The sequence below is a fragment of the Zootoca vivipara genome, chromosome 3 (genome assembly GCF_965207765.1).
Source record: "Zootoca vivipara chromosome 3, rZooViv2.hap1.1, whole genome shotgun sequence".
NCBI lineage: Eukaryota > Metazoa > Chordata > Lepidosauria > Squamata > Lacertidae > Zootoca > Zootoca vivipara.
In genome coordinates, this window is record NC_142586.1 from 30,080,262 (window position 1) to 30,192,918 (window position 112,657).

Here is a 112,657-nt window from a genome sequence, read left to right on the forward strand (position 1 = left end):
AGTTTGTGGGCTTGCCAAGAGGCATCATATTGTCCACAGTAGGAGACAAGGTGCTTGAGTCAATGGGCTGGTCCGGTGGGCTTTTTCTTATGTTCTTATCAGCACCAGGAATTGCACAAATGCATCTCATAGCAAAGAAATATAGGAAGGCTTCGCCTGTCAAATGTCTGGCTGTCATGCAGCTCATAAGGCAGGAGGAAACCTAAAAAGAATATGAAGTTGATGCTGAATGCCGGCATAATGCATCAGAGAAAATTGCACTATAACCTTGTTAGGGAGTTGTGCCCCAAAATGATATATTAGCACATGCAGGAGACACGGTTGCCTAATATGCCCATCCACTGGGTCCCTGGCTTTCCCAGGTTGATCAGGGAAGGTCTAGAGGGAGCGTCTTCCTGCATTTGCTTGAATATGAATATGTCATTGTTTGATTGGAGATCCTGCTCGATCAGGGTTCCTGGTCATGCACTGGGTTCTTCTCATATCCAAGCAACACAAGAGGGCCAGAAACAGAGAAGTCAGGCCTGAGTCCTGACATATTTCAGAGATGTTGCTGTGTGGCTGGTGTTCATGACCCCTCACCTCAAAGTGTTGGTGTTGACCTTTAATGCCCTAAACGGCCTCAGCCCAGTATACCTGAAGGAGCATCTCCATCCCCATCGTTCAGCCTGGACACTGAGGCGCCGAGGGCCTTCTGGTGCTTCCCTCACTGTGAGAAATGAGGTTACAGGGAACCAGGCAGAGGGCCTTTTTGGTGGTGGCGCCCGCCCTGTGGAATGCCCTCCCATCAGATGTCAAGGAAATAAACAGCTATGTGACTTTTAGAAGACATCTGAAGACAGCCCTCTTTAGGGAAGTTTTTAATGTTTGATGTTTTATCGTGTTTTAAATATTCTGTGGGGAGCCACCCAGAGTGGCTGTGGAAACCCTGCCGGATGGGCAGGTTATAAATACATTATCATCATCATCATCATCACCACCACCACCACCACCACCACCTCCCACCTTTATATACATCACTGTAGAGTTGGAAGGGACACTGAGGATCATCAACCCCTTGCAATGCAGGAATATGCAGCTGTCCCATACGGGGATCGACCCTGCAACCTTGGCGTTATCAGCACCACGCTCTAACCAACTGAGCTATCCAGGCTTGCACATGGGCAGAGATTTCTTGTAACAGGGACTTGTGCGGAAAATTATCGCCATGGGGAAAGTCACGATGTCGTGATCGAGAGCTCTTTCAGAGGACCCCCACCAGCACCACTCTGATTCACAGCGCTGAAGTGCTACTGGTTCTCCAACAACTGTATAGTCAGTCAAATGCCTTATCAGGGATGAAGGTACACAGAAAGGCTGCATGAGATTTCCTACAGGGAAGTGGGTTTCTGTGTGGGGAATGGGTGTGAATTGCTGTTGATTGTGTTCAGGTTTTGGTCTCTCCTGTGTGTTGGGAGAGTGAGGTCAGCCTTTTTTTCGCCCAGTCTAGCTACTGGCATTTACACTGCCCATTTATAGTACAATGTAAATGGAGCTGTCTGTCCTATGGTATTCCCATACATAGCAACTGATCTCATTGCCAACTCAGCTATTCCATGCTTTCTAGAGAGGGAGAGAGAGAGAGAGTCTGCGCACAGGAGGCATTTTCCATAAAAGGATGGCCAGGGAATCTTGTTTTATTGGGTATAAATAAAACTGGGTATAATAGCAGGAAAATATTTTTCTGGCCCACCGCAAACCTAACTGCGGGACAGATGGTAGGGACTGATTATCAGGGGGTTTATAAGTAGATGTGCCCAGGGAACTCTGATTTCAGGAGAGTCGTAGAATCATAGAATTGTAGAGTTGGTAGAGACCCCGAGGGCCATCCAGTCCAACCCCCCGCAATTTAACAGGACGGGGAGAATGTTTATATTCTAAATAGCTTTGTTCATGCTCTGCCCCTCTCTTCATTTTGCTGGAGGGTTGCTTTGAGAAAGGAGAAAGTGGCAGGTGTCAAAGACTTTCCTTCCCACCTCGAAAGACTACTGCCAATAATATAATAACCCCCCTCTTCTTATTCAAATATACAATAAGATAGCCAATTATTTTTCACACGGCCACAGAGTGACTACAATGAACAAAGTGATCCAAATAGACCTTCTGCACTTTTTTATCTCTGGGTTTGGTAGTTTTGTGGGACCATATGAATCTCATGGGCTCCCAGTTGCCGATTCCCTCATATATTCTGACCCCTAGCATGTTTAGAAAGAATGTGCTGATTTTCCAGCTAATCTTACCAATGGCACTCTTTCCGTCTACTCAGAAACTAGCAGCAGCACACATTGCCTGCTATTACTTTTTAGAATGCAAGTTGCATACCTTCCTGCTCTAAAATTAAAATGCCATCTATACCTGGCACTTCTGCTAGCTCTGGGAAAATTGTATTTATATACTGGAACTAATTAGAATTTCTGCTTTGTTTCTGCAGCCACTGCAAAAGCAATTGCATCCAGGAAACGCTGGTTCCTTTTATGAGCCTTGACTCAGCAGGCCTCGAAATAAATGCAGGTATCTCACCTCCCCCAAGCTGCAGCTTGCGTCTGACATTTTATACAAGTTGTTTTTCTGGGGTTGTTTTTCCCCCTGCCTGCCCTTATTTTCAATCTTTATTTATTGTGTGTTAGGGGGTTTGGGAGGGGGAATCTATGCACAAAATATTCTTCTTGTGTATCACTAACCCATTTTAAAATAGCTATGCAAAAATATGATCAGGCTGAAATACTGAGCAAGCTGCAAATATTTCCTAATACTGTACATGGAAACTGGTATTCCAAATAAAAATATGGGGCTTTGTGGATCTCTGCTTCTGAATTCCAGCAACTAATAAAGAAACTTAATTTTAGCATGCTGATGTCAAAGTTTAGGGGCTTTGTTTTTGATAGACACCAGGTTTCTGCCATCTAGATCCTGCAAACTGGCATTCTCTTGGGTTCAAAATACAATCGTACCTTGATTCTTGAACAGAATCCATTCTGGGAGTCCGTTCAACTCCCAGAACCATTCAAAAACCAAGGCGTGGCTTCCGATTGGCTGCAGGAGCATCCTGCAGCCAATCGGAAGCCACAGAAGCCACACCAGATGTTGGGCTTCCGAAAATCATTTGAAAACTGAAAGACTCACTTCTGGGTTTTGATCATTTGGGAGCCGATTTGTTCGGGAGCCCAGGCGTTTGAGATCCAAGGTATGACTGTATGAGATAGGTAGAAAAAACAACTTTAAAATCTGAATGAGTTGGGGACATTCCCATAGCTGCCAAGTTTTCCCTTTTCTCACGAGGAAGCCTATTGAGCATAAGGGAAAATCCCTTAAAAAAAGGGATAACTTGGCAGCTATGGACATTCCATGTAACCCACCTGAATGATGGTGACAATAGCCTTGCTTAAACCATACCTATACCTATCTGCTAAACCAAACCCAAGACTGGCCTCAGGGCAAATTGTCCTCTCGCAGGCCTTCTCCACTCTTGGTGTGTCCAGTGGGTCCTGGGGTCAAGGAGCCGACAGGGAGAACGGATCGTTCACAGAACAGAGAAAGACAATGACACGCCAGCTAACTTAAAGTTAGCTTCTTTATTAAGGAAGCAGAACAGAGTACACACATAGACTTCCGAGGGTTGCTCCTGTCTAGATGGAGCAGTTGCCCAGACTGGCTTCACTTCCTATCCCTCTGTGTCAGGCCCCTCCCTCTGTCTACGGTGAGCCCCAAGCGACCCCCTCTGTTTCTGCCTGGCTCTCTGCTCTGTGGCATGCAATAGACGCCTTGTTCTGGAAGTAGCATCTTGCGGGCTGTCAGCAGAGAAGCTGTGGTGGAGCTGCTAAGTCTGATTCCTGTCGCTGCCCTGTACTGGGCACCTGCCTGTTTCCTCCTCTTCATCCTCCTCCAAACTCCCAGCCTCCGGCACTTCCCAGCTCTTCCCTTCCTCTGGGATGTAGCTGATTTCCCACCAGCAAAAGCCCAGGTCCAAATCCTCTCACTCTGTGCTTTCCCTGGGGGGGTCTTGGTCAGGCACCCTCCAGCACTTCTCACCCAGCCGGTCCCTGACATCTGGAGGACTTATACCTAGCTATGGTGGTATACAGTGCTCCAAGCAGTGCAGAGTGGCTGCATTTGAATTTCACACAGTGTCCCAATCTGGTTCCATTCTAGGGAAACTTTCCCCAAACTGGCTGTCTTCTGCGTGGGGCTGTTGGGAGCAATGGGTGTAAAGGGTGCTTTTAGCTCTCCTCTGTAGTTGCATCTGAGTGCTGGGCCAGAGGGTGTGTGAGGTTTTTTAAAGGAGGCCCAGGCTGGGATCAACAGTATTTGGCAGCTGTCCAAGGATGCCAGGTGCGGACACTGGCCCTGACCAGATTCTCCGACGTTTCAGAGTTGAAAATAGGGACACATCTGCTCGCAGGATCTCTGTCCTCACAGCAAAGATCATTGCTTGAGCCACCTGTCCCGTCCTTGCAAAGTTGCAGTGCCTCTCCTCTGCTGGCAGCTTATCCTGCAACGGTGCGCAATTTATCCCGCAATGGCTTCAGAAGCCGGGCATTGTCTAGCCTTTTTTTTCTTTCTTTTAAGAAAGCAGCAACCTCACAGGTTAGCCATTTTTATTCGAACAAATACTTGCAACCTGGCCCTTCCCATGTTTACTCAGAAGAGTATACATCTATATTACTGTACTCAGAAGAGTAAACATGGGAGTAAACAGAAGAGTAAGCATTGCCTACCTATTAGTAAAATAGGAAGTGTTATGGCACCTTCTTCATTCCAAAATTAGGCAGCCATCGATGTAACGTCATTCCTGTTGCATTTTCATCCAGTCCTCCCTGCCAAACGAGCCCAGGGGGGAAGCACACAAATGATAAAACAGTAAAAACGTCAAATAAAATTATTCAATACTCTCGCAGACTGGGAGGTAACATTATGCCCTCTTGCTTTGGAATAAATCCCAAAGTGTTTCCCTTTAATCGATGGACTGGCAATATGACAACACTTGCAACTTATGAACAGACTGCTTATAGATGTAGACTTTGTTTGGATAAATATGACAACATATTTATGACAACATATTGTCATGTGGCCAGCATGACAAAGCTGCTTCTGGCGAACCAAAGCAGTGCACGGAAACGCCGCTTACCTTCCCGCCAGAGCGGTACTATTTATCTACTTGCACTTTGATGTGCTTTCGAACTGCTAGGTGAGCAGGAGTAGGGACCAAACAACGGGAGCTCACCCCATCGCGGGGATTCAAACCACCAACCTTCTGATGGGCAAACCCTAGGCTCAGTGGTTTAGACCACAGCGCCACTCGCGTCCCTTATGTAGTAGGGTATTAACATCTATATATGTATTGGATATATGTATTGGGATAATAACACTTTATCAATTTATATAAGTATGTATGAGAGTATATTACATTGCATTTTTGTATATTCCCCCCTTTCTTATACACATCTTTGTTCTTTTTTTTCCTCCTCACTTCCCCCTCTTTTTCCTTTGTATCACTTTATTTCTTTTATAATTGCAATTCTTTCAGTAAAAATATTAATATTAAAAAGTGTCTTCTTGGTGCAGCCTTATTTTGGGGTACAAGCTTGGTGAGTATTCCATCGCAGGAGAGGGACAAAGGACAACCTCTGTAGAACTTATGTACAGTAGTCTATTAAAAAGCCTCAACAAAGGAATCACAAAGAAGATCAAGTTGCTGGTGGTGGCAGCAGTGTCATTTTCTAATGTTCCTCACCCTTCGGAGAATATTTGCTTATAATTTATAAAACGCCAAATCTTAGGTGCTGTATAAAAATGAATGGAACTGTTCCCAAGACATAGCAAGGGAAGAAAATGAAAGGAAGTGATCAGACTGATGTTGAGGAGATCATAATATGATAAGGCTTTAAGTTATGGATGGCTTTGCATTGCATGATTATATTATTATCTAGCAAGCGAATAAGCACATGGTGCAATAAACCAGGTAGAGGATTGTCCTGTTTTGCTCCTATAGGAATGAGCAATGGGTACACGGACGGACGTAGCTGGAGGGGCAGGTGGGCAGCTGCCCCCCAATTAAGTAAAACAAAAGAAATACTTAACTAACTGACCAATCACATTGGTTCTGCCCCCTCCCAACAAAAGTTTTACAGCCCCCAACAAAAATCCTGGCTAGGCCCATGAAGGGGTAAGCGTATATTTGTTACCCTGAAGCCCTAAAGTTACAAGCTCTTGCTTCTTCTCAAAGGCTGCTTCCAAATGGGGGTTTAAACAGGTTGTTCAGATGGGCCACTGGCAACAGCTTTTCAAAACTTGATTGGATTTTCCCCGGAAAGGGAAATGCCAGATTCAATGAGGGTGGGGTAAGGGATAGGGGCTGGCATTTGATTGTGTGGAGGATGCTTGTGAAAAACTTGCATGTATGAGTAGCACCACCCCTTAATAAAGCACCTGGAAGCACCCTTGGGCTGTAATCCGAACCCCATCTGCCTGGGAATAAGTCCCATTTAATTCAATGGGATTTATTTCTGAGTAGACATGGTTAGACTTGTGCTTTTACTTACCTTGGTCACTGCAAAGACCACACTGGGGTTTGCAGAGATCAGGTAAGGGTATAATTTAACTGGGAGCTCTATTTCTTCTTGATAATTTTGTACCACTTAGAGGGAATATATTTTATCCCCAAATTTCAATATTCGCTTGATTATTTTCTCCCTCTTATTGTTAAATTCATGGAATAGGGTGCTGGTTTTTTTTGTGTGTGAGAGAAGCTTATTTTGAGCAAAATAAGAAATGACAGCAATAATTTGTGTCAATCGCATTTACAAAAATATCCTTGCTCAGAACAACTCCATCTGGTGTCTCCTCTGCTAAATCTTTAAGGAATACTCTATGAGGAGAGGTCTATCAGGGGTGGACAACTCCCAAAAGACTGCGATCTACTTACAGAGTTAAAAACTGGCTGTGATCCACCCCCTTTTGGGGGGTTCAGGTCAAAGTCGTTGAGCTTTTGTTTAGGAACCTGCCTAGCCTAGATCAACCATGAGGATGAGCTTGTAACTTTTGACTTTCACATATAAAGAATGGTTTTCTTCCATGCTGCTTTGTCAAAAGACAAAGTTGTTGGGGCTGCCTGGTCAGGGCATGTCAGAACTATATACTCTAAAGCTCTGTAGATGCCACAAACGTTTATCTGTTTATCAATGCATGTTGCACACTCTGCATGAGTCAGAGAACAGGAGGAATTTGGCTACTAAACCTATAAAGCTGCAGCTATAATAATGAACAGCAGATACTACTAGGCCACTACTTGGCCACTGCTGCCCTCTGTGGGAAATAACTAATTTTTGCCAGACTTTCCCTAAACATCTCCCACTGTGGGGCCTCCATTAGGAAGGTCGGGATGAGGTTTCCTATTGAGCCACAGCTAAAAAATGCAATTTTCCCCCACAGGCATCAGGCTGGTCACTGTGGTAACAGAAAGTTGGACAAGATGGGCCATTGTCTTCATCCACCATGCTTTGAACTCTCTCTCTCTCTCTATTTCTGGAATGTTTGTGCTGTTCTGCTTTAAAGAAATTTATAGTTGGGCTCCAGAGTAGGGTAATTGATTTTTTTCCAGTGGCTTCTTCCAAAGAAACTGTAGTAGTTTTCGCTTCACAGAGCTACAGTTCCCAGCACCCTACAAACTACAGGATTATTTGGGGGCAGTCAGGCACTTTAAGTGTACACAGCAACCTCAAAAAGTAGAAGTGCAAATCAACTCTCATGTCAGGCCATCTTATTTCCACCTAAGCTGATCGTAAATTGACATTCCTATGGAGCAGGGAAGGGTACTCCTTGGTTTGCCCTTAAAATCCACAGCGAGAAGTTGGGGTCAAGCTTATGTGCTGTAGGGAACGTCATGCAATTTTTATAGCTGGCATGCTGATCCGTCCCTCAGCATGATATTCTTGTAAGGTGCCCCATGATATTCTTGTAAAGAAGCTGGGAAAATGCGGACTAGATAATGCTACCATTCAGTGGGTTTGTAACTGGATGACTGACCGAACCCAAAGGGTGCGCATCAATGGCTCCTCTTCATCCTGGAGAGAAGTGACTAGTGGGGTGCCACAGGGTCCTGTCTTGGGCCCAGTCTTATTCAACATCTTTATAAAAGACTTGGATGATGGGCTTGAGGGCATCCTGATCAAGTTTGCAGATGACACCAAATTGGGAGGGGTGGTTAATACCCCAGAGGACAAGATCACACTTCAAAATGACCTTAACAGATAAAACAACTGGGCCAAAGCAAACAAGATGAATTTTAACAGGGAGAAATGTAAAGTACTACACTTGGGCCAAATAAAAAATGAAAGGCACAAATACAGGATGGGTGACACCTGGCTTGAGAGCAGTACATGTGAAAAGGATCTAGGAGTCTTGGTAGACCACAAACTTGACATGAGTCAACAGTGTGATGCAGCAGCTAGAAAGCCAATGCAATTCTGGGCTGCATCAATAGGAGTAGTACGGTATTATAGCATCTACGACTACAACTGGATCTGCTCCAACACATACCTCACATTGCCACGGGATGTCGCCATTTCCAAGGCTCATCAAATTTGCTTTATTGTTAACTAACAATGTCTACACGGTTCCCAGCAATGGCAATTAATTTGGAAATATTTGTAGCTAAAAAAATCAGCAAAAAATTGAGCAAGGCCTGGTTTCATTTATTTATTTTTTGGCCACTTTTAAATCAAATATCTGAGCAGGAAGCAATATCGAAGCACGTTATCACAAGAAACTCATTTTAAAACAAGTAGTAAGAACCGTAAATAAAGTCACGAAACAGTTCAGTGAATCTGAAAAGCGCATCGTTAAATAAATCAATGACATGCCTGGGCAAATTAAAATGTCTGCAAAAGCTGCTTAGCACCCACTGAGGACCACACCAACCAGATCTGTGAGGGGAGGCCACATTAAACTGTGGACCATTAACATCAAGCAGGGCCCCTGCAGACATCTTTTTAATTCTGGATCCAGGATTTCTGCTCATGATGGTATTGGGGCTGTTATACCTGATCTCACTGCCAATTCGGCTTGCGCCTCCAAAACCTTTGGGACACCCATACCTACAGCCTTCATGCAGGTCTACTAAGGAAGGGGTAATAATAATAATAATAATAATAATAATAATAATAATAATAATAATAATAATACTCTGGGCAGCTTCCAACAAAATATTAAAAATACAATAAAACATTAGACATTAAAATACAATAAAACATCAGACATTAAAAACTTCCCTAAACAGGGCAGCGTTCAGATGTTATCTCCCCTTCTGCATCCACCAAATGTTCTATCTGAGGACTGTCACTTAGGACACTAGGCATCTGAACACTAGGCTCTGCCTATCCCAGAACTGCCTACTCCTTTATTTCTTAGTTATTATTTTTGCTGCCACTGCCAAAATCAGTAGGGATTTTTTTGGGGAGGGGGGGGAGGGAAGCAGCAGAAACATATTCTTGTGGGGCCTGGCCTGGGTTAGCTACACCTGCTGTATAGGATCCACGTTCTTGAATTACTCTGTGAATTTGGCACTTTCTTGTGCACGGATATGTGGGGAGCTGCTTCAGATCCAACCACTTCAACTGGCTCCATATTGCTAACTGTCTGCGACTCTTTCGAGTTTCAGGTGGGTCTTTTGTAGCAGAGGTAAATTTAGGGCAGCATGACTGGTTCCACCATACCGGGTGCCAAGCAGGGTGTCACAACTATGATGAGCAGAAAGGAAGGTGAGGAGGGCACCAAATTTTGGCCTTGCACAGGGTGCTGTTGAAATGTGAATGTCCGTCCCTGTTCTCAGCCCTCTTTGGAGATGCCAGGAATCCATCCTGGAGTCTGGTATTTGCCAGACATCTGCTCTGCCTGGTTTCAAGGCCCTGCGTTGGCTAGGCAGACTTTTTCTCCTATTGGGCATTCCCCTTCTGTGTTAACAGCAGTTCCATTGTGAATGAATGTGCCCTCCATTCCGAGGCCCTTTGAATGTATTCAGTGCAGGGATTATGCTTAAGCACTGATTGTGTCCCAGGTCAAAAGAAGGTTCTGCCGAGTCAGCAAAGTGACTGGTCAACAAAAGCATGTGTAGAATTCCTTTTAATACTGCAGCCATACAGCTGAGCCGGGCGGGGAGGAAGAAGGAGGCAGTATTCATAAGCAGGAATGCTGTGTAGCCTAGGGTTGCCATATTTCAAAAAGTAAAAAATCAGGAAAGATGTTGCGCTTTTTGACTTGTCCTGGTAATGTCTGGAGAAATCTGGACATATGGCAGCTCTACTGTAGCCCTGTGTTATGTGTTGCTGAAGGATGTGCTAATTGGAGTGATCAATTATGTAGGTTTGGGAGCAATTGGCTTCCATGCCTTATTCTGGGGCTGAAATGATGGAGCGCAATGAAATCCACATGCCCCTATCTTCTGATTTCTCCCCAACTTTAGTCAAATCACACCCACCCTGCAACTTCCTAAAATATAACCTGCTGTAACAAAAGGTGAGCAGCATGAGCCTCCTTTGTCCACCCCCCTCAAGACCTTTGCCTTGAGCTACCTAGATGCTCGTGAGCATCGCTCAGGGATTCCCCGTGTTTAAAAGCTGGGCTATTAATGCTAGCGTTGATTGTGCTGGTTGGGCTTCTGATACAGTAGGGATGGAGGGAGCACTGTCACTTTTCCTCTTTCAGGTTCGAGATCTGGTGGTGGTGCTCTCCTTCGTCTCCCTTCCATTTAAGAGAGCACATTGTCATCTGTTCAACTGCAGGAATGAATATCAAAAACTTCATCTGGAAAATAAATTCCACCCATTCTCAAGTGCACCTTAAGACAGACCATAAGATTCAGGTAGATAAAATCTGAGTATTAGAATCCGGACCCTATAGCCCAAGCTTTGCCAGTAATCTATATTTTTATTCCTGCTGTTTTTAATTCTTTTTTTTTGGGGGGGGTGGCTCCGCTATTTTTTGCCTGTTTCCCATCCACTCCCCTTTTCATGATATCATAGCTCTTTTATGATTTCTGTTAGCTGCCTAACTGAAAACTGGTCCTAACTGCTAAAGGACCTTCCCTCAACAAGCATTTTGCACCACTGTTGTATACATCGTTATTCAAAACCAAGTCCTGTTGTGTTGTTCTATGGGGCTTCCTGCTAGGTAAGTGGGTATAGCATTGCCATCTCAAATGAAAAGCATCAGGAAGTGGCCCTGATTAGGGGCTACAAACTGCTATTTCTGGTTGAAACCCCAATTGATCGCAAACACTAGTCAAGGAAAACTGAGCCTTGCCCCCCACCCTCTCAGTTCCCACGTCCTTTGACAACTGTTCATATCATGGCTAAATATGGACTCAGATATTATTTAACTGACAAGTAATAATCCTACGTAGGTTGCTTCTTTGTTCCACATAGAACATATTCATGACTAATTTGAACACTGCTGATCGTCGTTCCTGTAAGGCAACAAAGCAGCCATAGTTTTCATAAGGTTGTGGGATTCCCACCCGCCACCCGCCGCAAGAATTGAGAGGCTTGAAGGAGGACCAGGACAGGAAAACAGCTTTAGTGGTGTTACATTGACCCTTCGCAAAAGAATAAAGGCTTCTACCTGCACTGGAAATGGGGTGAATGGTCATATCTCAGCATATTAAGCAGAGAAATGAACAACCTTTTTGCCCTGGCAGATGGCCTCTTCACTTCTCTGTTTGCAGGAGCCAGCGAACAATCAATGAAGTCTTCATTGCTTCAGCCAAACCAGGAAACTGTAGCTAATGGCTTCAGAAACAGCCAGGATATTAAGCCCAAATTTATAGTGGGTTTAGTAAGGAAAGGGTAAAGGGACCCCTGACCATTAGGTCCAGTCGTGACCGACTCGGGGGTTGCGCGCTCATCTCGCATTATTGGCTGAGGGAGCCGGCGTATAGCTTCCAGGTCATGTGGCCAGCATGACAAAGCTGCTTCTGGCAAACCAGAGCAGCACATGGAAACGCCATTTACCTTCCCGCCATTTACCTTCCTATTTATCTACTTGCATTTTGACGTGCTTTCAAACTGCTAGGTTGGCAGGAGCTGGGACCAAGCAATAGGAGCTCACCCTGTCACAGGGATTCGAACCGCCGACCTTCTGATCAGCAAGCCCTAGGCTCAGTGGTTTAGCCCACAACACCACCTGGGTCCCTGTTAGTGGGTTTAGTATCTTGGCTAATTCAGAAACAGCTAACCACAGTTTCCTGGTTTATATGTGATGGGAAACTAGACTTAATGGAATACTTCCTCATCTGTGCAAAGGGCCGTGTGAGGACAGAATGCTTATTATAGTGAGAGATGGCTATCCAAATGTAGCTTCCTCCCATGTAAGTGTGAATTAGGTTGCACACCCTTAGAGTCAGTGCTGTTTTTCTAGGGAAACAAAGGTGCTGGAACTCATCACGAATGCCTCCCTTGTTCTCTTAGAATGGCAATGGCCCACCTGAGAGGTGCTGGAACTAAGTTCTGGTGAGTTCTGGCATAAAAAAAGCCCTGCTTAGACTGAGTGTCTTTAAGTCATTTATTTGCTTCCCTCCTCATTAGACTCAAGGCAGGAGTTGCGGAGGTGGTACCTCAGGCTTCCCTGGAGAGAATTTGCCACCCTTCTTGTGTGTTAAAATCATGAGCATTCCTGATTTGCTTTCACAGCCATTCAGCTGAAAAAATGACCCTTAAAAAAAATTATGCATGCAATTTAACGAAGCATGGAAGGGGTGTGTTAGAAGGCATGCTTCTTGCCTTTCTCTGTGAATCAAATTTAGATCAAAAGAAATACAAAGCTGGCCACCTGATGTGATTCACAAATCTCCCCCACCCCCCAACACAAAGACCAGGGCTGCACATGAACAATTGCTCCCTGTATGGCAAGGGCAAGGAAAGAGATGCCTTACAGCAGTTCAATACCCCCTTCCTATTTATAGCCTTAAATGCAACGGTTAACAGCACTGTGCACGCCACTTTTGCTATGGGGCTTATTATGTCACCAGGATCCCTGCATGGATTTCTTTAAACGCAGCGTACACAATTGTTACATTTCGCACACAACCTGTTCAATTAAGTGCTGCCTGGCTTGTGTGTGTACGTGACCTTTTGAGAGAGGCTTGCGGAGGACTGTTGATTGAACTCGCACCCAGTTGAAATACCAGAGATCATTTCAGAATGAATATTTATTGGCAGGGGTAGGATAGCCCAGGGTAGCTACTCACACCTCCTCGTTTAATATATCAATTTATGCAGCTGCTGCTTCTTTTGCAGGGTGAAGCATAGGGGAAGAGTGCAGAAGGTCCCAGGTTCAATCTCTGCCATCTCCAGTTAGGGCTGTTGGAAATCACAGACACTGCCAATCAGTGTACACAACATTGAACTAAATGGGACCAGTGTTCTGACTTGGTACACAGCAGCTTCCTGTATTCCTACAAATCACTGCATTCAGGCTGCCTGTGGTTTTTTTTTTTCCTGCCTTTATTTCTTGCGCCTTGACAGCAGCACTATCTGTTGACATTAGCAGGAGATATTGCTCACCTCTGCAGATCAAGCTGCTCAGCCAGGCTGCCCCCATCCCCATGGTCAGCTAGCAATCCAATTCTGTATACCTAAGACAAATAGTAGCCTATTGATTATGACAGACATCCGAGGTCAAACAGAAGGGAATCAGGACCTCAAATGTTCTGTGGGCTTTCTCATTTCAACCTAGCTTTGGATCAGACATAGGCAACCTTGGCTCTCCAGATGTTTTGGAACTACAACTCCCATGATCCCTAGCTAACAGGGCCAGTGGTCAGGGATCATGGGAGTTGTAGTTCCAAAACATCTGGCGAGCCAAGGTTGCCTATGCCTGCTTTAGATTATCCATTAAAAGGTGCAATGAGGACATCTGTACCCAACTTCTGTCATTTGTGTAGTCTCTGTTCCTGTACAGCAGAATTGGGCTTACTAGGGAGTAGGGATGGGTGGATCTGTCCCTTTTGGTTCTCTATTTTCTCATCTTACTGTAAATCCAGTCCTTCAGATTTCTGTAGCAATGTGATTTTAGAAAACAGCAACACTAAAGATACCCTCATGAAAATTTGCAAGCATTTTAGTGTAATTTTCTCTCAATAAACACATTTTTTTCTTGATACAAATATTTTTGTGACACATTTTCTGCTGATAATACATTTTTATGCATACTCTGCCCTAGCAATGCATTTTTATTTTATTTTTTGCAAATATTACTTGGTTGGGGAACTGATTTGCAAAATTCAGAGAAGTGCAAAAGTCTTGGAAGGATGGTTGCAGATTGTTTCAAGAAGTACGGATTTGGTACATCCGAACTGCATCAAATTTATTCCCCCCTCCTTAGCAGGGAGTGGGCCCCATCCAGCACACTATTATTTTCTTCTGAGTAAATATGTTTAGGATTATTTGACACAAGGCTCTCCCTTCCCTCCAGTCCTTTGTTATGGGATCTAGAGTAACCAGGTGCAACAGGGCGCAGGGTTTCTTCAGGTAGTGGCAGGGCAGAGAAGAGACACAGCTACTGAAATGATATTTTTCCTGCCACCCCACCTTGCAGAGACCCTGCCCTCTCGTTTTGCATCTGGTCAACCTGCTACAATCCTAAAACAGCTCCTGGCTGGACATGAACAAACGATGTGTATTAAGGACTTGATGCCACAGGGTGATCTATCCAGCACTCTGCCAGCCAAGTAGTGTGTGTGTGTGTGTGGGGGGGGTTGCATCAAAACTGCTTGTGCTGCTTTCAGAGCAACATATTGCACAACAAGTGGGGCAGAAATGGTCAAAGTGGTTTTTGAGCAAACTTCTTTTCAGGGGCCGGGTGGGAAAGTAGAGAAAGAAGATTATTGTGCGTGCTAATTAACTCTGGAAGCCTGCCAAACTGGGCCTCCAGCTACTTCCAAGTTTCTTATCATGAAGTTTGTTTGGTAAATAGTTTGGCTCAATCTGTTTGAAAGGATTTGGCATCTCCACACTAGGATTCTTTTTATTCGCATTTGTTTCCCACTCGCCAGATCACTAGTTAATTGATTAGCGTGCCTCTTCCTCTACTAGTTCCCATTCTGAGTTCTTTTTGCTTTGCTTTCCACATGTAGATCGACCTGTTTAAGTCTTCCTTACCGTGGTTATGCTCTTCATGTTATTACTTTAGCCAAAAATAATCACAATGCTGTGGGTTTTTAATAATATTGCCAGCTGCCTTGCAGACTCACTGAATTGCAAGATGAATGTTTAGTGAATGAATAACAACAGAACCCCCCCCCATCTGTTAAGAATGGTTAAAGGATCAGTGAGAAGTGGCAGAATTCTTACAGACGGTGCTTATGGCAAGTTCTGCATCCATCGGGGAAGGTAGCCTGCAATGAAATAAACAAATTCCCATTGATTTTCATATAATCATTTGCTTTTGTATAAATTGATTCAAGCCTACTGTGGAGGGGACTGCACCTTCCCTACTTGGACAGAGGAAACCCAAGTCAGTTACACTCTGGTTTGTGAGGCTTTCAGAAACCTGGGGTCCTCTAGATGTAGTTGAACTCAAATTCCCATCAGCACCAGTCAGAATTGCTGGATGCTTCTTGTTGTTGTTTAGTCATTTAGTCATGTCCGACTCTTCGTGACCCCATGGACCAGAGCATGCCTCCCGCAGTTTGGTCAGACTCATGTTTGTAGGTCCATCTTGTCCTCTGTCGTCTCCTTCTCCTTGTGCCCTCCATCTTTCCCAACATCAGGGTCTTTTCCAGGGAGTCTTCTCTTCTCATGAGGTGGCCAAAGTATTGGAGCCTCAGCTTCAGGATCTGTCCTTCCAGTGAGCACTCAGGGCTGATTTCCTTCAGAATGGATAGGTTTGATCTTCTTGCAGTCCATGGGACTCTCAAGCGTCTCCTCCAGCACCTTAATTCAAAAGCACCAATTCTTTGGCAATCAGCCTTCTTTATGGTCCAGCTCTCACTTCCATACATCACTACTGGGAAAACCATAGCTTTAACTATACAGACCTTTGTCGGCAAGGTGATGTCTCTGCTTTTTAAGATGCTGTCTAGGTTTGTCATCGCTTTTATCCCAAGAAGCAGGCGTCTTTTAATTTTGTGACTGCTGTCACCATCTGCAGTGATCATGGAGCCCAAGAAAATAAAATCTCTCACTGCCTCTCACTAGATGCTTAGGGGTGTGCAGTTCTGTACCCAGGCCCCAAGTCTATGTTTGCATGGCACAAACGATTACAGAATTATGCCCTGCCCTTGTGGCTTCCTTAACCTCTTTTCTGAGCTCTCTTGCCACCCCCGGCCATACAAGAGAAATCCCTGGGCATGTCTGCACATATGAAATGGTTTTATCTGTTTTATTAAATATGCAATTGTTTTAGGTGTGCTTTTATTGCCTTGTGAAATTGCTTTGGGGGTTTTCATGGGGAGCAAGTCACAAATTAAATAACAATAGTAAATTATGTATTTTCATTTCACATGGCACCAAAGGAAACTGCTATCAATCCAGAGCTTTCAGTGACAACCTGTGGACGTTACTGGGTATTTCTGAGCACTTTCAAGCCTCATTTATTTCAGTGGGACAGTTTGAGGACATGATCCAAGTGACTGGCTTTGAAATGAATTTGACTTGAAAAAAGTGCTTAAAAATTGGCTCTCATGTTTTAACTTGTATTTCACAACATGGTTAAAATATTTAAAACATTTTAACATGTGTCAAAAGAAATATTATAAAATTGTAATTGTGTCTAAAGGACTGTTAAAGGTTTTTGTTTTTGTTTAACTTTGCTGCCATCCTAGTCCCACTTACTGGGTAGTAAGTCCCATTAAACTTAGTGCAACTTACGGTACTTCTCACTAAATAGACAAGATTAGAATTGCACTGCAATGCTGCCAGCCTATATGCACTTATGGAGAAATGAATTCATTTGAATTCACTAGGACTTAATTCTCAGTATATGTGCATAGGATTGCACTGTAAACTAAAGTATTCTTCCAAGTAGTTCAGTAGTGTTTGAAGCTACCAGAGCTTGTTCCTCCCATGTTATTCACTCTGGGTTTATGTCCTGCATGATAAACCCAGAATAATACCCTTGGGTGTCTTATAACTTAAGATTTGAGCCAACTAAAGTGGCCATCCCTGTTTCAACCGATACCTCTTAAAAAGAGTGCATAGCCTCTGTTCTGATCTGCATAATGGTCTCTTAACATGCTATTAGCAAAGGAAAACAACACTGCAAACTCCCACTACCCCTGGCACCTTACCTTGTAACAACATAATGGGCAAATGCTGATAAGCAGAAAACAGCACAGCAGATTTAAGTGCAGGGTTACATTCCCATAATACTGGAACACTCTGAGAACAATGGGCTATAAATAGCCACACACACGTTGTACCAACTCGGGCACATTCGAGTCTTTGCTGAGGTGGTACCAAAATGAACACTTGCTCGTTCAAAATTTAAACAAGGTACATGGTGAAATATTGTGGGGCTAACTTTGGCTGGTGGATGAACACAGCTTGGGGTTACAGAAAGCACTTCACTTGGAATAAAAGTGAACTTAGCCTCATCTGTGCAAAGAAGGCTATTATACCTCACCTGGATAGCTAGTCTATAAACAGTGCACTGTCTTCTCAGTCATTGTTTCCCAAACATTGGTCTGTAGCTGTTTTTGGGACTACAATTTCCACCATCCCTAGCTAGCAGGACCAGGATGATGGGAACTGTAGCCCAAAAACAGCTGGAGACCCAAGTTTGGGAAACTCTGATCTAACTAAAGATGTCGTTTTCATCCAAAGGGATGTATGAAACTGGGGTGGGGGGTGGGGGTGGGGAATTGCATTCCTTTTTATTGATATAAATTGAGGCCACTAGTTCCACTATCCTAAAATCACCTACTAGAATAGCTGCACTTGGTTCCGTTTGCCTATTTTATACTCATTTTCTCTCCGCAGTGATGGCCGAATGTAACAAAATAGCAACCTGACCTTAAGCAAATTTATTCAGAAGCAAATCTCCTAGAGGCCACTGGGGACTGCATCCCGAGAAATGATGCCTAGGACTGCAGCTCCAGGCTTGTACAGCAAATCTTGGGAATAAGTCTTGCTGAACACAGCTTCTGAGTAAGCATCCTGACAGAGTTCGCTGAAAGCTACATTTGATATAAGTTGTTACTGGATGGTGTCGCAGGAAACAATAGATACAGAATGTCCTCTCGCCTGCTTTGCAACTGTCAGGCTTAGCACAAAGGAGTAGCGGGAGATAACTCCCCACTTGAAAAAGTTACAGTCGATGCAAACTAGCTCTCATACTGGAAGTATGAGAACTCATTCAGATACAGTTGGGAAGGTGAGAAGGGTTCTGGCAGGAACTGCAGCCACTTGTAGTCTCACAGGTCCCACACAAAAAGTACAGTAGGAATATTGACTAAACGTGAATTGCAAGGAACTTTTGGTCTTGTCGATCTGGCGCTCCCAAGGATTGAGAAGAAAATGTTCTTGAATGGCAAGGCATTGCTGAAAGGGAGAAGAGTGTGCTTTAGGCAGATACATGGACACTCGCCCTTCCTTTAGTTAGAACACAGGAAGTTCTCTTATGCTGGGGAAAAACCATTGGTCTATCCAGCTCAGCCTTTTCTTCACTGACTGGCAATAGCTCTCCCGGTTTTCTGACAGCAGTCTCTCTGGAAATGCTAAGGGTTAAAAACAGGTCTTTCTGCATGCAAAACGGGTGCTCTAGAATAGTTGCAAAACTGCTATGTGCAAATAATAATAATAATAATAATAATAATAATAATAATAATAATTTTTTATTTATACCCCACCCTCCCCAGTCAAAACCGGGCTCAGGGCGGCTAACACTAATAAAATTACAATAAGACATAAAAGAAAAGAAAACAATTAATTAAAATACAGATTAAAATACAATATTACAATTTAAAATGCAACCTCATTTTAAGTAGTCCATAAATCAAATCCACGAGGGAGGAAAACATAAGGGTCAGACTGAATCCAACCCAAAGGCCAGGCGGAACAGCTCTGTCTTGCAGGCCCTGCGGAAGGATGACAAATCCTGCAGGGTCCTGGTCTCCTGTGAAAGAGCGTTCCACCAAGTCAGGGCCAGTACTGAAAAGGCCCTGGCCCTAGTCGAGACCAATCTAACCACCTTATGGCTCGTAATCTCCATAATGTTATTATTTGTGGACCTTAAGGTCCTCCGCGGGGCATACCAGGAGAGGCGGTCCCATAGGTACGAGGGTCCTAAGCCACATAGGGCTTTAAAGGTCAAAACCATGTGGGTTAGGAAGCCTTTGCTCTTGCTGCTCTTGCTGCTGCAAATAATAATAATAATAATAATAATAATAATAATAATAATATCAGAGCATGACTATACCATGGAGACTGGTAAAAAATATATAAGTCCGAACCTATTTTGCAAATCTTGACTGCAGAGCGGATATTTGTATTAATGATTTATATAATTTGCAATTAATTTGAGTAATTAATAGGCTATTTCTCATCGTGAGTTAAAGGTACCCATGACTATTATATTAAAATATACATGTGTCTGTTGTAGAAATCCTGATTGCGCTGTTTGGGTCTTTTTAAAATCAGGGTTGTTGTTTTTAGAGCACTGCAGGTACAAAATCAGTTTGGCCAGTGACCACAGCAGGGCTTGGGTGGGGCATGAATATTTTTAATGAACGTCTGAATTGTGATGACCTTTAGATCTGACTCTTGACAGACTAGTCAAATTTTGTGGTGGTCCAAAAGATAGAGAGAAAGAGAGAAAAAGAGAGTGAGAGAAGAGAGCAATTAATGTTGACTCTCCTCTCCGGCTCCATTGCTATAGCTTCTTACCTAAGATTAAACCTGATAGTAATTGCTTCTGAGAAGACATGGCGATTAGGATTGTAATGTCAAGATGACTGTTAGAATTAACTGGTGTATATCTCCAAAGGCATTGCAAAATCCATCTAAGATTGTCAGCCAAACCATGCAGAATATGAATATTTACCAATTTTTGGAATATCCATTGCAACACTGCAGGCAATAAACACCGAGGCCAACTCTTTGAAATGCCGCCATGTGTGGATTCAGCCTCAAATCAACAGCTGATGTCTTGAGCAACATCTGCATGTGTTTCATGGGCTGCAGTCAATTGCATTCCAGAAAATTTTGAGGCAGGGGCCCCTTCCCCACGTTTGACAAATAACTATAAGTTTTATTAATTTATTGCTTTGTTAACTGGTCAAATTTTAAAGCTCCCTCTCTATATTATGTCACTGGCTTTATATAACAAACAAGCTCAGCATTCCTCGCATGCCTTTCAGGAGAGAAGAAAGGAGTTCTTCTAACAATTTTCCACAAAGGGCAGGTGATGGCTTAGATTATGCCCATTCCTCTCCCACAGCTTTCAGATAGCAAGCTGGGGATTGGGCTGCCTCATTTTATCTATAAGGAGATTGGTTCAGTCTCTCGGGATTTGCGACTGATTTTTGTGTGTGTTTGTTTTTGTTTTTCAGTACTTGGAGGAACACAAAAACAAAAAGTGTCTACATACCCTACTGGGATTTTTCCCCCTCTTTTGCTTCTTTCCTTTTATTATTGTTTACATTTTTCAGTGCATGCATCGTTAGAAATATAAAGAAGATACAGAACTTTATCCTGGTTAATTGAAACGAATAAAAATCTCACTAGTACTGCAATTCAAACAAGCAGGAATCCCATGGAACTCAGGGAGATTTATAGTGCAATCCTATACATGTATACTCAGAAGTAATCTCCACTGAATTCATCATAACTTACCGCAGAAAATTGTGTATAGGATTTCAGCCTTACTTTGGGATAAATAACTTTAGGAAATGTCACACTTCAGGGACATTTCAAGGGTAGGGAATGGGTGCGTCAAGGGCAAAGAGAGGAATAAACAAAACTGCAGTATGTTCTTCCTTCTGAGAATGTGGGCTGACCTAAACTACCTAAAATGTGGACATAATTAAATTCACCCAACAGGAGTCAATAAAAACACCAAAAGCGGCTTAGGACCCTCGTGCCTATGGGACCGCCTCTCCTGGTACGCCCTACAGAGGACCTTATGGTCTGCAAATAATAACACCTTGGAGATCCCGGGCCTCAGAGAGATTAGGCTGGCCTCGACCAGGGCCAGGGCCTTTTCGGTTTTGGCCCTGGCCTGGTGGAACGTTCTGCCACAAGAGATCAGGGCCCTGCAGGATTTGACATGTTTCTGCAGGGCCTGCAAGATGGAGTTGTTCCACCAGGCCTTTGGTCTGACTCCCCTTTTCTTTTTGTATAAGAACTAATATAAAAGAGGCCTCCCAGCATACTCACAGGCCCATATAAGATCAGCGTAAACAGTTGGGCTGATGAGCACTTACTGTTCCCAAACCTAACCCTGCGAAAAGCCATCTAATTAGACTTTAATTTGATTTTGACTTGTTTTTAAGAAGGTAATTTAATTATTGTTTGATTTTATACCAATGTTATATATCTGATGTTAGCCATCCTGAGCCTGACTTCGACCAGGGAGGGCAGGATATAAATAAAAGTTTATTATTATTATTATTATTATACACTGTCTGCTTCACTCATGCCTCCCGCCACCCAGAAGCAATTAGGATGCAGCTTAATTTACAGAGGAGATGCGCCCAAGCAGTGCTGTCTCATCCCCTCTGTGAATGATGGGGCAGAATGCAAGGAGCCTCATTCTCTATCTACTTATCCTTCAGGGTCCTCTTCCTTATTCCTTTTGGCAACTTCTCCCTTAACTTCCATGTGCAGTCCTCAGCCATCCCCCAGGTGAACTGACAGCGTTCAGTTCCCTCATAGTTGCTAGACGGCAAAGCTGTTTACTTTCCTTAGCAGCGGAGTGTTTCATGCCATCATGCTGTTTTAGCTGTTCATTGTCAGAGACTCGTTTCATGCAATACGATATAGACATAGACACTTCTGCCAGTCAGTGCGTTGCAGCTAACTTGGTGCAATCGCACTGCACAAGGCCTTGCATGAGTCATATGACAATGTGATAGGGGAGGATGAAGGCGTGCCTGCACTAATCCTAAACCCAGCCACACTATTAGGACCTAGAAGCCCCCTGTGCAACACTTTGACAACAGACATGAGTTTCAAGGTCTGTAGCTCAAACAGCTACAGCCCTGAGTGCTCACTGGAAGGACAGATTGTGAAGCTGAGGGTTCAATACTTTGGCCTCCTCATGAGAAGAGAAGACTCCCTGGAAAAGACCCTGATGTTGGGAAAGATGGGGGGGCACAAGGAGAAGGGGACAACAGAGAACGAGATGGTTGGATAGTGTTTGCGAAGCTACGAACATGAGTCTGACCAAACTGCAGGAGGCAGTGCAAGACAGGAGTGCCTGGCGTGCTCTGGTCCATGGGGTCGGGAAGAGTCGGACATGACTAAACGGCTAAACAACAACAAGCTCAAACAGACCTTGAGGTGTTGATGAGCTTCTGCCAATGCAATTGCTTTCCTTTGAAGGACCTCATTAAGACAGGTCTGAGTACTTCCAGATACTGGCAGCTCTGGCTATCATATCACCAACACAGGATGCTGACTGAGAAATACTCTACCTTGAAAAAGAGGTGCATGCCAATTAGATATGCAACAAATCAGAATTTGAGAGAGGCGGTATGTGTTCTTTAGATATGTATGCTACAAGCACGTAACACACAGTGATTCTGCTTAAATTCCATCAGAGAGGTGTGTGTGCTATAGCAGTTTATGCCTTGGACTTGGACTGGAGAAAGGTAAAGGTAAAGGTACCCCTGACCATTAGGTCCAGTTGTAGACGACTCTAGGGTTGCGGCGCTCATCTCGCTTTACTGATCGAAGGAGCCGGCGTACAGCTTCTGGATCATGTGGGCAGTATGACCAAGCCACTTCTGGCGAACCAGAGCAGCACACGGAAATGCTGTATATCTTCCTGCTGGAGCGGTACCTATTTATCTACGTGCACTTTGACATGCTTTCAAATTGCTAGGTAGGCAGGAGCAGGGACTGAGCAAGGAGAGCTCACCCCGTCGCAGGGATTCAAACCTCCAACCTTCTGATCAGCAAGTCCTAGGCTCTGTGGTTTAGACCACAGAGTTCAAATCCCTGTTCAAACGGTTGCAAAACTTATTTGGTGATGTTAGTCTGGTCATGGAATGAAGATTATATCTATGGCAAGAGAGTTGGAAAAGATTTTTTCTTTGAGGGTATTTGTATTATTATTTTTTAAATATTGTTAATGTGAAGAGTGTGAAAGTTGGGGGCCAGGAGTTTTGGGCAAGACAGCTTGTGTTCTCTAATTATGCATATTTGCTAGGGAGGTGGGGATGGTGTTGTATTTCTAGATACATGTAGGGACTCAGACTTGTGTAGGAGCAACACCATCTTTCCTAGAAACCTGTCTCCTTGATTCCGGGTGAAAATGTGGTGCACTTGCTCATTGATAAGGTCATCTGCATGTGCTTAGAGGTACTTTTACTATGTTTCTTCTGGCTAGTGGGTTTTTTTTATTATTATTATTACCAAGCCTGGACATAATTGGTGGCCCCTTGGTCTCAGCCTAACCCTTTACAGTCATACCTCGGTTTAAGTACGCTTCAGTTTGAGTACTTTCAGTTTACGTACTCCGCGGAACCGTCTGGAACGGATTAATCCACTTTCCATTACTGTACTTTCAATGGGAAAGTTCGCTTCAGGTCAAGTATGGACTTCTGGAACCAATTACACTCATACTTTGGGTTAAGTACGCTTCAGGTTGAGTACTCCGTGGACCCGTCTGGAATGGATTAATCCACTTTCCATTACTTTCAATGGGAAAGTTCGCTTCAGGTTAAGTACGCTTCAGTTTAAGTACTCCACGGACCGTCTGGAACCGATTAATCCACTTTCCATTACTTTCAATGGGAAAGTTCGCTTCAGGTTAAGTACAGACTTCTGGAACCAATTGTGTACTTAAACCGAGGTGTCACTGTATATGTCCAGCTGTCCTTTGTTAACAACAAATTGTCGCTGTTTTTGTGTGTTGAATATATATATATATATATATATATATATATATATATATGGTAATTTACGGACCTAATTGGGATCTAAAGCCATTTGCACATAACAAATAGAAACCTACACAACTCAAACACTGTTGCTGTATGTAGGTTTTATTTTATTTGCTTTTATCTTTTATTTTGGAAATGTACATCCAGTTTTTTCCTTTAATTTTTTGCCCCCCCCCTCAAGAGAGTGGAACCCTAAGCTATAGCTTCTTTAGCTCCTACGTAAATCTGGCACTGGGTGGAAGGGACCACGAGGGTCATCTAGACCAACCTCCTGCAATGCAGGAATCTCCTGCCCAACATGGAGCTCAAACCCACGACCCTGACATTTAGAGTCTTATGCTCTTTCGACTGAGCTACCCCTGGCCAGGAAACTTTGGGAGAAGGAGGGGGGTGGGTCATTCCCTCTTCGTCCTCCGCGTCCCCCGGATTTTTCCTCCGCAGCAGACGGAGGCGAGGTGCCTGTTCTTTCTCCCTTCTCCCTCGCTTGGGTGTCACACACACCACCTCGGGGTCAGATCCCAGAGTCCCAGCGAGGGAGAAGGGGAGGGACCAGCGGCTGGTGATGTCAGCTTGGGAAGAGCGAGGGAGGGAGAGAGGGAGAGGGAGAGCGCGACGGAGGAAGGGAAGGAGGGAGGGAGCGAGAGCGCCGAGTGTTCCGGGTCAGGCGCAGGAATGAAGAAAGGTGCTGCTGCTGCTGCTGCTGCCTGAGCGACGAGCGAGCCGGGCTCCTTGGGAGAACTCGGGGACACTGATTGGACAGCGGAGGCCCAATAAGAGACAAAAGCAGCAGGAAGGTTTTCTGTTTCTTTTCTTTTTTCTGCGCGTAGTAGTCTGGAGCGGCTGGAGGGGCAGGAAAGAGTTTTCTCCTGTCCCAGGCGAATGTTTGCAGGGGCTGCTGCCGCCGCCGCCTCCTCCGGGACTTGCTGAGGAGAAGGCGAGGGCGCCCTCCAAGGCGGTGGCTGGCAGACTAGCGAAGGCGACGTGCCTCGGGAGCCGGCGTCGGCGGCGAGGGTTGCTAAGGGCCGGGTGTGGAGCCGCCCCCCTCCGCTGCTCCTCTCCTCTCTCCCCCCCCCCCCCGCGCGCTCGTTGGCTGGCTGGCTGAGGGCGAAAGAAGCCGCGCGCGCGCGCCTGCCTGCCTGCCTGGCGCTGGAACTGGAAGCCGAGCCGGGCAGGGGGCCGCGGGAAGGCTGAGGAGGGCGCTGCCCCGAGTGGCCGCGCGAGCCTTGCGCAGCTTGCCGAGGGCTGGGCTGCGGGAGGCAGCCAGAGGGTTGCCGCCGCCGCCTTTGCCTTTGCTGCTATGTTCCATTGCATCCCGCTGTGGCGGTGCAACCGTCATGTGGAGATTATCGACAAGCGCCACTGCTCGCTGGCCGCCGTGCCCGAGGAAATCTACCGCTACAGCCGCAGCCTCGAAGAGCTCCTGCTCGACGCCAACCAGCTCCGAGAGCTGCCGAAGGTGAGCGAGATATGGGGCTGCAGTTGGGTGTGTGAGTGAGAGAGAGAGAGGGGAGATTCATTTTCTCAGGTGGGTCAGGAGTTCCGCTCTCGCCTCTCTCTCCCTCCTCGAACCTAGAGGTGAAAGAGTCCGCGAGAGGTTCCTTCACCTCGGCTGGGACTGGGAGCAACCATTAGCAGCGATGTTTTTTGGGGGGGGGAGGGAAGGGGAGGTGGCCTACTGAAATCAGGGCCGTTTCTCAAACTTCTGAACTTGGTCCCCGGGGGGGGGGGTCCGCTCTTAGTACTCTCTTCTCGATCCACCTACCAGCGCGGGTCACTGGTTTACTCGGAAGGAGTGTCGTGACCCCCGTTCTCACGACGGCATCAATACATTCCGAAGGCGGTCTCTTTGGCGCATGGCTGGGCTTCTGTCAGAGCGCGCTAGCAAAAGCCCCCCCCCCCCGCGCGCTCGCTAGTTTGGGATGGAACAACGTTGGACGAGAGGAGAAGGTGTGGGGCAAGGAGCTGGCAAGGTAGGGAAAGGGACCTGAAAAACAGCTGTCTCTGCCTGGGCGCCAGCCTTCCTTGCCAACACAGCCCGAAGTCTCAAGTCTTGCAAGACCTGCTTTTCCATTTGTGTGATGGCCTGTTTGCCTTGTAAAGAAAAACAAACTGTTTGTTGAAAAAATGTTCAATAAAAAATATTATAAAAAAAAAGTAAAGAAAAACAAACTATCCTGCTTCACAGCCAGGTGGTACGAATGAGATTTTAGAACAGCATCTTGTCAGGAAAGAAGAAATGAGGAGCAAACAAACTTGGGACCCGAGATATAGGAGAATAGTGAAAGTGGTACTGGGCTCCTGTTGGATAGCCTCTATCTTCCTCACGAAAATTAACTTCTGGATTTCGCCCCCTGGGTTAACACTTAAAGGTGAATTTCCGCTAAAGTAGTGCTGGAACTATCCTTTCATTTGTAGGTATTGCTGTGGAGATGGGAATTTCTGCAATGGCAGTATTGTGTTCAATTAATGCGGTCACGAGGGTGGCTGCTTGTAGTTGTTGAACTGGCCCATGCACACGTTCGCCATGGAAAATACACCATTTGGATTTACTGTACAGTGAGATGGGGAAGACCATCCCCTTTACACAGGGACTATTGCAAACATTGTTTTATAAATTTCTAGTCTCCTGTGTTATTTTTTGGGGTGTGTGTGTGTGTTAGCCTTTTGTTAGCCTGCCCAAATAAAACGGTTCTGAGTGGGTTATTTTATGTTTTAAAAACACACACAGTACAAATAAAGCAGACTCTGTGACTATAACTTAACCATGTCAGCTCAGATTACCTTGCATCTCTTCTGAAATACTTGGCGTGAGTCTGTAGTGAGGCCTCATTATAAGTGAGTGATATAATCCATAGATGCCACAATGGTATTGATATGTGCTGCTTTTACCAGTGGTTTTGAAAAGCATCTTTCGATGGATTTAAAATATGGGCAGAAAGCATTTTTCTGACTTTTTCTGAGAGCAAGTAAGTCTCCTCCTGCCACTGTTTCCCCCCCTTAATGTAGATACTTCCCCTTTCACTGTACAAGTTTATGAATCAAGTACCACCTCATCTTCATTTGTGGTAGTGAACAGCCTGTGGTACCAACTGGCTGAGTTGCTGTGGTTTCTTGGGGAGCTAAGCCCTTTTGCAGTTCAGTTTCTGTGAGGGAGGAGAAGGTTGCAGTATGCCTAGATTAAAGTGGAAACACAGGGAATGTTGGAGAACTGGGATACATAGAAGCTAAGTGACAAGCTTCACAGAGGACAGAGGCTGAAATAGAAGGATAGAACAGGCAAGGACCTGAGAGAATAACCTGAAAGAAACATACCGGGTAGGTGGAGAATTCAGCTTGAGGAAAGTTGCTGCTTGCTGTTTTAGCTACTGGGTTTTGGTAAAAGTTTTCCTGTGATGTGATGTACAAGAATGTCTGCTGAATCAGCATGTGTGACACTTGGAGAAAACATCACCCTTATCTAGCTCTGGTCATGCTTAAAAACCCTCTCTACCATTTATGTGTGGCTAGTCGTGTCAAAATACTAATGAGCATTTCGATGTGCATATGGATCTGCATCCCACTGGACACAATATGGTGCAGACAGGTGTGTATTCTGAGTCACATTTGGTTTATAGCAATGGTTCCTGATTCTATAAGACAGTGATGGGATATAGCTGGACTCTCAGGTCCCATTATCCTTGACTGTTGGCTGCACTGGCTGCTGATGCTGCTGCAAGTTGGAGTCCAGCAATATCTAGGTAATTCCAACATCCCTGCCTTAAGAGACGTGGAAGTCTGTTTTCCGATATTGAGCTTTTTAGCTGCTTAGGAGTGCAAGCCTGGAGTGTACCCTTTGGTTCAAGTAGCTACTAGAATGGAGCAGAATAATCACTTTTGGTACGGTAGGCAGGCCATTTTTGAAGTAGAAAGACTGAGAATGACCAGTTCTCAATTTATAGGATGAGGGTTGTTTGTTTCCTCTTGCTATTTTCACTCTTAGAAGCCATACCCTAGGAGCAAAGGACTTTAGCACCTATAAATTGCCAGAGAACTTGAAGTATTCTGTGTGATGATTCATTCCATCTAGGATATAAGGAACTGTCTTGAATTAAATCAGGTCAGCTGAATTCCATGGGAATGATATATACCAGGCACCCCCAAACTTCGGCCCTCCAGATGTTTTGGACTACAATTCCCATCTTCCCCGACCACTGGTCCTGTTAGCTAGGGATCATGGGAGTTGTAGGCCAAAACATCTGGAGGGCCACAGTTTGGGGAGGCCTGATATATACAGTATACTGCTTCACTGCCTGTGCATTGATTTGGAATCAAACATTCTGTAATAAAAAGACCAATCAACTCTCTCTAGTACTGGCTTTTCAAAATCTTAGAAAACAGTATTCTCAGTGCTTCACCCCCCCCAGGGGGTACTTGAGGGTACGCAATACCAGCATCTCTTTTTTTGTGGTTAAAAATGTGGCATTTACTGTAACAACTTCATGGTGCTATTCTCGAAAAATAGTATTTCCTAGTCCTGCTCTCTGATACTGTATTATTTTACTGGAGATCACATTGCTCTTTTACTGAGCTGTGCCTCTGCCCTATACAGTTTGTGCTTCCCCTCTGGAAAGGGAACTTCATTAGAAAAACTCAGTCTTCTTAGATTGGCTTCTTCCAGGATTCAAAGGCACAGCTTCATGGGTGCAGACCTTTGTGCGAGTCATATGCCAAATCACTGAGCCATACTGTGTGTGTGTTTGTAGCTGCTTCATGCTCAAATATCATGCTGTGGTCTTTCAGTTTGTTTGTCTGGGTATGCCATTGAACCTGACAACATGCTTCTTAAAAGTGATAAACATGTTTGTCTTTCCATTCTTGAATTTTTCCTTTAAGAAATACAATACCTTCATCTCCTATATTTGGTCTTCTAAAGAACTAGCCTTATTTATATTGTACTCTCAGTTTACAGTGACTCTTCTTGGAGCAAAACATAGTTAAGGAAGTATAACTGGTGTGAAGTGGGTGTCTGAACTGGGGGGTGGGGTGGGGAGGCTTATGTCTGACCACCAAACCAGAATAAAAAGCCATAGTTTGAAGTTGGTTTTCAAACCAAGGTTTTTGCCAACTCTGATTGAAGGCCCCTTCAGAAGTTACTTGGGTGAAAGTAGGCACAGAAAGGCAGGACTATTGCCCCCCCCCCCAGTCACATTGCTATCTGTGCACATCCCCTTCTATCCATGCATTGTATGTATGTCTTCATGGGGGAAGCCTGTCTACACACACACACACTCATTCTGGGATCCTGATCATGCAGGGTGGTAGTCAGTTCTAGTCCTGCTCACAGGAGACTAATTAAAGTTGATGGGCATAACTACCGTAACTTAGGTTTGTTGCTTTTATTGGGTCTACTCTGAGTAGGACTTAGTTGTGTGTGGCCCATAAGGTCTCTGAATGCGTGAAAGCCTTTGTGTGTAGACACTGACTCCTCCTATGCAGACATCAACATACACAGCCTGGGGCTTCTTATATGTGTGGAGCCCACTTCAGATGAGTAAGACATGAAGGGACTTTGGTGTGATGTCCGCATGAGCAAATGAGTTAGTCATCACTCTTTTTGCGGAGATGCTGTGTCCTGGTCAGGGGAGTGAACTTCTTGTATGTTTGTGTTTCTAGTCTATAGTTACCACAAAGTATGGCTTGGTGTGTTTTCTGAATTCATCAAAAGTGTTTCATTTGTTCGTTCGTTCATTCATTCATTTTCATCTACCCTCGCAAGAGCAGTGCCCAGTGATGTATGGTTAGTAACATGTCAGATCCAGGAAGTGTTTCTAGGGCTTGAACCCAGGTTACATTCCAGCACTCCACTTGCTTCTCCCCACACCCAAAGAAAAATAATCACCAGCTGATAAATAAAGGTTGCATTTTATCTGTGGCCCTTGCTTCTGTCGAAATTGTTTTAGGGAATATTGGGATTTCCAAGGGTCGTAAGGCAGGAACTGGCAGGCTTTAACACTTGAGGGTTCTATTTTGGTTTTGTTTTACTGTAGCTCAGCCAAAATAGAGGCTCAACTGGGTGGACTTGATTCGAAGAATTAGAAGCAAGCTGCCTCTGAGCACATGCTCGGACCATAAATTTATGATTAGTACCAGAAATGAGCTCACAACATTTTTCACATGAAGGTCCTACTCTTGATTCTCCTCCCGACCCCTGAACCTTCATTTTCATAAACCTCATTGGGCATGTGGGTTGGGAGAGCATCGTTGTTAAACAATTGGAAGTCAGAAACTTTTGCCAATCTCCTAGATATCTGTCAGTAGATCCCAATCTACCTTTTGCTGACCCCTGTTTTGAGCTGCTTTGAGTAGTCCATAGGTATTAAGAAGGGCAGGATAGAAATTTCTATGTAAACAAAATTAACGTGGTTCCATTAAAATAAAGCTTTACCCAAACCTTTTATTTACTGGCACTGTGATGAAATATATATATATATCACCTCTGCCAATACATCTCTCTTGTCTAAATAACATTTTGTGCAGTTTACCAAACATCTGAGTGTACATATTTTCATTTTTAACAATGGTCTTTGTTTGCACCTCCCAGTATTTTTTATTATTTCTTGAATTTTGTATCCTGCCCTTCCTCCTGAAGGAGCCCAGGGTTATAAGCACACCCGCAATTTAAAAACGAAGATATTCAAAAAACCAACTACAATTAAAAACCAGTAAGTCTGAAACATTCTAAAAGCATAGAGTTAAAAATATGGTTTCACTCGGTGGTCTCAGTGTTGCCAGGAACAGTATTCTTTAGCTATCAAATGCCTGGGTAAACAGGAATGTTTTCAAGTTTCTCCTGAAAGTTACTGATGATAAAGATAGGTGCATCTCCCTAAAGAGAGCATTCCACAAACACGGAATCACCACTGAAAAGGCCCTGCAATGAGTGAGCACCACCTGTTGCTGACACACCACCAAGCCATCTGCTGCTGAGCATAGGGTTATCTGACATGGTTGATATCTGGGAAGGCAATCCCTTCATTATATTTTATGTCTTCTTAAATGCATGGGCTACACAGTCTAGCAAGTGACTACCAGGAACACATCTATGAAGGTGTAGTTTGGCTCTCAGATCCAATGTCCAGAACTCTGCAATTCCATAGTATAGGTATGGTCTTAATAAAGAAAGAAATTGCCAAAGGTGTGAAAACATTGAAGGGCTGCCTAAATTAGCTCCTTGAACATTTGATAACTTGTGCAAATAAGGGTGTGTGTGCAATATATAGTAGAGACAGAAAACAATAACCCCACACACCTGTCCTGATAGGGGATAACTTCCAAAGCATAATGGAAATCTCTTCACCATCCTGATAATGTGTAGGAAGAACAGATCCAGCAGCAACGTGTGTGTGTGTGTGGGGGGGGGCAATGCAATGTGCATGTTTTTATAGCTATTTTCTTTCAGGAAATATGTAACAAAAGTAGTCTTTTTAAACCTGCTGTCCTCTGGATGTTCTGGTCTACACCCCCCCCCCCCAATCCCTGACCATTGATGATTCTGGCTGGGGGATGATGGAAGCTGGAATCCAAAACAGGTTCTGGAAGGCTGCCTTAGTAGTTTAGTATGAAGGGGAAGACTAATCTCATTTAGGCAAGAAACAATGTGTTTTCGTTTGCGAGCCTTGAGACTTTAAAGCAATTCATGCTTTACCCTGAGAGATGACAATATAAGGTGTGTGTGTGTGTGTGTGTGTGTGTGTGTGTGAGAGAGAGAGAGAGAGAGAGAGAGAGAACTAAATGGCATTTGGAGGATTGTAAACACATAATGGAACTGACATTTCCTTTTGCTAATAATAATAATAATAATAATAATAATAATAATAATAATAATAATAGAATTTCTTTCCACCCAGCAAGTTTTATTGCTGAAGGGGATGGCTTGTTGCCTGAACATTCTCTTTTGAAATATCTAGATTCTCTGGAACAGCAGGTTTTAAGGCATGGCATGGCATTGCTTCAAGTCAGCTAAGGTATGCAGGTGATACTGTACCATGAGCAAGGCCAGACATATGTGAAACTGGATAATTAAGGTTCCTGCAATTGTTGCGTATATATTGCTCTTCCTCCAAGGAGCTTGGAACACTATTATTCTAGTAATTCTCCTGTGGTGGAGGAAGGGGATCCTGTGTGGGTTGTCACTGCCCACCTCTCCACTGTCATGAAGTCAGGGTTTTGAAAGGGTACACCTGTGGTGAGCAAGGCATTCTCCCCACTAATTCAATTCGTACTTAAACAAGTAATTGTGTAGGACAAAAGAACATAGTTCTGGCTTAGTTCCAGTAGTAGTGGAGCTGTGTTATATGCCTTCAGACTGCTCTCTGGGCCATTGCTGTGTGGACTATGCATGGCAGCGCTTTTTGGGATGTACAAATGTTTCTGACAATACTGCTTGCGTAGTTTCTCAACTATCCCCAGGATTCACAAGAGAATATCTCATGTCTCATGCCTTGTTGATGCCTTAACAGTCCCTAACATTGTTTTTGCAGGTGATTAGTCACCTTTTGGCTTCTGTTCTTACAGGATGTTACTGTCCTGTTCCCACAGTAAATGTGAGGCGATTTACAATTGGTCCTGATTCAGCCATGTGATAGTGTCGATTTGAAAGCAAGTTTTCTAGTTAGGGGTTGCAATGAAGTGAGGACAAAAGACAGCACAAGTTGATAGAAGCAACATATATATACACTGTGTTTTTCCATGTACAAGACTATATTTTTTCCTAAATTTTTGAAGTTTAAAATAAGGGGTTGTCTTCTACACGGATAGTACATACCGGTAGTGCATTTTCTTAATTTTGAGTCCCCCAAAATAGGGGGCGTCTTATACACAGAAAAATATGGTATTTGAATTTTCAGTTTAAAATATGAATTGGTAAACCACCTCCTTAAATTTCTCATTTTTAATACTTATTACAAGTTTTTATATATATATTTCAAGCTAAACTTGTTTTTTTAAAAAATAATACTTGCAATGTTCTAAAACAAATATGATATTCTAATTCTGATTCAGTTACCTGAATACCATTGCTTAGGTAGCCTGAAGTGCAGCACACTTGCACAAATGGGAGGTAGGAGCAGGCATGGGGTACCCCTGATATATTCAGAGATACAAACCCTACAAAGGCATGGATGGTTGCTGCAGGGAGGATATCCCCTCAAAACATCCTCATGGGTATTGAGCAAGCCCAGTGCCTGTAGAATCCTGACGGAGGGGAAACACCCTGAAAACTGGGTGGGAGGAAAAAAATGGGATGGAGGGGCTAGAAGAGCAGCATGGAGGAAGAAGCAGAGATATATAAAGATGCTTGCCTGTTTACTTGCTCTGCATAGCCTTCTGACTGAATTTGAAGACCCACCCGCCCAAGCTTGCATGTTACCTTTTGTTCTTCCTATTGTAAATTAATATGATCAGAATATTTTCATTGTTCCTTGAGGCTCTTCAGGCTGCTTAGGTGAAAGAGCACTTGGATTATGAACATGCATTAAAAAAAACAAAATAACTGCACTGTAGTGGCTAAATGGGTCTAGGTAAAGGGTAAAAGGACCCCTGACCATTGCGGTGCTCTGGAGTTGCGGCGTTCATCTCGCTTTACTGGCCGAGGGAGCAGGCGTACAGCTTCTGGATCATGTGGCCAGCATGACTAAGCCGCTTCTGGCGAACCAGAGCAGCGCACGGGAACACCATTTACCTTCCCGCCAGAGTGGTACCTATTTATCTACTTGCATTTTGACATGCTTTGGAACTGCTACGGCAGGCACCCCCAAACTGTGGCCCTCCAGATGTTTTGGCCTACAACTCCAATGATCCCTAGCTAACAGGACCAGTGGTCAGGGAAGATGGGAATTGTAGTCCAAAACATCTGGAGGGCCGAAGTTTGGGGATGCCTGTGCTAGGGTCTAACAACTTTTTAATGTCATACTTTTCTGCAGTCTTCTTAAATTATGGACACATTGTCATAAGGAGTGTAAGTGCCTACAGTTTAGACCAGGCATCCCCAAACTTTGGCCCTCCAGATGTTTTGGACTACAATTCCCATCTTCCCTGACCACTGGTCCTTGTAGGCCAAAACATCTGGAGGGACGCAGTTTGGGGATGCCTGGTTTAGACTGCAGGCTGGCCAATGTCCCAGAAGTCTTCATCAAGGAACTTTTATCCAAGCCTTTGGGAAGGATTGATGTTGGAAACTACTCAGAGAATTTTTATCACCTACTTTTTTTTAAAGCATTTACAACCCATCTTTCCCCCAAGCGGCTCAAGGTGGTTCTCTCCCTCTTCATTTATATCCTCACAACAACCTTGTGAAGTAGTTTAGGTTTTTATATCCTGCTGACATTTCTGTTTCTATTATTGTCAACATTTTATAGTGTTCACTGTTTTGTTTCTTTCTTTTTGTATGTGACATATGGTATCGGGTGGCCTCTAAGGTAGGTAAGTAAGCGCACCCTAGGATCATCCAAAGCAATTTGAATACACTTGAGGCACACCTCTGATGCTAAGCCAGATAGACAGAAGTGCAGGTCTTCAAAAACCTGATGAAACTCTGGATTTAGCTGTCACGTCATGTCTTTCTTCTCTGTCATTAGAATACAATGTTTTATGACAGCCTTCCTCTATAAATTTGGAGTGGAAAACCTGGTTTGGAAACGCCTTAAATCAACAGGGTGCTGGCCTGCACTCAGTTACACCCAAGTGCTTCCAGTAACACTTGTTTTCTTGCAATGTGTACACATACTTCGGCAAGAACCTTATTCTCAACAGTACACTAGGGATTTTCATCTGTCCTTGTAGTGAAACTAATGTGTACAGTACAAGACACAGCTGGAAAATGTGGGCTTAAATGCTGGAGTTAATGAGGGAAGGGATGGGTTGCGAGGATGGGTGGGCGTATAAGGGATACAACTAGAAATGTCCATAGCCCAGTAGGACCAGCTGTGAGAATTAGTGAGAGGTTCATTGCATTTTTCCTGTGTGACCCCTGTGTTGAATTCTTCCCTCTCCCAAATAGGTTTGCATGTTTAAACAGAACCGCTTAGCATCATGTATTTGCATTCTTACAAAAAAATGAAATGCATCTTCTGCCATTATCTAAGGTGATCTCTTAGGAACCATAGGCAGCTCCCTTATACTGTTGGTCCATCATACTTTGTATTGCTGATACTGACTGGAAGAAGCTCTCCAGGGTTTCAGCTAGGAAGTCTCTCCCAGCCATACCTGGAGATGCCAGGGATGGAACCTAGGAGCTTTCGGATGCTTTACCACTGAGCTATCACCCTTCCCCAAATAGTCCACATACACATTTCTTCTCTTCACACGTTTGCCACCTCCAGATTTGTGTGGACAACAATGTGTAGATTAGTGATAGGAAGGGAGTACAGACCTTTCCTTCTTGGGATGTGACTTGAGATTTCATTCTGTACATCATTAGTATCTCTCCCTCTAAAGTTAATCCCAAGTGCTTTAAAAGTAGCTGCAATGTGTGTGGCGTACTTCAGATTTCAACAACTGCTGTAATTACTTAATGTAGAGCACTAACTCAGTAATTGCCCATCTTTGTGAAAGCTTTGCAACTGAGGGAAAATATTCAACAAAATTCATATATTGCTTTGTTTTAATAAAACATCTAAGTAGATTAGACACAAGTAACTTCTTTGCAATGTTAGAAATTAGCCAGGCACCAGGTGTGTTTTGTGACTGGCGTGGGTCCAATTGCAACCACATGGAGATCTCTGGATGCCAGGTTGATGAGTGGAGGAAGCAAAATGTCACTTAGAGAAGGACCTGAAATAGTTTCCTTTGAATTTGTTTTATTCTGGATTGTTTTATTTGATGTTTTAATGTGTTGCAAACCACTTTGAGATATTTTCTTTAAAATATAAAGCAGTGTGGAAATGAAAACAACAACAACAACAAATCCCATTGCAAAAAACCCCCAAACACCACCTAGACATTGTATTGTGGCGACCATAACCTAGGTCTAAGGTGCCATTTGGCGATTAGATTATATACAGTCATACCTTGGGTTACAGCTGCTTCAGGTTGCATCTTTTCAGGTTGCACTCTGCGCCAAGCCCGGAAGTACTTGAACAGGTTACTTCTGGGTTTCGGCGCGTGCGCATGCACAAAGATATTAAATCACACTTTGTGCATGCACAGAAGCGCCAAATTGTGACCCACGCAGACGCGGGTTGCGAATGCTGCGGGTTGCGAACGTGCCTCCCGCATGGACCACGTTCGCAACCCGAGCGTCCACTGTACTTGAGTTTCTAATACTGCTTCTACATGTCTGGATAGGCTTGTCTGAAACAAAAATGTTTTAAGCAGGCACCAAAAAGGATACAGTGTACAGTCAATAGGAAGATAGTTCCTAGGTGTAGATGCAACACCCTAAAAGCTCAATTTCTTGCAATGTGGCACCTGGAACAGTAACCGTGCTGCAGATCGAAGTGCTCAAGGGGGCAAGCACAGGGTTGGACAAGTAAACTGGTCACAAGGGTTTTTAATACAGATAGTGATATCTAGAATGTGGCCCAGTAACAAATCAGGTTCTCTATGCTGATGGGGTCTTGGGAAGCTCCTCATAAAGTGCATTGCATTAATCCAATTTCAAAGCCACCACTGCCAAGCTCTCCAGGGGTGGTCATAGCTGGTGCAGCTGGTAAAAGTAGCTTCTAGCCACTAGGGCTACTGGGGCTTCCATTGACAGACCTGGGCCCAGAAGCACCACAGGGCTGGGCTGCGTACCTGCACTAGCCAGTGTTTAGTTGGCTTTGGAGTGAGATTTGTACTCTCGGCTTCGTCCAGCATGCTTCCTTTGTCTGAAGTTCCCCAGAATGCCAAGGAGTCGTCAATTGTGTCAGCTGCCCATTTCATCTTTGCATTGCATAGCGAGAGCAGGGCTTCGACAGAATCGCCAGCTTCCCCCACTGCAAAATCTCCCTGAGCATTCGGGAACACATCAGGTTCCATCAGTCTCAAACTAGGTAGTTCCCTCACTGATAACTTCTGAAGGCTTTTTGAAAACAACAGCGGCACAGACCTGTAAAACTCCAAAAAAATACTGTTTCTTAAAGGGAAAGTTTGTACCATTCAATTCACTTTCAGGGGGCTATAAGGCAAGGTCAAAGTATTTAATGTTTTCTTTCTTTTGTGCTACATTGGTGTGTTGTTCAATGCTGTGGTTGGTTGTGCAAGAATTACTTATACAAAGTAGCAGGCTGGGTTGCTTACTTATTCTCCATGGCACTGCTGGTAATGGAAGTAATCTGTCTACATTCTTTCTTCCCCTTTCCCACTGCTGAGCATGGCTACCCGGCTTGTTAGTGTATGCCCCAGTCCTTTTCCCCCTGTTTCCAGTTAAACTGGCCACAGAATCGGTGGCATCCAGTAACAAAGTATGATTATAGGTTTCTTCTGCAGCAGCTGGAGGTGAAAGCTTTCTCCCTGTGCTGTGATCTGATGAGTCTCCCAGCAGATGCTCTTTAATCTTTACTGCTTTTGCTGCTCATTCTACATGTTTTGTGTGTGTGTGGGAGTAAATCTGTGCCCACAAGAAAACAAAGCAATCATTTCAGTGCATTACTGAAGTGAGCATGTGGAAGTTAGGTTTTGCAGTAACTCTGAATTATCTGTGACAGAAGGCCCTCGCTTCTGTTGAGTTGCTTCCCCATTCCCTCCTAGCCCCCAGTGGGTCTGCAGTAATGTAGATGGGCTCAAAATTGGCCTCTTTGTAGGAGTGTAGGTCACACAGATGAGAAGCTTTTCTGAGCACAGCTGCCACGACTAGACTGGCAATGTCAGAGGGAAGTGCTGAGGGTTCAGTCGTTCTGCTCACTCTACCTCTTGGCTACCATTTCAATCTTCTTTTGCTAACCTTGTTAGACTTGAGATCACCTGTCAGATCTCAAGTGGGTGAGCCACGCCCAGATTTTGTGGATGTTTTGGTTTCAGCATGATCCCCTACCTCTGTTGTCTAACCTGTGTTACTAATTACAAAATACCATTCTGTGAAAGAGTACAGATTGAACTAGGCATCTATTACAGACTTAGAAGCATTAAAAATTAAGGCAGCCAGCTTTTTTTGTATTTTATGGCTTGGTTGTTTGCCACTCTGCGCTTCTTTTGGAGAAAGGACGAGACAGAAATTTAAGGGGGGAAAACACACAGCGAGAACTGTGCTTATAACACTTGCCATGTGTTAAAAAAATAAAATGGCTATGGTGTTAAATCTGCAATTTCTGTGAGATGGTGTTTACACCCTTGTTTGTTGGCAAAACTGTCTACATGTGTACAATTAAGTAAGGAAGGACTACTGTTAATTGCTCCATGTGGCATCTATTACCGGCAGTGATAAGCTACTGAAAGGTCATGATAGAGTTAGTGTGATTTCCCCCCTCCACCACACTGGTGCATAACATTTTCAGACGCTTCCACTGGTACAGAGAAAATCACCAGGCTGCATGAGGTAGCTGCTGTACACTATCTGTCTACCATGAAATAACAGCTGCAGTGAGGGCGATTTGAAAGTGATCTCCATTTGGTATCAGTAATGTTTAGACTGGCTAGTGGGTAGCCCTTGATTAGTATGCTTTAATTCAATTTTACGTGATCGGGAATGACCAATTTTTTTTAAGAACGTTAATGTAGCTATGAAAATATTTATATAATGCTAAATCATAAAGAAAATATCAAAGCAGTTCACAGCAACTTTACATAAATTCCATGTAATATTTTTTGAAATCAGAGAACTATTGTGGAAGGGTGTTCCCCCCCCCATTAATATTTATTGAGTTTTACAAACTTTTAAACAAATCAACATCAAATTTAACATCAAACCTAATACACATTTAAAAGTTGTATTCTTAAGTGCCTGAATAAGCCTGATGAAACAGAAAAGCTTTCAGTAGGCATTTCAAAGTTGGAACAGAAGGAAGCTGTTGCCTCTCTATCGGCAGAGTGTTCTGCGGGACTGTGTTTATGAAACTCAAGGCTAGGTTGCTTGTTATTGCCTCACCTACTTGGCTAATGACCAATGATGCTCCGACAGATAATCTCAGTGATTTTGTTAGAGTGCAGAGAGTGTGCAGAGGGTGAGTAAGTGATCCTTGCAGTGTGACCCTGTGAATCCCTTCTTAATGCACCACAGCAGCAGTTTTGTGTTGTGTGGCTGGAAAAATCCTAGGCACTTTGAAAATTGCTCCTGGTGCTTGAGGAATTTGAAATATTTTCCCTTGATTCTGTGCTGGGCTGCCTCCTAAAACAGCAACTCCACTTGCCGCCAGGTTGGTGTTTGGATGTTTCATACAGGGTTTGGTCCCATTTGTGTTCAACAACAAAAACAAAGGGCTGTTCTTGTTTCTGTGACTACATCTTTTAAATGGATGGATGCCCAATACAAATAGTGGGTGGGAGGGGCAAATGCTCCTCTTTTTCAGTTCTCAGCTATTGGCTAAAAGCTCACCCACTCATTAAAACTGAGGTGACTTAAAAGCGGGTGACAGATCTGGTTCTCCTTCTTCAAGAAAACTGCTGCGTTAATCACAGATGTGTGACAGAATATATTCTTAGCGATATCACATAGCTGCACCATATGCACCGTAACTACTAATCCTGGAATCCCCAGCATCACACTCAAAACCTCCCTTGGCACCTGCCAAGGTCTTCTGTCCCATTTTCTTAAAATCTTTGCTTTTTTGGCTTGCAAGGGGTGGGTGTTACCTGCTTTTGTCTGTTTGTTTTGGTTGGAAGTGGGTGTTTTGCCTGTTTGTGGGGTTGGTTCTGAGCACCGCCAGTTTTTCTTCTGTGAAATGGGTATTTTGTGGTGCCCACAACAGTTTCTTAAATTCCCAAACATTTCCCTTGGCTCTAAAAGGTGTGTGTGTGTGTGTGTGTGTGTGTGTGTGTGTGTGTGTGTGTGTTAGGAAACCTCTGCCCTGATCTACCTACTGGGCCTTAGTAAATGGAGGAAAACTGTCACAAATTACGAACACTATACTTGCGTGCAGTGTAACCACTACATCTTTAGACTGAATAAGGGAAGGTTACAATAATTGCTGTAACATTTTATAAGATGCTCCCATTGCCCACAGGGACATGGGTGTAAGTACATTTTTAAAAGTCCTAAGTAATAATTACAAAAAAGGCTAAAACCACAAATCACCTACGTACAGGTGAGCACTCATTTCAGTAATGGGTAGTGGTACAAAGTTTTGAAGCTGAATTATATTCTAGGTCAGTGTTTCCCAACCAGTGTGCCTCCAGATGTTTTGGGACTACAACTCCCATCATTCCTGACCACTGGTCTTGCTAGCTAGGGATGATGGGAGTTGTAGTCCCAAAACATCTGGAGGCACACTGGTGGGGAAACACTGTTCTAGGTTGGAGCAGGCTAAAGGTTCAATGAAATGGCAGAGGACCCTATGAGAATGCCATGCCAAGTGTTCTGAAAAAATGGGTCCTGTCTCTGGGAGTCCTCTGGGATCAGATTCAGGGTGGAGTGGGAGAAGGAAGAAAGAGCAGTGAGATTCCCTTCCTTTTTTTGTTCAGGGTTTTGATTTGAATCACCACATGAATCTCTGTAAAAACAGTCTTCATGATCAAAAGCTGTGTGCACACAATGAGTAAAATATTGCACACCTATTCTGTCCTCAAGCTGAGGAGGATTGCTAGCATGAGGGAGACATCTTCTCGGGAGTTTGTTCATGTAAGACTTCCGCATGTGCCATGTGTGGGATGTAATATTTGAATAGGTTGTTGTATATGGAATGCAGGTTTGAGTAGCACAATTGGTATCCCAGGTAAAATTCAGATGTCAACAGTGTGATCCGAACCTATACACGCCAGATTTTTATGCAAGAACACCATATTGAAGTTACCGCATATGGTTTGTGGCTTTTGTAAGCAGCATGCTGGGAGGAAAGACAAAGTCAGGTTGTGGTAGCTTCCACTTACTGGAGGTGTGGTTTGTGGCTTTGCCTGTTCATATCATCTGACAACTTGAGAGAGCTCTTGATATCATTTCTGCAAGGTGGTGGTGGTAGGAAGAGGGAAGGTAAACAAAATAAATGTCTGATGTCAACGGGCCATTTCACTTTATAAATTGTACTTTTAAAAAATTATGCAAGTTGGTTGCTGTTCTTATGCACAGAACATATTTTCTGGACCAACCTAAGCTGCTCATTCTCCTTTTCTCTTTTGGTCTGGCTGCTTCCAAACTAGCTTTGACTTTACAAATGTTGACCTTTTTTTGCTAAGCTACTGCAGACAGCTTGGGGTCAGCACAAAGTACTAATCACAGGAGGATTATAAGCAAAACATTTCATTGCATGCCACATAGAAACCTTAAAATGGGCGTTGTATGGTACCAGCAAATTCCTAGTACTTCTTTTGTATGTGGGTGTCAGAATCACTACATATATTCACTGTTCAATCATAGAACAAAACAAATAACGTAGAAGTAGTACATCTTACTTGCTTCGTTTTCAAAACATTAGTTTGGATGCAAGTTCCCCTGATTTACAGTATCCTAAATATTTAGAAATTTTGAATTTGTATCACTTAATTCAAAACCTGAATGCATTTAGGTTAATTAAAAGCTGTCCACAAAGTTTGCATATTTTTGGGTGGTGGTGGGAGGCACACTTTCTATTCTACTACTTTTATTAATATTAAAACACACATGGGTTAAAGCAGGTAAGGTTTGGCTTGTGGAGGAAGAAGCAAGGAAGAGTGTTTTCTTATCTCTTCAGGAACAGCAAACACATAAAGTTGTAAGTTTGCCAGTAAGGGATACAGAATCTTTTGATCCTTATCTCCAGGAATCCCCAAAATGCACACTTCTGATTTGCAACACGGTGTTGCCGACTCTACTTTAAAAATTAACATAATATATGTGTTTATACAATTTTCTTTCCTCTAGAGCAGATCTGTCCAGCCTGTGGGCCCATCAAGCTGAAAACAGCACATTAGCTTGCCTCTTGCCTGCCAGCACAGCTGTTTTTGCAACAAAGAAAAGATTTATTAAGCCACCCCACAGCTTGTGATCTACTCTGGTGTGTCACAAACTGTGCAGATGTGCTCTAGGTTTATATGACAGGAGTGAAATATGCTTGTACCTTTATCTTCCACCACCTTGTTAGAAAAAATGCTGTCTTCTCCTGCCTGGTGCCAGAATTCCTCTGGAGAGTCACGATGAGTTCCTATGCATTTACAATGGAATTCCCATCCATTTCGATGAATGGAATGGTTTCATGCTTGCAAAGGGAAATGTATGCAGAGCCACCTCTCTCCAGCTGAAGAGAGATGTATGCACTTACACCGCTCCAGGAAAAATTATTTATTTATTAGATTTATGTACCACCCATCATAAGCTCTCAGGGCCGTCCACAGAATAAAACAAGTAAATAAGTAAAACGAAACGGCAAAACAATAACCCCCCCTCCCACAGACACATTTAAAAAAAGGCTGCAGAATATTAATCAGCCAATATTAATTAATTAGATGAATGTCCAACTACGTGGAATGCTGGGAAGCCGTCCTGTGTGCCTTACTGTTGCAGCAAACTGTGGCAACAAAAGGACAATCTAGTCATGAATTTCTGACCCCATTTGAATAAATTAGAACAAGGCAGCAGCACTATTTACATGACAATTGTATGCTACCACTGCACAGTTTGTAATATCCAGTTGAAATAAAAAAGCAATGCATTTGTTCAGATATACTGGTTATGAGGACAGAGTACTGTTATACAGTGATATAAGCAACTTAGCTTTCAGAAATAGGCAACCTGACCAAGGAGTGCCTGCCTGGGAGTGAGACAATGAAACTCTATTGTCTTTCCAATGCATGGGGATCAGGAGAGTGAGAGCCTTATCGTTGGTTGCGCAGTAGTAAACATGAAACGTTTTGGGAGGAAGGGCTGATGCAAACAATTTTGCTCTCTCCTCCATTCATTCAATTGATGTGATTTAGAATGTAAGAATAGTTTTTGGGTGACGAGACAAAGTCTGGTAAAATGAAGTAATGAAATTTTCATTTCGAGTTATTGAAAAGATGCTTGGTATGAATTCACTGTGATCACAATTAAATATTTAGCACTATTTCAGGCAAGGGGAATTTTGGCAGCAAAGAAGCACCATCAATGTTAGCTTTGGCCAAATAGGCCCACATTCTAATGCTGTCATTCAGATTTGACCCCATGCATGCATTCTCACAGGGGATATTCCACACTGGGCAGTCTCTGTCAAAAGAGTGAGACTTAAAGTGTCACAAACTAGGGAACATTAAATGGTCTTTGCTATACCACCTGGGTTTATTTTTTAATGGACTACTAACATGACTACCTGCAGTTTTTGTATACACACTTAACAATGGATAATTGTTTTCTTTTCCAGCCTTTCTTTCAGCTTGTAAAGTTACGAAAACTTGGGCTTAGTGATAATGAAATTCAGCGGCTTCCTCCAGAGATAGCAAACTTTATGCAGCTGGTAGAACTTGATCTGTCTCGAAATGGTAAGCCTGAGTATATGAATACATACATCTTCTATGTGGAATTGTTTTAAGCATTCTTCATGGTGAGTCAAGTTTAAGTACCTCAACATACACCTGTTTAGCCAAATCAAACTGCATTTATTCTCTCCCTACAATTCAAACCCACGCAGGTGAAGGGCTAAACCAGCACATAGGCTCTAAGCATTAATCTTCTTCCCTTCCTAACATGTTGGCTTACATGCATTTTCACATTTCCAATATCGTGTAATACGGTTTCCTTCCTGGGTGATGAAATAGGCTAGGCTGCAGGTGGACAACCTGTGGTCCACACAGGCCTTTTCTGAAGCCCACCATGGAATACCCATCCCCACTGCCACTCCTGAATCCACTGTGCTTCCCTCAGCCTGCCCAACAACTGCTTGGCAGACTGCTGGGAGCACAATTTGCATGTGCAGGAAGGTGCATGGCAGTGGAGTGTGGTGAAATTTTTCACAGGGGAACAGTTAGGGCCAGAGGCACTAGCTTGCAAGGGCCGTTGGGTGTGTGTGTGTCAATGTCATGCATATGATGTGACGTCACACACATGAGCATCGCGCCTCCAGGGCTCTGGCAGGATGCTGGAGCCCTCCTGCTTCCTTCTAAAAGTTGGATGGGTTTTGGGAAGATGGCAGGACAGATCTCGGACCCATTAGAGCCTCGCGCCTCCCTCCCTAAGCTAGACAGAAGCTTCCCAGGCTTTGGGAAGGAGGCACCAGGGGAACATCTAGGGTACTACTCTAGTCCCCTTAGTCCAATGACCGTGAAGCTTTTAATATTTGATGAATCATTGTATTTTAATATTTTGTTGGAAGCTGCCCAGAGTGGCTGGGGAATTGTTGTTGTTGTTGTTGTTGTTGTTGTTGTTGTTGTTGTTGTGTTTTTTTCTCCACTGGTACATGGGATAACTCCCCCTTTTCAGCTTGCTCCCCATCTCTCTGCCCATTTCACACATCTCTGCTTCCCAGTTTGTTGTCTTTGGGGAGAAGAGGTGCATGATGGGATTACTGAACTCCCCCCCCCCCATGCCTCAGGGCCAGAAAGGTTGCCTGCTCCTTGTCTAGACGTTCTATTGATTGCACTGGGGCCCATTGAAACTGCCTCTTTGAGCTACCTCACTTGCCATGTGGCATGTAGAGGTTTTGCCACTTCCTGTCGGAGACCAGCTGCTAGGAGGTTGAAGTGCCAGAGGAATGGGGAACTTTCATGTGATGCCCAAATACAATGCCTTGATTGTTCTGTGTGCTATGGTAGATAAGACAAAGGCAAACCATTATGGGAATGGTACGGTAGTTTCAAGCTGTCTCCATGAAGCATATAGTGCAGACAAACCTATAGTATCAACATTTTGGCACTGGGGAATAGTCTACTAGCTGGAAGAATAACCTGGGTGGGACGTTATTGGGTTGAAGGTGCCAGGTATCTGACAGTGGCAAAGATTACCTTCATTGAGATACTCCAGCAAAGCGCAGTACCTTAAAAAATAAAACAAAAAATTCTGGTGTTGAAACTACATAACGTGTTTCCAGTATCTGCTTTTGAAAAGATTTTGTCAAGAGAAGTTTGACATCTGCAGAGGTCTGTTTTATAAAAAATATATATTAAAATTTGTATGGAGAGGCATCACTCACATGCTCAAAGGGTATGGATAGACAGAATGATTGAAATTAGCAGTCTGAAATGTGCAGGTGAGAGAGGCTGCCACGAGAGAAATGACAGGAAAGAGGCATGGTATTTTCTGTAACTGGTATAAACATGGCTAAGGAACACAGCTGTGGATCAGGAAGTCTCTGTTCTAAAATCTGAATCTATTATTAACCTGCTAAGTGACTTTAGGCAATATGGAGGATAATAGTACTGGCTTAGGGGGGGGGAACTACACCATTATTTTCTCCACCCTTCTTGGGCCAAGTTAGACAGGTGAGCTGCTGGGTGATCTTTTGCCAGTATAGGACTTGCAGAGCATTCCACAAGATGGAGCTTTGTGAGGGGCTTCTAAAGACCTGACAATTAGGAAAAAGCATTTCAGCGTAGCCATGTTTTTACCTGGCCAGCAGATGATGGTGGATGGCCATGGCTTGACTTGAAATGGACTTGCGAGCCAAGTGGGGAGGCCGTGTGTGTGTGTCTCACTGGGCCTATTGGGTTATTGTACCCCTATTGAGTTATTGCAAGATTTGCAGCAAGATAATGGAAGTGAAGCACTTTGGACATTTAAAAAAGTTCAAGTCAAATGACAACATTGCAATTGCTATTCTTTTGTGAGTTCCACATAGGTATTAGGCTGTCACATTGCAGGGGCCTTTTCCTTGAGTCTGGCAGAATAAGTCAAAAGGTTCTAAGCCTGCATGTTCAGAGGACCATGCTGTAAGGGTCTCTCCAGACTTCAGTCTTGAGCTAAGTCAAGCTAGCTGGAGACAGCTGCCACACCCCTCCTGGCAAAACAAAATAGGTCTGGTTTCTTTCTTGTTCTTGGCAGCTTACTGCTGCTGCTTAGGGAAGCAGTGGCAAAATCAGGGGTTGTACATGCAAGAGAAGCAAGGCCTCAGTCCTTGGAAAACCCTAATTATGGGGAAACAGCAGCAGCTCTTTCGATTCTTGGCTGTGCCTCAGTATCTCCAAAACAACTTCTTCCTTAGCCTACTATTCTTTCTCAGTGTTGTCCTTTATGCTTGGAGTTTTAAAGTGTTTGTCTAGCCTATCTCTCCCAGAGCCCATATTGCAGCAGTTTCAGTTTTTTTAACTTATAGAATTATTTAAAGGCCACCCTTTTGAGCGCAGCTCACCCAAACAGACTTCCATCTCATGAAAACAATACTAGATGTTGGGTTGCCCATTTGATCTTCCAAATATCTCCTTTCATTGTCCCTTCTCTTCCAAAGTGTTTACATCAAGGTGGGAATCCAGTCACAAACACTATGTTTGGGCTTTAAAGGCCTGAAAATGAGTGTCCTGTCTATTGTGGACAGAGTAATACGTATCTTCTAAAAAGCTGAAGCTCTTGCTTTCCTAGGCACTCTTTGCCTTTCAGTGTCCTTGGTGTTTTGCTGCAGAGTGATAAGGAGTGAGTTCAAGAAAAGCTGAGTGAGCAGCTAAGATCACTTGTTGTTGAGCATTTCCTATATTCCACACTCTCATTGTAAGACTTTCCCATTGCTAAGTGACTCTTTGATACTGTCATAATGGAATCATTGGCTGTTTCTAAATTACCTGTCTTTTTAAAGCATTCATCCTGGTTTGTTGACACACAGTTTCTGGGGCGGTTATGCAATATCCACCGTTTGTTGAGCATTCATTCTGATTTGTTTGTGGGGAGGTTATACAAAGTCACATGAAACACTTGTTACCCTATGATTTCCAGTGTTTTCCCCAGGGACATTCCAATTTTTATTTTTAGAAGTGGCTTTGTTGTGTATCGTGGATTTGCTGGTACTGTATGTGGTTGACTCCTACTGCAAAATAACAACAGTCTAGAAGTGACCTTCAAAGAGCCATTACAAACTCAGTCACTTGTTCTTTTTCCTAATTAGGTGGGACTGCTGTTCTGTATTTAAGGATTGTAGTACTGTAGTATGTTTCTTAACAGGTCAACCCCACAGCTGAAGTGTGATGGAGTAAATGTTGATTTGTAGGTTTACTGTTCAATGTAATTATAAAGGATGAAGAAGTAGGTAATGCGGATTAATTATTTCCTGCACCTCCCACTTTTTTTAAAAAAACCCTTTAAAAAATCTTCCTTTACAGGTTTCTCAGGTGGCATTATGACATATTGCACGCAAGGGTGTGGTATGAAAGTTAGCTATATGTGTTAATACTGAACCACTTTAAAAATGATATGCAAATATTTACACACATTTTCAAACAACTAGAGGAGTAACTGAAATGTTCAAGTTCTAAGTTCAACACCTGGTAGAATGGCTAGCATTATCTCTTCCATCTAGCTTTATTGATTTAGAGTTTGTTGACTTGCTTTCATTGTTCTTAGAGCTTGTGTTTTCTGTTTTTATTATGCACACTGCTTTTGATGGGGTCCCTCCCCCTGTGAAGTGGCCTATAAATTTGTTGCTTAAAATAAATTTACTGGGACTGCTACAACATCTAGAGAATTTCTGAGCAATGAGCCAGATGTGGTCATCTCTGCCTTGGATTCAGCTACACTTTTCCTTCCTCAGCCCAACTCCCATGCACCCATTAAGCTTAGAAAAAGGACCCCATTTATGCAAACGGGGACCATTTTATCTAAACCTAATTGCCCTAGGATGGCAGTGATGATTTTTAGGATGGCAGCCACTGGAGAGAGAGAAGGGTTAAGCCCTCCCTGCACACTGCGTTCCCCTCTGAACATTTCCCCCTGTTAGACATGGAAGAAAAGGTTATGCCAATGGAAGCTTTTCATGCCACATCCACTTTCCCAACCAAGTAGGCTTGGGGTGTGGGTGTGGGTGAGAGGAGGAAGGATGGTGTGGGCAGGGGAAAAAGAAGAGAGAGAGAGAGAGAGAGAGAGAGAGATGACTTGTCAGTGGATGAGTGGTATGTACAGTGGAACCTCGGTTTATGAACACCTCGGTTTATGAATTTTCGGTTTACGAACGCCGCGGACCCATCTGGAACGGATTAATTCACTTTCCATTATTTTCAATGGGAAAGTTCGCTTCAGTTTATGAACGCTTCAATTTATGAACAGACTTCCGGAACCAATTACACTCATACTTCGGGTTCAGTACGCTTCAGGTTGAGTACTCCATGGACCCGTCTGGAACAGATTAATCCACTTTCCATTACTTTCAATGGGAAAGTTCGCTTCAGTTTATGAACGCTTCTGTTTATGAACAGACTTCCGGAACCAATTGTGTTCATAAACCGAGGTACCACTGTGTGTGTGTGTGTGTGTGTGTGCGTGTGCGTGTGTGTGCGTGAGAGAGAGAGAGAGAGAGAGATTGGGGAAATGAGTGGATGATAATGAATGTGGTGTGTGTATGAAATCGTATGAGAAGGGGACAATGAGTGAGGCGACTTTGAGTCCATACACTTGTGGCTTTTGCTGATTCACCCATCTCAATTGGTAGAACTTGGAAGTTGTTTGAAAGTGGTGCAATGCAGCTTAGGAAGGGCATTTGAGGAGGTGATAGTCATACTATGCTGGGTTAGTATTTTTGTATGCTTACATATGCTGGGTTGGTTTTTTCCCTAAGCCCATAAAGTCCATACATCTTTCTCCTCTGACATACATAGCCTAATAATGATAGCTTGGCAGAGTCTGCATGTTTTTTGTATTTTTTTGTTTTGTTTTAAATTGCTCTCATTTGTCCTTAATGTAAATGCAGTAAGTCTTCACGTCCCATCATTATGTAATTTCGCTGTACAAATAAGCTAACATTTTAAGAGCAGTTTCAAACTTCTGTTGGAGCAGAGTGACTGTGTAGAGAAAAGAAAACTTCAGCCTCTGCTTATAGGAACCTCGCAGGAGGGAGGGGGAGTGAAGAATATGAAGCACAATGCATCTCTGTGCACACAGGCATATTTACTCCCCCCCCCGCCTCCTTCCTTGCCTCAGTGCCTCAACTCATAATGTCTAGCATTTCACTTGCAGTGATTAAAGCAAAGTTATATCAAACTCCATAGCATTTTAGTGAAGCAATGTGAATAACCAGTATTACATTATGTTCCTAATTAAACTTGTACACTTCTTTAAGATTAGACTTTAAGAGCAGCTATGGGTGCAATTCATATTTAAAGCTGTGGCAGCAAATAATGAGAAGACAACTGTGCCTAGAAAATGGAAAAAAGGCATAATCTTAGGCCTCGCCCGCTGTACACCCACCCCATACCATTTTAACAGTGATGGTTAAAATGGCACATTGACTCTTTGCAACTGTTGTTCAAGGGTGCTGGAAACTGTAACTCTTTGAGGTGTCTCTTAACACCCCTTAACAAGCTACAGTTGTCGGGATTCTTTAAGGGCAAACCGTGACTATTAAAGCAGTACAAGAGCGTTTCGAACATATGGTGTGCATGTGACTTTATATGCAGAAGGCTGCTCGCTTGGTTTTCTTGTTTCAGCTGGCCTAACGTTCACTGACAATGTGCCTGTTTGCGCTGTCCTCTGTCACAGAGTTTATATAGGCTTGTTATTCAGAAGTGTCTGTGTACTGACTGTTTGCCAGAACATCTGTATGTCACATGTTTATAGAGCAGCATTCATTGGTGTTCAGGGTTGGATATTCCAGGGGTTTGAACTGGTTAACAATGAGTGTTAGAAATTAATATTCATATTTAGCTATCATGCAAGCGCAAAACTTAATATGTCAGACTAAACATTCAGGGGGAAGAAAACACCTTTCTGACCATAAGAGCTGTTTGGCAGTGGAACAGACTCCCACAAGAGGTGGTGGACTCTCCTCTTGGAAGTTTTTTTTTATAAAAGCAGAGGTTGGATGGCCATCTGACATGGATGCTTTAGCTGGGATTCCTGCATTGCAGGGGATTGGACTAGATGACCCCTGGGGGTTCCTTCCAGCTCTGTAATTCTATGGGTTTTTTCCCCTGCTTCAGCAATATTTCACTATGTTCCTATCATCTGCTACTTCTGGTTGGTTGGGGGAGTGTGTGCGCGTGTGAGGATTGATATTGTCCTGCCCTGCTTTTATTGTCCAGTGTATTCTATTTTGCAATTAAATTATAATAGCAATCTAGAATATATACAACTCCACCTTTTTAAACCTTGTTGAGAATCTCCTTGCCCTTTGCCTCCCATTCCACCTCCAAGGAATCTTCTGTGGTGTCCCTGAGTGCATATTGACTTTTCTTTTGAGGTCTGTGTCAGAAACTGACTTGGTTCTTCATGGCTGTGATTTTGCTGCATTCCTCCTTCCAAGCTACTAAAACAGTCAGAGGCTTGTTTTCCTTTTCACTTATGAGAACCTACAGTATGTGTGTGTGTTTTAAAAAGAACGGGAATTGCATGCAACTTTAGCTGTGTTTAACGCTGCCAAGGATGTGTTAACATGAGGGGAGAGAAAAGGGTGATGTAAAACACAATGCTAGTGGAGCCATAATGGTTTGTTCATTTTGGATTCCACTGAAATCCCTAAATGATAGGTCTATATATAAATGCAAACCAATATCTATCATTGCTTTTAGAAAGATATTTAGCAGACAGTATCTTACAAAGTTGTATTGCTTTGTAGGACCTAAAATGTACTGAAGGTGGTATTTGCTCATTACTCAGAGCAGACCCATTGAAAATAGTGGACCTAATTTAGTCATGTTCATTCATTTCACTGGGTCTGCTCTAAGTAAAGCTGAGTTGAATACCATTCTTTGATTTTGAAATAGAGATGGTATGGTAGATTCTTGGTTGCTGTTTCTTACTCTTTATTTTCTTCCTTGCAGATATTCCTGAAATCCCTGAAAGCATTTCCTTCTGCAAATCATTACAGGTAGCAGACTTCAGTGGGAACCCGCTCACTAGGTAATCTCCATAAAATGGAATGAAAAAGTGTTCAGGTCTTAGAAGTGTGTGTGTGTAAAGGTAATCTTCTATTTGGCTTGAACTTGACAGTTTTTTGTTGTGCCCTTCTTTTGCAGGTGCCCATGGTGGCATAAAAAGATCACAAAATACAATAATAAAACTTGAGGGCAGAATGCAACACATTGCTAAATGGAAGCATGCATGTGGGGAACAAGATTCACTTGCCATACGGGACTTGCACCCCTCTCTTCCTCTCATGCCTTCCTCAACCTGTTCTGGGGTTCCACTAACCTCCTGATTGAAATAGACTTAGAGTGGTAAAGGGGGTTGAAGTCCTGTTGTGCAAGTGGATCTGATTCTGCATACAAAACTGTTTTGTTGAATCCCCAGTAGTTAAAAAAGTAATTGAAAAACATGAAATGAAAAGTGGATGGACCACTTTTTGAAACACATAAACCCAAATGACTGGTACATTAAAAACAGAATTGATGAATGGTGCGAAGGCCATTAACCTTTTGGCAAAAGCCAGTGAAAAATTCGACATTTCTGTGCTGCTTAATGCAATCTCTTCTTGTGGCCGTGAACAGTTAGTGCATGTATGGCCAACTGCGTTTCTTTTGTCTGTGCCGAAGACCTGCATCCCCCAGAATAATATGGAACACTGAATCAGATGAGCTTACACAGAAAATAATTGGGGGGAGGGAATGTGAGAAGCTGCTCAAGAACTATTAATGATTTGTGAGACTGCTCAGGCATGTGGGCACACACCACCTCTAAACCGAGGCCATTATTTTTTAAGACTGCAGCAGCTGGTGGAAATTAATGGCTGAGCATGATGCATAAATGCTGAAGGAAAGTGGACAGATTTCTTCAGGAACCTCTGTGCTACTCTTTGCATGACATAGCGTGCTTCATCACAGGATGCAAAATACGGGCACCTCATGACAGTTACTAATGGCTGCTGCTTTTCTCAGCAGAATGCAAGCAATTATATATGTCTGGGTGTGTGTCATTATTTGCTGCTTTGTGCATTTTATCAAGGAAAAATGGCAGTTTAAGTGTGGCACATGCTGCTCAGAACCGATGCAAGGGATGAATATTTGTTACCTGTTCCAGAATACAAAATCTCAAGTGAGAAAGGAGCAAGCTGATCATATTCTGCCTTGGGTGGTCCACTATGCTGCCTTATTGCTTTATCAGCCCCTGAACCATAGCTGCCAAGTTCTCCCTTTTTTTAAGGGAAATTCCCTTATGCTGAATAGGCTTCCTCGTGAGAAAAGGGAAAACTTGGCAGCTATGCCCTGAACATTTGCACATCACGATTGAGGCAAGCAGTGCAGCCTTAGTTAAGCTGCAATACTTCCTATTCTGTTTATCGATCCCATCAACAACTAACTGCTTCCTGTTTAACACATAACATACATTTAGACGAGAACAGAGACTGTTTATTCCCTCCTAAGGGGCTAATTATTTACATGGAGAAAGTGATGTTAATCTTTCTTTCACTGCAATTAAGCCTTGATTGAACTAGAGGATCATGAGAGATGATATCTAATCTGCAGCAGATTCTTGTATTGAAATGAGCTCCTGTGAATGACAGCCATCTTCCTCACATGCAGGGCTAAGAAAAGAAGACACAGCAGCTGATTGATGTTTGCCTTTTGTCAGTTGGATTCAGTGTTGTGGCTCTGTTCCACTTTAATGAACTATTGATTTGTTTTTTTAAAAAAAAAAACAGTATGTGCTGTGTGCCTTGTTGCAGGCCAAGCTGCCTGGTTGTAAGAGAGAGAAGGCTTTATTTCTCTCTCTCGTTGTCCTTGAGAAAACAGTCGTATGGCGAAAGCAATCCAAAGGAGGTGGTGGGAAGAAAGGCCCTTCCAACAACAACACATTTGAGAAGAAAATATATGTTAAGACACACACACATACACAATTAACAAAACTGAACCTCTTAGCACAATTTATTGTGCTAAATTAGATAATTTAATTTTTCCATTTGTGTTTGGACAAACTGGCATTTTGGTATTAAGGATTGCACTGGAAGAATAACAGAGTAAAGTTCAACTCCTAGCTGCTGCAATGTAAACCATGCAGTGCTTCTCCATGGCAAGATGCTGTGGAGAGAGAGAGAGGGGGGGGGGTCCTTTTCTGCTGTCCTTGGCTGATCTGTACTTTCCTTTTTCTAGGTTGCCTGAAAGCTTTCCTGAGCTGCAGAATCTAACATGTCTTTCTGTAAATGATATCTCTCTACAAGCATTACCTGATAACATTGGAAAGTAAGTTCTTTTTAAAAAAAGATGCCTGAAATTTGTCAGTGGTGGATTTTATGCATAAGCCTAAATACCTGTGAACGTGGTATAGAAAACTAGTTGTTTTTTCCCTCAGGATATTTTGCAAGTATCTTTTAGGTCATCTAGAGCTGGAGTAGCATGGATATCAGGTAAGCTGTGTACAAATACAACACTTCAGGATGGAAGAATGCCTTGTATAAAAACTCACCTAAAATTCATAACATTCAATATCTCGTGGAGATAGTGTCCCAGTTCAGACAAAATGAATGATTTAGAATAATGAGCTTTCCTCTCTTCTTCCTGATATCCTTCTCCACTTGCCCGTCTTAGGGAAGTTTGGAGGGTGGGGACAAGGGGAGAGGACCTTATCAGTTGTGGCTTCTCACTTGTTAAATGTTCCTCCTCAGTTAGATCTGCCTGGGACCATCATTAACATCCATTTGGTTACCTGGTGAAAAGCCTCTTTCTCCTTCCAGCCATTTGACAATTTATGATAAAAGTTCTATTGTTTATTGCTAGATGTTGCCTGCTGCTGAAGTTTTATTTCACTGGGTTTATATAATAAAAGCAGAGAAAACAGCCCCCTTAACCTACACATATGCACAAAAAAGTATCTATAAATACACTTGGCTAACATTTTAAATCAACAACACCTTCAAGAAAAAGAATACTGCCTTTGTGAACTCAGGGAGTCGAAGCACTTTTTAACTTCCCATTGCAATTGTTGATTTTAGTACTTATTGAACCCAAAACAGAATTCACTTCTATAAAATTAGAGGTGCTCCATGGGTAGAACAGAGGGAACATGAAGCTTAAAAAAAACTTTTGTTATTTTTGCTTTCATCTTTTGATAATTGTTTTCTTTTACGTAATGGGCATGCAGTTATGCCCACGTACAAACTGAGGGGGCCTGATTCAACTCGCTGTAAAAATAGCACAATCCCCTGACCTTCAGGAAGCACTTAAGATCTACTTGGTAACTTTGGTATCACTTTTTGTTGTACAATGAATATGAGTCAGCAGTTTGTTCTGTGTGTGCTTGTGTGAGTGTGTGCATGCACACATGCTTATGGGCTGGCATTCAAAAACATGAACCAATTATGTATAATGTGTGTTAAATACGAATGACACTTGCAAATAAGCATACAGAATTGAATACAGAAAAAGGGGAAACATGGCAAGAAACTTGATTAAAAAGAGTAATTCTGTGGGTTATATACGCAAAATATATTCCATACATTATATTCAGTTATTATATCTCATGCTCTAGCCGCAGTTCCCTGTCTATTTGCAGAGGAAACTGGATATGGTTTAAAATTAAGTGGGCAGGACCCTTGGCCTCCCTCTGTTATGTATACTGGAACTGCTTGTATGATCAGGTTTCAATACATTATTAGCAGAGTACTAGTTAAGTTGTGTGACAGCTTGTTCCAGATATCTGGAAATCTGCCTGTACTGCAGAAGAGCAGTACAACTGATGATACAAATTATTCTTTTTAAATCTGCTGTGACCCACAGCAAGTATTTAACAGGATTCAATGCTCTGACAGCTAGGTATTCAGGTGCAGTTGGGCATGGTGGAAGCTTCCACTGTTTGGGGGATGCAGAGATCTTGCTCCAAAACAGCTCTAGGTCTCCGGGAGTCTTCTACCCTTTTCACTTCTAGCTATTGAATCTGTTCTCTTAGACTCTTCCTCTATTCACTTTGCACTTCCCAGAGTTCTCAGGTGCATGGCAGGCTGTTTGGTATCGTATTTCCTAGAAGTTTGGGAATTCTCAGGATGTTCATTCTTCCTGGGGAAGGTTGCGTACTAGCTATCACCTGGAATGCCACGTGGAATTTCGCTTCTGGGGTTCCTGTGAAGCCTGGAACTTGAGAGGACTATGGTTCTTATCACTGGTAGCTTTTTTTTATAGTGCTATAGAAGCAAGAGTTTTAATGTCCTATTCGTTTATTATAATAATTAGCAGTTCACCTCTGTTCCTACCCTGCTTTCTTCCCTGTAGTAATTCTTGAACAGAGTCATCATTCATTCAGACCAGTCATTTACAGGGCTGCAATACATAAATGGGGGAAATAAAGACACCAGTAGAAATAGCAAAGGCAGCAAGTATATGGGGATAGAAAATCATACAATTGTAGAGGCACAGTATATTATAATATACTTGCTTCATACACCGCACAGTACATTTTGCTTGACTTGTAAGTATGTGTTTCATGCATACCTACAGGACAGCTTTGCTGAGCCACAGTAACTAAAGATACTGCTTCCTTCTTCAGTTTCTTGTATCAGACAAACTGAATTCTCGCCTACCAGAATGGTATAGGAAAAATGAATTATAGATGTCTAGCAGGAAACAGATAGGGCTGTGCACTTCTATACATACCCAGGATAGGTGGACCTCAGCTTCTAGTTATGGTTTAACTTCATTAATAGATAGCTACATTACTTTCGAAATATTTGAATGAAGCCAGCATATTTTAAGCACTGCTCTGATTTGAAACTGCGCCAGCAACTTGGTTCTTCTGAAAAGGGCATGTTTTGGAATGTAGCCCCCACAGGCTTCTAATTGATCCCATACTTAAAAGTAGAAAAGACATCTGGAATGCCGAGGGAGAAAAACAACAATTGTAATTACTTCAGAAATTGCATACTCCCTGTGTTGGCTTGGCAATATTTCTTGCATGGAATTTATACTCGAACACAACTTTGAAACACTGGACGTTTGTCGGGGGTTTTCTTCCCAAAATGTGTACATACTGTAGCAGGATACTTTGCATTCCGCCCCCCCCAAAAAAGAGGCAATAGTGAATGATACACCTATATGTTACTGTGGAACACCCCACTGTGCTAAGTTCACAATCCCATGGTGTGAACTGGAATCTTGGCCCAGGGAGTTGTGCCAGCCTAGCAGACTGAGTTTAACTCCACTGTGCTTTCAACAGAGTTAATGCCCAGTTTGAAGGACCCTGTATGAGAGACAGAGAAGGGGAGATATCCCAGGGTGAGAGACTGGGAGAAGAGAGGGATGCTCCCAGGTGGGAGCTGGGAAGACACATATTTTTCTGTATGAGACAAAAGTTAAGGTACATTTGTGAGAGAGGATTTCCTATTCTTCAATCTCTTCCATCTTTTTTCTCTTCTCTCCTTTTATTATTCTTTGTGTCGATTAGCTGGTCTTGTGAAAAAATGCAATAAAATTTCATTTAAAAAACAAACAAATCAGAGGTGATGTCAGGATAGTGTCTACTCAGCTGTCACATGACACGAAAATGACCAGAGGGAGGGCAGAGCTGGCATGCGGGTAGAGAAGTCTCAGGTGCCATTCTGAGGTTTCCTTGGCCACCACTGAGACAGCTAGGATAATGTAACCCTATGTGTGTCCGAGCGGTTTCTGTGGAATTCAGTCTACAAGGAACATAACAGGGCATGGCAGGCCTAGACATATTCCTAACCACTGTCACTTTTGAGTACAGTGTCAATGCATTTCAACCCCCCATCTACCCTCCCAACCCCTATCTACCTCGTTTTCCTTCTTTCTTCGTAGTGTCTTAACAAATGAAACTGATTTGCAAAAATGATGCATGTCAAGATATGAGTGACACTGCACATACCTTTGTAATTCAAGAAATCTTTAATAAATATTTTTTTAAAAAAGGGTGCTATAGTGTGAAATTGCAACCAAAATTTATGCGCAAATTTGACTTTATTCAGTAGCGACAAGGAGGTCTCTTTCCCACTACACTATGCAATGAATTCTCTTTACGTGTTGTTAGCATAACAGTGTTGCAGACCAAACTGCTACCCTTGCATCTTACAGGCTTATGGCTGCAGTGTTGGTGACCCCTCCCCTCCCTGCTTTTACCGATGTATTTATCTGCTAAGTGAAGTAATATTTCATGCATCTGACCAGCTTTGGCTGTAGCCCATGAAAACCTACGCTTACAATAACATTGTTGTTCTTTACAGTGCCACAGAGCCCTTTGTTGTGTCTTTCTGCAAAAGTGAGCAGCATGGCTGCCCCTCTGGAATTTAAGGCAGAGGCAGCTATGTTGCAGAAAATATGGGCATGCATTTCTGTTTTTTTGTTTTTGTTCAGGGAGGTTGGAGGATTAAGGCAGATTACAGCATTGGGATAATGTCCGATACCTTGTGTTCCATTTGGTCCTAAATAAAACCCTGGCCAGGGTGGGGGAATTGTATGTTACTATGGTGATGATAGGCTTTTACTATGATGGGAAGTGAGTGGAAAGCTTAGCTTAGTCGTGTAATGCCACTTACAATGATGAACACTCCATAAATGGGAAGTTATGGATAGCTGGAGATGCGCGGAACCAATAAATGCAGTTCGTATAGCAAAGGCAAGTTTTCTTTAATTGAAAAAGGGGGGGGGGAGCTTTACACACTGATGCCTAACCATTGCGTGACACATCCAGGCAGTTCATCCTTTTCTTCTTGTCTCTACTCCACCACTCATTCAAAAACAAACATTTTCAACTTTGAATTTAAGTGTGTGTATTTTCATCCATTGGGTACTCATTTTAAAACCACCAGTTTTGTTTAAAATAGGTTCTCATTTGCCTTAACACATTCTCATTGCAGGAGTTTGTCCTTATCTATGTGTTCCAGGTTTTATTAATCTACACAGATTCACGAATGACATTAGTTTTCTTTTAGTGTTGAGTTCTTGGCGTCTAAGCAATGTGAAACATGAAATGCATCAGTCTTTTGCAAGTTGTAATAGCACTGTAAGGGGGCGAAAGTCCAGGTTTTTCCTTAATGATTTTTATTGATCTCTGTCTCAACATTTCAAGTAATGTGTATCCACCAGTGCCTTTTCCCGTTATTGTGATATGTGGAAGCTCTCCCTACATATCCCTATAAGTAAATGATAGAGATCTTATCTTGTATTTGACATTTACTCTTCATGGCTTTTGAAGTGGGCATGAGTCCATGAAAAAAGATTATGCTATAATCTTTAAGATGTGCCATAAGATGCTTTATTTTTGCTGCAAGAGACTAATACCACTACCCCTTTGGAAAATATTTTTAATGTTCTTTTTAAACAAAGACAAAGGATTAATGAGGTTTGTTTTATCTTTTTTAGCCTTTATAACTTGGCATCACTGGAATTAAGAGAGAATCTGTTGACATATTTACCTGAGTAAGTTGTTCGTTTTAAGTTTGCTTTGCATTCTTGGCATGAATTGCAGTATTTCTCCCTCCCTCTCTTTCTCCAACCCCATTCTTTAAATGAGTCATTCGGTACAAAGAGATGGCGCTGGAATGCAACATTTTCATTAGCATCTTTTAATTTAATTTGTGTGAATGTTATTCAACAATTAAAAGGGGGAATGTCCTAGCCCTAATGCTAATAGCCTGCTTTTAAAGCCATGTGTACAAAATACACTATTCTTGTTTTCCTAGGTCAGTTGCCCAGCTGCAGAGACTAGAAGAGCTAGACCTAGGGAACAATGAACTTTATAATTTGGTAAGCTTCCCACACTTTCCCCTGGTTTATAGTGTTGATGCATTAGTATGCAAATTCCCAAACTGGCAACAGTGACATCTGAAAAGAGCAAGGCTTCCAGAGCATGGTTTTGTACTGATTGCAATTAACGCTGTTCGTTCCAGCAACATTTGGAACTGTCTTTGCTTATTGGGACCCGAAAGCATCTGTGCTTAAAGGGCTGCCTTATGGGCTGTGGAAGTGGATAAGGAACTTATCCAGGGAGGCTATAGAAGGTTATTGGGGAATGTAACTCCATCTTGGGTACGCAAGTGCAGCACCTGTTGCTCATGCTTCATCAAGAGAAGAGGATCTAATCATGTGGTCCATGAATGAGAAGCTTTTATGAATAACAAGGGTTTGCAGAAGGAGCTTCTAAGCAGCCATCCCATTCAAACGAAGCAGCGTTTTGCTTCCACTTCCTGAAGCAGAACAACCAGCAATCTGCTGTTGGGACTGACTGCCCTCCAGCTGACACCTTCTCAACATCTAAGAAGGAAAGCCACCACATCTCTTACAGTCTGTCAAAATAGGACAATGTTAAAACATGGACAGTTGGTCTTAAGATGTACTTTGGAGAGTGATTGAAAAATCCCACTGCTCTGCTTTCCCACTTTGAGTTCCATGGGCTATTCACACCATTGTCTAGTCTAGGATGATCACCTTCTTTTTACAGAATTTAATGCTAATGAAATGCGAACTCACTGAAATTACTATATGCCCACATGTTCTCATACATACGCTTTTCTTGGGTGAACTGGAGAGCACTTAAAATCAGCATTACCTTTCTTCTGTTTGACTTCTTTTTCGTGCAGGTAATGTATAAATGCACACATGACATGTATACAGCCATAGAAGAGTGAAAGGTTGTCACAACTTGGTGATGCTTCCTTGTATAGATTATTGTTTATGTAGACTCGCCCACCATGTTCCCTGTATAGATTGTTTATGTAGGCTTGTCTTTACAGTCATTGCCTCTAAACTCTTCTTCACCTTACTTCATTCCTCAGCTTTCAACTTTCCAAAACTATATTTCCCTTCCCCCATTTTGAAAATTTGCAAATTCTTTTTAAGACTTGCTTTTATGCCACTCACAGTTTGTAGTGTTTTTCTTTTTAACAGTTCTCACACTGGTGACAGAAATGCACATCAAGGCAAGCACATCAAGAGAAAATCCCCACCTGCCCTCCTTAACTTCTTTAATGTTTAATTCATGTTTAAAAATACAAATACACTCTCACACACTAAAATAAGCTCAAACTGTACAGTATGAAATCACAAATTTAATGCATAGATGATTTTATTTTTATTTTTATATATAAAAAAATCAAAATCAAAATTCTCCCCAAACCTAGACAAGATTAACGTTCCATCTCATTCTCTTTTTTCCTTTTTTTCCCCATCCACTGATGTGGCACTGAAGGCAGAGCATAAAAAAATATTAGAAACAGTGCAGGCTCTCATTTAATAACCACAGAGAATATGCATGGAAGACAGACTACAGCAACTAAAAATATTCTGAGGTTAAATTCTTAATAATGGTAGTTAATGTTATAGTGTGGTTTTGGAAGCTCACTGTTAAAAAGCAGGGGGGGAGGAGAAGTGTGTGTGTGGCTCTATTGCAGTATAGAGTCATTGCAAGTTGGTGGTAAGTTTGCTTATGGGCATTAAGTTGCACCGTTTGTCTCGGCATTTTGCTCTTCTTGGCATTTCCCTCTTTTAAGCAGGTCATACAACTTCCCTTAAAGAGAAAGAAAAAATTGCCAGGTTTTTCTAGCAAGAAATAATAAAATGTAACTTCACGAAATAGTGGCCCATCAGAATAATGTGAAACACTTAGATCCGGACACTTTGGAACATAGGGAGCTGGCCCTTCTGTCATTGGTGAAAACGAAGTGCTCCTCGTTACAATGTTTCACGCACATTATAGGTTGTGGTTGTAATCAAGAAACTCTGTATCTGCGAATGTTGCCTGGAAAAGATTTCACTTCTGTGAACTGAAGAAAGGGCTTTGGAATGTTGGGTGGAGTGACTTGGGATGTGGGTTAGGGTTATCAGGAGAGACCCTGGAAGTAGAGCTGTTGCAACATGTTGAGATACCATTTCTCCTCCTCCTTGAAGTTCTGAACTGTTAGCAGTGTTACGTAATGGCATGCTGAGCAGCCAAGAACCAGGAGGAGACACAGGTTTTGTGCTTAGTCTTTATCAATAACCGCACCTATTTGTTGTGAGATTTCTTTGTTATGGGACTTTGGATATAGCAAACCCAAGCATAACGCTTGCAGGAGTTCTGCATTCTTGATTTGGCTATACAGGATACTTAACTGAATAAATGATGTTATTTCGCATTCCCCTGTGTATTTAAAAGTATTTTGCAATGGTATTCATGATACATTTTCTTTCATATGTTGCAGCCAGAAACTATAGGTGCACTTTATAATCTTAAAGATCTCTGGCTAGATGGGAACCAGCTGGCTGAATTACCTCAGGTAAGAGACAATTCTCATCAATTTCTAAATTACACTAAACTACATTGAACATTATTATTATTATTGGATGACTGAAGGGGAAATCTAAGCCCTTCATATCCTGTTATATTAAAAAAAGACAAAGTGTCCATTTAAAGATTATGTAATATTTGATTTCTGCCTGTAAATGTCTTTTCATCTTTGTACGTGTGTTTTGAAGCTGGAAAAGCACAGGGGAAGGGATGTGATGTCAGTGACTGCTAGGCATCGATCAGTTTCCCTCTCTGCCTCACAGCAGAGAGGTCACTTATGTGTCATGTAACTGCAAGGAAGTGGAAGGGGCCATGATAATCTCAAGGGGGAAGTAGGTGACTCTCAAGGATATTAAGCCCCCCAAAGAGTGGTGAATCCTTTTCAGCCTGATGGAGTCATTTCCTCGTGGTCGACCTTTTTTGTGGTCACATGCCAGGGAAGGGGGCCAAAGGTAAAAGTGGGTGTGACCAGAGGCAAACATTGGGCAGGTGGGCAGGGACTGAAATGGGCACAGTAATGAATGGGGCACTTACCTTTGTAGAATAGGCTACATTTCAGCTACTCAAATGCCAGGTGTTTCTGCAGCTCCTCACACACTTCTATCCAAGCAAGCAATAGACTTACCAAGTCAAGCAAATGTGTTTAAAGATGATGAGAGGTGTTGTCCAAGCAGAGGGGGTAAGGCCTGGAGAATGCTTTGGGGGCTAGGGGGCTGCATTTGACCCTTGAACTGCAGGTTGGCCACCTCTGCTTTTCACAGTTGTCTGTTTGGAAGATGAAGAACATGAGAGACACTCTACACAGAAAGTGTGAGCTGCTGTTTTGGAATGTCTGCTTTCTGCTTTCTTTTCACCTGTGTCGATTCAGGAACACGAGTGTTTTGATAACTTGGGAACTGAACTATGAGAAAATGTGTGTAGGTGTGGGTTTTATAGCGCGGGTTCGCTGGCATGTGAGCAGAATTCAACGTAAATGTTGTTGATTTTACAATCGGACCAAGCACCCATATCTTCGGCTAACTGTAACCCAAGCATTGATGGTATAATGGCAAAACTTGGTATACAATTCAGTGAGATTAAATAGTTAAAATATTCCCCTGTTAGACATATTTCTTCTTATAAGGAATGCAGATGCAGGTTTGCTGTATACTGATACTGAAGCTTTAGTCAGCAAGGACTGATTTGACTAATTGTGTGCCTAAGCTTTTACATGTTTAGCCCTTTCACCTTTAATAGTATTCAGAATTGGGTGTTGGCTACTGTTGAATGAATGACTGGCTGGCAGTGCTGGGCTGCACTCATAAGTCAGCAAATTAACTTGGACTGTTAGCACATGCTAGGTATTGCACACAGAGATTTTACTGGTGAATCACTTGTGATATCATCAGAAATGAGTTGTCGTCTGGAAGAGAGGAATTGCCCTTTTGCTGTTAAGCATCTTGTTATGGGGCAGCTGTCAGATCTCTGGGTGCTGCATGTTGAAACATGACTTAGATGTTTGTGTTGTAGGAAATAGGAAGCCTGAAAAACCTGCTATGCCTGGATATCTCCGAAAACAAACTGGAAAAACTGCCTGAAGAGATAAGCGGTCTGCTGTCTTTAACTGACCTACTCATCTCTCAGAACCTTCTTGAGGTGCTACCAGATGGCGTAGGTAAGTGAAAAGTGTTTGTTTTTAATTAAAGTCCAAACATTTCCAATGGAACAATTTCTTTCTCAAAGAAATTTCTGCTTCGGACTAATGCTGGTAAAGGACAGCACAGTACATTGGCTGCATTTACACATAACATTAGTCCTTGGTTTAGGGTTGCAAGACTTGAGTTTGTGTGACTCTTGGACTCATGTATTCTCCAGCCTCTTTCCTTCTCAGGCAGGACCATAAGCAGAATAGTAATAGCTTCTGCTTTTGTCTATGCACAATTTAGTATTGTATCCAAACTTTAAGCTGTGAAGAGAGCCTGGGTGTCTAGTGGTTAGAGCAGGCTTCATCAACCTCAGCCCTCCAGATGTTTTGAGACTACAGTTCCCATCATCCCTGACCACTGGTCCTGCTAGCTAGGGATCATGGGAGTTGTAGGCCAAAAACACCTGGAGGGCCGAGGTTGAGGGAGCCTGCGTTAAAGAGTGTCTGGCCCAGGACCTGGGAGAGATCAAGGTTCAAATCCCTACTCAGTCATGAAGCTCACTGGTTGTCCTTAGGCCATTTGGTCTTTCTCAGTCAAACCTACTTCCTGCAGTGACTGTGAAAATTAAGCAAGGGAGGAAAAAGAATCATGTATGCCACCTTGAGACCCCTGGAGGAAAGGTGAGAGATAAAAACAAAGTAGGATAATAAACCACAGCTTGCTTCTGTTTTAGTAAATTGGTGCTTAAGACTAATGTTAGCTAGTCTGGACTCAGATGGACTTTTAAGCTGTAGTTAGTCACTCTCTGCTCTGCTGCCCTCATCTGCTCAAAAGACTCTGTCTTCCACAATACAGGCTGTTAAATCTTTCTCCCACTTGAGACCGTAGCTTTGTTCTGGAATACCATCATGGTTCTCTCCCTCTAATCCATTTATGTCCTATGGTCATTTTTAAATGAAGTGTGATAGCTGCAAATTCATTTGCTTGCATCCATCCTGTTTCTTTTGTGACATTTCTTCTTTTTAAAAGAGCTTTATTTAAATTCTTTAAAATGTTACAAAGAACGAAAAAAGGGAAAATACGAAAATAGTAACAAACCATATGAGGCAATAACAAAACATATAAAACACAACATATGAAATGAATATATAATAATAATAATTTATTATTTATACCCCGCCCAAGTAATCCTCAAGTAATCCTCAACATATTTCCATTCGATTTTACATTTCTGTTTAGGAATATTTCTGATTGCTGCGGTCATTTTGGCTAGATTCATGAACTCCACCAACTTTTCCTGCCATTCAAAGATTGTCGGAATTTTTTTCGATTAGAAGCCTGGCTGCTGCACAGGCATTCTTTTGTGACATTTCTTCCTTTCCCACTATTGCTGGCAGGCTTCCTGGGCCAGGGACCTGGTTTTATTTTTTTGCTTAAGTTAGTTAAAGCACTATATATATATTGATGCTGCTATGAAAATAATAGTAACTCAAGTACAATGGTTTTCAGGTACAGTAAGGGAATACTCTTAAGAAAACATCTCATATGAGATTCTTCCAACTGTAATATCTCTATTTTCGCAAGCTTTATTTTGATTGCCTTATCTTGTCTGGTGCTGCCCAGGCCTCTCCCTCTTTGTCCTTGCCTTCCTCCCACTTGCTAAACATCCTGGCTGCTGCCCTTAGAACTCCTACTATTGGTGATATAGCCCACAGCAGTCAGTCAGCAGTTTCCTTTTTACTCGCTGTGCTTTGCCAATTTTTTATTGGTACATAACCAATTACCTATTACAGAGAGGGCAATTGGAGGCTTATGAATAAGGCCATTAATTACCTTTCATCAGACTCTCTCACTGTGGCCACAGCATTAAAAAATGAAACTGCCCCCCCCCACCAAAGCAACTATCCTAAAAATGCATGACTTTCTACACCTGTGTCTTATAGCCAGTGGATGGAAATAGGGAATTGGACCAGAATTCAAATGCTAAAAAGCTTTATGGGTAGCCTCGGGAAGCCAACCTCTGTTGGATTAACATACTTTGCAGGGTTGTTGAGGATATATTAAAATCAAGGCCAGAATAAGGTGGTTGGGGGCCCTGGTGCAGTTTGCAAAGTAGTTGTCCCCCCTCCCCCCCACCGAATCCACAAAGCAAGTTGTGAAGTATTTTAAAGCACCTAACAAATTTATTATGGCATAAGCTTTCATAAACTACAAAAAAATAGTCTTGCCAACTACAATTTTACAGTAGTCAGCTAAGCACAAGCAAAAGACAGTTTGCTAGCCTTGCTAAACAGAAAGAAAATACTCTGAAAATGGGCAGTTTGACATTTTAAACTCACTTAACTTACCATAAAATGGCTGCAAAAGGAGACTTGGTGCTGTTATAATATGCATCAAATGTTGCTTCCTTTAACCTGAGTTGCAGCTTTGTACTATAAAGGACTCCCCCCCCCCCACACGCACACACACATGCATTGGTACAACTACTTAATTTGGCCTGATTATAGTGTTTGTTGGATGCATAACTCCCACTTGTTCTCAGTTGAGCTTACTCACAGGTAAGTGTGCACAGAAGATTAATTACAAAAAGGAGGTGTCATAGGGCAGGCATGTCCAACTTTCAAGAGATTGAGATCTACTCCCACTATATAAATTGTTGAGCTTGTGGGGGTGGGGAGAGGGTCCCGTGATCTACTGCGATCTACCATGGACACAAATAGGGGACTGTGGAAAACAGAGTAATCTTCCTTCATTTTAAAAAACTTTTTACTATTTTGCTTTTACAGATGAAATAGTAAGGAAAAGCATACGATCAGCATTTTTCCTAATTGCTTAGTTAAAAATAAAAACAAAGCCTTTCCCTGCTTTTCAGTGTTTTGCTGCATGGCAGAACCACTGAAATAACTAACATAAATGTAAAATGGATTTTTTTCCCATTGAATAATGTGATTGTGTTACAATTATTTGATTTTAAATATGTTTTTAATCAACTTGGTTTAAACATAGTGGTCTACCTATATTTGCATTGATAATGACAACCCCCTGCCTCCCATTGTGAACTGTCCCATTGCTTTCTCGTAAGAAATCTAAGACTAAGCCCCATTAAACCCCAATGATTCCTACATCCTGGTATCTAAACAACCCACTCGTCCACCACTGCTCTGACCTCACTCATTGGCTAAAAACATTGCAAGCCAGGTGTAGCCAGGCTTGATCATCTTACATAAATCACTTAGAAGGTTGTTTGCGCATTTTTGCTTCATAGCTTTTAGTCTCAGTTGACTTGAAGGAAAGCGTACCTCAATGGTTCTTGACTATATTGTCCTTTCTTGTTCTGCAACAGCTATTGTTAAATAACTTGGGTGATAACACCACTTAGACAAAAGTCACATGGAGTTTTGTTTTCTCATTTTCTAGATTATAAACATACCTGAAATAAATATCTTTGAGAAAACCTTATTAGAAACAACACCACCACAAAATTTTGCTGGCACACCTCAAGTATTTTAGAATACCTGTTAATGATGTCTGACAAGCATTTTATTCCACATATTTGCGACTGGTGCAGTTAAAGCAACTAGCATAAACTTTTCTCTTCTGCTTGCAGGTAAATTAAAAAACCTATCCATCTTGAAGGTTGACCAGAACCGGCTTGTTCAGTTAACAGAAGCAGTAGGAGACTGTGAAAGCCTTACTGAGTTAGTTCTCACAGAAAACCAGCTGCTGGTAAGTATGGCTGCAGCTCTTCAAATGAGTGGCAGTAATTAAGCCTTTTGCTATATCCTGACTCATTTTCACTGCAGCATCTTTGTTGTTCCAACTTATGACTATTCTAGTAAAATATAAGACAGTCGAATTAGTACCCTTCAATGTGCATTCTTAAACACATACTATGTGTACCATGGAGGCTGTAGGCTAGGAAAAATATGGGATTAACAGAGAGAATGAGAACAAACTTAGATTTGAGTTTTAAGCAGCTGTTACTTGTATCTAGCTTTTTACATAATTCAGAAAACATTTGTGGCATATATGAAAAGTGCAACAGAAATGAGAACACCCCCCCCCAAAGGAACTGGATCTTGATTTTCCTAAAGAAGGGCCAGTAGGGTCCAAAGCACATTTGAATAATAAATATGTTTTGCCTACCCTGCTTATTTATATATTTGTTTGTTTTGCTTGCATATTTAAGAAACCACAGGGATGAAAAAGCTACTTATTACTTCTTTGAGTAAAATGTCTCGTCATTACATTTTAGAGCAGTGTTTCCCAAACTCAGGTCTCCAGCTGTTTTCGGAATACAATTCCCACCATTCCTGACCACTGATCTTGCTGGCTAGGGATGATGAGAGTTGTAGTCCAAAAACAGCTGGAGACACAAGTTTGGGAAACACTGCTTTAGTGGTAGGCAGAGGTAGGAAAACCTGTTCCAAATTTAAGAAACTTGCCAAGATTGGCTGGTACAACTTCACTACTGTATCATTCTATCTTTCTTCCCTACTCAATTTTTCCTAACATGCATTCACCTCATAATGGAAAGCCTTGATTAAAAGGGTTTGGGTCCACATATCTCCCCAATGAATATCTGATTGCAAATGCTCTTCAGTAAGCTGGTAGTTATATCTTCAGAGGGAGAGACACTTTGATTTAAAGCCTCCAACATTTTCCATTTGCCCAGTGTGGCAGAGCAGCAGCGTAGTCACTGCTGCTTACTGAGAGCGATGAGGTTGGGGTTGTGCAAATGCTATTTCTGCAGCTCCACCCACTCACCCCTGTATCAGGTGAGCTGTTCCTGCATATGACACAAAAGCTCCCTGGTGCTGGAAATAGAGGCAGTGTGGAAAAAGAAAATGGAAAGAACCCTATGTTGCAGCTGTTTCTGACACTTCCAGGTGGGTGCCCAAGTTAGGATGTTGTTGGATCTTGGGACGCTGTGGTTTTCAAGCCAGGGGATGAGGAGGAGGCAAAAACAGTAATGGCTGCAGAGGTGAGGAAGCAAGGAGGGTTCTGAATGACACGGCAACATTTTTATCCGCTAGGCAAGATGCAAACATAAAAACAGACTGCACACCATAGTTACTTAACTTACATAGTTACATTGGCTTCATCCTCAGATTATTCATATGTAAATTCGTATGTGGTGGTGAGCATTCCTCTTGGCACGGCCATCACTGCTCATTACCTGGGATGGGTTTATGCTTGAGCCAGCAATGAGGTCATAGTCACATGGTTGTAGCAGAGGATTGGCGGCTTTGCTTTGATCTGCCCCACCACATTCACCCCTAGAACTTCACTGAACTCACACACCTTGGGATCTTTAAATCTCAACAACCTGTACCATCTGGAACTTCCAAACTGCTCTGAAAGATAAACACATATTGAAAAGTATTGGTAATCACTGACATTGCTTTGCATTGATCTAAAACAGACTTTGCCGAAGAGCATTGGACGGCTAAAGAAGCTGAATATACTGAACGCCGACAGAAACAAACTAGTGTCTTTACCCAAAGAGGTAAGCAATATCCCTGTTGTTTGTCTTTGCAGGGGAAGCTGGACAGCATGTAAAAAAGGTATGTCATTTCCATTCAGCTAGCAGTCTTGGGTCAGGGATGATGGGGCTTGTAGCCCAACAACGAATGAAGAGCCATAGGTCCCCATTTCTCAACTAGAATGAAGTGTAATAGGGCGAGAGATTGGACTGCACTGACTAGTAAAACCTGAAATAAGTGGACCTGGGTGGATGGAAATAAATGCATGTAAGGAAGTGGATTAGAGCAGTCTATAACTGAAATGGTAATTTACTGTCCAATGTGCTGTGGTTGGTGTCTAGTGGTTTAGCCCAAATGATTTCACTTCTCATGGTCTTGGACAATCCAGATCTGAAAGGAGCTCTTAATTTCCATCAACATCCACTCAACCCAGCAGATGAAGCATTTTCAAAGTTAGAAAAAGAAAGAAAGAAGGCCAGTTCCTTTCCCAGGGCAATGTTTTGGAACACTAATTGCTGATGAATGTGTGGTGCTCTATCAGAATACCCTTGAAAGTCCCAAGCAATTATGAGTATTACTGGTTAGCCATTTAGCTTTTTATGGTTAAAAATTACTATGCAGAAGTTCGTCTCAAGGTCACAAGATTTGAAATGGAATTGGGTGCTTGTAACAAATGAACTGAAGAACGGTGCCTTCTTGGATATTTATACAACACCTGCAGGTTTTTTTTTTTTAAAAAAAAAACATTTTGTATTTAGCACACTTATGAGATTGCATTGCTGGCAGTCTTATTGTTACAGACTCTTGTCTGTGGCAGGTTCTGACCTGCAGAATGCTTGTGTCTTTCTTTGTGAATAATTTACTGAGGGGTAGCTGTGCTTATACTGCAGCAAAACAAAAGGCATTGCAGCAAAAGAAACAAACCAAAAAGATTTAATAGATTTGCTATCGCAAATCTGCTGAGAATCCTCAGGAGACCTAGATTCCTCATAGGAAGCTAGTCCCGTGATCTGTTTGAGCAAGCATGTACCTTGTAACTGAATCCTGCAATGTAATGTTTCTGGATTTCAAAGCATAGTGTACCTTGCAAATGTCCCCTTTAGCCCTTGGGAATTGCAACTTTGGAAGTAAACGTAGGCTTCAGTTCTGCTATCGTAGTTTAAATCAGTGTCCTTTAAGGCTAAGAAATGTCACTGTGGCATAACTTTCAACAGACACAGTTACTTTCTTACACATGTGTCTTCCAATCTTCATTTTATGCAAAAACTGTGCTGGGCACATGTAATCTGCTTGGTTTGCTTTTAGTTCCGCTCTGTTGCTGAGTGAAACTGGTTTTGGTTTTTAAGGAGGGTAGGAGCGGGGTTGGAATGACAGCAGACAGGCTTCTGGTGGTGGGTTTTTTTTTGTTGCCAGTGTAGCTGTTTGATAACATTTGCTTTAAGCAAAAATATGAACATGTGCTATAAATAAGAAAAGCCACACATGGTGTGAAAGTCAAAATGACAAGAAGAAATGTAATTTAATACATCCAGAGACTGAAAGACTGCAGGGATGGAGCAGCATGGTGAGGAGTCTGCCAGCTGACACAGCCTTACAAATTCTGCAGACTAAGCCTGGTGGCAGGAGCCTTGGCCCAGGAAGTAGGTTTGATTTGTCCTAGTAACCCAAAGGCTTCAACTCTGCCCTTACCACTCAATGGGATAACTGCTACATTGCAGTAAACATTTCAAAAACAGTAATAGAATCATAGAATCATAGAGTTGGAAGAGACCACAAGGGCCATCCAGTCCAATCCCCTGACAAGCGGGAAACACCATCAAAGCATTCTTGACAGATGGCTGTCAAGCCTCTGCTTAAAGACCTCCAAAGAAGGAGACAGCAAGTTCCACTGCCGAACAGCTCTTACTGTCAGGAAGTTCTTCCTAATGTTTAGGTGGAATCTTCTTTCTTGTAGTTTGAATCCATTGCTCCATGTCGGCTTCTCTGGAGCAGCAGAAAACAACCTTTCTCCCTCCTCTATATGTCTTATTAGCCCTTGAAGGTCAACATAGGTTTGTTGCTTCAGTTGGCCACATGCTCCTGCACTTTTAAGCTTCCAAGTCAGAGAAGTCGTCAGAATTTTCCTTTTCTTTGTAGTTTAGATGTTGATTTTTCTGGCCTCTCCAGATACATCTGATATCTGTGAATAGGCATGATGGATGAGCACTGAGGATCACCAATCCTGAGCAGTTCTACATGCTAGAAAATGTGAAGGGGGGCCAGTATAAAGAGATAGCCTTGTATAAGTGTACTCATACCCTTTTATATAGGATCACACCAAATCAGACCAGGTCTCCTTTTAGCTCTGCAGGGTTTCAGACAGGGAGTCTTTCTCAGCCCTACTTGCAGATGTTGCGACTGAACCTGGGAGCTTCTACACTTGGGTGGCCCTCCAGATGTTGTTGGACTCCAGTTCCCATCAGCCTTATCCAGCATGACCAATGACCAAGGATGATGGGGGTTGGATTTCAACATTTGGAGGGCCACAAGTTCCACATCCCTGCCCTACATTGAAAGCATGAGGGCTATGCATTCATTTTCTTCCTATGTAACCAAATGTGGTTGATTCTCAGCCAACAAATATGTTGACAATTAAGTGTATGAGAACAGTTAATTGAAAGCAAAGCAAATCAGCACCCTTAATTGGATGTAACTGCAGAATGAAGATTGTGTTCGACTAAGTCCTACCCAGAGTACACCCATTGTAATTAACGAACCTAAATTGGTAATTTCCATTAATTTCAATGGGTCTGCTCTGCATAGGACTAGCATTGAATACCACCCTGAGAGTTTATTCTACAGTTTTATTCATACGATAGTAGAGAGGTTTGGTGATTATTTGATACTTCATTGATTAGAAAATGTGAGTCCAGGAAGCTGACTGTTTTTTTCTGATCTCAGTGATATTTAAACCTGGAGATAAAATTAAATTATAAATAGAATTTTGTCTTTGACTGAATACCACATGTATGCCAGGGTCTGATAAGAAACAGTTTTTTGTCTGGTGGGTTTAGCCTTCTTTCTGTGTACCACGTAATTTGTCACAAATATCTGAGGGACCTGAATTGTGCCTGGGGGCCTGTATATCCTGCCAGTCATTTTACTATGAGAGCTTCAGATTATACAGAATGCGCTGCTACACAAGGTTGACTGTTGTGTTATAGTACAGAGATAACTGCATGCTGAGTCAAATAGTTGTTTTGTTGAGAGGAGGAAAGGAAATACTGGAGTTTAGCTTCAAATGTATCAATATACTCTGTACAGAACCTTAAATATGATAGCATGTGCTTTATTTATTTTTTAGAAGCGTAGCAAAAAGTTTGGGCAATTTTTCTGCTCTGTAGTGCCATGCAACTAAGGGTTTGGCTGCAGGCTAAATAATTGGTGGCCAATTTATTTTTGGTTTAGTATAACCAGACCCACAAGCCCTCCTTCTCCTGTCCAGGGATGTCACAAACTCCAGCTTCCTGGGCCACTTCTGCTGCTAATAGGTCGCTCCTTTTGCTTCCATTAACTGTGCAAAAGTCCAGTTAGTTTTGCTCACTCTCTGGATCTTGAATATTCACCAGTTTATTTCTCTATACCCTCTTTGGTATTTTTCATGATGTCATAAGTAGCTGTTTCAGAGCTTCAAACCTCATATTGCCAGTGGTGAACTGTGTCTGGTGTTACATAAACCAGCTATTCCGGCTGCTCCGCAGCTAATCATAGCCATCAGTGCCACCTACAGAAATATGACAAAGTGAACTGCCAAGTGCGATAATGAGAACCTCTGCTGTGCAGTGTTGGGATGGAACCCTGACAAAATTCTGACAGGTGAGATCAAAGGAGGTGGGCTTGCGTTGCCTTAATAGCAAAGGGTTTGACATGGGGAGATTAGTGGGTGGATTTCAGCAAGCAGCTTCTCGCAGCCAGGCAGGTTTGATGAAGTGATGGCCAGGTTCTTTTTATTCCTACCTGTTTGAAATCATTATATGAACTAACAGCTGATTCAGCTGATTCATACACAGTGATTTATTTCGTTGCTCTGTTGTTCGGTATTTGATGTGGGACAGCCTGCTTTGATAAGGTACTGTCTGAAATGATGTGCACTGATATAAAAACTCTGGTGGCTTGTTAGTGGTGGCTGTTTTACACCTGCAAATAATCACTTAATGTTGAAGTTTTGGAGTTCCGAGATCATAAATATATATATACATATATACGGATTTTGTTTGTCCCCTATTTTCTTGTTCCCTCTTTTGCAAATGGGAATTTTTAACAAAGTCTAGAACCAGAGCCCCTAAAGATCCTCGGTATGCAATGTAACATGCACAAATGAATACAATACTCTTCAGTCATTCCAAGTTATCCAAAAGGGGTCAGAGGAACATACATGCAATTCAACCAACCAGATCCAAACGTCTGCTATTTTTGCCTTTTTTGCATTTGCGTTGTGTTTTTCGTCCTGCATTTGAGCCATGTTCTGGGATATACATTAGGTATCTATAAATACATAAAAATGAAATGGTGGTTAAATGTATAACTTGGCAGCTGGGACTAATAAAACTGTTGGCAAATATGATATCAAGTGACCCACTGCTTATTCATCACTTGACCTGGTCAGATAGCGAGAGAATATTCTGGTTGTGTGTTGTGGCATGGATGCTTTGGAACATGCATGCCATTTAGAAAATAATGTTAGTTAAACCACGGAACTCACTTCTACAAGATGCAGTGACGGCCACCATGTCAGCATGGCTTTAAAAGAAGATTAGGCAAATTCATGGAGGAGAAGGCTATCAAGGCCACAAGCCATTGTGGCTATGTTCTCTCCCCATTGTTGGAGGCAATATGCCCCTGTATGCCAGTACTGCTTGTGGACGTCCCATAGGCATCTGATTAGCCACTGTAGGAACAGGATATTGAACTAGATGCACTCGATCCAGCAGACCCTTATGTTCTTATGCTCTTTGAACCCTGTTTATTTGACTTGCCACAAAAGTAGAATGGATTTTCCCACGAAAATGCTTTCCCTAGTAATCATTGTTTCTGTTAATTGTTTCATGTAAGTAAATGTTTCTGTAAACTCTCCTTACCACTATTTGTAGATATTTCCCCCCTCTACAAAGTGCAAAATATTTTGGCAGGAAGATCAGTAAACCTCAAGGTACTGAACAGCCATCCTTTTGAACGCAGTGTGTCCGTATGTTACAGAATGGGATACAAAGAAACCCTAAACCCTTGTCTCCGTTCAAATTCCTAAGTGTGCACATAACACCCGAGAACTTCACTGGAAAGTTTCAAGATCAGAATTTTGTTTCACCTAGAGATTCATTCATGCCTAGGGAACCCTGTAGTTTTTGAAGTGGACTAAGGTGATTATTTCAAGAAGGGCTATTACTTCACAGTTGATATCTTACCAGTTTTGATTGGATGCTACATCTTCACCTATTATTTTTGACAGAGCTGCATGGTAACAAATGGTTCAACCTTGTCAATGTTGCTCAGCTGCAAACTGTGGCATTTTAAAAGTAACTATATGTGGTAGATATGGGACGTGGGTGTAGCGCTGTGGTCTAAACCACAGAGCCTAGGGCTTTCCGATCAGATGGTCGCCGGTTCGAATCCTCGTGACAGGGTGAGCTCCCGTTGCTCGGTCCCTGCTCCTGCCCACCTAGCAGTTTGAAAGCACATCAAAGTGCAAGTAGATAAATAGGTGCCACTGTGTTGGGAAGGTAAACAGTGTTTCTGTGCACTGCTCTGGTTTGCCAGAAGTGGCTTAGTCATGCTGGCCACATGACCCAGAAGCTGTCTGCGGACAAACACCGGCTCCCTCGGCCAGTAAAGCAAGATCAGCGCCGCAACCCCAGAGACTGAAACGGTCAGGGGTCCCTTTACCTTTATACAGTATGTGATAGATATCTAGAATGTGCTCTGTGTAGCCAGCCATTAAATATGTATCATTTTTGTGCTCTGAATAGTCAACTTTCCTATTAAAAAAATTAAAAAAAGAGAACCCTTAAGGCATCATTTGCATCTCCTGATTGTATCCTCCATATGAGCATGAAGTGTAGATAGCAAGCAATCACTTATAGTATTCATTTGCAAAACTCTCTCTAGGATAAAAAAATTCCTCCAGTAGCACCTTAAAGACCAACTAAGTTTTTATTTTGGTATGAGCTTTCGTGTGCATGCACACTTCTTCAGATATCCTCTCTCTAGGATGTATGCAACCACATGGGGAACTGGTCATTATTATCTGACCCTGTGGTAAGCAAATACTTTACCATGTTTTGGATTAGGTCAGCAAAGCTCAGCATTATGGACAACTAGGTTCTCACATGGTTTCATTTAGTCAGTTTACAGATTTGCTACAGTTTACCATGTGGTGGTCAGTTCACCAGGCAAATTGCTCAAGGCTGTTCAATGCAGAACTAGCTGGATGCCAGTTTCAGCTAAGTAAGATTAGTGGAAATGTTGAGTTCTCTGGTAGAGAAAAAAAATGTCTCACCATAGAGTGTGTGTGTGTGTGTGTGTGTGCGCGCGCTTGTGCAAGACTGGTATTGTCTTGTCCTTTGAAATAATAGTGTGTGTTTATATCAAACAACTGTCTCTTGTGTTTTTCTTAATTGTTAGCTGCTTGGAAAAATTGAGTCAGGTAAACTCTTGTAACCTTGTAAGTATTGTTCTGTCCACGGTTGCACTGATTCCTTTCATCCAAACTGCTTTCAATGCATGATGATTCCAACTGGCTGCACTTTCATTGCCCCCAAAAGTCTGGGATTTTCCAGCTCAAGGGGTGGGTTCCTCTCAAGAAGGCTGCATGGCCAAAACTCATTCTGCTTGTTCTCGACACAGAATCATTCAAAGAAAACACTCCTTGTGTGCTACAAGGCATCATTTGCCAGCTCATCTAGCATTCACTAACCAGAACAATTGTGCTCAGATTTTTCATTTTAGAGATGCACCAGTTAGGCAGACAATGGATACTTTTGCTACAGTACCTCATATCCTGTCAAGAGTACTTAGAGAAATTTTAGTGCATGGTTTTTCACTCCTGGGGAGGCTCTGCAACTAAAAAAAAACACAATATATAATCATCTTGCTCATGCTTTTTTCCACTATGAACTCCTTGCATGAAAATAGGAGGAAAGTATGCCTGTTTCTAATGGAAGGGAGTATGATGGAAATATTTATGTTGGCAAAAGGTTTGCATACAGATTAAAATGTGATGAAAGGAATACTTTTTTTGGTGGTTAGGGGGGGGGGAGATTTCAGTTGTAATGGGGGGGGGAATGAAAATTCAATTCAACCAAAATTGAATTGGCTCCAATAGCTAGCTAGCATTTAATGAGTCGTTTGAAAAAGTATTTTTAGATTTATAACCAAGGCTTAGAGGGGGCTTTAAAGTGGCTTGTTGATACAAAGATTGTGGTCTCCTTCAAATGGTACAGACTCTCTTTAAGTTGGTGGTTGGCATCGGTGGTAATGACAGTAGAAAACTTTTTATGTGATGATGGAAATTCCATTCATGTTGCAAAGTGACCATCTTAAAGATGCATGTGCTGTTGAAGTTCTTTATAATAGAATGCTTTTTCTCTTGAAATGAGGCTTTGAACTTCACAGAACCTGGGTGTGAGATGATATCCCAAGTTCAAGATGCCTAGCGTTTGCTATGCTGAAATTTAGGTGAATGTAAACAGAAGCTTATATAGAATTTCAGAGGAAATAGGAGACTTCACACAGTAAATTGAAAAGACCCACGCTTAAATCCTATACCTGTTCATTTAGAATAAAGGCTTGCTGATTTTAGTGGAACTTACTCAGTCTTATTTCATTTTAAAACCTACTTAGAATTGGTAACTTAAAAATGGTGATTGTGATTTTGTGCAACTTAAAAAGTATGCCTTAAGTGCTTTTCTTTTCTTTTGGTAGAAAGTATGAATCTATTGCTTTCCAGTGTGCTGTTGAGTTAATCATTGGGGTTCGTGTAAATTATGGCCTTTTTTTAAAGCACAAGATGCCTTACAGTGCACTCTGACATAAGTACTGAGTTTTCAAGTTTGCATAAGCGCAGTCTCAATAATTGCTATGGAGCAACCTTGTGGGTGTTTTACTTAGTATAAGCAACTGCTGCTTTAAAAACACCTCAGCTGCAAATAGAGCGAATTGCAGAATCCAGTGCATTTGACAATGTATCTTGCTTTGGGTGAGCAGGTTTGCGTATTCCATTGTGGCTTTGCAGGTGCGCCAACATATACAAACACATCCCTGAGCACCTGATGCAGAGTAGCATGTAGGGAAAAGAAATGAGATCAGGAAGCCTAATTTTAAAAAGCAGTGGCAGAACCATCAGACCAATAATTCAGGCGTTTTGCTGAAGCTCATCAACTTTGTTCCCAGCTGCTCTCTTTTAGTCGCTAAACACAAGAACTTTAAGTGCTGTCTCTGAAGCATCCATCGTCCAATGGGTTAGCTGAGAAGGAATCAGAATGAGTGTCCCAAGACTGCCCCTTAGTGGAGCGAGTTGTTGTTGTTGTTGTACAAAGCGACTACTAAGGCAAACATGAGTATTCTGGTAACATTAGTACTCACAATCTATGTTCTACATGCATACTGTGCCTCTGCAACAATAATGCATTCTCTTTTCTTTTCATAAAACAGATTGGTGGGTGTTGCAGTCTAAATGTTTTTTCAGTACGTGACAACCGGTTATCTAGGATTCCTCCTGAGCTATCACAAGCCACAGAACTTCATGTCCTAGATGTAGCTGGAAATAGGCAAGTTCTTGTATGCACAACAAATCCAATATTTTTTTTGGTAATGTATTCAAGATGCATAGTGTTTGCTACATCGAATGGGGTATGTGCAATTTGGTAGCTGTTATAAACACTTAGTTTTTAAAAAAACACTTTAATAGTTGAATGTTTAGGTTAGTTCCCAATTTAAGTCAAATAAAGAGATGTGTTGGATTTAGATTTATTTTAATTTTTTGCTATTATTCCACTGGGATACAGCTGTACAGAATGGTACTACATCTGTAATGAGATTGGGGCATGTTGTTTTTAAATACCAGATATCTTAGTATCATTTTATTATCTTTTCCATGCAGAAGTAAAAAAAAAGGTACTGGAGGTTAAAAGCTCCCTTCCTTAGACTGTTGTGCTGTGTTAAGATTCAGCAGCTACTGTAATGGGATGTGAGCCTTTATGCTGTCTGGCTGTGATTTAGTTCACAGCAATTAATCCCCCCTCCCCCCAGTTTGGAGAATTTAATTCCTCCACCCCCTTTCCATTCACTTACAGCAATACCTATACCCGTCTCTCAACACTTTTAGGGAAATGCATGAAATATGAAGCGTTAGTTGGGTGGGTGGAATACAGCCCTTTCTCAGGCAAGTGCAGTTTTCAAGACCAGACACTATCTATCTATACCTGTGAAAACACCAAGCTCTTTCCTGATCACATCAGATGCTTCTTGCATATTTGCCTGCACATAACAAAACCAATGTGTTAAGGCTGATCTTTTGTTGGAAAACATTAAGCGCACAGAAACCATGTAAAAATTTAAATTTGTATGGGGAAACAGTTGTTTGGGGCACCTTCTTCCACCTCTTTGCGGACATAAAAACAAGACTTTTTAATAACACTGAAATGCTTTATTCTCCATAGCAGTTTATTAACTATTAGGATTGTTTTCTCCGCCAGGTTGCTACATCTTCCCATGTCGCTCACTAGCTTGAAGCTGAAGGCGTTGTGGTTGTCTGATAACCAGTCCCAGCCTTTACTTACTTTCCAGACAGACACAGACCCTGAAGTAGGGGAGAAGATTTTAACATGTGTTTTACTTCCTCAAATGCCTTCTGAGCCCGGTTGCCAAGGTAAATACATTTTACAGATCAGTTTCACATGAAGCAAGATGGCTTCAGGGTAATGAGAAAAGCAAACAAAACTCCCTGGGCTGCATAATATCATGTAAGTGTGCTATGCCTCTTAAGAGGTTTTCAAGAAATCGTAGTTTTGAGGTTATGAAGTGTTGCATATCTTCTGCCGGGTGATGATAATAATGGCTTATCGGCTCCCCATTCCCTGTAGTTTTACTTTTAACTTATTGAATAAATGCAAATCTTTAGCTTGATCTTGGAACAACTTTTCTTGATGATGTTTGAATACATTCTATGTTCTTAGCTCTTAGCTTAAGCAAGCACAAGAGTTTATGTACATGAAGTGATTTCTTTGCGCTTGCAGCTGATGACAATCTTGGGCATTGGGAAAATTTACATTTTAGGGAAACAGTCTTAAAGAAAAGAGTTCCAGAAAGTTGATGTTTCAGCCTCTGTCTGCTCATATATGGAGACATGAACAAAATTGCCTGATAATACTATATCATTGCAAATGTGATGTAACGTCTTTCCTAAACATAAACATGAGATCTTTGCAGCTGGCCTCTCAAGTGAATGTAGTATGGAATTGTCAAACATGTGTTTTTATCAGGAAAAAACCTTGACATCTGAACTGTGGGATATACTGTATGTTGATGTTGACTTTTCTAACAACCTTTTATCTCTGTTTGTCATCTCTCATAACAGATAACCTGCCCCGATGTGGGGCTCTGGAGAGCTTGGTAAACGAAATGTCAGATGAGACATGGAATGAACGAGCAGTAAATAGAGTCAGTGCAATCCGCTTTTTAGAAGATGAAAAAGATGAAGAGGATAATGAAATGGTATGTTTTCTTGGAAAGCGAATGCAAAAGTGGGGCCGTAAGCATGGTTTGTTGGACTATTGATGATTCTGGAATTAATTTACATGGCACCAGCAGACTATTACTAAATTGCCAAATTTGTTAAATGCTTGTGATCAGATACTCTTGCAGAAACCCCTGGGTAGCAAAATATTGCTACTGAATCCTAGCTCTGATGGACTTTTATTGTCTTTTTTTTTTGGTGTGTGGGGGTGTTCCCTTCAGTTTTCCAAAACCAGGATGGAAGTATCCATCTTCTGTGGAAGATCTAAGATTTGGAACCAACATCTTGTAGGCAGCAAAGCCCTTGGAGTTCTCCCTCCCCCATTGGACTGTCTCCTATCCTGCCATACTGTTTGTTGTCATCGCCACAATCCCTTCCATTGCCCTGCCTTCATTACATGATCATTTGTATTGACATCTGAACTGGCAGGAAATGCTCAGTGTTCTGCTCAAAATGAAGGAGGGCCAAGTGGGTGCACCTGTCACTGTACTTATGAGACCTCCACTAAAGCACATCCTCTCTCCCTCCAAATACACTCGTGAATTAGGTCCACTTAAATGATTGCTTTTTACTCACAGAAGATGTCAAAAGGCAGGCAGGCAGGCAACCATGGCTTCATATAGGAGTGTAGCTGTATGAGACACGCATTTGCATTCCATCATGGGACAATAATTTATTTTTTCTCTGTGCATGGAAGGCGCACACAGCCTCCCGCCCCCCTCACTTTCACTTATTTTTATTCTTCAGAATCGGCTAAAATTAAAAGCAGGAAAAAGATTCATTGCATAACTAACAGCAGCTGCCGTGACTCAGAATGCATATGGTGGTGGATGCTTTTTTACAAAGCTGCTACAGTCACTTTTCTGAGAAGAATTGCATTTCACACCTGCATACGTAAACCAGAATTATCAGCTGTCATTTTGCAGCTATGGCTATTCACATGTAAATGTATGTTGACCACATTTCCCACAGTACACAAGTTTGAAGAACAGGTGCTTATTGAAATATGTATCCTCTGTTTTGATGAGCATCTCCTCTTCAAACCTTAGTTATTATTATTATTTATTTATTTATTTATTATTTATTTATTATTTATACCCCCGCTACTCTGGGTGGCTTCCAACAAATACCAAAATACATTAAAATATCACAGATTAAAAACTTCCCTAAACAGGGCTGCCTTTAGGTGTTTTCTAAATGTCAGGTAGTTGTTTATCTCCTTGACCTCTGATGGGTGTTGACAATGTGGGTGCATCTTTCACATAAAGCATGAAGTGTCCCAAAAGTAATAGCATGTAATACACAGAGGTAAAATAGATACAGAGTATGACTACTTTTAGGGACGCGGGTGGCACTGTGGGTTAAACCACAGAGCCTAGGGCTTGCCAATCAGAAGGTTGGCGGTTCGAATCCCCGCGACGGGGTGAGCTCCCGTTGCTCGGTCCCAGCTCCTGCCAACCTAGCAGTTCGAAAGCATGTCAAAGTGCAAGTAGATAAATAGGTACCGCTAAAGCAGGAAGGTAAACGGCGTTTCCGTGTGCTGCTCTGGTTCGCCAGAAGCGGCTTTGTCATGCTGGCCACATGACCTGGAAGCTGTACGCCGGCTCCCTCGGCCAGTAACGCGAGATGAGCGCCGCAACCCCAGAGTCGGTCACGACTGGATCTAATGGTCAGGGGTCCCTTTACCTTTACCTTTATGACTACTTTTAAATGCATGTGACTGCAGTTGTGGACTGAGTCCCTTTAAAAGACAGTGGTGGGTCAATTTGTTAAAAAGCTGACTCTGGACCCAATGGAGTGTAATATCTATAGACCAGTCACCAACACCCATTTCTTGGCAAACATAGTGGAAAGAGTGATAGTGGAGTAGCTGCAGGTATTCTGGGATGAGACTCATTATCTAGATTTGCTGCAAGCAGACTTGGTTTTGGAACCCAATTGTCTTTGGTTGCCTTTCATTGTGAGACAGGGGGAATGCAACTCTGTTACTTCTGCTCTCTCTCTCAGTGGTTTTGGATACTCTCTGGACCAAGCAGTGTTTGAATCTCCCAATTGTTCTGGATGCATTTTGCGACAGGCAATTTCATTAGTGCTATCAGTTTCTCAGCTCTGGGCGCAGCACTGCGCCTAAAACGTCAGACTAAAACTGCAGAGTGGAAAGAAAGGGGGCACCTTTTTCTGCCTCCCCACTTCCAGCTACTCTCTGAAGACTGAAAAAGAGACCCTCTTATGAATATTAGGGGTTGGGCAGGGAAAGGACTAGACCATGTGAAAAATGAACACAATATTTGCCTGCAGCTCATTCATTTTCAGCTTTGTATTCTTGTTATAAAAAAGTGCACCTAGACATCCTTTTGCTGTACCCACAGCCTATGTTTAAGGTGCCATTTAGGTCCAAGCTTTCATATCTCAGTTTCTAACACTAGGACCCACTATGTGGGATGGGTATCGGGGGCACTGTATTACAATGGTTCCATTCTTACTTTCAGGCCTGTGTTTGGAGAGTAGCATTGGGTAAGTGCTCTGTGGTCCTCTGGCATCTGTGCTATGGGGTTCTGCAGGGCACTTTCCTGTCCCCAGTGCTATTTTTAACATTGATATGAAGCCACTGGGAGTGACCATTAGGAGTTTTGGAGCCAGGTGTAAGCAGGCCGCTGATGCCAGGCATTCCTATTTTGCCATGACAACTAAATCAGGAGAGGCAGTGGAAGCTCTGGATCAGTGTCTAGGGTTGCCAGACTCAATAGAGGACATGACTTCTGTGCCTTTAATTGCCCTGCTCTCTTTTGAGTCTGGAAACCTTAAAGAGAAACCAGCAGACCCTTTGTTTAATTTCCAAGCAAAGGGTCTGCTGGTTTTTCTTTAAGGTTTCCAGACTCAAAAGAGAGCAGGGCAATTAAAGGCACAGAAGTCATGTCCTCTATTGAGTCTGGCAACCCTATCAGTGTCTGAATGCAGTGGTGGACAGGATGAGGCCCAATCAACTGTATTTGAATCCTGGGAAGATGGAGGCACTTTGAGTGGGTTCTCCCCTTAATGCATGTTGCCTCTCTGTATCACGGCAAGTATGCCTTCAGCTATTAGGTCTATCCCCTGTCACATATTATTATTATTATTTTATTTTTATTTTTATTTTTAAGAGTAAACAGCTATTTTAAAGTTGACAGCACATTTCCTGGTAGACACAATCCCTGGTATTTGATTGCCAAGCCTGAAAAGCCATTTTAAAGAATATATGTAGTTTCTTTAAAAGGGGGGGAGTCACAAGAAGGAGAAAAATCATTTATTCCACTGTTTGTTTTTAGAGGACACTTCTAAGGCGAGCCACTCCACACCCTGGGGAGTTAAAGAATATGAAAGTGAAAGTGGAGAATTTACGGAATGATATGAACGCTGCTAAAGGACTGGATTCAAACAAAAATGAGGTCAATAATGCCAATGACAGAGTGACCACTTCTGTGTAGAGGCTCACCTCCCAGATACTTGCCTCCTGTGTCTTCCCATCTGCTGTTGAACCGTTACTGTCACATCCTGGGAATACCATTCAATCAACCCTCATGTGTTTTAACCAGAAATCTGACTCATCTTGTCCTTGTGTCATCCCTTTGGAAGGTGCTTCTCACTGGAAGAAAAGTGCCTTATTTCAGTCCAGGCATCTGAGCACAGGGGGTGCAGCGCACTGAAAACTGCCCCCCCCCCACTGTGGTTCTTTGCTTGAACAACTCCAGCTTGTTTGCCAGCAAATTGTTCCCATCAATTCCAGTGTTGTTGTTTTTGTTTTTAAAAAAAGATAAAGAGGTCTGTTTTGTTTTTGTTTTGTTTTTAACAAGGGGAATGTGCTGTTATACAATCATGCATCTCTTTTACCCAGGGGTGTTGGTCTGCTGTTGTTCTCTTCTGCGCGCCCCCCCCCACCCCAGTCCAAGTGATGGGGTATTTATGCTGCCCTGTTCTGGACTGTGGTGGTGGGGGAAAGTAGTTTTATTGCAGAATTGATACTTTTTAAACCTCTCTGGCAGCTCAGATGGTGTAAATTTTATAATTTTTGTATAGGAGTCCAGTTTCATAACAAACCAACAAAATGGGTGTATTTCATTTTTTTTTTTAAAGAATTTTTAAGCGGTACATTTTACTATTTGTGGAGGGTGAATTCCATTGACACATCCATGCTTGTCACATCTGCATGTGCCTTAATGCAGCCTAAGTTGAGATTAGTTAAACAAGAAAAAAGCCTAGGAGACAGCGAGATTAGTTTGAAGAAGATTGCCTCCTCAGATGTGCTACTTTGCAAACAATTAATGTTTAATTTCCTCCCTTTGTTTTAAGAAGAAGAAAAAGCTGAAGTTTTTCTGCAAAGTGTTTAGTATGGTGACGACACTGAATTGCCACTGCCTTATAATATGATGCACTCACACACTTTTGAAACTTGTTCATGAAGAAATTACTTGGGCTGAAGCAGCATTACAGCCATTAGAATTTCAGGTGTCCACTTTTAAATGTGCCATTTGTAAAAATAACATATATTTAGAAATGGAACAAAATGCACAACAGCAAGAGCATAAGTTGTGAAAACGAATGTTATGTACTGTACAGGCATGATATTCTCAGACGTACCTGGAAGGTTTTATATCTCTATAAAACCTTAATAAAACACTAAAAAAACAAACACCTTAGTGCCTCAGTAACTTTTTATTCTAGTACTTATAAATGGATGTATAACTTTAATTCATTTGCATTGTATTTCTTACTAAGTACTGCTCAATGTCAGCCCCCAATATTACTGCTCATAAATGTTACTTCACATTTGCTTTGAAATGCAAACAACAAATGCCTGGGGCATAGCTGCCAACCCTCCCATTTTTTGTGGGAAACCCTTATTTCAATCCATTTACCGCTGCTATCCCGGATTGTAGGTATCCCGTAAATTTCCCGGGTTTCAAAGCAGCTCCTCTCCCTCCCTGCTGGCCAGGGAGGCTCCACTTGGCGCCCCCTCCCCGTGAGCGAGCAGCCAGCCACCGCCCGGTAAAATGCCTCCCTCGGCAGCTGGTTGCTCACTCGTCGAGTGCTGCCGGAAATCGCCTCTGTGCATGCCCGGGCATGCGCAGAACCGATTTCTGGTGCCGTTCTGCCCATGCCTGGGCACCGGAAATCGCTTGGTGCCCAGACATGCGGACACGGGCAGCCCGGCACCGGAAGTCGCTTCTGCGCATGTCTGGACATGTGCAGAACAGATTTCCGGTGCCCTGGACATGGGCAGAGCCAGTACCGGAAGTCGCTTCTGCGCATGTCTGGACATGCACAGAAGCGATTTCCGGTGCTGCGCCGCTGGATGAAGCTGCTGATCCCTTATTTTCTAATCCGTACGTTGACAGCTATGGCCTGGGGGTGATACCAAATTTTTGATTTGCTGGATGCCGGTTCTTTCAGACCTGCAGATAAATATAACACATGTTGCTTCACAAGGCAGCTTTGTTAGATCCAGCAGCCAGGCCAAAGAATCTCTAAAAGGTTTTCAGCTTCTAGAGAAATGTAAATTCTTATGTCTTGAGTCACACAAGTTCTGTGGTCCTGGTGGTGAAACATTCATGCTGAACTGTCCCTGTTGATCACAACACATGCCAGTGATGAGAAACCTGCAGCTCTCTAGGTATTGGTGAACTACAGCTCCCATCATTCCTTGCAGTTGACCATACCACCTGAGGCCGATGGGAATCCAACCACATCTGGAGGGCCACAGATTTCCCATCCTAGGCAATGGAAAACTATCAGATATACCGGGTAGTTTGCTGCAAACTTGGAAAACACCAACCAAATGACTTATGACTTGAAGTAGGAGTTTTCTAACAGGGGTCTTGTGCTTTGCAAAAGAGAGCCCTCCTGGAAAATGTATTTCTAAAAATCTCCTGTAAGTCCTTCATGAAAGCATGTGTTTAGAAAAGATGTGTAGATATTTTAAGCTGAGTGACACTGTGCTGCGATGGAGTGCATTTGGGGGTGGGGGAAAGCCTAACATTGTAGGTCTCTCTCTCTCTCTCTCTCTCCAAGAATGAGGCTACCTACGGGAAACTAAAATGGGAATCTTTTTATAGATGTTTTTCATCTGTTTTGACATTAATGAAAGTGCATTAAGAATATGTAGGTAGAATATTGTTACAAAAGCATCTGCACAAAGGTTTGCAGAAGAACAAGGTCGGGGCAGCCCTAAGAGGAGAGCCTTCTACAAAGATCCTTGTTTGCTCACTGCTAGTAAAATAATAATAAAGGAAACTACTCAGTTCAAGGGAGACAGATATTCTTTCATTGCTTTCATTACTCCTGCGGTAAAATTCACCGACTTCACCCGTAAACAGGTATATAGTTTTCACTTGGCCTGTTAAAATTGTTAAGGCCTGATGCATCATTGGTGCCATATAGATATGGATCATTGGGTTATGAATTGTTTGTGCTGACTGCACTGAAAAGTTTTGGCTTGGATCCTAACATAATTTAGCTTAAGGAAGTTCATGGAAGGAAAATACTCTGTCCCCACCTCGCAGCAGCAGCCCCTGCCCCCTGTCTCACATTGCTCAGGAAGGTACCCCCACCCACCCTACCGAAATGCTTTTCTGGGGTCACAGATGGTGTGGAGGAAGGAATAGTAAACTTTCCTTCTAGGAACTTCCTTGTTAACACACTTCATAATCCAAGCAATTGTGGTGGACCTATTATGGAAGCTTGATAGCTGGAGACTCATTAACAAAGGTTACCACTTTATCTTTGAACAGCCAATTAACCATCCCTATCAGTAAAAGAAAAATAGTTTTGCAGCTTGCAAACATGGTTGTTGTGGGATTTGATTCTGCAGCGTTTGGGTCAATTCTTTAAATTGCATTAAATTATTTACCACTGTCGGTCGTTTCTTTTGCTAGCACTGGTTTGTATGGGCATGCTTCAGTACTCTGCTCCTGTGTAAGTAACAACCCCAGTGCCAGAACTGTTTATCTCTATTGTGGAAGAAATACTTTGTTCCCAGTTTAAATGAAATCATTTTACTTAAATATGGCTTGTGCTGGGTGATCAGTTGAATGGCTGCTGTCATTCAGCAGAGGCTGCAGTGTGTTCTGAGTGGTACAATGTTTTTGCTAGAAGATTGCAATCCGGGCATTGCTCCCTTGTAGATGTTCATGGGTGAATGATGTTCCAAAGCAAGAAGATATTTTTCTTTTCTTGTTGGACTATATTTGCACTAAAGTGGGTTCATCAGTGAACAAGAATGGAAGAAAGCAGAATCCTGATCAAGTTGTCGTTGAAACACAAGTGTGAAGCCAGAGTATTTGAAACTTTGCGTCTGATATTGCGCTACAATATGGGTGTCTACATCCATGCCCTTTACTTTTGTGATGTAGCAAATAAAAACACCCTTCTAAAATACTACAAGTACAGTGCTAGCATTGATGGACCGTTGGGAAGAAAATACAGGGGAAGCAATACATGAAATCATCAAGCACAGTTTTCAGACTTAACATCACGTTTCTGCCATAGGTTTATCACTTTAAAATTGCAAAGCAATGCGAAATGTATGCTTAGAGAAGTGCATATGAAGTCGACCGAAAGGCATGCTGTGTTGTTAGCAAAAGAAAAAGGTCAGACAAGCACTGTATGCACCTGTGGGGTATTGATTTACTAGATAGGAGATATGTACACATATAAACATTGCCTGGAGTCACCTGCCAGCTCATTACATTGGAAATGAATGTCTTGAAACAGACATACATGATAATTTGGCAGCAAAAACCTTTCTATACGGAGCATTATTTCAGCGCTGCCAACTCTTGTGCCTTTTCCTGTTGCTTCAAAGCACCTGTGTCTTACATGGTTAGCATTTTTTAAAATAAAAAAAATACTAAAATACTGTGTGTGTGTGTGTGTGTGTGTGTGTGTGTGTGTGTGTGTGTGTTTGTAGTAAAACAATGAGCAGCCACCTGGAAGATTTTCACCAAGGCTGAAATTACAGAACTCAACATTTTTGCAAACATAGCATCACTGTAAATGAAATTAAGCTTAACATTATTTTTGAAAGTTCTTAAAACATTTTTTTTGAAGCATTGTTCTTACCACTTGCATTTAGTGACCTTCAGTTCTTATTCAAAATACTTTTTCCAGAGGATTTGTTGCCAGTTACCAGAATTTCTGAAAAGATTTTATCCACAGTGGAAGGAATTCCACCACCAGTTCTCTTGGACGACTGATTTCTCAAGAGAATCCATCAGGCAATAAGGCATCTGGCCGGTTCTTACTGCACTTCTTTCCTTCATTGTTGTTTATTCTTCTAAACAAAGGCCATGGATGTTGGTGCACATGAGAGTACCGTACATCCATTCTCTGCTGCAGCTGTAGCAACTGTTGCCTTGAGCCCAGATTGTACAATGGAGTTAAGAGACTCTTAAAGCTGAACAACATCCTAGTCATTCCTGTATGTCTTTTACTTGAAGTCTCACTGCATCATGAGAGTTGTAGTCACACTTCCTCTTCAGCTTTGCGAGGAAGCTAATATTTCCAGTGACAGAGGAGGAAGGAGACAGAGCAGCAGGGTAGGTTCCCTTTCTTTATGTCTAATAAAATACTCTTTATCTTTCCCTCTTTTCCCACTTGCTCTCTTTTATGATAGGGGAGCAATCTGTGTGGTATGCTTTGCCTAGTTTGAGGCTTTATGCCAGGCACCCCCAAACTGAGGCCCTCCAGATGTTTTGGCCTACAACTCCCATGATCCCTAGCTAACAAGACCAGTGGTTGGGGAAGATGGGAATTGTAGTCCAAAACATCTGGAGGGCCGAAGTTTGGGGATGCCTTCTTTATGCCATGCATGAGCAGTTTGTTCACTCTTTTCCCTGTTCACTCCTTTTCCTTAACTCTTTCCCAGCCAGCTATTTGGAGAGGGATGGGAAGAGCTGGGCATGCACCTAGAAGTTTCAGTAACCAGTTTTCATTCCTCACTTTTCTTCTCCCTCTGCACACATGCTTGGCTAATTAGCTGTGACGTGATAACAATCCTAGCTATGCCTCCCAGAAATCAATTAAACTTACTCCCAGGTAAGTGGTGTTCAGATTGCAGCCTGATTCAGTAGTGAACAAGGGCATGGTCAATGCAGCATAAGCAATGTGCAAGAATATTATTGATCACTGCAAAACTTGGGTTGGCATAGCATCTAAACAAGGTTGTTCCGTCCGGGGGGGCTATTGCATTAATGCCCTGTCTGCGGGCTTTCTGGATGCATCTGATTGGCCAATGTGTACTGAGATTGAGTGTATGCTGGCAAGATGTAGTGTGCTGTGTGGTCCTTCACTGAAAAAATGGTAATACCCTTTCAGATCTGTTACAGGACGAGACTGAGGAAGCTATTGATGTGAAGACAGATGTGAAGACTGCATTTGCAGGTTAGAACACCTCTTCTCTTCTGCTCCTTTGCCTTCATAGTATTAATATTTAGGCCACTGATGCCATGTCATCCATGATGTAACAGAGGAACAGGATGGTGCAAACTCTGCCTTGCTTGGTTCATTTTCTCTTTGACTATATTTTCAGTATATCCCCCCCCCCCCTGCACATCACTATTTTGGCCAGAGTGTGCCCCTAACATTTCTGTAGCTACTTCTCTTCAAGATGCTCTTAAAACTGTTTTCTAGGGAAGCACAGCTATCCTGGTGTGCTTCTTAACTCCACACTCTGCAATTTGGGGGCTTGTGCCAGCATTCCTCGCTTTTTTACTCTCCTAATTCTTCCCCGTTTTAATTTCTTTGCAGACCAAGATCTGAAGGAGTTCCTGACGCAGAGTTCCCTGGTTGTTCTTGTAAAAATGTTAATGTCTAATAACTAGGTGTTTGTAAAAAATAATAATCATAATAATAGTAGAATAGCACTAGAAATAATATTTAAAGCTCAATACTTTTTTATAATGGCTAATAAAGTTGTTGAAATAAAGTGTGCTTGTTTGCATGATGGTGGTGGCACTGGACGAGGCAAGCTCCTTTCGGACTGCTTTTTTGTTTTTGCTAACTGAGAGAAGTAGCGTTTATCTCTTACACGCTCTGACAAAAGTGGGATACGAGGTAGCTGCAGCCGCCCTGTCCTGATTCTTTCTTTGTCATTAAAGCAGGGGGAGAAAGGCCAAATGGGGCTTCAAATTCGATCTTCTATGGGTGTTTGTTTGAGGGGGAGGGGTGAACCAGCCCAGGACAAGAAAGGGTGAGAGACATTATAGCTACCTCCTTGCATTTTTGGCAGCTGTCCAACGCCACTCATTCCCCCCCCCCATCACGTCAGCGGGAGTGTGGGGCTGAGTTTGTGGGACCCTGTCGCCCTCTTGCATATATCTTTCTTAAAATCATGTGTTAAAATCATGCGTCAATGGTATTGGATGGCTGACGCTTTTGCTCGTGGTTCCTTGTCCTTCTACTCTGCCATCTGATGCACTAAGCCAGGCATTCCCAAACTCGGCCCTCCAGACATTTTGGGACTACAACTCCCATGATCCCTAGCCAACAGGACAAGTGGTCAGGGATGATGGGAATTGTAGTCCCAAAACATCTGGAGGGCCGAGTTTGGGGATGCCTGCACTAAGGTCTCACCCTCTGCTTGCAGATTCCATCGTCTGCTTCATGGTACCGCTCTCCTGACGTCCATTTAGGTGACATTCTGGCCTTTATGGGGGAAAAAACTCAGTGGGCAGAGCACACGCAGAAGGTCCTCGGTCCAGTCCCCAGAAGCCCCACGCTGGGCTTGGAAATAACCCTATTGGAAGCTCCGGAGAGTTGCTGTCTCCCAGTGTAGATGATATTGAACTAGATGGACCTAAGAGCGCGACTCGGCTTCCTACCCTGAAGCCCTCTTTGGGATTCACAGCCCTGAAGGAGTTGCAGGGGCGTGCCTTATTTCTGCTCCTCATGCTGCATGGCTCCCCCTTGTGCTCTTCTGTAGCTTCTTCAGCAGGGAGCCTTTGCTACACATGGAGGCTCCCTGCCCTGTTGAGAACCCCGGGAGATCGGAGGTTGTCGATCGCAGCCCTCATTTTGTGCTTCCATGGCTGTAACACATCTGCGGGGGGACCTCAGGCCTGAGAGTCAAATGCAGCCCTTCAAGCCTTTGATCTGGTGCTTGGAACTTGCTCCCTGCTTCACAACCTAGATTTTCTGCTTGGCTGGAATGTGCATCTGATTATGCCTCTTGCTTTTCTGGGTGTGTGCGTGTGTGTGTGTGTGTGTGTGCAGAATGAAACCAATTGGCAAGCCCATGATCTGTATCATCAAACCAACTGGTAAAGAAAGTATGTTGCTATACCAGCTTAGAGATCTATGGAAGCAGGAGGTGGGTAAGTAGCCTCATTACTGCCGAGACAAACACAGATGATCAGTGCCAAGTGCTTTAACTAAACACTCTGGAAAGTTCCTTCAGTAGCACCTTAAAGACCAACTAAGTTTTTATTTTGGTATGAGCTTTCGTGTGCATGCACACTTCTTCAGATACACAGATACACAGTGTGCATGCACACGAAAGCTCATACCAAAATAAAAACTTAGTTGGTCTTTAAGGTGCTACTGAAGGAATTTTTTAATTTTGTTTCGACTCAGACCAACACGGCTACCTACCTGTAACTAGAACTCTGGAAAGTTATTTACCTAAGAGGTATTAGGGAGAGACTGCAACCAAGACTGATGTGAGCTTTCAGACATTACAGCAGGGGTGGGAAAACATTTTTCAGCCTGAGGGCCACATTCCAGGGGGGGGGGCAGATGGAAAAATGCATGGAGCAACTGATGGTTATTTTACCTTTGTGCAGTAGTGTTTTGCATTGCTATCAGTTGTGTGAATGCCATTAGAAGTAAATTACTTAGTACTGAACAGAGCTGCTGAAGAACTAGATTTTGCATGAAGTGTGTGAATCTCTTAAACACTTAAAGAGGTACTCATTAAACTAAATGTTCTGTCAGCCCATTTGGCTTGAATTGCTGTGGGCAAACAGTCAATTTTCTTTAGAAGACGTTGGCTAGAGACAAATTCCTTTGACTTGTAGAGTCTGCTTACCTAGTGGGAAGTGTTTCATTGTGCCACTGTCTCCGGCTACAGAGATAATACTGTAAACGTTTCATAGGATCCAGCAGCTGGAGACGAACTAGGGAAATCTATTGTGTTTGTTTCTTGCAACAGAATCCACTAGATGGTGCCATAACAGACACATTGCTGGTGTATATGTGTTTGTGTGTGGAAGTTGCATAAATATGTAATTTGCATAAATTAAAGATATTTAATGATCTGATCCAGTCCTCAGTGAAGATAGTGGAAGGGCTATTGCTTTGGATATGCTTGCCATTTTTTGTCTTGTCACAAGTCTGGAGATTTCCTTAGTGTTTGCCTTATTTATAGAGATTAAAAGGTAAAGGGAGCCCTGACTGTTAAATCCAGTCGCAGATGACTCGGGGGTTGCAGCGCTCATCTCGCTTTACTGGCCGAGGGAGCCAACGTTTGGATTTGAACTGCCGATCTTCTGATTGGCAAGCCCTAGGCTCTTTATAGAGCTTAAGACCACCTAAATACTGCTTGTAGTTACCAAATATCCTAGATTTATTCTATAGCCCACTCATTCCCAAGAACTATGAGTGGATAAAAAGAAAGAAATGTAACATGCTGAAGTTATCACTCTGCTGTTTAAACAAGGCTCATGTATTGTTAAGACAGAGGTCTTAACTCAATCTCAGGAAGACAAAATGAAGCATAAGTTATGGGTCCAATGTGTACAGAGCTTTATAGGAGGAGAAACAAATGAATGCTCCTGAAATATGTTGTTCTACATTAGTCTTTATCATCTGCATGTTTTAAGCAGTCATCAAGAATGGCACCAGATATGGCCCAATAGACTATTAAGTCTACCATAGTTGATAAGCCCTTTGATAGCAGGTGTTTCTTATGAATTTCCAAGCACATTTGTCATCAGAGGCAAAAGTAACTTAGAAGTTATTTTTTTCAACTCTTTTTGATCTAATCAGTCCTGTAAGGCTAATAAAGTTTCAAGAGGCTTGTGAAGAAGCTGAGCTTTGTTGCAAAGGCCATAGCTCTTGTACAGTTTGATTGCTGAAAGTATCAAAACATTTAAGACGAAACTTTGACAAATTTGGTAGATCGGTTTTAAGATCAGGTGTCTCCTTGGGGACAGGAAGACTGACATATCTGCATCTGGGAAGGTGTGATGTAGTTTGCTTGAGCTTATCCATGCCACTGCAACAACCCCCCACCACCACCTTTCACATACTATAGAGGTGTGGACGGAAACATCCAAACTGATATTTCCATTTATGCATTGTGTGAATGATGGGGAGGGGGAGGGCACATGGGAAGACTATTGTCCATCCTTTTTGTCATCAGATAGTGACTCCATTCATTTCCCACAGCCAATGACTGACTGACTTCACAACACACCTGATAAGCCTGTGCTTGATTGGATGCCTGGCAAACTCGAAGTCATCTATTCTAGCTTGTGTCCAATCAGCAGGCATCCTTTTTGAGTGCCTGGATTCTGTGCTGAATTAAACTCTTTTGCTTTTGCTCTTCCATGCAGGACTCTGTTAAATGGCTTCCCAGGTCTCCTAAGCTACATGGCAGTCATAACTGGAATTCCCAGGGTTCTCGCTGGGGCTCTCTGAAGGGAAAAGAGAATGTCCAAGGGTGCAGCCTGTACAAATTCAACTCGTCCAACGAAAAATGGAAGGAAGGGCGGATCAGCCCCGAACAAGAAGCCGAGGAGCTGGAGGATCCTGATGAGGATGTAAGTGCCAATCCAGCAAAAGACATGCTGCACCATCCTCCTGCAGCAATATTCAGGCTTGAGGAAATCAAAGAAAAGAACCAAGGAGAGAAAAATGAAATTATGTCAGCTAATGTTGTGGATTCTGAATGTTATTAGGAAGTAATAACATTCACAGATTTTCTAGCAGTATGATGGCCCTTGAACTCATTGAAATTAGTCCAATACTCATTTACATGATCACTGCAATATCAGAAGTAGCTGAAAAAATAATGTAGAAGTTTGAAGGGCAAAAGAGCAAGAGATTCTGGAACAGGAAACAGAGCTTTTGGTGTGTGAGAGAAACTGAGTGGTATTCATCTAAATTTTACACATTGAAATTAATGGACCTAACATATGTTCATAATTGCAATAGGTCTATGCTGAGTAAAATTCACTAGTTTATTTTGACATATGTCAACTGTCCCTAGTGTATGTTCAGAACAGGCAATTTTGTTCTTCAGATTTTCACAGGATGAATTGTACAATGCCAATCCTCACTGTTGACTGATAATCTTGGGATTTTCACAGCAATATAAATTTACCTATAGACGTCTGAGTCGCTGTCAGAAACTGTTGATTTTAGTGCTTGAGCTGAGATTCTCTGGATTTGTGGAAAACATAAAATCCTGGCTGTACCTTCAGAAGTGAGGGTGAAGCTACACAAGCAGCTCTGTCTGCCTTTTGTGCCTTTTCACATTTACTGTGGTCTGGTTCACACATAAAGCTAAGCCATGGTTTGTTTGTTTGTTTGTTTGGTTAAATTTGCACAGGAACCTATATCCAAATTCTCTGGGAGTCTCTTTGATTCTGGAGATAACCTTCGAGATCAAAGAAATGCTAGAGTCACTTTTCAACAGGAAAGGCAAAAAGTGGCAACCAAGTCGAAACCCTTCCCAGTGGCCAACAGCAAACCACAGGTTCCGGTTGCAGCTGCAAACAGCTTCCCGACAGATGGCAAGGAGCAGATCCCAGGAGCTGCAGATACAACGCAGCCACCCTTGAAGGTAACTCATGAGCATGAAGAAACATTTGCCTCTTGGTTCTGCTTTCTAGAACGGAATGCGAATAAATGGAACAGCCCGTGTTCATTAGCTTCATTCTACCTTCCTAGGTCCCTAAAGTAGGCCCACACTCTCAGCTACTTTTATACAAGGCAATGTGCATGAGGGAAAGGCACTGTTTCTAAGTGGAGGTAAAGAAGAATGAGGCTGAGAACCCAAAGTTGGTGAATAACTTTGGATAAGCTTATATGCTGATGGAGAAGTTTGGATGCTGATGGAGAAGTTTTTTGTTCTATGTGTTTTCAAACTGGCTTAAAATTTATCAGTGACTTGATCTGAATGAATTGGAAGATGAAACTGTTTAGGGCACAGAGAGATGGCATGCTTATCTTGCTTATGTCTGGGAGGACTTTTCTGCTTCTGTTCCTGCAGCTGGTAAAGACCCAACATTGCTTCTTGAATTAGTAGTTGCAAATCTTAGATTATGAAGCTCAGACCATATTTCCCCCCAGGGATTCCTTGTTGTACTCACCATACATAGGCAAACCTTGATTGAACACCCCATCTTCAGAGCTTACTATTCTAGAGTGATTGTTCTGAGGTAGCACCTTTCTGCATGGGCCCCATGTATAGGACCTTTCTTGCCAAGGTAACGTGTTTTAGCATCCCATGTTCTTTCTTAATTTTTTTTTGTAGGGAGCTTGCCATTTTACAGCATAGTAATGTTCTTGAGCCTAGTTTGCACACCATACTAAGCTTAGCAACTCACCCAAACCTGGGAACATGGTTAAGGTCTCTCCTTCTTAATCACAGCCTATAACCACAAGACAAACCCAAGCTGTGGTTAAAGAAAGCTCAATCTTGGGTTCAAGCAATACATTAAGCGAACCTTAGCTTGGCGAAGGAGGAGTAAGATGGCCGCAATCTCCTCCTTGGGACTCAGCACATTTCTGTGTTTACGCTAAGCCCTGGTTTGGCTTAGCGCGATATGTGAACACAGCCTATATATGGCATTTATTACAATGAAAGTGAGCTGGATCAATCTCTGACCTTAGACTTGTCAAACTCGACCCACTTGCGCTTTTGATTAATCTCTTGGAAGTAACAAATTAATAAATATTGCTTTGGCAGGAGAGGTACGATAGAAATTTGATATATAAAATGAACAACAGAAAGTTGATAAATAAAAAATTAACACAAGCCTTCCTCCAGTGTTGCAAAAATACAGGGAAATAAAGATGTGAAGTGAGGGGCTAGTAGTTTAAGAGCCTGGTTTTCCAGAGTACTAAAATGAATGGACAACCTCACAGACAGAAGAAGCCTTTGCCCACTTCAAGACAGATGCCTTAAGTGTTGGCGGAAGAGGACAGAGCAGGTGTGCTCATCCCAGCCCTATGTCTTTACTCCCCTGTATTTGTAATGCCTGGAGAGATCTTCCATTGATTTCTGATGTTGCTTTGTTTCCTCCTGAGTGAGCTTGCAATGCTTCCCAGTGTATGGCATCATCCTCAGAAGAAAAAAAACCCAGATGTGTTTGTGGGAGTGTTGGTACAGCTTTGGGCATGCAGACCTTACTAGCTTATTTTAAGCTGCCTCCTATAGCCACATCCCTTGAAGCAAGCCCCACTGGGACTTATTTGGAGTAGATCTGTAGAGGATTGTGTTGTTGACTAAATTAAGGGGAAATATTCCTGGATTAACGTCCCAGAATTTGTGACTTGTGTTATGCTTTCACTAATTACATTTTCTAAATAGACGAGATAGATGTAAGCTATTAAAAATAATTGTTACAGACGTGAGTGCTAGAAATCTGTGCTTTAAACTTGTGCAAAGGAATAATTTGACAGCTTCTTGGTCAAACAATCCATTTTTTAAAATTGAAGCTGGCTTTGATCATTAAAAGGATTTTTTTTTATGTAAATGTTGTGTTTTCAGCACCTAATGGTATACTGCTTTGTACGTCCTAATGGCATAATTCATTTTCCTTATTGTTAAATTAAGAGGCTATCCAATAATATGGGGTTGGATCCAGACTGCCCTGCTTGATGCAGAACTATTGAAATCCATAGTCCTGATGACAAATTCTGAATCCAGACTGCCATCATATACTGCCTGCATTCCTTATGCCACCCCAAAATTAAGCTGTCAGATTCCAATCTGTGTCTTGGAGTTGACAGTTGATACAAGTTCCATTGCATTGCATCCCAGCTCACATGATGGAGGAAACTGGAGGGAGAACTGGTGGGAGGGTCAATGCTGAAGGGTTTGGGTGAATCTGCTGGGGTTGTCTCCAATTCCTTGGCACTTCCTCCATGACTTCTGTCTTCCAGGAGTCATAAACAAATATCTCTTAGAATTTATTTAAGGGGGCTGCCATTTATGTTGCATAAGTATTCTTCCCGTTCTGTGCCACCATGATTAAAAAAGTAATTACTGCAGCACAGGCACTGCTGAGATCTCCGTTCATTTTGAACAAAACAGCATTGTCCGTGTGTGTGTGTGTGTCGTGCATGAGTTTCATTACTTGTTGCTTGTCTAATAAGAATGAATAAGTGCTGTGTTTGCTTGTTAACTGCCTATTCAATATGAACTACAATTCTCTTCCAGATAACGATTACTGTGTGCAGTCAAATGGGGAGTCTTGGTATTAGCATTGCTGGTGGAAAGGGCTCATCTTCATGTAAAGAAAATGATGAGGTGCATTTCATTACTCACACATTTTCCAACTACTAATCCTTTGTTGTGAGAGACCAAAACAGTCCTCCTGTCTTGCCATTGTCTTGTTGGAAGTCCTTACATGGCAGCCTGTCTTAATAAGAAGAGCAGAAGGATTAGCTTGTGCTGAACCCCAGAATAATCGCATGAATTGCAACTTCTTGAGAGATGACTAAAATAATATTTGTTTGCTTGTTTGTATACAAAGCCCATATGTTGGAAATGCCATTAACCAGTGTCATTTCCCACCCTGATTCAAGGTGACTCTACTTGCTTCTATGCTAAAGTATCACACCTGTTGATTTCACAATTGCTCCTTGCTCTTCGGTTAGTGTCTCTGTGTCATCACGCCACAAAAACATTTCTGTTCACGTTCTCAAATCTCGTCTCAACACAGCACACCTGATTCTGGCCCTCTTCTCTCCCGAGTGAAGTTTTGGTTTGATCTTACTAGCCCAGGGAGGCTGGCTTCAATTTTTGTTGTTGTGCCCACCAAAATAACTGGTGTTCGTATAATTTTTAAGGCAGCCCCCCCCCCCCGGTGCACTTAGTAATGCGTGGCTAGCAGAATAAACTCCCAGGTCTGAAATGTCTTATTTCTCCCTAGGGACTCTTAATAGCACATGTGTCTAAAGATGGCCCACTTGACTTGGCTGGGGTACAATCCGAAGACAAAGTTGTGGAGGTATAGAGTCTTTGCTTTCATATTTCACTTTATGAAATGTTCTCCTAGACTGCAAGGTAGGTTAGGTGGGCTATTGAAGGTCACTTAATACTGAATTAAGCTCGTTAGCTGTGGCCTACCTTCTTTCATCAGTGTATTTTAGCAGATGGTCTGTACTGAAAGAAAATTGCTCTTCTTCTGCGAGAAAATTTTCAATGTTTTCAATGTTTTCAATGGTTACTTTTTGTAAACAAAAAAGGTGACTAAAATGCTAATGCTAATAATAATATTATGAACCTAAGTCGGTGTTGCCGAAGACTTAACTTTTCACCCAGACCTTTAGATGAATCTGGTGGCATGCTTCAGTTGTTGGTTGTTAGGTTCTGGGCTGCACCGTATTTTTCGCTCCATAGGATGCACCTGACCATAGGACGCACCTAGTTTTTTAGAGGAGGAAAACAAGGGGAAAAAATATTTTGCTTTCTTGAATTGTCCTAGGCATAGCAGCCAACTCCTAGAGGCCTAGGTGCCTTTGCCCCCCCCCCCATTAAATATTTGAGGAAGCTTATTTTGCAAAGGGGGGGAATTTTTTGAGGATCAGCTCAAAGTCGTGCAGCTTTTTTTTGCAAATGGGAAAAGCCCCATTTTTGGGGGGGGGGGTCAGCTCACAGTTGTGCATCTTTTTTGCAAAGGGGGAAAGCTCCATTGAAAAGTCAAAGTTGTTGAGCTTACCTTGCAATGGGAAAAAATCCTGTTTTTATGGGGTTCAACTCACAGTTCTGCAGCTTCTCTAGGAAAGGAAAGGGACCAATTTCTACAGTTTCCAGACAGATAATCTAATCAGCCAGTCACATGTCGCTGGGGAAAGAAACAGCCTCCCTCTGCAGACAACAATTGAGGCCTGGGCAAGGGGGCGGGGCGGGAGCTAGCTCCCTTATCTCCCTCCCCAATTTCTTGCAATCAGCTGCTAAGCGGGTTCCTTTCAACACTCTCTTTCCCTCTTGTTAGCCTTTAGCTCTTTTTTAAAAGAGAAAGAAAGCACGACCTGCCTTTCGCCCCTGGGCAATTCGGCTCCAGGGACCACACATTCGCTCCATAAGATGCACAGGCATTTCCTCTTACTTTTTAGGAGGAAAAAAGTGTGTCTTATGGAGCGAAAAATATGGTACGTACTTCTATTTGTTTTGTCCTTTCATGACGTCTCTGGTCTGTAACATTTCTACTGTAACTTATTCTGGGATCTGAAGAAGTGTGCATGCACACGAAAGCTCATACCAAAATAAAAACTTAGTTGGTCTTTAAGGTGCCACTGAATGAATTTTTTTATTTTATTCTGGGATGACTTTTAATAATGAAGAGTGGGTAAGAAATTCTTTGAGCAAATAATGGCCCCAGGAGGAAGGGAGGGAGGGAGGGAGGGAGAGAGAGAGAGAGAGAGAGGTGCTTTTTTCACTTGTGAGTCAAGGATCTGCCACCCACATAGAGATAAATAAGACACAAGGACTCATGTATTTTAGGTTAATGGGCTAAATAAGACCACAACTTTATTTGTTATAGCATGTGAGAGGTATTGGCTTAGGCACTGGATCAAACAATCTATACATGACTCCACCCCACTCAGCAGGGGGTCATTCGAGGGTTAACAGCCAGTGGGAGAAGCTTGTTGATGCAAATACAACTGGAAGCTTCACCGGGGGTCGTGCCATGGCCCTAGCCACCAGCAGGGCATCGGACAGGATCCACAACCGCCAGATTCCTTTAGCAGAATACCCAAACAAGGGGAGGGGTAGGTGATGGCCACAACCTGCCCTCTAACACACCACACATATTCCAATGCCTAACCGCCACCCGAGCCAAAAGAGGCTCACATGAAAACAGGAAGCCAAATGGGGGTCCAGCGCTGCTGCGGCCGCTTAAACATGGCCAAACCCTATTGGCTGGCTGAAGGGCTTGGCGCAGCAGCTGGGGGAAGGCTGACGCAGGGGGACAAATACACCCCCCTGCTGACGCGGTAGCTGGCTCCCGCTCACAACTCCTCCCCTCTGGAAGGAGGAGAGGTCTTGTTGAAGAAACATTATGGTTCCAAGTTTCCTCACCTGTTTTAATAATGCCTGAAAAGTGAATTGGCTATTTTTCTTCTTTTTCTTTTTAAGGATGCCTTTATATCAGAACCCAGCACACCTGATTCTGGCCCTGTTGAGATGCCATCCAAAAGTGGACCATTCCAGACAGTAAATCATGTTATAACAGTAAGTGATTATGGAGGAAGATATTTATGCCTTAATAGTGTCTGAGGAGGTGTTACTATTATGTTTTGGTAAGATATAGCTTAATCTCCCCTCCCCAGAAAAAAAAACCCCTGTTCTTTTTATTTATACCCACCTACCCAAGAATGGTAAATTATCCGTCTGGTTCTTGTACTGAATTAAAAACAACCCACCAGATGTCAGTGTTAGCCTGGGCTCTTGTCAGAAGGTTTCAAATACATCATCGACTTTGGAGAATGAACACTATTTACCAATACTGTAGTTAGAATTAATTAACATTCTGCTTCTTCTCTCACCCACGCAAAAAACCATGCAAACAAATTTAAAGAAAAACAGTTGAATAGATAGTAGTGTGGGAAATCCTTTAGGCACACAGCTCTCCTCCAGAAAAAAAAATGGAAATATGCCCTGCTGCAAAAGCATAAAAATACTTGCTTCAGCACTTATTAGTTTAGCAAAACAGCTCAAATCTTCTCTAACTTTAATTCCGATTTATATTAGTAGATTAGCAAATATTAATACAGTCGTACCTTGGATCTTGAATGCCTTGCGAGTCGAATGTTTTGGCTCCCAAACGCCGCAAATCTAGAAGTGAGTATTCCAGTTTGCGGAGAACGTTCTTTGGAACCCGAACATCTGACGGCTTCTGATTGGTTGCAGACTGGTCCTTCTATTGTGGATTTCTCACTGCTTCTTAATGTGCATAAGCGGAAGATCCGCTATGAACTGCATGCTTCTTCCCTTTGCAATTTTCTGATAAGGTTCCTGCAGCCAATCAGAAGCCAAGCCTTGGTTTCCGAACGTTTTGGAAGTCGAATGGACTTCCGGAACAGATTCCATACGACTTCCGAGGTATGACTGTATACCCTAATGCAGGCATCCCCAAACTGCGGCCCTCCAGATGTTTTGGCCTACAACTCCCATGATCCCTAGCTAACAGGACCAGTGGTCGGGGGAGATGGGAATTGTAGTCCAAAACATCTGGAGGGCCAAAGTTTGGGGATGCCTGCCCTAATGCCTAAACCATTCTAATAAAAAATGCAGTAACTGCTGAAAATTATTGGCTCTTTACATTTTGAGCGACAGTATTAAATATCAGTAGATCTCAATCCAATGTGCCTCTGGTTACTGAGAAAACCATAAGAAAACCACAAGAGAGAAAGAGATAGAGGGCGGATGTTGCAGGCAGCTTCTGCAAATAATACAGGTCCTGAAACCATCACAGGTAGTGCTGTGGTCTAAACTGCTGAGCCTCTTCTAAGGTCGGGATTTCGAATCCACATGACGGGGTGAGCTCCTGCCAACCTAGCAGTTCAAAAGCATACCAGCATGAGTAGCTAAATAGGTACTGCTGCAGCAGGAAGGTAAACAGCGTTTCCATGCGCTTTGGCACTCGTCAAAGTGTTCTGTATGCCAGAAGCGGTTTCGTCATGCTGGCCGCATGACCCGGAAAGCTGTCTGTGGACAAATGCTGGCTCCCTTGGCCTGAAAGTGGAGATGAGCACCACACTCCATAGTTGAATTCGACTGTTCTTAACTGACCAGGGGTCCTTTACCTTTTGCCTTACTGACCCTGAATCTAACATCCCCCTCCACCCATGTTGGTCATGGACAAGAGTTTTGCACACATTCAAGACTTGTGCTGCTCAGAAGCAGAAGACAATTGATAGGCTCAAGCCTGGATATGATGGATTGAGGAAAGCATTTTGACAGAATGGGAAGCCAACTCAAAGAGCCACTGGGTGGATATCAAAATGGTGAGGAAACACAACAGGAAGAAGCAGCCCCCATCATTGGGAGGGGACTTAACATTTGTAATTTTTGTGGATTCCCTGGTTTCTTCCTAATTTCCATATTTTACCAGGCGGAATGTACATTTATCAGTGGACAGTGATAATATAATATAATAGTAGATGTGAGGGGCAAGGGATATCGCGAAGCCCCTCCCCTCCTGAGTTCCAGCCCAGACCCGAGCGAGGCTGAAAAGAAGGAAAGCTCCAGCTCAAGTGGGGAAACAGGAAGTGGGTTCCAAGGCTCTGGCAGGGAAAGAGAGCCATCGTCCCAGGTGGGACAGGAAGGGGAAAGGAAGGGGGGCAGGCCAGTCCCCCCAACTCCGGAACTTCGCAAAAGGCGTCGGGGGAAGAGGATGGGTCTCCCCAAGTTATTATGCTGGCGCAAAACGCGCCAAAAGCCACTTGGAGGTTCTGATTCAAGCTGAACAGATGTGTCTTTGTAAATAGCACTGCCATTAGCACTGTAAATACTCAGCACCAATAAAACCATAAAATGCAGAGCTGTGTAGAGTCGTTACTCTGAAGTAGCCTTCTCCAGCCACCGTGACAGTAGAGATGGAAGGTACCACAAGTGTCATCTGGTCCAACCCGCTGCAATGCAGGAATCTTTTGCCCAATGTGGGGCTCAAACCTACAACCCTGAGATTATGAGTCTCCTGTTCTACCAACTGAGCTATCAATTTGTGGACTTTCAGTACCTTTGCCTAAACACTACAGTTTAATCAGATATTGCTCATTAACCAATTTGCTCACTAACCTTTTACTTTAAATTGAGGTTATTAAATTGCTGTGGCCTTTTCTGCCGCTTTCTTTTTTCAATCATCATCATAAACGTTGTATTTTGAGACTGAGAATGTGAATATGTAATGAGAGGTTCAAGACCCTGTAGATAATTATGCTACTTACTTTGTAGTATAATCCACAAGCAAGGACATTTGCTCCTTTTCAAACCAATCCACTCTCAAAATGGCAATGCCAAGCACCTGACAGTGTAAGTCAGAAGCAGAATAAGAAATTCACGACTCTACAATGTTCATGAATCAACAATGCAGCGAAACACTTAAATATTAGAGATTGTGAAATCTGAAAAAAAAGAGACAGAAAGAAAGATGAGGAAAAGAGAATTAAATGCTTGAGCAAAACACGGAAAGAAAGGAACATCACTTGGTTGGTTCTTGAACACAAGTCCATTGCAGGGGTAAAAAATCTGACGAACATGAAGGTGAGTTTTTGGAGCAGCCCAACACCAGCATATAAAGTTCTGAAATCAAAATATTGTGTCGCAAATACATTTTCTAGTAACAACAACAACAACAACTTTATTATTTACATGTTGCCCATCTGACTGTGTTGCCTCAGTCACTCTGGGCAGCACAATATAAAAACACAATAAAACATCAAACATTAAAATCTTCCCTATACAGGTTTGTCATCAGGTGTCTTCTAAAGTTTATTTCCTTGACATCTGATGGGAGGGCATTCCACAGAGAGGAGGCCCTCTGCCTGGTTCCCTGTAACTTGGCTTCTCGTAGTGAGGGAACTGCCAGAAGGCCTTCGGCGCTGGACCTCAGTGTCCGGGCAGAGCGATGGAGGTGGAGACGCTCCTTCAGGTATACTGGGCTGAGGCTGTTTAGGGCTTTAAAGGTCAGCAACAATGCTTTGAATTGTGCTCGAACATGTACATTCTCAAAAATAGAATAAAAAACCCCAGCAATATAAAACCATCCACCAAAACCCCATATTTAATCCGAACACAGACCCTCTCTGGTGCCACCCCAGCATAGCTGCCAAGTTTTCCCTTTTCTCGCGAGGAAGCCTATTCAGCATAAGGGAAAATCCCTTAAAAAAAGGGATAACCTGGCAGCTATGCACCCCAGCCATATTTCCACTGTAGGTGGGCCTCTCCTTCCAATCTGAGGAAGAAAGATATGAGAATAGACTATTCCTAAGCTATCCAACATTTGGGGGACAGTTAAGCATTCAGAGAATATCTGGAAAATGCATGATATTAAAATTTGCAAGGGAGATCTGTGTCAGAGGAGAGTTCTTGGCAGCAAACAAATGTTAGCTTCTAGATTCTCTTGTGCAATTCACTTCTCTTCCCTACCCCCTTCCCTGCATTCTTTTACTGTATCCAAGGTACCTCGAATCATCCTAACACGCCCTTCCACTTCAGACGAAGACACGGACCAGTTAGCGCAAGACCCTGATGACTTTGAGCCCGAGGAGACGGACAATTCAGAAGGCCACCTATATTCAGACTGTTTAAACAATGCTTTTTACCCCCCTTAATAAATTATTCTTTTTAGAGAAAAAAAAGTTTTTCTGCTGCATTGAATGTGGTTCGTGAACTGCTCAGATTTGTTCATAGTTTTAAAGGGTGGAGCTGGGTAGAAGGGGATGGCCTAGGTAGCTTGCTGGGAGTACATTCAGAGGCTTGATGGGCTAGATTACGTTTGCAGGCCAGGGGCTCTCCATCTCTGATTTAAGCCAATACAACAGAATTGAATTTCAGCAGCCCGGTTATGCTCAATTAATTTGCCTTGAATTGTGCTTGGACTGGGATTTATAAAAACTCAGTGAAGAGAATCATAGAATTGTAGGGTTGGAAGGGACCCTGAGGATCATCTAATCCAGGCATAGGCAAACTCGGCCTTCCAGATGTTTTGGGAATGCAACTCCCATCATCTCTGACCACTGGTCCTGTTAGCTAGGGATGATGGGAGTTGTAGGCCAAAACCATCTGGAGGGCCGAGTTTGCCTATGCCTGATCTAATCCAACCCTCCTGCAATGCAGGAATCTCAACTAAAGCATCCATGACTGATGGCCATCCAACCTCTGCTTCAAAACCTCCAAGGAAGGCGAGTCTACCATCTCTTGTGGGAATCTTTTCCATTGTCCAGTGGGGCTCATCTTATGCTGATATGCTGTCATCCATTGGAAGCTGACTGGAGAAGACTGACCCAACCCAGGGCTCTGATGCTTGCTTAGCTCTTTATCATTTAAGCAGCATTTCAAGTGAGTATCAGAAGTGGGAAATGCTTTGTCTCCTGAAGATTTTTCCAGAGCTGTCAAGAGACTTGTGGCAGAGACAGAACTGAAGTTCCAAACAGAAGGAAAGGATGTTGCATAGATTGGGGGTGGGGGGAGGTCTGTGGCTGTGGGGGGCATACCTCTGCTCTCTGTATTGATAGAATTAAACTCTCGAGGTTGATGGCTGACCCATATGAAAGGACACCAGTAATGACAGTGCCAGCTGCTGTGGAAATATCCCTGTACCTCAAGTAGCCGGAAAATGACGCTCCAGATTGAAAACAAGACTTGTAGAGAAACAAATGCATTTTTGTGTACGCTGTTGGACTCTTTTTAGAACAAAACTTTTTCTGCAAGCAAATGACTTTTCCTAATTATGAAGACCCATTGCAATTAATGAACATGGCTCAGTTAGGCCCATTAATTTCAATTTCAATGGGTTTCCTCTGAGTAAAACTTAGTTGATTAGTTGAAAATTAGTTTCTCTATGTCACTAAAAGCTATATTTCCTGTTCTGGAATATCCTCCTGTTTTGCCTTTCAACTTCTTCATTATTTTTCAACTACTGTACTTTCTGATGCGTAGCAATCACGCAAATGAATATCGGACTGATTTTAATTAGTTCAAGGGCCATACTACTGCGAGAAAATCCATGAATGTTATCGCCTCCTAATTTCATCCGGAATCCGAAACATTAGCTGGCAAAAAATAAAGCTGAGCAGTGCTTTTCTCTTCCCTCTTCCCCCCCAGCCTGCCTTCTCCAGTTCCCAGAAGTGGCAGTAAAGAAGGTGGCAACTCTCTCTCCCTGCTTCCCCCAACATGAAGGCATTTCTGGTTAACATACCACAGCAAAGATGGGAATTTGGGCCTGTATGCAGTACGAGACAAAGTGAGAAGCCGTGATGATTTAAGGGTTTTCATGATGGTCCTGGCATTTTGGGGCCAGTTGGAGACTATGAAAATGATATGGTACAAATGACTTAAGCACTTTCCACCTTTTAATTGGACTTCCCTTAATATACAATATCACGTAGCACAGAATTGCATTATAAACTATGGGTGGGATTCAAGATTGTGCTATTTTTGCATGTTCCATCTGCACAAGCTTGCCAGATGGAACAATCTTCCCTCCCCCCCCATGCCATGTTATGGGGGTTCTCCCAATGTCCTTGCACAGGATTTGGGGTGCACTAGGTGAATGCTTCCCAAGAGAGAGACAGCATCAAATTACATACAGTGTCTTCCCTGAGTGAGTGAAAGGAGCAACAGTGTGTATTTCACCTATATGTGTTTATAAATGACTTTGTCTTAGGCCTATTTACAAACTTTTGAACTCACACTATGCAGTATTGTACTGGAACATGGGTTAGCTGATACTTTTTTGCTTTTCATTGCTTCGTACCAGTTCTGCCTTGTACAGGGCCGGATTTAGGTTTAATGACACCCTAAGCTACTGAAGGTATTGGGTAATGGGGCCCTTTACAGTCATACCTCTAGTTAGATATGCTTCAGGTTGCGTACAACACAGGATACGTACGTGCCGAACCCGGAAGTAACGGAACTGGTTACTTCTGGGTTCAGCGATTTGCACATGCGCAGACGCGCCGAATGACATCACAGGCGTGCGCAGAAGCACCAAATCGTGCGGGGAGCATGCGCAGATTCGTTGCTTCAGGGTAAGTACTGCTCTGGATGCATACGGGGCTCTGGAATGTATCCAGAGGTACCACTGTATATGTCCAGCTGTCCTTTGTCAACAACAAATTGTCACTGTTTTTTGTGTTGAATATATGCTAGGTATCTAAAGCCATTTGCACATAGCAATAATAATAATAATAATAATAATAATAATAATAATAATAATAATAATAATAATATATTTATACCCTGCCCACTGTTGCTGTATGTAGGTTTTATTTTATTTGGTTTTTTATCTCATATTTTGGAAATGTACATCCAGTTCTTTTTCCTTTGATTTTTTTTGGGGCCCCCAAGAGAGTGGGGCCCTAAGCTATATCTTGTTTAGGTTATACATAAATCCAGCAGTGGCCTTGTAAGCTGCACAACCATCCATAAAAGAAGCTGAGCCAGCCATCCATCAGTCCTCTGAGATGGTGGAGAGTCTGCTTTTGGCTCCACTGTTTTTCTTGTTTTGACCTTTTCAGCTACTCTGAGAACACCCTGGGTGTGCAAAGCCAATTATTTTTGAATTCCTTTGAATTATTTTTATTTTTTATTATTATTATTATCCTTTATTTTTGAATTCCTTTGAATTATTTTGAATTTGTTTGGCCCTCATATTTCTACAAGCATAGCCAGACTTCTTCCTTTGCATACTCTTCTCCCTTCTAGCCCCAAGGTGGTTACACGGAGGCATGCATATTCCACACTTGAAGCCTGCTGTCGATAAAATAAGGCTTGGCATAAGGCCGTGGTCAAGTGGGCCCTCTCTGAAAAACATATTATGGATGTTTAGCACTCCAGGTTCCTACGTTTCTGCTCCTTAGAGACAGATGTAGTATTAGTTAGTATAAGGCATGTGACACTATTCCCCCCCCCACCCATTTCCCATGGCTGGTTATCTCGCCCTCCTCCGTAATATTTACAAAGCAAGCAGTATTGTCTGCAGAGTGATGGCAGCAGGTGCTGCTGTCGGAATGTGGCCTGTGATCCCTCACAAGATTAGCTTCCCCCTGGTCCTCCGATTGCACGCCAGCTGAAAGGTAAGAACTGTGACGATAACAGCAGGCTCTCCAAGTGCATTTCATTTCCATTGGGATACCTCTCTACGCAGACCTTAATTTCAGCCAAGAGCCATGCCTCTGCTCAGAAACATGTTTTTACGTCTGAACCATGTGATGTAACGATAAACAAACGGGTCTTTGAGCATGTTCAGAGTGCATTCCCCAAACCATCACTGGTGATTTCAGGATTATGGAAGAGTGCTTCTTAGACACGTGATGGTTCTAGTCATTCTGAGTTTTGGCACTGTCCACTTTAGAAAGTTACCACTAGCTATATTTGCAATGCAATTCTGGGCTGCTTCAATAGGAGTATAGCATCTAGATCAAGGGAAGTAATAGTACCACTGTATTCTGCTCTGGTCAGACCTCACCTGGAGTACTGTGTCCAGTTCTGGGCACCACAGTTCAAGAAGGATACTGACAAGCTGGAATGTGTCCAGAAGAGGGCAACCAAAATGGTCAAAGGCCCGGAAACGATGCCTTATGAGGAACGGCTTAGGGAGCTGGGTTTGTTTAGCCTGGAGAAGAGAAGGTTAAGGGGTGATATGATAGCCATGTTCAAATATATAAAAAAAGGATGTCATATAGAGGAGGGAGAAAGGTTGTTTTCTGCTGCTCCAGAGAAGCCGACATGGAGCAATGGATTCAAACTACAAGAAAGAAGATTCCACCTAAACATTAGGAAGAACTTTCTGACAGTAAGAGCTGTTGGGCAGTGGAATTTGCTACCAAGGAGTGTGGTGGAGTCTCCTTCTTTGGAGGTCTTTAAGCAGAGGCTTGACAGGCATATGTCAAGAATGCTTTGATGGTGTTTCCTGCTTGGCAGGGGGTTGGACTGGATGGCCCTTGTGGTCTCTTCCAACTCTACGATTCTATGATTCTATGAAAAGGTTCACAAGCAAAACACGAATCGTCAACTTGGCTATTGGGTATCTGTGATGTTTGTAAGGATGAGAACATCCACCCAGAGTTAAGGGTGGGGGGAAAAACAAACCAATATTTGCAGAGAAATGCAGCTGCCCATCAGAAATCCGCAAGCTCCAAATTTCACAGTGCTGTTCTTGCCCCCTCCAGCAAAAAAATAATAAAAAATTATACAAACTTGTGTATATTCCAAAAAGATGCACACAAAAATGGATATACCAGTATTTAATGTACCAAGAACAATATCTGTGAGTGTACCCATCTCAGTGCTCAGTAGACACAGACACACACTCCCCAACTCGGCTTCCCATTCTTCAGTTAAAGCTTTGGAGAAGAGGTACTGTAACTTCATGAGATAACTTCTCCCACGGGGAGTTTTCAGAGCAGGAAGTGGAGGCAGCCAGGGAGGTTGCACAGTATTGGAGAATGTTGAATGGAAAGAAGGACATGGTCACTGCTCACAGGCACCTCACAAGAATAGGGTAAGCTCAACCGCGAGCCCACCAAAATTCTTAAGTGCCCCAAGAGAGAGGATAAATAAAAATAAAATGGAAGACTCTTTGGCAGGGGAAGAAAAGTTTTGAGCAATTGGAGGACAGGACGCAGCACAGCATTAAGGGATTGTTTGTTTGTTTGTTTGTTTATTGCTTTTTGTGACAGTACTCACCTGTACAGAGTATGCACAAACTTTATTTTGGCAGCCCATTTTGTGCCGGCACCGCAGTCCAGTGGTCAATATATGAGTACTGGCACCTCATTTCCCACTGAAAAATCTGCTCCTCTTCTTCTCCAGATGTATTAGGCACTTGCCACCTAAAAGGTCTCCAAGCAGCTGACTTTTAAAAAGATAACCACATTATACCTTTGCAAATTCATATAAAACATGAACATGCTCACAGAGACACCCACAATCCAAATATATGTCCAAAAACAAAACACTGCCAGGTTTGGGTTTTGCAAGAAATAGCAGGGGAGTGAGCTACCAAAAAAAGAAAAGAAAAATGAATTATTTCAATGAAAGCATGTAGTTTACTGCACATTAATAATTTGAGGCATCATATTATCTGGAGTGAAGCTATGAGGGATTAAAAAACAAACCATAAACCACAATTTTATTTTTTGAATTGGCATCTAGTAGGCTAGAAAGCACGTTTGGTTTAAATATGACACTGTTCACTTTTCACTGCCCTGTTAATAGCACCCATAAGTGTACAAAAATAGTGCATGAGAGACTCGCAGGCGCTTTTAGTGCGATGTGTGAAAACACCCTCAGACAAGTTGTTCCTGCTACTGGGCATGCTCTCCTACTGCTGGCTGGTAGCTGTTGCCCAAATGACTCTGAAACGCTTCCAAGGCAGCCCTGCTTTCGTTGGTGTAGCAACCAAAGGGTGTGTTGTTGTTGTGAACCTAGGAATCCCGATCTGTGCGCCAGGGAATGGTCCCCCTCCCAACCGAGTTGCTAATATTGGACTGCTGACTTTTATCAGCCATGAAGGGCTGCCAGATTATTCTTCTACAACTAACTAGACATCAGAGCCTGCATCCCATGCTATTCAATAAAATACTACTAAACCAAATCTCAACTGTTTTATTATAGGTTGTCCAAATACAAAGGGAGATGTTTTGTAATGATGAAGTGACCTTTGAAAGATTTGGGAATGGCTATCTCAGATTTAAACTCCTGTTCTGAAGTGTAAAACACATTTTTAAAAATGTAATTAAATCTTGTTTTTATTTATATAGCACCATTGATGGGCCACGGTGTTTTAAAGAATGACAAGTCTTTGCCTTGAGCTGCTTACAGTCTATCGTTCATTACTAAGGAGGCCAAGAGTGGGAGGGAAGCGCTTTGGATATTAGGATAACGGAAGGAAGCATATTCTTTTCAATTCAGTTAAATGGACTTCTGCTTGGGTTGCCTGCATCTTACAGCTTGCTAACAATCCTGAGGCATTGCTTTTCTCAGGCATCTAAAAGCAGAGTTAAAAAGGTGGTACTTAAAATACAGACAAGGGACACGGGTGGCGCTGTGGTCTAAACCACTGAGCCCCTTGGGCTTGCCGATCGGAAGGTCGGTGGTTTGAGTCCGCATAACGGTGGTGAGCTCCCGTTCCTCTGTCCCAGCTCCTGCAAACCTAGCGGTTTGAAAGCATGCCAGTGCAAGTAGATAAATAGATACCGCTGCAGCGGGAAGGTAAACGGCATTTCCGTGCACTCTGGTTTCTGTCCCATTGCACCAGAAGTGGTTTAGTCCTGCTGGCCACATGACCCGGAAAGCTGTCTGTGGACAAATGCCGGCTCCCTCGGCCTGAAAAGCAAGATGAGTGCTGCATCCCATAGTTGCTTTTGACTGGACTTAACAATCCAGGGGTCCTTTACCTTTACCTTACTTAAAATACTACTGTATATTCTTATTAAATATCCAGCAGTGCCCAACCCCACAAACAAGAGCCTGATATATGTTTGCTCAGAAGTAACTCATATTCAAAGGCCTGCTTCTCTCTGCAATTGGCCTTTTAATTAGTACAGTATTGTCCTCCGTTCACCTTACTTTGAAATTGCTTCTGTTTCTCATCTGCTAACTGGCAGGTTTCTATTTTCATGGTGTTCCTGAAATTTATTAATCTATTTCTATTCCCTGCAAGTGTGTGCATGCACACACGAGCCTTTAATTAATAATTTCCTCTTGACAAGAGAGTGATTGCTCATTATTTTATTTTTCAGACTGCCATTTTGTAACGAGTACTCTCCTCTTTCAGTACAGTTAAAAGACACCTGAAACGAAAATTCTGAAAATGGTGGCTACTTTAAGAAATTGTACATGCTTCTCCTTTCAGGTATTGCACTGGTATCATGCAGCTGCAATGAATACTGGGACATTTCAATTAGCTAATTCATTCGCGAGTGAATGAATAGCATATCTGCCTATCTAGCAAAAATTTCAAATATAAGACACTTTGGGACTAGAACTTGCTCCCACGTCTGGGAAGTTTTAATTATTTTGGTTCAGTTCTCCATCACTTTTATATCCACTTCAAATGACTCTTTTGATAGCTGCCTCACTTGAAGTTGTAATCAACACATTTGCATAGATTTAACACAACTGCCGAGAGAGAGAGAGAGAGAGAGAGAGAGAGAGAGAGAGAGAGAGAGAGAGAGAGAGAGAGAGAGAGAAGTTTTGTATATTGCTTGATTGTAATTAGGGTTGCCAGACTCAATAGTGGACAGGACTTCTGTGCCTTTAATTGCCCTGCTCCCTTTTGAATCTGGAAACCTTAAAGAGAAACCAGCAGACCCTTTGCTTGGATATTAAACAAAGGGTCTGCTGGTTTCTCTTTAAGGTTTCAAGACTCAAAAGAGAGCAGGGCAATTAAAGGCACAGAAGTCCTGTCCACTATTGAGTCTGGCAACCCTAATTGTAATAATGCCTGGATAATAATCTCCTTCCTGGATTACTGCCTTGTCGTGGCGAAGGGGCTTGAATAACTCAGAGAAGCTATGAGCTATGCCTTGCAGGGCCACCCAAGACGGACAGGTCATAGTAGAGAGTTTTGACTAAACGTGATCCACCTGGAGCAGGAACTGGCAAGCCACTCCAGTATCCCTGCCAAGAAAACTCCATGGACAAGGACAACAGGTGAAGACAGGAGTGCCTGGCGTACTCTGGTCCATGGGGTCACGAAGAGTCGGACACGACTAAACAACTAAACAACAGCAACAATAATGCCTGAGTGCATTTGCTTGCATCGTACTGTGAGATGTGGAGCGAACTTTACCATCTACCTCACTGAGCAATGTGGTCATAATGACTCCCGATACAGCTTTGGAAATTATCAAAAAATATTCCCCCATGTTCTGTGGTGTCAAGTATTATGGGGAATCTGCTGTTAGGAAAAGAGTCAGAAGCAGGCAGCTCTTTGGATCCTGCCCTGTGGATGCTGATGGTGTCTGAATAGGGGTGCCAAATGAATAAAATATTGGGGGAAGGGATAAACAGGTAAGCCCCACCCTGCATAATCGATCACATGATGTGGTGCACACACACCACTTGAATGACAATGCCTATCAACTTTGGGGGGAGGCCTAGTCGCCTCAAATATTTTACTGGGGGCCCCAGACGGGCCTCTGCTCCTGTGTGTTTGAATATACATACATGATCCCTGTGTGCATCTGAATTTGTTTGCTTTTTAGAAGCTGCCCTTGAGGACAGCACCAAACTCTAAACTCACATTCAAAGCATAGTTTGGAGGTTTGAACAATTTAAATGAAAAACTGCTGCTGTGTGCTATTTTCCCTTAACAAAGCTCTTGAGCCAGACCCCCCCAAACTAGATTTCGAGCTTTAAATAACAATTCAGGACGT

The 112,657-nt window shown here is 42.6% G+C and overlaps 1 protein-coding gene across 2 annotated transcripts; it reads left to right on the top strand.

Moving 5' to 3' along the window:
* Window positions 1-24,725: 24,725 nt before the first annotated feature.
* LRRC1 (leucine rich repeat containing 1) lies at window positions 24,726-103,912 on the top strand. 2 transcript variants are annotated; one of them, XM_088665760.1, is made up of 19 exons: window positions 24,726-25,592; window positions 43,555-43,672; window positions 51,080-51,158; window positions 53,345-53,434; window positions 58,559-58,615; window positions 58,879-58,942; window positions 61,375-61,449; window positions 62,970-63,114; window positions 66,693-66,811; window positions 68,511-68,594; window positions 77,257-77,372; window positions 78,300-78,472; window positions 79,181-79,317; window positions 92,926-93,132; window positions 93,924-94,157; window positions 96,762-96,851; window positions 97,477-97,554; window positions 99,687-99,782; window positions 103,733-103,912. In XM_088665760.1, exons 1-19 carry the CDS (start codon window positions 25,434-25,436, stop codon window positions 103,883-103,885), a joined length of 2,274 nt encoding a protein of 757 aa, XP_088521886.1. In that variant the 5' UTR covers window positions 24,726-25,433; the 3' UTR covers window positions 103,886-103,912. The 2 variants fall into 2 exon arrangements, with proteins under 2 accessions (XP_088521886.1, XP_034965678.1); XM_035109787.3 differs by lacking the exons at window positions 92,926-93,132; window positions 93,924-94,157; window positions 96,762-96,851; ... (1 more) ...; window positions 99,687-99,782; window positions 103,733-103,912 and adding an exon at window positions 82,645-84,005.
* Window positions 103,913-112,657: the final 8,745 nt, after the last annotated feature.

Bases quoted from the DNA above. Each gene is read 5' to 3' on its own strand.
- LRRC1 (XM_088665760.1), top strand. From the start codon at position 25,434: ATGTTCCATTGCATCCCGCTGTGGCGGTGCAACCGTCATGTGGAGATT. The intron at 58,616-58,878 runs GTAAGTTGTTCG...TTGTTTTCCTAG, and splicing joins CTGTTGACATATTTACCTGA to GTCAGTTGCCCAGCTGCAGA. The intron at 96,852-97,476 runs GTGCATTTCATT...ATTTCTCCCTAG, and splicing joins CATGTAAAGAAAATGATGAG to GGACTCTTAATAGCACATGT.